This window comes from Nerophis lumbriciformis, linkage group LG08 (assembly GCF_033978685.3).
Source record: "Nerophis lumbriciformis linkage group LG08, RoL_Nlum_v2.1, whole genome shotgun sequence".
In the NCBI taxonomy this organism is placed as follows: Eukaryota; Metazoa; Chordata; class Actinopteri; order Syngnathiformes; family Syngnathidae; genus Nerophis; species Nerophis lumbriciformis.
In genome coordinates this window covers 33595404-33721351 of record NC_084555.2, presented here as the reverse complement: position 1 = coordinate 33721351, position 125948 = coordinate 33595404, and the positions used below count along the sequence as shown (strand labels likewise).

General features: G+C 41.4%; 1 protein-coding gene across 1 annotated transcript; it reads right to left on the bottom strand.

Moving 5' to 3' along the window:
- Nucleotides 1-10680: 10680 nt before the first annotated feature.
- crim1 (cysteine rich transmembrane BMP regulator 1 (chordin-like)) lies at nucleotides 10681-82807 on the bottom strand. The gene is made up of 15 exons (XM_061968719.2): nucleotides 82339-82807; nucleotides 69142-69300; nucleotides 67804-67968; nucleotides 50198-50440; nucleotides 43781-43960; nucleotides 38703-38906; nucleotides 37646-37774; nucleotides 36645-36798; nucleotides 32238-32359; nucleotides 24076-24294; nucleotides 20690-20905; nucleotides 18933-19154; nucleotides 18171-18293; nucleotides 13160-13338; nucleotides 10681-12093 (listed from the first exon to the last, which is right to left on the bottom strand). The coding sequence occupies exons 1-15, from the start codon at nucleotides 82646-82648 to the stop codon at nucleotides 11911-11913; spliced, it is 2808 nt and encodes a 935-aa protein (XP_061824703.2). The 5' UTR covers nucleotides 82649-82807; the 3' UTR covers nucleotides 10681-11910.
- Between the last annotated feature and the right edge of the window lie 43141 nt (nucleotides 82808-125948).

Genomic DNA, 125948 nt, shown 5'->3' with positions numbered 1-125948 from the left:
CAGAAACAGAGCCAAGGCAGCATTGGTTGAAAATTCCTCCTTGTCTTTCAGCTCACGCCAGCAAGTGAAAAACGGACCAATGTTGATCCTTGATTGTCTTTTTATCCTTATTTCTTGTATTATTGTCTCCTCTTACAAAAGTTTTAGTTTATTTTGTTGTTTTGCATCTTCTGTCCATCCAACCATCTATTTTCTACCGCTTATTCCCTTTTGGGGTCGCGGGGGGCGCTGGAGCCTATCTCAGCTACAATCGGGCGAAAGGCGGGGTACACCCTGGACAAGTCGCCACCTCATCGCAGGGCCAACACAGATAGACTTCCGTCTCATTAACGAATGAGAAAAGGGGGCGTGACGTATGCTGTAAAGCAGTCTGCACATTTGTAGTTTTTTGTGTGGCAGGGTTCCTGCCACCCTTCTCAATGTTGCTTGGTTGAAAGCGACACAGACACCTCAGGCCATGACAGAGGTGTCATTCAACTAATTGTAAGTCCATGTATCATCCCAAATGTTATGCAAATATTTTATGAAGGTTGAAAAGTTCCTTTGTGCTGCTTTAAGAGTGTTTTAAGATAAGATCTTTCTCTCTTTCTCAACTAACTGTTATACTTTAAAAGCCTACTGAAATGCGATTTTCTTATTTAAACAGGGATAGCAGGTCCATTCTATGTGTCATACTTGATCATTTCGCGATATTGCCATATTTTTGCTGAAAGGATTTAGTAGAGAACATAGACGATAAAGTTTGCAACTTTTGGTCGCTGATAAAAAAGCCTTGCCTGTACCAGAAGTAGCAGACGAGTAGCGTGACATCACAGGTTGTGGAGCTCCTCACATCTGCACATTGTTTACAATCATGGCCACCAGCAGCGAGAGCGATTCGGACCGAGAAAGCGACTATTTTCCCATTAATTTGAGCGAGAATGAAAGATTTGTGGATGAGGAAAGTGAGAGTGAAGGACTAGAGGGCAGTGGGAGCGATTCAGATAGGGAAGATGCTGTGAGAGGCGGGTGGGACCTGATATTCAGCTGGGAATGACTAAAACAGTAAATAAACACAAGACATATATATACTCTATTAGCCACAACACAACCAGGCTTATATTTAATATGCCACAAATTAATCCCGCATAACAAACACCTCCCCCCTCCCGTCCATATAACCCGCCAATACAACTCAAACATCTGCACAACACACTCAATCCCACAGCCCAAAGTAGCGTTCACCTCCCCAAAGTTCTTACAGCACATATATTTCCCTAAAGTCCCCAAAGTTACGTACGTGACATGCACATAGCGGCACGCACGTACGGGCAAGCGATCAAATGTTTGGAAGCCGCAGCTGCATGTGTACTCACGGTACCGCGTCTGTGCATCCAACTCAAAGTCCTCCTGGTAAGAGTCTCTGTTGTCCCAGTTCTCCACAGGCCAATGGTAAAGCTTAACTGTCATCTTTCGGGAATGTAAACAATGAAACACCGGCTGTGTTATCCGGCAAAACAGTCAGGGGATGCATTCTACGGCGGGGGTGCGTTATCCGGCACAACACCTGCCGCAATACACCGCTTCCCACCTACAGCTTTCTTCTTTGCTGTCTCCATTGTTCATTGAACAAATTGCAAAAGATTCACCAACACAGATGTCCAGAATACTGTGGAATTTTGCGATGAAAACAGACGACTTAATAGCTGGCCACCATGCTGTCCCAAAATGTCCTCTACAATCCGTGACGTCACGCGCAGGCGTCATCATACCGAGACGTTTTCAGCAGGATATTTCGCGCGAAATTTAAAATTGCACTTTAGTAAGCTAACCTGGCCGTATTGGCATGTGTTGCAATGTTAAGATTTCATCATTGATATATAAACTATCAGACTGCGTGGTCGGTAGTAGTGGGTTTCAGTAGGCCTTTAAGTTGCCAGCAAAAATGTTAGGTACAAGCATCTCCGCCCTTAGTTGTCGTAGCAAATGTCACAATGAACCCTGTAAGATCCGCCCAAAACATCCGGATTCTCATTTATAAAGGTTGCCGTGCACAAAAAGTCGCAGTCAGCTTAGGTTAAATGTGCATAAGTAACTTTCACCTCAAACGTTGGTACTTATAAAAACATTCAATACGGAAAAGGTTGCGTATTTCTACATGCACACTTTCGATGTGCGTAGAGCTCACGCACAGTTTTTCAGACACGGGAATCAATGGTGTGACCACCAAATAAAGCTCACACCCACATTAAAAACATAAGCACTATAAAATATATAGTAAAACATATTTATTGACGTATACGCGTTCCTCTAATTGGGGATATATTCCACATTTGTTAAGCCTCAATATCAAAATATAGAGCTGTATTAATATACCGTATTTTTCGGAGTATAAGTCGCACCTGCCGAAATTGCCTAATAAAGAAGGAAAAAAACACATCGCACTATGAAAAAAACTGCGACTTATAGTCCAAAAAATACGGTAGTTAAAATACTTTGTACTTATTTTTGATACATTTTAATCAAATGATAACAAATAGGGAAAATTATTTTTTAGAGACTAAAACCCAAAACATATTGATTTGACCACATTTCATTAAATGCAATCATGTTTTGAATTTAGAAAATACATTTAATTTTTTTTAATACATTTAGACTTTGGAGTGTATAACACGGTTGCAGTGCAAATGTTTGGATCTCACCCAGCATGCATGTAGAATATTATTATTACTACTGAAATATGTTTGTAAGATAAACAATTTGAAACACAAAAATAACGTTTATGTGCCAATAATACAGGTAAAAGCCAGTAAATTAGAATATTTTGAAAAACTTGATTTATTTCAGTAATTGCATTCAAAAGGTGTAACTTGTACATTATATTTATTCATTGCACACAGACTGATGCATTCAAATGTTTATTTCATTTAATTTTGATGATTTGAAGTGGCAACAAATGAAAATCCAAAATTCCGTGTGTCACAAAACTAGAATATTACTTAAGGCTAATACAAAAAAGGGATTTTTAGAAATGTTGGCCAACTGAAAAGTATGAAAATGAAAAATATGAGCATGTACAATACTCAATACTTGGTTGGAGCTCCTTTTGCCTCAATTACTGCGTTAATGCGGCGTGGCATGGAGTCGATGAGTTTCTGGCACTGCTCAGGTGTTATGAGAGCCCAGGTTGCTCTGATAGTGGCCTTCAACTCTTCTGCGTTTTTGGGTCTGGCATTCTGCATCTTCCTTTTCACAATACCCCACAGATTTTCTATGGGGCTAAGGTCAGGGGAGTTGGCGGGCCAATTTAGAACAGAAATACCATGTTCCGTAAACCAGGCACGGGTAGATTTTGCGCTGTGTGCAGGCGCCAAGTCCTGTTGGAACTTGAAATCTCCATCTCCATAGAGCAGGTCAGCAGCAGGAAGCATGAAGTGCTCTAAAACTTGCTGGTAGACGGCTGCGTTGACCCTGGATCTCAGGAAACAGAGTGGACCGACACCAGCAGATGACATGGCACCCCAAACCATCACTGATGGTGGAAACTTTACACTAGACTTCAGGCAACGTGGATCCTGTGCCTCTCCTGTCTTCCTCCAGACTCTGGGACCTCGATTTCCAAAGGAAATGCAAAATTTGCATGGTTGGGTGATGGTTTGGGGTGCCATGTTATCTGCTGGTGTCGGTCCACTCTGTTTCCTGAGATCCAGGGTCAACGCAGCCGTCTACCAGCAAGTTTTAGAGCACTTCATGCTTCCTGCTGCTGACCTGCTCTATGGAGATGGAGATTTCAAGTTCCAACAGGACTTGGCGCCTGCACACAGCGCAAAATCTACCCGTGCCTGGTTTACGGACCATGGTATTTCTGTTCTAAATTGGCCCGCCAACTCCCCTGACCTTAGCCCCATAGAAAATCTGTGGGGTATTGTGAAAAGGAAGATGCAGAATGCCAGACCCAAAAACGCAGAAGAGTTGAAGGCCACTATCAGAGCAACCTGGGCTCTCATAACACCTGAGCAGTGCCAGAAACTCATCGACTCCATGCCACGCCGCATTAACGCAGTAATTGAGGCAAAAGGAGCTCCAACCAAGTATTGAGTATTGTACATGCTCATATTTTTCATTTTCATACTTTTCAGTTGGCCAACATTTCTAAAAATCCCTTTTTTGTATTAGCCTTAAGTAATATTCTAATTTTGTGACACACGGAATTTTGGATTTTCATTTGTTGCCACTTCAAATCATCAAAATTAAATGAAATAAACATTTGAATGCATCAGTCTGTGTGCAATGAATAAATATAATGTACAAGTTACACCTTTTGAATGCAATTACTGAAATAAATCAAGTTTTTCAAAATATTCTAATTTACTGGCTTTTACCTGTATATGGAAATCACCTTGTATGCGCGCACATTGCCCACAAGAACTTCATGATGAAAACTTGTGTCATGGAACAGAATGTCTGTCTTGCATTACTTTACTAAATAAAACATTCATACATAATAAAAACATTATTTGGAAAACGACTTGGCAAACAGAAGGCAAAAACGTAAACATGCTTTTTTTCATCCAGTTCTCAGTTACGGCACAATGATTGGTCTTACTCACGAGCATTAGCCTATAGCCAGAGATGGACATGTCTTTGTTTTCAAACCATGAAAAGGAAGAAAATGAGTGTGAAGGTGACGATTTGACATACAAGTGTTTTGAGTTGAGAGTGTGTCATAGAAACAATTATGCTTGTAATATAGTCAATGTACAGCTTGTACGGCGGCATGTCCATTAAAAATACATTTAAAAAATGTGTGCTGTATGTTGACTTATATTTAAAGGACAGCACATTCATATTGCTGTACACGGACTACTCTGAAGTACACTATATTGCCAAAAGTATTTGGCCACCTATTCAAATGATGAGAATCAGGTGTCCTAATCACAGGTGTATAAAATCAAGCACTTAGGCATGGAGACTGTTTCTACTAACATTTGTGAAAGAATGGGCCGCTCTCAATGATTTCCAGCATGGAACTGTAAAAGGATGCCACCTGTGCAACAAAACCAGTCTTGAAATTTCCTCGCTCCTAGATATTCCAAAGTCGGCGTTATTATAAGAAAATGGAAGAGTTTGGGAACAACAGCTAATTTCTAGGTGCAGTCAAGGCGTTGAGGGTATCTGGTTTGGTGTCTGCAGGATTAGGTCTCTGCTTTTTGCAGATGATGTGGTCCTGATGGCTTCATCAGGCCAGGATCTTCAGCTCTCGCTGGATCGGTTCGCAGTCGAGTGTGAAGCGACTGGGATGAGAATCAGCACCTCCAAGTCCGAGTCCATGGTTCTCGCCTGGAAAAGGGTGGAGTGCCATCTCCGGGTTGGGGAGGAGACCCTGCCCCAAGTGGAGGAGTTCAAGTACCTCGGAGTCTTGTTCACGAGTGAGGGAAGAGTGGATCGTGAGATCGACAAGCGGATCGGTGCGGCGTCTTCAGTAATGCGGACGCTGTATCGATCCGTTGTGGTGAAGAAGGAGCTGAGCCGGAAGGCAAAGCTCTCAATTTACCGGTCGATCTACGTTCCCATCCTCACCTATGGTCATGAGCTTTGGGTTATGACCGAAAGGACAAGATCACGGGTACAAGCGGCCGAAATGAGTTTCCTCCGCCGGGTGGCGGGGCTCTCCCTTAGAGATAGGGTGAGAAGCTCTGTAATCCGCGGGGAGCTCAAAGTAAAGCCGCTGCTCCTCCACATGGAGAGGAGCCAGATGAGGTGGTTCGGGCATCTGGTCAGGATGCCACCCGATCGCCTCCCTCGGGAGGTGTTTAGGGCACGGCCGACCGGTAGGAGGCCACGGGGAAGACCCAGGACACGTTGGGAAGACTATGTCTCCCGGCTGGCCTGGGAACGCCTCGGGATCCCCCGGGAAGAGCTGGACGAAGTGGCTGGGGAGAGGGAAGTCTGGGCTTCCCTGCTTAGGCTGCTGCCCCCGCGACCCGACCTCGGATAAGCGGAAGAAGATGGATGGTTGGATGGATGGGAACAACAGCAACTCAGCCACCAAGTGGTAGGAGGAATTATGATGTGTTTTTTTTTTTTTTTTTCAGGAGTTGGGCTTGGCCCCTTAGTTCCAGTGTAAAGGAACATTTCACTCCAGGATACCAAAACATTTTGGACAATTCCATGCTCCCAACCTTGTGGGAACAGTTTGGAGCGGGCCCCTTCCTCTTCCAACATGACTGTGCACCCAAGGGCGCCGCTAGGGATTTTGGGCCCCATGAAAAGAATCTTTACAGGGCCCCCAACACAGTGTCATTATTTTTTCTGTATTATAATTTCATCATCATTAGGGGCCTCTCTGGGCCCCCCTCCATCATGGGCCCCTAGAATCCGTCTCCTTTACCCCCCCTTTTCGGCGCCCCTGTGTGCACCAGTGCACAAAGCAAGGTCCATAAAGACATGGATGACAGAGTCTGGTGTGGATGAACTTGACTGGCCTGCACAGAGTCCTGACCTGAACCCGATAGAACATCTTTGGGATGAATTAAAACGGAGACTGAGAGCCAGGCCTTTTCCACCAACATCAGTGTGTGACCTCACCAATGCAATTTTGGAAGAATGATGGAAAATTCCTATAAAGACACTCTGCAACCTTGTGGACAGCCTTCCCAGAAGAGTTGAAGCTGTAATATCTGCAAAAGGTGGACCAACATCATATTGAACCCTATGGTTTAGGAATGGGATGGCACTTCAAGTTCATATGAGGCGGTATAGCTCGGTTGGTAGAGCGGCCGTGCCAACAACTTGAGGGTTGCAGGTTCAATCCCCGCTTCCGCCATCCTAGTTACTGCCGTTGTGTCCTTGGGCAAGACACTTTACCCACCTGCTCCCAGTGCCACCCACACTGGTTTAAATGTGACTTAGATATTGGGTTTCACTATGTAACGCGCTTTGAGTCACTAGAGAAAAGCGCTATATAAATATAATTCACTTCAAGTTCATATGTGAGTCAAGGCAGGTGGCCAAATACTTTTGACAATATAGTCTATATCCAAGTTTTAAATCAACAGTGTTGTCCCTTGAGAATGTGATAATATTCACCGAAACTCTCTTGTGAGATAATGTCAAAAAACCAAAAGATACTGGATGTCTGCATGTTGTTTTACACATTTATTTTTCAAAATAGGTAAATGTTACAGTTTCACTTATTTACAGGGCTTGAAACAGCAAAATAAATAAGGCGGTAATGGTATAGCAAATGGATGTAAATGGTCTAAAATGTACAGCAGCTTTGGCTACCAAAGGTCATAACTCCAAGAAAAAAACAAGTCAAACTACAGTATTAATAAATAAAGCTATGTGAAAAAATAAATAGGGTACTCTTCTGCTCTAATTTAAACAATTTTTTTTACATTAAAAATAACAGAACTGGGGATCTTTCACACTTCATTTTAAAGCACATAATAATCATCATGGTCAAACAAACCTACTCAGTCACTAAGTAAAAAGTCAAGATATATTTCCTACTAAATTTGGCATGACAATCCCCTTTATCAACATTGGATTGTTTGAAAAAATGAAATTCTACTTTAATCAGATTGGTGCGAGGCCTCCAGCTTTGACAGTTCAGTATGTGGTTACTGTGTGCAAATATCTGATTATCATGTTAATCCCTCCAAGAATCCTGCAGTGGAGTTAGGAACAGAAAAAACAACTAAGCCGGAAAGTGCTACATGTAACAAGCTCCGATGTCGTAATGTGTTCTGCATTAGGTTTCGGCCACAATGAAAACTACTCCAGTAATGAGTATGAGTTCGTCATTTGATGAGTAACATCTGAATATTACTAACAAAAATAAGTCGGAATAAAGTTGTAATTGTATGAACTTTTTTTTTTTTTAATTTAACAAAGTCAAGTTTTGTCTTGTAAAAAGTTGTTTTTGCTTTATTTTTTTTTTGTTCGTAATAGTTATTTTCTTCATACTAGTGAATAAATCAAAGTATTGTATTCAAATGTTCTCTTCAGTGGGATTCTAATATTTTGTACTGAATTAGTAAATCATTTAATAATATTTTTATTCTGCTCCCCAAACACTTTTTAAATACACGCCACATTGCACTTTGAATATTGAGGCTTCACCACATCAATATTTTTGTATTTATATTTTGGGGGGCTTATTCTACATTTTTGTCGTCCTAAATCAGTGGTTCTTAACCTGGGTGCAATCGAACCCTAGGGGTTCGGTGGAGATCAAAACACACCCGAAACATTGTGTAAATAAAAACTTCTCCCTATCGGCGTATTACGGATACGGCAACAGCTGACTGATTTGCAGGTGTGTAGATTGTTGTGAGTTTATGCACTGTGTTGGTTTTGTTGTTTGAACAAGGTGATGTTCATGCACGGTTCATTTTGTGCACCAGTAAAAAAAACATGGTAACACTTTAGTATGGGGAACATATTCACCATCAATTAGTTGCTTATTAACATGCAAATTAGTAACATATTGGCTCTTAACTAGTCATTAAGTACTTATTAATGCCTTATTCGGCATGGCCTTATTATAACCCTAACCAAATAACTCTAAATTAAGTCTTTGTTACTTAGAATATGTTCCCCATACTAAAGTGTTACCAAAAACATATAACTTTGTCTTGAATTTGAAAAATAAAAAACATTGTATTTTTCACTAAAGAAGGGTTGGGTGAATGCGCATATGAAACTGGTGGGGTTCGGTACCTCCAACAAGGTTAAGAACCACTGGTCTAAATTGAACATTTTCAAGCATAAGAATATCAATACTTCAGTAATATTGGCCACTAGAGGAGACCAAACCAAACCGTTCAATATCGTTGCCACTGATTGGCTCAACCTCAGGCAGCGTTAATAAATTGGATTAAAAGAGTGTAAAGGTGACTAAAGAGTGTTATTTCTTGTTTAGAGGACTTTCATGTCGAACAACACATTTAGAAGGTCGTGACGTGTTTTATGTTGTATGGAAATATTCTGCTTATAATGAATGATTCCTACTTTGCAGAAATGTATTTATAGCGGACATGTCTGGAACCAATTAGTGGCAATAAACAAGTGACACTGTCAAAGTTATTTTTGTGCCACTGCGTTAACACAAAGTATGTGTTGACCTTTGACCTTTGAGCTGTCCAGGCTGGTCCATCAATACTTTCAGCGAGGCCTGGGTATCCAAAGTGAGACCCGAGGGTCTTTTTTTTTTTTTCAGCACCCAGCTTGTTTTATTGGCACATTGTAAACATCTAATAACATGTCAATGTTATATTACATTAGTAACTATACTACAATGCTACTTCAAATAACTTAGCATACATTGGATTGGTTTGAGCTCAGTGAAGAATATCAATCCTTCAATACTTCTACATGCATCTCTGGGTGGAAAAAGTACACTCCAGAATCCAGAACTACCATCACAAGAAATTCTAGACTTTTATTGTTAATATTATTCACCGGCACCACCTAAGCTCTTTTTGTTGTATTTTTAACAATTTGTTGCTTTAACGAACTTCAGTTTGTGATTTCCTGTGACTGACGGTTAAAAAAAGGGAACGGTAAGTGACAGAAAAATAGTAAATCTTGGACTGCTTTTGTCATTTCCTAATGGAGTAGTAGAGCGGTAACAGGCTTTAAAGCTGCAACATTTAACTTAAAGCAACTGGATTATTTTTGTTTGTGGAAAATGTTTCACCATTTATCCTAAAAGGTGCTTCAGTTCCAATTGCTGTTGGTGTGGACTGGGCCGTAACTAGGATTTGACAAAAACCGAGGTGTAAAATTGGTGGTCCAGACCGGGAGGAGCCTTGAGAGGCTGAAATAATGTGTATCACAACATATAAATAATATTACCTTGAGCAACACAATGCATTTCATTTAGGTAGAACTATCAGCTGTTATATTATAAAACATCTTTGACAATCAGCATCATTTTGTAACCGTCCACTTTTTTATTAATATGCTAAAGTTTAGCGTATTAAAGAATTTAACATTAAAACATCGGTTTAAAAAAACTTATTTAGTTTCACTACGACAGGGATTTGAACCCAAGACCTTCAGATTTGCAACACTAATGATGCACGCCACGAGAGCAAGCAGAAGTAGAAGGGCCAAATCTGTTTCCATATTCTCTCATCAGTGACAGATGACAGAATATGATGATCAAAATTTGAAGCGCCTTATTCAGTAATTGGACATGTGCTTCTTTACGTAAATGGTAGTTACGGCCATGAGTCTGATCACAATAGGGTTGTTACTGAAGGACCGCCCTGTATAAACGACCTGTAAGAGCCTATTTAGGGGGGACTTTTCCAGTGGAATGAGATAATCTTTGGGGGAGGGATGTCAGGACATTGTTGAGGCACAAACCTTCTGTTTCGAGAGCCTTTCTGCTTTAACACACTGTAGGTTAGGGCTATGCAATATAGACAATAGAAATGAAATACATTTGGTCGACAATAGGGATTGTAATATTGTTATCATGCATTTTGATGACATTTCAGCTGTATTCTGCATATTTGACAGTGACAAGTGAACAAAGGTGTACTCAGCGCATCATAGCGTCCTCGCTAGCTGCCAACTACCGTATTTTTCGGACTATAAGTCGCAGTTTTTTTTTCATAGTTTGGTCAGGCTCCAGTGCGACTTATATATGTTTTTTTCCTCTTTTATTATGCACTTTCGGCAGGTGCGACTTATACTCCGAAAAATATGGTAATCCTCACCTCCATGGCAGCAAATAAACTAAGTTGCCACTGGAGGATGTTAAATAACTAAACATGCTACACTGCACACCGTAAGAGGATATAAGGCAAGTTTATAGACGTTTGTGCTAAAGAAAATAGTTTTAAATGGCCATGCTAGAGCTTGTGAATGTAAACAAAAGGTGGGAAGATTGGTTCAAAATCAACAGTAATTATATATAGTATCAGTAAATGGTCGATACTACAGTGATTAGATAAAAAATTTTATTACGACAAAATGTTTATTGTTTAACTGGACGAGGCTAACGTCATCACCTATCGTTTACAAAAATGTCCTGGCATCTCTCCCCTAATGATTGTCTCGTTCCACAGAAAGAGTTCTGCCATCAGACAGGCAAACGGCAATCTATGAAACACACACTCCGGACTTAAATAGGTGAAACTATTTTACATCCAAAGGATAAAAAGGTGAAACGTCTACAACAGACCAAAGTTAATTTACCTCGATTAACCCTTTATGGATTATGTGGAGCTCTGAATTTCCTTAAACATTTCAATATCTTTTACATTCTTCCTGAATGGACACCATTTTGTGTCATTATTTACAACCCCTAATTTGTGTATGACCAAAGACCCCAGCGGGAATTCCTGTGGCTTCTTGTGAGGTTTGTGTGTGTGTGTGAAGGTGGGAATGTTTCAACCAAGCAAAAATTTGGCCCCCAAGAAGATACATCCAAGAAATACAGAGTTGGCCTAGAAGAACATGGATACAAATACTGCTGCTATATACACAAAGTACTAACATAGGGTGTGTCAAGCCGGATGGATCGTTCCAGTTTGGAGGATTCAGTTCCTTTGGCCGACCTGTGAGAGATCCAGACAACATCCATCCTGTAAACTTCTTTAAGCTGGAGCCCCCCCATCCTAAAGCTTTTCCTCTCCCTTTCTTGTCCAAAAGGAGGCAAAAACAAGCGATAAGGTCACAAAGTTTGAAGTCTGACTGAGGAGCCTCAGTGATCAGGGCAAAGCAGAGAGACAAGATGTCCTCAGCATCTCATTGTCCATGCTGGCTATGGTCCAAACACTTCAAGTGTGGCTTCACTCTGCTTCTTCCAGTCACAGAGAGAAGCGCAGGTCGGGAGCTGCTTCCGTGGAGTGTGTGCGTCCATGCACAAATCACCATGGATACAGCGGGAGATTGTGCTGACGGCGGGTGTTAGCGCGCCGTCCAGTTGTTGGCCAGCTTGGCTCTGGGGATGATCATCTTGTCTGTGCAGGGAGAACTCATCTCAGGGGAGAAATGGATCCCGCAGTCGTTCTTCACGTTCTGAAACTTGTTCTCCTTGGAGGGCTCCATGTAGACCACAGAGTTCTTGTTGACGTGCTTGAGAATAACAGTCTTAAAGGTAAAAGGAAAATGTGAAAATGAGTTACGCACACTCACTAGCATTTTTTAAAGAAGCCCTTTGATGACTTGTTGTTGTAATGTTGGATACTCAAATCTATGGATGTGAAAAAGAATGAGTTAAGTCATGTGGTTATAACAAACATCTTTTACCTTAAACATGGATGGTTACCTGAAATGCGGAGCAGGTTGTTGAAGAGTCAGTGATCAGGTCAATGCATACATGCAAAGATGGGTGAGGAGACAGACTTATGTGCTCGCTGGCAAATTTAATAAACCCAGATAACAATTTAGATAAAACTATTACCAAGTTTTGAGCAAATAAATGATGTCTATTATTGTTAAACATTTACAATTTTTAAAATATAATTTATTTATTGGGCTTGTGCAGTTTGCTTTTGATGTTGTTCAGTCCCAGTGATGTTATTCTCAAATGGCAAAGGACTGCCATTGAACATTCCAAAAAATATCAACTGCTCATAAGGTTGAACTTGGAATGGTCGCTGTTATCGATGAGAATTTTTTTTATTTTTATTTTTTTTTTAAATCGCTCATGGAAAAACTTGTCTAAACCAGACCTGAGCAAAATACGGCCGCTAAGCTTTTCAATCCAGCCCACAAACGTTTCCAAATTTATTTATTTTTTTAAACATTTAATATTGAAACTATTAATGTGCAGTGACATTTTCAAATTAGCGTACATCTTGAACTATAGAAAATATTCCAATGGTAGGAGTCTATGCTTTTGAGTGATATACAAGTTATTACGGTAATCAAAGGGACTACGTCACAACAGATTAGTTTCCAGAGCAGCCTGCCCAAAACATGAGTGTCAGGGACAGACGCGGAAGCAGATTTGAGTATTTTCATCTAACTGTGGCATGAGCATAAGAACACTGGTATGTGACATGCAATGACACAAGGTGTACCTAATGTTGTGACCGGTGAGTCTATGCACCGTTTATGAAGTTTATTTTCGACTGTGTCTGAAAAACAGACATTTTCTGATATTAAACGGTGTAACTTTTTCAAAAGATACAGTGCTGTGTGCTATCCCCACCTTCTTTGGTGCACTGTAGCAGGACATCTGCACCCACTTCTTTTTCTTGTTGATGAGCAAAGCCACAATGAGGAAGACGATGATGGCCAGGAGGAGACCTGCCAGGATCCATGCAGCTGATTGGTAGATGAGAGCCATCTCTGATTGGTTAGGGTAACTGTCACCCAACATCGTCTCATCTGTGGAAACATACAGCATGACAAATCTAATTACAACATGGAACAGTTGTGTAGGCTCCTATTACCATCAAGGCAAAAATTGATCTTGTATTGGCTATTAAGAAGGTTCCTGTGACAAATCCCTTTTTTAAAACTACTTTTCCTTTTATGTGCTCTTATTTTGTTACATCTCATCCGTTTCCTGTTTACTCCTGTCTGAGGAAGAAGCTGTGGTGTGCAGCTGTTTGTAATCACCAATCAGGGGGTTGTCCTGGTTCATTACTTCAACATACTAGTGTAACCTGCACAGTACGTTAGTTTCATCTCCTTGGGTCTTTATTCCCCATCCTCGTCTTTGTTTTTGTACTTTATGATTTGCCTGCGGATTCGATCTCAGAGTATGATTTAAGCCACTTTTTCCTGCACATCGCTTTTATCTTTGCAAAGTGGGGGCCCAGCCCGAATAGATCATGACAGCTTTGGTCCCATGGTGGCTTACTTGGTAGTTGTACACTGCAAATGATTTGCCACTTGCCAAGATTTAAAATTTCATTTGTAGAAATGTCCCTAGTTTTTAGAACTATTTACCCTTTTTTAGTCAATGACTTAAAAAAGGGTAAATAGTTCCTAAAACCCCCGTTGCTTGAAACTTAGGTACACATTTAAATAATGAATATTCAAATCTGCCCAATGAGTTATAAAAAGTGACAGGTAATGTTGTTACACTGCTGTTCTGCTCCGGTGCAGATCGTAGTAGAGGAGCACAGGGCAGACGTTCCCTCCAGGGTTGATGTTTTCGTCGATTTAACACCCTTCACTTTACACACCAATGGGTCTGCTAAGCTACGCTTTCAGGTCAGAATGACCTGGCCGCCGATTCATGAAAATCTGGTTGCTTCATTATTAGTTTTGCAGGACACAACTGGACCCGTTCATCCTTCTACTGCGCAGTGCACGCGCTACCTCTCTCTCTTTACTCGCCCACTCACTCACTGACGTCACTAACCCAACACATTGCCATTCTCGCAAACACACACGCTACTCTCATAATTAAACTAACTCCCCTGCTGTGCACATGTAGATACGAAGACGCGCACACAGCTGCTTGGATTGATGCCAAATATTAGCAGAGTCAAAACTGCCCATCCAACGTCAACTAATGCAAGTGAAATTACTGAATTTTGAAACAAATTCCAACAATGTGTGTTTTATTTTTAACAATGTGTGTTTTACCTGCTACATGGCTTATCTGTGTACATGTATCCATAGTTGTGTTTTAATACTTACTAATAATTTTATTTTTCTTAATGCACAGACCAGGAGTGGCAACCATAAATCATGAATAATTTAATATGTCAAAGCTTTTTATTCTATTCTAATCTAATCCTTGATTATGGCAGACTATATGTAATATTGCAAATTGTACATTGTTCTTTGAGTGCAACAAGAAAATCCTAATGTGGTTAATGCCCTTTAATCTATGTTTTAACCTTGTAAAATTGCTATTTGAGTGCAATTGGAAACATATGTTTATTGTATTGTAAGATTTTCTGTTAAAGCCATTTTTTGTAGTTCCCTTTATTTGGAAAAGTATCTTTATACATTTTGGTACCGGTACCAAATGATTGGTATCAGGACAACCCTAATTCTAACTTATATCACGTAAATAAGATCCCCCACAACAGTGCATCCAGAAAGCAGCTTGAAAACGGTCTGTAAAACACATTCTATGCAAGATTTTGACCAAAGGACCATCATGTTAAACAATTTTCTTGTAGAAATACCGTATTTCCTTGAATTGCCGCCGGGTATATAGTATGTGCATGCCTAGAATTACAGCCGGGTCAAACTCGTTTCGCAAAATTATTAGCGCATGCTTAGCATTACCGCCGGGTCAAACTCGTTTCGCAAATTATTTTTATTAGCGCATGTCTAGAATTTCTGCCGGGTCAAACTCGTCACGTCACGAGTGACACTTCACCTGTCATCATTTTCAAAATGGAGGAGGCTGATTTCAATAATTTAAAATCGCATTAAGGGAAGAAGATTAAGAGCTATTCAGTAGGATTTAAGGTCCAAGCTATTGAATACGCTAACAGTAAGCAGCTATGTTTTATTAATATACCGTAGCTGCGTGTGTCAAATATGAGTCATTAAATGACTCCCGCCTCCTGGTGGTAGAGGGCGCTAGTGATCCTTCTTGAGACTACTCGGCTGCAGAAGAAGTGACAACAAGCAGCAACAGTTAGCAGCGATCGTTTATTTTTTCCTCTCGCTTGCACTTTTAACATGGAGGATTACATATCTAAAATAAAACGTTTTTCTAAACTGGACTTTCAATCGAAGCAGGAGGTAATAATTAAAGGAATATCTCCATCGAGACAGAGAGACTTTTAAAACTGAAGAAAGATAAGGAAGACTTCTATAAACAAGTTATCGATGCTTTTGGTCAGAAGGAGCGGCGCATGGACTTCATTTATAAGTAAAGGTAAGCCCATAATAAAGTTTTTTTTATTAATGTGCTTTTCATGATGGTATCCTTACATCACACTCAAAGCGCAGGCCTAAATTTACCGCATGCCTTTGGTAAGCGCCGGAGTGAGAAGAGGTTTTAAATTAATTACCGTCCCGGCGGCAATTAAAGGAAATACGGTATCATTTGCGTATTTTTTCAATAAAATATCAATAAAATACAATTTATGCAAAATTTGTTGAACGCTCGCTTCAGTCGCAAGTACTCGCTGGCCCTGAGTTGCAGGATGGGGGAGATGATCAGAAGCACCAAAATAAGCTCGCTAGTTATCTAACCAGCTAGCTAGCTTACTTGTCGCATGTGTTCATTCTCCAAGCCAAAACGTTGACAGCTTTCTACTTTGCTGCTAATCATATTTGGATGATACCAATCCGAACACTGTAAGCTCCAAACCAGTTGTAGTTCGAGTATTTATTAGTAGCCAGCGAGAAGGTATATTTTTTGATGTGATGTATTGTAAACAAAGAGCACAACAACGGAAGTATATTACCTGAGGGGGCGCGGTTACAGGATAGAGTTGCCAAATACAATTTTTTTTCTGACTTCTTTCTTTGCATGCATGTTATCAAATTTCACAATACATTTGGGCTCTGGTTCACTCTTCCATCCCCCTCTATTACTTCTACTTGTACGAAAAATCCAATCGTAAAAATTTCATTCAGAATTTGGGTTCAGTTTAGGCGCTATTTTGGTTTACAGACTATTTCTAGTCTCGCACCCATCACTGCTAATCATGCTTTCCTTCTGTCACTGTCAATAGTGCCTTTTAAGATGGTCAAGTCTGGGGATCAACAACATTAAAGATTTATATGTTAACACTTTTGCCTCTTTCCAGCAACTTTGAGATCAATTTGAACTCTCTAATCAACACTATTTTAGACATGTACTGAACCGCAGTTTTGTTAGTAATATTTTCCCAGGTTTCCAAACTTACCGACTAACACAGTTTAAGGTGTGTTTCTGACATCGCTTCCAACTTTAAAAGGATCACTTACACATATTTGTGACCCAATTTTTATTTTAATACAAATGTTTTGGCTGTGCAGTTATTGGACAATTTCTTTTAACACTTTGTCTGTGGTCATTGGCGAAAGAATTGAACTGAATCCTCCGAGAAGACTCATTGTGTTAAATTGGAAGGCAACAGCGCCTCCTTGCCACACCCTATATAGAGGTATTCTCTATTACCTTAAATTGGAGAAAATTAGGCTGACATTGAACCGTTCTTCTGTGTTTGGGAAGCATGGGGTGGTTTCCTAAAATATGTAAAAGAAACTGAGCTCAAATTTTACCCTGATTGAAAGGTAGATAATTGATGAGCCTTTTGTCTGCTTTTGTGTCTTGCTATATTGTGTTGGGAACATTCAGGAGTGCAGATGTCTGGCTTCATGTCAATATTTGCCTGTACGTATTTGATATTTTATGCATTTTGTTTTTCAATTTTATATTATATATAATGTTTGTGGGTTATTTGTTTGGGTGAAAAATAACATTTGACGTGTTTAATTGTATAAGTCAAAAATTCAATAAACAAATGTTTAAAAAAGTAATTTTACATTACATTTTCAATGATAATGTTAGTAAATGATCTATAAAAAAAAAATGTTTAAATTCCGTGGTGCATTACATGGGATATGTCAAAAAAACAGCCAAAAGGTTGGTAGATGAGAATAAATCTAAAAGTGAAATTAAGTGTAGAAATGCAGGAAACGTAGTCTTGATTTTCAAAAATGTTCCTCTGTTTCTCTCAAAGGATGCTCACATCCCTGTTTGTACAACACAGGGAAGTGTTTTTGAATGTGGAAAAAAAATCATAATGACCCCTTTCAGAGTGTTTAGAGATACAAGCTGTCTCTCGGCTAATTGTTATGCTTTAAATTGCAAGCCACAATTTGAGTTACAAGCCTCCCCGTCGTAGTTGGCGTAGCAAATGTCACAGTGAACCCTGTAAGATCCACCCAAAACATCTGGTCTCACTCGCTAGCATTAGATTATAGCCAGAGATGTTACATGAACTATTAGAAGGAAGGAAGAAAGTGAGTATGATGGACAGTGCTAAGAAAAGTGGATGATATTCAATGAAGAGCAAAATACGGGAAAAAAAGAACAGAAAACGTGATTTCCTGGCAAAAACGGGAAAGTTGAAGACTCAATTCTGCAGAATGATACCCGAGCACATAGACTACTTTATTGCTCGTGATGTTTGACCATGATACGATACCTGTGACGGCATAAGAAACTTCTGGCGAAGATATTTAGTTCAGGGTAAGTGGTGTGTTTTAAGAGTTAAGTGGGATAGCTGGGTGTTGATTACCGGTACCTGTGTCAGCAACAACAGTCGGTTCTGTGACGGCATCGTTCCTATCAGCTCGCTGCACGCTTGTCGTGACCGTCGCTTTCGGGGTGACGGTCAACAGCAAGATTGTCGCAGATGTCGTCATTTCTGCCCAGACAGGAAATACAACTTTATATTCAACCCACCTTATGCAGACTTCCAGTACAAGTTGTATAAAAACTCTCCGGTGTTTCAGTGAATAACTGTTCTCATTGTGTGTGTGTTTTAAAGGCCTTGTGTGGAAGCCAAATAATAAAAACAAAGCTCAATCGGCTGCATATCAGAGCAAACAATGGGATCCTATGCTGAGGTTTTCCTCTGTAGGAAAAGCTGACGTGGAGCTTCCTGTGCCGCCACAGAGCGAACGTTGCGGTTCGATTCAGATGGGGACAGGAAACACGTGTGAATGTGCGGATGCTCAAGGAATGTTTTTGCTCTGAGTGGACTGTGTGTGTGTGTGTGTCACATGGAATGTTGCCGCCAATCATCGTGTTTGCCTATGCAGCGCCAGAGCGGCTGGCTTAAACCAACTGACACACTTTGAAACAACTCCCTCTTTTTGGCAGGTACCATATACTCAACAACAATCCATGCCCTGTTCCAGTAGTAGCTCCTTATTATGTGTGGAAGTCTTGTATAAACTACATTTTAGTATATCTTAACTCTGATTTTAATGCAACAAAAACACCCGGGCTCCAAAAGAAACAATTAAAAGTTGTCTTTTCGGAGGTGTGAAGCAACGCTCACCGAGACAGTGCGGGCAACACTGGCCCTTGCGTAAGACGGGCACCCTGCAGTTGGCAGGCGGGCAACGCTGGGAGAAACACTGAATGGTGCCGTTGTTGCAGGTGCAGCTGGTGCAAGCGTTGGTCTTCCAGGAGTCTCCCGCCAGCAGCACGTCTCCATCGCTGGTGATGCAGTACTCCTGTTGGCTGGTGTTCACTGGCAGCAGCGGACTCTGCGTCTCATCTGTGGGCGCATAGAAACACGGGTAATATAAAAAAGGTCCTCGTGCTACTAATTCTAATCAAAAACTTTGGCGATTATGACAAAAGGAAGTGAACATTTTAAAAAGTATGGTGTTGTTGCAGCTATAACAAACTCTGCTGCTTTGGGAAGATTTTGGAGAGAGGCAACCTTCTTACAATGGCCTATCTATCAAAGAGGTTTCATTGGTGGATTGTTGCAAAGATGGTTGTCCTTCTGGAAGGTTCTCCTCTCTCCACAGAGGAATGCTCTGACAGAGTAACCATCGGGTACTTGTTCACCTCCCTGACTAGACTAAGATGAATGCGAGAAACCAACGCTTCCAATCTAATCTGATGCAGCTTGAGAGGTACTGCAAAAAGTAATGGGTGAAACTGCCCAAAGACAGGTGTGCCAAGCTTGTGGCATCATATTCAAAAGATTCAAGGATTTTAAAATAATATCTAAACGGTAGACATTTATTTATTCAGATATGGAAAAAGGTGTGTTTGACGAAGAAACAACTGGAAGCCCACTCTCCAAGGTATATGCAGTATATTATTCCATTATTTTATAAAACTACTTTCGTTTGTAGTATATTCTACGATATTGTTTTTATCCAATATGTATCTGAAAGCTTGCTTTTCTTTTCTTAAAGGCATGTTTCTTGTTAAAATTGTGCTGTTTTGGAAAGACGGTTCAAGGACCAATTAAATTGTTTTCAATGGGAGTTGTTGATTTAAGATTCAATTGTTTTGAGTTGAGAGCTCAGTCACAGAAACAATTAGGCCTGAAAGTTGAGGTACTACGAGCAAATGGATAAGATTTAGGTTTCTAGGTTTCCACAAAGGTGTTCAAAAAGCAGGGCTCTTAAGTGCTTTCACAATAATAACATGCAACTATTCCTAATAAGGGTCTTTTCAAACACTTTCCACAAAATGGGAAGACAAGAGACACCAACAAAGATGCTTCCAAAACAGACTTCCACCAGGCAGATGTTATTTCCAGGCATGCCTTATCCATGAGCCAAGTCTTGGCTACTGTACACATCCATCACAGTGGCCATCCGTCAGTGGATGTGTATTATTCCCACATTCCTCGTGACCAGACCCATACATATATCAAAGGCAGGCCTCTGACAATCTGCTTTTGTGGCGGCAGATGCAGCGATAAGACACGAGCGGCATTCTCAAGGAGCAGCTCACAGACGCAGTCATGCGTTGCTGATTTGTGGGCTTGGTGTTTGGGAGTTATTGCCTTATATTGTCCCAACGTGAATGAGACTTGAGCTATAAAGAAAGACCTTGGTGTCAGTTTGGATGTGAGACACATACAGGAATGGTAGAGATGCAGCAAGATAAGTCTAGGGTGAAAGAAGGGCTGCTGCGAGCCTGAGGAATTGTTCAGTAAACCCAACCAGTCTTGACTGGATTCTTTACAAGGACGTGCGCCTGTCATAAAACTTGCAAATCCCTCCACAAACCACATTCACATCCAAAACGCATGGTTAACAACCTCTTTACTGTTTAGCAACATACCGGGACATGCATGACAACAGGTGTCCTTGTTCTTGGTGGGTGTCTGGCACAGAGCTGGGGGGCACACTTCAGTGTCGCACAGGACGCGTCCCTGTCTGCAGGTGCAGCGGGTACACTCATCCAGGTCCCAGGTCTCGCCCTCCACATAGAACTCCCCTCCAGGGGCTCTGCACACCACCATGTCCATCCCCTCGGGCAGACCGCTACCTGACTCGTCTACAGTTTTACAAGGGGAGAGAAATGGTGTCAAATCCAGATTCAGGCGTGTTCAAAAGCATGCATACACAAAGACAGCCATAAAACAGTAGCCCAAAGCAATTGGGAAGTTCCAGTGGGGGTGTTCAGGTTGTGCTTCACTTCTCAAATGGTCTTTTCTGCCCTGCTGAGAGTGGCTGACATCTACAAAGAGTTAGCAAGTTGGCTCTTCTCACTGCAAAACGGGTCACCTATATTTTTCAACCACCATAAATAACTTATCAATCCATCCCTCTTTGAGCTTCTCAAAATAGACGTTAAGATAATGGAGAAAGTGTTACTGATACTCCATTGCTCATAAACACATTATAATGGGACTGGCAGTGAATGTACGTTGTCATTACACCTCTGTACAGTGGGTGGTAGTATGCATGTTTCTTAGCGCACCTCGTCTTCAAGTAGAATAAGGCTACGTTTACACTGCAGGGTAGGATGTCCAAATCAGATTTTTCCGATCTTTTTATGTACCGTATTTTTCGGACTATAAGTCGCAGTTTTTTTCATAGTTTGGCCGGGCTCCAGTGCGATTTATTTTTGTTTTTTTCCTTCTTTATTATGCATTTTCAGCAGGTGCGACTTATACTCCGGTGCGACTTATACTCCGAAAAATACGATAGTCGTTCACATTACAAAAAAATACGATGTATTGTGAACGCAAACTGACCCGCATGCAGACATGACGTCACACCTGCTGCAGTGTTTACGGAAGTAAATATGGTTCCAATTCGAGTCAGTATAAATCCAGGCTATTGGGGCAATTTCACGCATTTTGGTAAACCAAAATCCACATTTTCTGAACGGAATTATTGCACATCCATCCATCCATCCATCTTCTTCTGCTTATTTGAAGTTCGGTCGCGGGGGCAGCAGCCTAAGCAGGGAAGCCCAGACTTCTCTCTCCCCAGCCACTTCGTCCAGCTCCTCCCGGGGGATCCCGAGGCGTTCCCAGGCCAGCCGGGAGACATAGTCTTCCCAACGTGTCCTGGGTCTTCCCCGTGGCCTCCTACCAGTCGGACGTGCCCGAAACACCTCCCTAGGGAGGCGTTCGGGTGGCATCCTGACCAGATGTCCAAACCACCTCATCTGGCTCCTCTTGATGTGAAGGAGCAGCGGCTTTAGTTTGAGCTCCTCCCGGATGACAGTGCTTCTCACCCTATCTCTAAAGAGCCACGCCACCCGGCGGAGGAAGCTCATTTTCGGCCGCTTGTACCCGTGATCTTGTCCTTTCGGTCATGACCCAAAGCTCATGACCATAGGTGAGGATGGGAACGTAGATCGACCGGTAAATTGAGAGCTTTGCCTTCCGGCTCAGCTCCTTCTTCACCACAACGGATCGATACAGCGTCCGCATTACTGAAGACGCCGCACCGATCCGCCTATCGATCTCACGATCCACTCTTCCCTCACTCGTGAACAAGACTCCTAGGTACTTGAACTCCTCCATTTGGGGCAAGATCTCCTCCCCAACCCGGAGATGGCACTCCACACATAGAAGATTAAAAAGGAAGAGGGCAAATATTTTGGTTCACAGCTTGTGGGGCATTTTGACGTCTGCTCTGAAGAGACAGCAGTGGTGGAACATTGACGTAAGTTCCTAGATAATATTTTTGTTTCTTTTCTGCTCATTTGTCAACTATTTATTTTGCAGTCCTCTATTTAGGCTAAGAATTATGACGTTTATCGCTTTTTGATGACGTATTGGACTCGAGCATTCAGACTGCAGTCGCTTCAGATACATATCTGATTTGTAAGAGGCCTGGGGTCGGCTTTGAAAAATTCAGAATTGCACGGTTTACAATGACATGAAAAAATCTGGTACAGGTCGCAAAACAATTGGAATTGCTCTGCAGTGTGAACAAACCCTAAGGAATTAGTGTTGCCAACTTAGCGACCTTTTTTAGAGAGTATTCAGGAACCTGTAGATACTCAAAAGAGGCGACTACTAACGAATCTAGTAAAGAGACTTCTGGAGACGCTGACATGAAAGCATGTGATGCTCTTCTCAACGAGCAGTGGGTACAGTTGTGAGCCCCCAAACCTCTTCTGCAGGCACTGACAAGCGTCTGTCTTGAAAAAAAGCTACCATAGAAATATTTTTGTTTTTGGCTTTTCATGTATTTTGTTCTCCATTTTTGTCCCCCATCATGTTATTTCTCTCTCCTACTGTGCCCAATTTTGTAAATTTATAGGCATCTTCATAATGTAACCCATGTGGTGCGTTTGTACACTGCATCAACCACCAATTATCGCAAAATAGTATGTTCTTGATAGAGCTCTTTGACCTGGGTAGAGATGAGCCAAGTGTACCTAATAATGTGGCCTATACACTTCAAAAGGCGAACAGATCTGACTTGTGCAAATGGTCTCCAAGATGTCTGGAATTGAAACCCATCACGTAATTGTTGTAGAAAAAGCTATTGCTGGGATGTGGGAACGTCACGTCACTTTGAAACCGTGCATTCCTCATGACACATAAAAATACGAAAATGCAGCGGAGGGTTAGAGTTGAACATGTGAGTCACTCTATAAATGGAAATGATTGATTACAAAAGGAAAAAGAGACTACTTTTAGACAATAATAGAGGACGGAAAATGTGTATGGTACTTTTTATACAAGCTGTATACAGAGTACTGTAACAACCAGTGTGACGTTCGTGAACGAGTCGGGTCTTTTGAACGGCTCAAAGGTAAGCGAGCTGATCTTATCTTAATAAATTAGAATATTGTGCAAAAGTTCTTTGAGATTAAGGGTTTATTTATAACTAAGAGACTAATTAAAGGCTGAGGAGGTTTTTGCAGTTAGTTTTCTGATTAAAGCGTGAACAGTGGTTTACATGAACTATTTTGAAGTTCTCAAACTTGAGATACTACAGTTTTTACTTGCCATAAACTGTGATCATAAAAATTAGGAACAAATTATGAAATACATTCTTGAAATATTCCACTTTATGTTTAGTGATGACCAATTTGATGATAAATAGTAGTAGATGGTGGGTCCTACAGCCAAACCAGTTGAGAACCACTGCCCTGAAATTTAACCAAGTTAATTTCTAAAAGAATTGCCTTAAGGAGAATAAAATGTGAAATGTATCTTTTAGTGAGTGGGTTGGATTTGGAGGAACGTGTCCCACCTTCACAAGTTGGACAACACTGGTCAGGCTTCACTACAGGATGAGAGCAGCTGGGCGCAGGACAAGATATCAGCACACACATCTCTCTTCCAGAATGACAGTAACAGTCGCGGCAGCCATCGTGCCAGCTTTCCCCTTCCTCGTATCGGTGGCCGTTAGAAGAAAAGCAAAAGCTGGGAAATGGAACGGAGGCGGTGGTGCTGGGGCTATGGGCACTCACTGTGAAATAAATATATATATTATATATACTGCATATGTATACAAAAACATGCATTAGCCTAGCAAAGTGTGTGTATCTTTGCTTAAACATGTAGGCCAAATTGAATCAAACTGGGAACCACTGATAAATCAAAGATGTATGGCCTGGTGTATAGATGACCGCCATGTATGCTACTGGACATCTTCCAGTTGTTTCAGATACTGTATATTGTAAGAGTTGGAATCTTTGGGTACCACACGATTCGACTACGATTCAATTATACATGGACTACGGATCCATATTTAACCTATTCATACATGTGCAATAAGACTCCTCCTTTGGCTGATGACGTACGTGGTAATGTATTGCGTAATTTCAGGTCTGTGGAAGCACAGCGTAGATAAAAGACTAGATATATGTATACTGTCGCAGAAATCCTTCTTGTTTTAATTGTTGTGCCTTTAAAAGCATGGACTGCCACTTTGCCCCAGGTCACCATAAGGAAGGAAGCCAGATGTGTGTCGTATATCTACCATTCATATCTATGGCTCACTGTGTTGTCGCACTGTGTGGATATTTTTCGCTCTCCTAAATTGTTACCATGTTTAACTATAAGGTGAACTAAAAATACTTTCATTTTCTCAAAAATGTACACTGTGCCTAATGTACAGATTAATTCTGGTTGTGCTTACTGACCTTGAAGCAATTTTTTTTATATGACAGTCACACATAAGAGATACGTGTGACTGCAGGTTGACGCCCCCTGTTCAATAAATGACACCATCAAGTACTCGTAAGCAAGAAAGCCCTAAACTTTGATGTTTCATTGAGAATATAGAATATTACACACAGGGCTCAAAAATCTGTCAAAATGTTTTAGTACGACTTTGGTAAGCCCACGAAGCCACAGTGCTTGACGGATTGTTGGAGCATTACGGCTACCATAGCCAGATGTACTGCGCTTCAACATAAGGGTATTATTATGGTGTGTGTGTGTGTATAAGGACCGCAAAATGTCACCTATTAAAAGACGGTATCAACTGTTTTGTTTCGCAATGTACAAAACCAACTTTTCTCATCTATTAGGTACCAGCTCAGGTGTATTTGGTATCTGCATAAGTCTCCGAAATTTGCATAATGAGTCGATAACGGCAGTTAAGAATGTTAAAATAATATCAAAACAGTGGACATTTATCCATGAAAATATAGAGAGGATATACCATAGAAGTCCACTCTCCAAGGTAAATTTGGTTCATTATTACATTACTTCATAAAATGTGTGTAGTTGTTAGTTGTACATTCTATTGTATTGTTTTTTTATACAATATTTCTTATATAAAACTGTGTTTTTCTTTTAAAAGCATTGTGCTACTTTAGGGAGCAATTGACTTGATTTTATAATTCAAATCAAGTCAATTGCTTCCTAAAGGAGCACAATGCTTTTAAAAGAAAAACACATTATTATTAGTATTATTAGTGTTTAATTAGTATATTGATTTGAGATACAAGTGTTTTGAGTTAAGAGCTCTGTCACAGAACCAAATAAACTCATAAGTTAGAGTACTACTGTATTATCATTTATTTACCAAAAAGTATACATTGCGAGAATCGGTTTGAATTGAGAATCCTATAAGGATTCATCCTATGAATCAAAATAGAATTGAATAATGAGTTCTTGTAAGATTCACATCCTTAGTAGATTGTAGAATGTAGCAAATCCAGTCCCAATTAAACAGATTTTTGAGAGGATTAAAATAAAATGTTGACCCATGTTCTGCGCACAATAATATACAAACCGTTTCCATATGAGTTGGGAAATTGTGTTAGATGTAAATATAAACAGAATACAATGATCTGCAAATCATTTTCAACCCATATTCAGTTGAATATGCTACAAAGACAACATATTTGATGTTCAAACTGATAAACATTTTTTTTTTTTGCAAATAATCATTAACTTTAGAATTTGATGGCAGCAACACGTAACAAAGACGTTGGGAAAGGTGGCAATAAATACTGATAAAGTTGAGGAATGCTCATCAAACACTTATTTGGAACATCCCACAGGTGAACAGGCAAATTGGGAACAGGTGGGTGCCATGATTGGGTATAAAAGTAGATTCCATGAAATGCTCAGTCATTCACAAACAAGGATGGGGCGAGGGTCACCACTTTGTCAACAAATGCGTAAACAAATTGTTGAACAGTTTAAGAAAAACTTTTCTCAAACAGCTATTGCAAGGAATTTAAGGATTTCACCATCTACGGTCCGTAATATCAAAGGGTTCAGAGAATCTGGAGAAATCACTGCACGTAAGCAGCTAAGCCCGTGACCTTCGATCCCTCAGGCTGTACTGCATCAACAAGCGACATCAGTGTGTAAAGGATATCACCACATGGGCTCAGGAACACTTCAGAAACCCACTGTCAGTAACTACAGTTGGTCGCTACATCTGTAAGTGTAAGTTAAAACTCTCCTATGCAAGGCGAAAACCGTTTATCAACAACACCCAGAAACGCCGTCGGCTTCGCTGGGCCTGAGCTCATCTAAGATGGACTGATACAAAGAGGAAAAGTGTTCTGTGGTCTGACGAGTCCACATTTCAAATTGTTTTTGGAAACTGTGGACGTCGTGTCCTCCGGACCGTAGAGGAAAAGAACCATCCGGATTGTTATAGGCGCAAAGTTGAAAAGCCAGCATCTGTGATGGTATAGGGGTGTATTAGTGCCCAAGACATGGGTAAATTACACATCTGTGAAGGCGCCATTAATGCTGAAAGGTACATACAGATTTTGGAGCAACATATGTTAAATGATAAATGATAAATGGGTTGTACTTGTATAGCGCTTTTCTACCTTCAAGGTACTCAAAGCGCTTTGACACTACTTCCACATTTACCCATTCACACACACATTCACACACTGATGGAGGGAGCTGCCATGCAAGGCGCTAACCAGCACCCATCAGGAGCAAGGGTGAAGTGTCTTGCTCAGGACACAACGGACATGACGAGGTTGGTACTAGGTGGGGATTGAACCAGGGACCCTCGGGTTGCGCACGGCCACTCTGCCACTGCGCCACGCCGTCCCCGCCATCCAAGCAACGTTACCATGGACGCCCCTGCTTATTTCAGCAAGACAATGCCAAGCCACGTGTTACATCAACGTGGCTTCATAGTAAAAGAGTGCGGGTACTAGACTGGCCTGCCTGTAGTCCAGACCTGTCTCCCATTGAAAATGTGTGGCGCATTATGAAGCCTAAAATACCACAACGGAGACCCCCAGACTGTTGAACAACTTAAGCTGTACATCAAGCAAGAATGGGAAATAATTCCACCTGAGAAGCTTAAAAAATGTGTCTCCTCAGTTCCCAAACGTTTACTGAGTGTTGTTCAACGGAAAGGCCGTGTAACACTGTGGTGAACATGCCCTTTCCCAACTACTTTGGCACGTGTTGCAGCCATGAAAAAGTTTATTATTTGCAAAAAAAAAATAAAGTTTATGAGTTTGAACATCAAATATCTTGTCTTTGTAGTGCATTCAATTGAATATGAGTTGAAAAGGATTTGCAAATCATTGTATTCCGTTTATATTTACATCTAACACAATTTCCCAACTCATATGGAAACGGGGTTTGTATAATAACTATGGATAGGATACACTAATGCGAATAGGTTTGCCCTCATTTTGATCATCAAAGAAAAAATATCCAATGCTGTATCTCCCTTAAGACACTAGTGGGTAGATTTAACCCAGCACAGCCATTTAGGATCCACTAGGATCAGAAAAAAGGTCAAACAAATTGAAATATGAAAAGTATTTCTCAGTTCAAGCACCACTCTTCTCTTTCGTAATAACTCTTTCTATAAATATTTTCCCAACAGTGGATATTTTGACAAACCCCAGACTTATCCGGCTCTTTTAAAGTTAGGTAAACATGGGCTTGTTTGCAGTAAAAGTCTGTGAGTCTTTCTGTTTGTACAGAGAGCAGCAAGTAACCCCAGAGTATTTTGAGGCCTGAATATTTATACCACAGCTATATTGGAAAAACAAACTCTTACTGTAAAATAGAATATAAATCAGTCAACTTGGAGGTTGGAGGAATCTAATTAGACTTGCATCCACGTCTACTGGATAAAGCCAAATAGCAACTAAAAAACTCAAAAAGGCAAACATTTAAGTCTGCTCATAAGAGCAGCCAAAGGTCACAGGAAATCAAAAGTGCAGCTTTGGAGCAAAAACTTGACCAATGATTTTCTCCAGACCTCTGACATACTGACGTATGGTAATATCCAATAGAGTGTGTTTTCACACATAGATCAGCTATAGAGGCAGTTTATACCACTAAATAAATATAAACTCACGTTAGTTACACCCACCACAGGAATTTACAATATTTCAGGTGATTGCTGTGTGTGAAATATGCGCCTTGGGCAACAATAGGCTAGACTTAATATCTACCATTATCAAACTCTCCCACTGAGCCATTTGCCAATTTACTCTTTTATGACAACTAGCAGAGACAGCACACCACTGCCAAGCCTTACAATACTGACATCATGTTTTAAATACAGTTCAGCAGGCATATTTATAATGACATGCAACAATGGCTATGAATTGCTAGTCTTGGCCATACCTCATGCCTTTTATTGCCACACGATGAGAAGTTGTCAATGTTGTAGGCCTACATACATACAGTACATGGAAAAAGTAGCACGCTACCTGGTTCTCACTTAAACTAAAGAAAAACTCAACAATCATATTAAAAAATATGACAACTAGCATAACAAACATATCGTTTAAATCACATGCTGTATGATAATGCATGTGGTGTTCATCTCTACCTTAAAATAATGTTCCTTGCCTTATAAAGGGCAACCTATTTCTTAGTTCCAGCAAACAGAGCCTAAAGCAAGGCTCATAGAGGCATGTTTGAATGACTTTGGTGTGGCCTGCAACAATTTTTGACTTTCAAGGGGACCTATAATGATTTTAATCTACATTTAAAACACTTCCTTGTGGTCTTGATAATATGTATTGGATATGCTTTGGAGTAAATTTTGCTCCACTGTCACATTTATAAACTATTTTCTGCGTATGTCTGCAAGATGTTCATTTGTGGAGGCGCCCCAAGATTGCAAATGAAACCATGCCTCACCCTCTCCAAAAGTATTATAATTTATCTTTTGAAAATGTTCACTGTTTTAATGTATATCTTCAAGACTTGGGGACGGCGTGGCGAAGTTGGTAGAGTGGCCGTGCCAGCAATCGGAGGGTTGCTGGTTACTGGGGTTCAACCCCCACCTTCTACCATCCTAGTCACGTCCGTTGTGTCCTTGGGCAAGACACTTCACCCCTTGCTCCTGATGGCTGCTGGTTAGTGCCTTGCATGGCAGCTCCCGCCATCAGTGTGTGAATGGGTGAATGTGGAAATACTGGCAAAGCGCTTTGAGTACCATGAAGGTAGAAAAGCGCTATACAAGTATAACCCATTTATCATTTATCATTTAACGTCAGTGCTATTTTTTTTCCAGACAAGCTAAAATAAAAAATAAAAATCATAAATATATAGATTCATCCGGTCACAAAATTAGGCATACCTGCACACACTCTGATCGATACAGACCACAATAAAATAAAATAAAAGTGATTTTAGCATAATTGATGTCACTGCATGTCCATGCTATTGTGCACATGCAAAGATCAAATGAAAATAATACATTAAAACAAAAATATCACATGTACGTACATCATCATACAAAGCTTTTGCTCAATACTTTGATGCACTTTTAGCAGCAGTTACAGCCTCAAGTCTTTTTGAACACGATGCCACCACCTTGGCACACCTATCTTTGGGCAGTTTCACCCATTCCTCTTTGCAGCACCTCTCAAACTCCATCAGGTTAGATGGAAGTGTTGGTTTTCATCTAGGCTGTCTCTGTACATTGCTGCATTCATCTTAGTCTAGTCAGGGAGGTGGAAAAAAACCCGATGGTCACTCTGTCAGAGCTACAGCATTCCTCTGGAGAGAGGAGAACCTTCCAGAAGGACAACCATCTCTGCAGCAATCCACCAATCAGGCCTGTTTGGTGTAGTGGTCAGACGGAAGCCATTTTTTTGTAAAAAGTTTTACAAAATGCACCTGAAAGACTCTGACCATGAGAAACTAAATTCTCTGGTCCGATGAAACAAAGATTGAACTCTTTGGCATGAATGCATGAATGCCAGGCATCATGTTTGGAGGAGACCAGGCACCGCTCTTCACCAGGCCAAAACCATCCCTACAGTGAAGCATGGTGGTGGCAGCATCATGCTGTGGGGATGGTTTTCAGTGACATTGACTGGGAGACTACTCAGGATAGAAGGAAAGATGAATGCAGCAATGTACAGAGACATCCTGGGTAAAAACTAATGTTTCCCATCCAACATGATGGAGCTTGAGAGGTGCTGCAAAGAGGAATGGGCAAAACGGCCCAAAGATAGGTGTGCCAAGCTTGTGGCATCAAATTCAAGAAGAATTGAGGCTGTACCGTATTTCTTGGACTATACGGCGCACCTAAAATCCTATAATTTTCTCAAAAATCGACACTGCACTTTATAACCCGGTGTGCCGAATGTGCGTATTAATTCTGGTTGTGCTTACCAACTTCAAAGCAATTTTATTTGGTGCATGGTGTAATGATAAGTGTGACCAGTTGATGGCAGTCACACATTAGAGATATGTGTAAACTGCAGGTTGACTGACAATCCAGCCCAAAACGTTGACGTTTCATTGCGAATATAGAACATTACACACGGCACTCAAAAATCTGTCAAAATGTTTTTGTATGACTTTGGTAAGCTACAAAGTCGCACCACTTGATGGATTGTTGGAGCATTACTGCTACCGTAGTCTGACGTACTGTGCTTCAACATGCAGGTATTAATATGGTGTGTCTATAAGGACCCCAAAATAGCACCTAATAGGAGCCATTTCATCTGGCGTTTTGTTTCACAATATTATGCAAAACCAACATGTCCCGAAAATGTACTGCGTGCGCGTCCGATAGTAGTAGTCGATAAGCTTCTTCTTTTTCTCTATCTTTTTGTTGTGGGGCATTCATCCTCCGCTGTTGTTGCAATTTTTAGTGTAAAGTAGCATACAGTCCTGACTTATTTCTTTCAGTAGATTTGCTATGGAAGCCCAAACAACTACCGGTACAACAAGAAGATGCTGTCAGTGTGGAGCCACGTAAATAAGACCGGCCATAAAACAGCACATCCTGAAGGGTCGGTCAGAAAGCGGCGTGAAGATGGTCTGTAAAACAATCTATGCAACATTTTGACCAAATAACCACAATTACATGTTATGTAGACCACAAGAAAGTGTTTTAAAAGTAGAAAAAAAAAATCATGAAATGACCCGTTTCATGCGCCTTATTATCTGATACGCCTTCTATATGAAAATAGACTTGAATAGATCCTCTCATCGGCAGTGCGCCTTATAATCCGGTGCACTCAAATGTTCGAAAAATACGGTGCTTGATACCAAAGGTGCATCAATGAAGTATTGACAAAGGCTCTAAATACTTATGTACATTTGCAAAGAAAAAAAGAAAAAAAGAAAAAAAACTTTTTAGATTGCCTCATTTTGGTATTGTCTGTAGAATTGTAAGGACAAAAAATAATTTATTTCATTTTGGAATAAGGCTGTAACAAAATGTGGAAAAAGTGAAATGTGAATTTTTTCCGGATGCACTGTAGATGCCTGGAGGTTTAGTAAAATGCATGAACCCTGAGAATGTTCTTGTGTTTGTTTGACATTAACTGCATATGTTTTAAGATGTAAACCGTCACTAGTGCATACTCTAGTGTGTGCGGACACAGGGCAACAATAACCAAACCACCTCAGCCTTGACAAGGACAGTTTGTGTGATTTTTGGCAAGAGTGCATGAAGTGCATTGAGTGCTGAGTGTGAGGTACCTTTACACATGCAGATCGAGCAGCCCTTCTTGTTCTGCCTGTAGCCGTCACTGCAGTGCTTGTCACAGGTGAAGGGGGGACACTTGACACAGCGACACATTTCACAGCCGTGCTTGTTGCGACTGTGGAGCGACATACACGCACACACACACACACACACACACGTGTGAATGCCATGAAACATCAACATGAATACAAACTGTGTGTTGTGGCATAAAGTGAACACCAGATGCTGAGGTTTGGTATAATCCACATCTGGACCTGGTTTTGCTCTTCTCTGCCTTTGAAGGAGGCCAAATAAAAAGGCTAACATGTCAAATCCCTGCGGTTGGCACACCATTTGAACCAAAGAAGCATTTTATATCCAATTCAGATGCTTTTTAATTCAACCTGTTGCATATCATTATTGCTCCCAAGGTCTGGTAGACCCAGAAGAGCAATGGAGTAAAAAAGGCTGACTGGTTGAATTGAAGTGGATTTTAAAAACCCAAAAAGTCTGAATCCAGTCCTCAGTGCACTTTAAAGGGATTAGATGTAATCGATGTAATGAGATCATCCAGATCCAGATGTAATCATGAGCAGCTAGTTGTTAAAGTAGAGATACAATGCATCCACTCCTCCTCCCACAGGTAACCACTCCTGTCTTATAGTTGGAAGCCTCCAGGTGTGTGATAATCACTGAGCAGTGACCTCGTTGTGTCTGAGAGACACGCTATACATCCTCATTGGTCTGAAAGGCATACATAAAATGCCCGTTGACATTTATAGCGTTAGAAGGAATGAATGAGAACCTTATAAACAAGCAGTGGATAAACACACCAGATCTTACTGGTCAGGTCATCATTTATGCGTCACATTAAAATTATCGATAAATTGATAAATGCTAACATGAAAAAAAGAGACTTTCCCCATTAAAAAACAACATACCCCAATCTAAACGTTTATTAACACATTGCTGTCTGGGCAACTAAGCTCTTCAATTGTGCACACTGAACCTACAACCTGTGCTCTCTTACAACAGAGTGATCGTTCTATTTTCAGAGGAACACAAGACAGAGGTGTTTTGGACGCGTTCAAGCACCACTGAACAGAGTAGGACGCCACAACACCCGCCACAAATAAGACCTAATAATATTAATACATGTTATTTGTTACATACTTTTCATTTAAATAAATCATAAAGTGCTACAGTAAAATCCAACATTCAAAACAATAAAAGATTAGCCATTTAAACAGATAACATACTAAGACGATAACACAATCAGTGAAGCAGAAGAAACGCAAAACAGTTGGTGTTATTTACTTTAGTTACGGTACTACAAAAAATTACTTGGTCAAAAGACTTTAGTGTGTGTATGAGTACTTTCTGAGCACCTTTAACAATACCGCCATAATAATGATTACCTTGATCATTTTGGTCACGATAACAAAGGTATGATATTTTCATATTGTTACATCCCTAATTGAGAGTCTCAGCAGAAATGTTATGTTTGCATAATGACAATAAAGACTCACATCTTACCAATATGTGATGCAGCATTAAGCATGGGACTCTCTTAGCAAGATGGACATGCCTACAGAGCATGTTTACATGGACAGTTTAGACTACTTCCATCTTAGTGCAATCAAATAATGTCTGTCATGTGATGAATGGTGTGTGTGTGTGTGTGTGTGTGTGTGTGTGTGTGTAAGTGTAATTAGGTGTGTATTAGTAAGGTTATTAAAACTACTGTATTTTAAAAAGTCAACAACGCATAAACAGTAATACAACATTTTCACATTTCCACTCTTGTACACTTTGTATTGAGATGTGTTGGATCAACTTCGGGAAAATCCAATTTGACACAATTTCACTTTGATCAGGTGTTGACATGCATCTTGAAAGCACAGTATTGGGGTAACACCATATTAATAACCTGATTGTAGGGCTGGGCGATATATCGATATACGCGATACATCGCGGGTTTGTCTCTGTGCGATATAGAAAATTACTATATCGTGATATTCGAGTATACGTTCTCACACAGTTGCTTTTAGCTGCTGGCATTACACGACAGGCTCTTCCCTCTCCTTCTTGTGTCTCCTTCTCACAGACAGCAAGCGCACCTTCTACATACGTCACATACGTATACGCCCTCGCGGAGCAGAGAGGTAGCGGCATGGGAAACGTTAGCTGTGGCGCGAGTGGTAATACGAGAGAAAGAAGGTGCGAATCTGGTAACAAATGAAGGAAGAATTCATTCCCAAGAAAAAGAGCAGGGGGTCCATCGTCTGGCGGGGGTTTGGCTTCAAGTGGGAATATGTCAAACAGACAACCGTAATTTGTCAATTGTGGGGTAAAAGCGTTTCTACAAAAGTAGCATTACTGCTAATATGTAGCATCATTTGAAAAGTCACCTGTTAGAGAATGAAGAGTGCTTACTCCGCATGTCAACATCTCCATTCGGTGCCACACGCCCACACCATCAAAATGCTGAGGCAAATATTTCCAGATCAACACCGTATGAAAAAAAGAGTCGACAACAAAAGGAGATAATGTCCGCAGGAACCTACCACATAGCGAAGGACGAACACTATTTGATTTCCTATTATGCAGCTCATTTTTATTTGACACTTATTGAAATATCTTGTGTGACATCATGTTTTTAAACTATTGTAGTGGCGTTCTGTACAAAAAGTGCACTTTAATTTAGTATTGTTTTAATAAGTCATCTTAGTGACATCATGCACAAAAGTGCACAAATAGCTTGTTTTAAAATGTCTCTGACAATCTTGCACTTTCTGTTTTGGAAATTACATGAATTTGTGCCACTGCTTAATAACAGTTTAATAAATACAGTTTTGGTAAATTGACTTAGTTGTGATTTCCTTCTCTGCCTGAAAGTTTAAAATGAGCATATATCAATACAGTATGAACAAGAATGTTTTAATGTAGACACATAGAATCATCATACTGGTGTGATTATACGTATCAAGTGTTAATTCAAGGCTAAGGTAAAATATCGAGATATATATTGTGTATCGCGATATGGCCTAAAAATATCGAAATATTAAAAAAAGGCCATATCGCCCAGCCCTACCTGATTGTATGTGATCGTACTGATACAACAGGTTGATATTCTTTCATTCATTTACTGCCACCGATTAGCTTTCTTTTACAAATGGCTTTGTGCGAGCGGTGGGTACACCATGGACTGGTCCCTCATTTTAAAGGAAATTTCCTTTATTTTATTTTTTATGTTTTTATTTTTTTTAAATGGCACGTACAGACAAATAAGCATTCGCACTAACATTCACACCCGACGAAAACCAATGCAAACATGCAAGCTCCACAAAGAGGTCTGAGCCACGTTCAAATCAATAGCTGTCAGGTTGACGTGCACACCTCGTTTCCACCATGCTGCCCATTATCATGAAAATGACACAAAAAGTACCATGAAAATGTACCTTTTTCATTTGCATCCCAGCATAACTGTATCCCAGTGTACAAAACAAGGTACAAATAGGCTTGATTGGAGACTCGCTCCAGTGGCGTACAACCTCACGGTCTATATGATTTCTCCAGAAGACTGTAAGATGTTATAGAAGCAACAACTTCAGCAGTGACAACTACATATTTCCATTTTCCTGTTTTGTTCACAAAGTGTAGTAAAAAGCATGGCGACTGAAGATTATGTACGAGTAAGGATAAACCAAAACAGCTGCATAAAGGCCAACATGGGAGCTACAGTAACTGCTGCTGTTATTTCAGCTCATCCCATCACCACTCCTCTCTGTTTCATCCCGTGCAGATATGCATCAGGCTCATCTTGAGCCACCGGGCCTCTGTCCGCAAGTCTGAGATACCAGCAGAATCCCAACGTGTATACATTTCATAAAAGACCGCTTTTATCCTGGTGTGTTTTTGATTGTTGTGTAGAAATAGGTAGTCAATTTAGAAAATGAGAATATCGTCATGGGGCTGAGACAGCTTCCAGATGTTTGATCGAGTTAGAGGCCAAGCTGACACACACACACACACACACACACACACACACACACACACACACACACACACACACACACACACACACACACAACTGATCCAAGGCCATATTTCCCGTACTATTGTATTGTGTTAGTTACTCAATATTAAGGTAATGATACATCAATATGTTTGTGTTTGACATGGAATACAGCTAGTTGGCAAGCAAATACTGTAGTAATTTAAGGCAAAACATAACCAGTGTGTATCAATATAAAATGTGGATTGTTGAGCTGGTTAGCATACTTAACATTATTGGTAACTGCAGGTAAGTCTAAAAATGTGATGTCAGATCATTGAAACGTTAGAATAAAAAAGATGCCACATGATTGGAGGTGTAGTTGGTGTTGGAAGGATAGAGGGTAGATTTCCATAATACTTACATATATCCATAGGGGCAGGTCTTGGTGCAGGTCAAAGGTCGGCACCTGGGCACGGGAATGCTGCACTCGCACACCTCACAGCCAAAGTCATCCCTCACGTATCCCATTGAGCATTGCAGGGAGCAGTATTTTTCCAGGTCAGGGCAGGAGTCATCTGAAAGATGAGGAGAGATCAGCTGATCGCGATGAGCCTGGACCATCCATCAGCGGCACAGGCAGGAATCGTTAAGGGACTGCTCGCAGGCAACATTCTTGGGACAGAGACCATCACCATGGACACAGAGGCGCTATGATGAATATAAACATGTATACACTGCTGTCGAATGCATCTTCAAGCCACGTTTTGGCTGATTGTGAAAACAAGCTTTTGGAAAGGCGCAGTTATAGATACGAATGAACCCCTCCACGCTACAGAGTTTCCCCTTAATGTAACTAATGGTGTCGCACCACCACAATAAAATCATAGCCCCCACACCATAAGGATGAGGGTTTTTTTTAACGTGAAAACAAATGAAAGTCATATCATGTATTGTAGCCCCCAGAAGAAGTCACACAAAGCCAGACGCTATTTTTAACTTTTATTGCCAATCTTATGCTAACAACCGGCCCAATTCCAACAGGTTTTAACTCCCGTGCAGACACTTTCGTCTCCGTGCTTCCCCGGACACACAGCTACACTTCCTCATTCTCTGCCAATCCGCTTTCAGGCACAGACAGTGCATTTGTGATCATAGAAAACATTTACATCAAATCAAAACCACAGCAGGTCATTAGAGTATGAATGGATATATAAACTCTATTATTAGCACACTATTGACTAGTGATGCACCAAAATTCAGCAATCAAAAAAATACTTTGATCATCATAACCAGATGTTGTGATGATGTACACAAGACACAGGCGATTGTCTTTCAACCTGGTTTAATCTCTGGGTAGCGTGAAGGGGGCGGCTCACACCAGCCACTCCATGACAACTTATGCCATAAAAAAAGCAAACTTACTGTTCAGACATTGGCAGAGAAGACATCCATTGGTGTCTTGATAGAATCCATAAGGACAATCCTTCTCAGAAAGACTGCAGTTTTCCAGAGGAGGACAGAGCATGGGGCTGACTGTTTCATAGGAAGGCTCTGGAGAAAAACATTGGGATGTCATTTTGGCTGGACGATGACTAAAAACACATTTGAAAGACAAACAATCATCATGTTGTGCTGCTGCTGCAAACCCTCTTTTATGCAATAATGTATGTTTTAAATGGCAGTTGTAATCACTACTTATTCACACTGCTCTTATTTTGGAGTAAATAGTAATTGCAGATAAAAATAGAGCTATTAAGAGAAGCACAATGTTCAAGGGTTATACAGTGTCCCAAAGTCCTGTCAAACATCTGTTCAAGAGGGAGGAATGACGCAATGAGCTTTAACTAATTGGGCTTTGTACCGAGGATGTCGTTGTGGCTTGTGCCACAACGACAGATTTATAGCCCTAAATCACAAGTGAGACACTTGTGATTTAGGGCTATATAAATAAACATTGATTGATTGATAATCATAATCACACACACACACACACACACACACACACACACACACACACACACACACACACACACACACACACACACACACACACACACACACACACACACACACACACACACACACACACACACACACACACACACACACACACACACACACACACACACACACACACACACACACACACACACACACACACACACACACACACACACACAAAAAGAGGATCCACTTCAATTATGCAGCCTCCTGTTTTTAAAGTGCTCAACTGTGTGCCTCACACACACAGGTGGGTTTCATTTTGGTGGGTAAGAGTAATAAAAGGTACAAAAAGAACCAAGCAGCTTGAAAAATGCTCCATGGCCTCCCCTTTAATGAGCCCATGTCGACATGGCCTCTGTAGCAAAGCTGCGGGGTCACAGGAGCCTCTGACACATGCTCAGCTCATAAAGATCTAAGCCATATTCATGCAGGACGTGATCATTACAAAAACATAGTTCCGCAGGATTCGTCGTACCTTCGCAGAAGGGGCAACACTCTCCGGGTATCTTGACAGGATTCTGGCAGCTTTGTTTGCAGGCCATGGCGGTGCAGTGTGGCTCACCATCCACACATTGGCAGAAGGTGCAGTCGTCCTCTTTCCACTGCTCCTCGTGGGCACGCAGCTTGTTGTTCACCCAACAGCTGGCCTTTGTGCTGTCCACTGACAGTAACTCCACATCTGGGAGGAAGCAGGGAAGTCGAGAATAAAAAACTCATTCAGATTTATGTGGTAGTTTGGTTTGGCGACCTTGGCGAGATTTAAAACCGATGTGTCAGCCCAATGTATGTTCTATGTCCCTCTTGTGTGTAGGTTAATGGGAACAGAGGATATGATACTCCAAGGGGGAGCTAATAAGACAAGGAAACTGGCCAGACTACCAAGAGATATGAAGAGGTTGTTGCTGTATTTGAATGACTTAGGTTCCTGACTTATGTAATGAGGGCTTGGAATGTGTCCGTTTCATCATGAGTTCCCCTTTCGACATGGTCATAAATGCTCCTCCGTGTTGAAGCCTTACACACTTATCCGTGTGGGTCTCTGCTGGGACCGTGCAGGTCAACGTTTGATGCCATAATTTGACTAAAAAGCACAGATAAGTTAATATGTGCTGTCAAAAGTATGTTGGAAACTATGGGACACTTTAAGAGTCTATCTTAAAAACCTCTCTGCTGTAAGTGGTTTGAAGAATATGTTGCTTTTGTTATGCTATTATTGGCACCACAAAGAAGTTAAAACCTTGGACATTTCAGAAAACTACGGTAGTGTAACAGTTTGAATATTTTTTGACTAGCCATGTCTCAGAGTGTTGGTGCAAGGTTGACATAGGAGGGCGCCGGTGATGTGATGGGAGTTACATAAACAGACTTAGCCTGCTCGCTCCAAAAGAGTACAAGTTCCTTCGTTTTTGTCTTTCAAAAGAGTTCTTTAAACATCCTACACTTCGGATGCTACACTAGCAATGGGTCATTCCTGAAATATTTGGCTCTTGAAACCAGTGTTCTCTGTCAAACCGTGCATCCCTAGTGCTACTGAGCATCCGCATAACCATAAAACCGGTTTTAAATGTTCGTTCCTTTTGAAGAAATCTTTCACGCGAGTATAATCTTTAGACTAAATAAGGCTAAATTAGTGTATTAGTGATTATTAGCTTATAAATTTAAGCAGTTTATTTCAACAAGTATATTTTGGTTTTGGGCTAGACGAGGAAAGGTTGGTGTGTCATTTCCTTTAATGTCAATAAACTTACAATGTTATGCAGAGGTATAGTTGTAATTTAGTAGACAAATTATACTAGTTATAGTCCCGGTGGAGAGTGGGCGCGAAATATTTTCTTCTTCCTTAACAGAAAATAATTGAGGAGCACTGGGCTATGCTACTATAAAGCTGCAATATATTCCAAACTAATGTAATTAAAGATAGCTCATCACAACAAGCAAAATTAATTTGCCGATATATGCTGCCTCGACTGAAAAACCGCCCTTTGAAATGAACGAGTGAACTTTTTTTTACCTTGTCTATTTTTCCAGTTAAAAAGTGGCATATTTTTTTCTACATGTAAAACACTTTCTTGTGGTCTACATAACATGTAATGATGATGTTTGGTCATAGATTTTGTTTTACAGACCATCTTCAAGCTGCTTTCTGACCATCTCTTCAGAATGCGCCTTTTTGTGGGCGGTCTAATTTACATGCCAAAGCCATCCTCCAGGCCATGTTGTAGTTTTTCGCGCTTCATATCAAGTCTACAGATATAAGTTAGAACTATACTCTACTTTTTAAGAAATGGCAATGGTGTTGGATTTTAGCATGCATGTGAATGTACAAGCCAGTCTGCCCCACAGTAAGAGGATAGAGCAAAATAAGGAACTTATGGACTATAACTGAATAAAAATGGCGGACTTGCGCAAAGCTCTTCAGGTAAACCGCTACCATATATGGAGATATCTGCTGACATAACTAAGGCAAAATACGTCATTAAAGTCTCCAATTCCAAACGGCTTGTTTAGAAAAAGGCAAAAGTATTGTCATTAACTCCGCCATTACTCCATGGTTTGATTCAAAATTTTGAGGGTTATGGGGATCCCAAACACACAACAACAGGTAGTAACAGGTAAGAAAAGTTGGTTTAGCATATTATGACCCTTTCAAGCTAAGTTAATGCTAAAAATGTGTGATGCTGTATGTTTGAACTCTGAGTAAAAAGGAAAGGGAGGGGTTACACACGGCACGGTCATGAGTGAAAGAACACTACAGAATCAGAGGCTACATGTGGATAGGTGAGCAAAATGAACAGCAGTAAACAAAAGTTGAGGTAATTTGTGTTCCTGAATGCCAATATTTGCCAAAGACAAGCGAAATCTGTTAACCTGGAAGGTTTTTTTCCCTTTTAGTTTTGTACGTTTTGATTTGTATTTTATAATGCAACGTTTTGTGGTTGTCAGAAATTTGCAAATACAATCAGATTTTATCTTTTTGTTCAATTGAGATGTCCCCCCCATGTTGACCATATTAATAAAGCAAATCATAATTATATTATAATATAATTATATTTTTACATTAGAAATTAATTTTAAAAGTATTTGGCTAATCAAACAGTTTAATCAACAACACTATCTGTATCATTGTATATGAAGACACGTTCAAAGAACAATCTCCCTTATAAGAGCCAAGATTCCAATCTTTACAAAACACTTGAATACTTCTATTTTTTTTACCCAACTTTTTTCTTCAATTCATATGAATGGTTTTGCAATTATAACTAATTATAACGGCTATCTACGCCTCTCTGTTTGGCAGCTCTGTCCCACATGTACAGCACCATGTCGGTGACCTACTACTGCTGCAGTAGCTAAATGAGGTGTGAAGAAATGTTAGGTCCATAAAACCAAAAACATTGAGCTGGATATTACATCATTTTGCTGCTGCTGCTACAAAAACTACGGTCCATGCACTCTTCCACTTAAGCCACGCTGGCAGAGGCCTTTGCTGGCCTCCACTGACAGTCTCCTGGCAGACAGTAATGTGGTTGCCATATGTGCAACAATTTCAAAGTGCACATTGGAGAATAGAGATTTGAGCCCACGTGGATTAGCAGACTGACCAAGTAGATATGAATCCTTGCCTGACCCTAGAATATCTCTCGTGTGGCAGGTGTGTCATATAAAGGGTTTTAAGAAGAAAAAAAAGGAGAAAGGAAAAAGAAGAATATACACCAGAAGCAGTTACATAAGCAGACTCAAATTCAAAGCAGTCAGAAACCAGGGTCACATATTCATCATTAGACTTAAAGGGGTCGTATTATGTTTTTTAATCTACTGTACATCTACTGTAAAACACTTCATTGTAATCTACATACCATGTAATGTCCAAATTTTGCATACATTTAGTTTTACAGACCATCTTCAAGCCACTTTCTGACTGTCTATTGAAAATGATCCATCTTCTTGGTACAGTATTGGTATTGTTGGAGAAAATGGCAAAAGCCGTCCTCAACGCATCACCCCCCTGCAACTGTGTCTCAGCCTCGGCAGACATTATTGTAGTTTTTAGCATCACACTTCAGTACCGAGTCTACCAAAATTTTTTAAATTACAACTATACGCTACTTTTTATTAGAAATGGCAAGCACAGATGATGTTATCAATTAATTGAACATGTACAAGCCAGTCTGGCCAACAGTGAGAGGATAGAGAATAAGAAAGAACTTCAGAACCAAGGAGATAAAGCCATCTCAAAGGTTTGCTTATTATTTCTTTCATCGCCCTTCTGTCCATAAAGCTTAAGTATCTGTATGTCTGTCTCCTTATTTGAAGTGACTTTGTACATCCAGGCAAGAATCTTGCATTCTACGTAGCCTGTTTAGCTCATGTAGTTTGGGTAAGCTATACTACTGTACATGCAATGCTACATGCTAATGTACCATTAGAAATGATCATATCCATACGGTACTGTTACTGGAGTTACATATTCATTGTATCTACCCTTGTCATAAATTGTATCTATTGTTTCTGTGATTAAATGTACTTCTGGATAAATCCTTCTGTATACTGCCCCTGGGACTTAGGCGGTTTTCTTAACCATGCTGTGTGCTTTCATGTCCAGCTGCAAATCTCACTGGGCCCGTGTAAAATGCTCTAAGTAAGTTAACCAGTGACTTCTTAGAAAAAGCTGGAAGTGTGTGTAGTGACCACTGTTTGTTATTGCAACCAATGACAGAACATTTTTTGTCATCCGGTCACACCTTGTACAGAAATACTGTATTTGTGTTTGGACTGCAACACCACTCGTGAAAATAGAAATGGTGTGCTCGCACACAGGTCTTCCAGTAAACCTCTACAATGTATGGCAATATCTGCTAACGTCAAATATTGTGAAACGTCACAAGTTGGGGCAAATTCCAAACGCCTCTTCCTGAACAAGGCAAAGTTGTTTTATTAATGTTAATCCATTATTTCAAGTTTTCAGTACTTACTGGGACACACAAAACAGGTGCAAACAGGTAAGAAAAGTATGTTTTGCATATAATGACACCTTTAAGATTACTAGACTGAATTGTTTTTCAATTTTAAGATCAACATTGACCAACTCATTTCTACACCTTTCTTGCCAGGAGTGTTAATGTTACTTTAATCCTGTGTTTAATCACTTATTTTTTGTTATGGGGTCCTGGAGAAGGTTTGTCTTTGCTCATTCATCCTTTTTTTACTGCATACCCAGTAATTAGCCAGTTGCCAGTCAATCATAGGGCATATAGAGGCAAACAGCAATTCACACGCCCGTGTCATTTAGTCTCCAATAATCTAACGTGTAATTATAATGCATGTTTTTGGACAGTAGGAAGAAACCGGACTACCTGGAGTAAACCCGCACTAGCACAGGGAGAATACATGAACTCCACAAAGATGGGTCTGAGCTGGAATTGAAAACAGAAAAATTTGGCAACATGCCACTGTATTGTTCTATGTTGTCAAAATAAAAAAAACATTATTTCGAGACTAAACATACTTCAGTATTATATGTTTTATCCAGTGTGTGTGCTGATAGGAACGTACCTATGCAGACAGGGCAGCACTCGCCCTCAGGAATGTAGAAGTTCTCACAGTCAAGCTCGGCACACTCAGCCTTGGAACAGAAGGAGATTCCTCCCCGGCACTGACACAACCAGCAGGGGTTCATGCGATACACGTCCCCATCAGAAAACTCCGTCCCGTTGTGAACACACTTTGGGGAGACTAACGGTGGAAAAAAAGCAAGGAAATTTAATTAATTTAAAATGACCTCAACTGGTGAGTTGTCATCACTAGTGCTGTATACAATCTTTCATTGTCCTCTGTTGGCACTGAAGGAACACGGCTGGCTGAGGTTAACCATGTGAGAAGAGTGAGATGGTGTGTATGGGACAATGAATCCGGAATGAGAAGGAATTTCACAGTGATCTATTAAGCCTTGAAAAAGTGTTTGTGGTACAGAGCAAAAGAAAAAAAAGTGATTGTGAGGTTTTGGCTGAAAGTGGCCTCGTGCGCTGGCGGCAGGTGGAGTCAATCATTCCGGTCTTAGAAGCTCTATGCGATATAAAATTGGCTTTGGGACACCACCTTTGGGAAACTGAGTAAGATTTGTTTTTACGTACGGATCTCACGGACCCCAAAAGCCATAGTTCAAGATTCCACAGTGATGAGTGTTGAGGAAAAACAAGACCCACTCCAGCATGAGACATCAAATGCATTTGGGTGACTCATCAGTGCATGAACTGAACGGACCACACAGCAACAGATACACTCAGACTGCAGGGATGTGCTGTAATGCAAGACCACTCTCAAGTCACAATTTTGCACTCCTTTTGTTGGTAAATGTAATGCACAGATGCAAACAGATGTGAAGCCGGTAATTTAAAGCAGCAAATAGACTCCAAAATGTCTCCACTTGTGAGCCTCTGTTCCCAATGTCACCAGGACTGCACTTTGGTACAAAGCTGGTTCTCTTGTAAACTGGAGCTCATTGGGGATTTTTTAACTGAGCCCTCTTTAATCACTTTCTCACTCACATTTGCTGCGGTCTCGCTTCACGTGCTGCAAAACCATGCAGAGAAAACGCTTTGACTTCCGGAAATCAAAATGGCAAAGCCACAGGAAATCACATGAGGGGATGCTCAAGTGTGATTTATGTCTTGTTTGTTAATGCTAATCCCTGAAACAACGCAAAAGGGTCTTCAGTCCACCTATGCTTTGTGTTTAATCACAAGCTGTGTTAAAGTAGAGCTTGGCTTGATACACAATATACATGCATTTTTGCCATCAAAGTCACGTTCCAACCAAGTGTTTAATGTTGTCAACTTACAGTTTTAGACTGGGAAATCCTGATTAGGCTGACATTTCCACCACGGGGTGAAACATGGGTAATCATCTAATAAATCAAAAATTAAGAAGGTAAACCACCAACTGTGTTGTGTGAACGGCAACCACTCGTCCAACAAAATGGTGCTGAACGTGGGAGCATAAAAGGTTGGATATTTACAATGAAAACACAGAAAAATATGCATTGTACTGAACTGAACCGAAACAATATCCGTCACACTGTGTACAGGGTGATCAGGGTTAATATGTATAGTCACGCTTCAAAGCTGTAAGCAATGTTTTTAAATCAGTGCCAATCAGTTGTAAAGTACATTTTGTGACTACCATTAACCATGTTCTGCATAGTTGTAGGAAACTCACATGCAGTTCCTTGAGAGCAATTATCTTGGTGAGCTCACCCTGCTTGCTCAACAAAGACATAAATCTCAAGAAAACATGCATTTTCCTGCTCTACACCCATAGCCAAAGATGTGCCAAACATCAGTAACTTTCAGTAGTCTGCTCTTTTCCAATCACTCAAAGTCCTCCTTCAAGCCAACAATGAACAACTCTCAAAACAGGTGTAACATAGTGTCATTGCAGCACTCCAACCGGGACAAACCCACAGCCAAGTGGGACAAACTCCCAGCCAAGTGGGCAATGGAAACATGTGACTCCCTCCAAAGTGGATGTAATGTGACAATGACAGCATGTTGTGTTTGATTCTTAGAATCTGCAAAGCCTCGGTCTTCAGAGATTTCTCGTCAACACTGGAGGTCTCATTTCTGCATAAACATATCAACAATAGCTACGGTAGCTAAGGTTAAAAGGTCAGAGAGTTACAAACATTTCTTCATTGCTTGCAAATCTTAAATTATACTGACTGTAATCATTGGTGTGCTGAAAATTGGCAACGAGTTTGCCAGGCAGAAGAAAATCCTAAAAGCATCAAAAGACAATCTTTTTTCATTGTTTAATGTAATTAAAGAAATTTTTTTGGTCTCTGTGACACCAAGTTTCGCTGTGTGTCTATGGAACTTTGTGTCATTACACTCAGGCATGCATGCACTAACAGACAGTAAAGGCTGCACAAAAGGCATCAAGCCTAACGCCCAAAGAGCAGCCGACACTTGTTATCAAAACACTGATCCCTTGGCCCCCATGGCAACCATTCAGCCACCGCCAGCCTGCCGGACTCGATTACGCTCCGGGCTGGCAGAATGGAGCACATAAAAAGCATTCCCATCAATGAACTGTTGAACCTTTTCCCTCTGGACGTGTGACCAGACAGGAACCCTTTGACACTGCACTTCTGTTGAGCAAATTCATAGTATAAGCACTTTTTCTGGTCACTGGACTTGTTAAGTCCATTAATTCCAGGACACGGCACTCATTTATACATGTGGAAGGGCCAGAATGGGAATTTGTTCTGTTGGTAAAACAGTGAATATTTTTTGGGAGCACAGAGCAAACAGAACACTAGCACATGTCATTGACTCTCCTGGGGCTGGTAACATAAAGCAGGACTTCACTTCCATGACTGGATTTTCAATATTGTGATTCTGTGTTGCAAAAAAGCTTCACAAAGAGCAGAAAAATCTCTCAGGGAGATATCTGAGCCACTCATTTACTGGATGAACATTATAGAGAAAATGTCATAGTCTAAACAGGGAATTGCTTGAACCATTAATCTTTGTCAAATCTATTCAAGACTGATTACAGCACTTTCTTAAAAAACCTGACATAAGATTTGTGTTGTGCTTGAACTGTTTTGTTTTTTTTATTCACTCTCCAGATGCTCCTTGATCACATGCTCCCTCCTACTGAAGATTTCACAGCTTTCATCAAAAGGTTAACTCACACAAAGTATAAGCTTGCATACCATTGAAAGACACCCAAGAATCCTAAACAGTAATGGGAATGCAGACAAAGTTCTTGGCTCTCATTCCAGGCTTTTGCTAAGGCAGCTGATTCCATCCATCCATCTATCCATCCATCCATTTTCTACCGTATGTCCCTTATGCAGGGCCAAAACAGATAGACAACATTCGCACTCACATTCATTCACTAGGGCCAATTTAGTGCATGTCTTTGGAGATGGGAGGAAGCTGGAGTACCCGGAGGGAACCCACGCAGTCACGGGGAGAACATGCAAACTCCACACAGAAAGATCCCGAGCCCAGGATCCAACCCAGGACCTTCGTATTGTGAGGCACATGTACTAACCCCTGTTCCACTGTGCTGCTCGCAGGTGATTCCATCTTAACTTATTTTTCAGGAAGTACACTGCTCCAAGTGTGATTGTGTTTTATGTGAGCAACTTGAAACATACACATAACAGAATTGGAAAAAAATGGTAACATTTTATAATATGATAACTACCTCTGTGACCAAGATTAAACATAGTTAAAATTAAGTAAACCAGATGAACAGACGAGATCTGACCAATCTAAGTCTATGAGCACGAACTGAAGAAGCCTACTCGGATGAGAGGCGAAACGTCTTCTAAGACAAAAACAAAAAGTCCAGTTGCGATCGATTGAATACCCGGAGGTGACAATGACCTGGATGAATGAGAACATTCATAGACAGACGGATAAAATATCCTAGATTTTTGGACCCATCTTATAAGGTAGCATCCTGTTTTTTTAACAGCAGGTAAGATTAATCTGGAGAGAACATCAAGGACTTAAAAGCAGTCATTAAACCAACAAGAGACAAATTGGAAGTCTGGGCAAGGATGGGTACCTTTCACGCTTGAATCGATAAAATACCAATTCCCGGTACATGGGAATTGGTGCTGTACTGTAATAGTACCAATTTTCACTACTTCTGTGTGTGTTCAAATGTCTTAGAAAATGTTATTTGTTTAAAACAAATTTCACTTTTTTAAAACATTTTAAAAAACACAGATCTATGCTGTCCAGTTATCTTGTTTTCTTTCTAAATGGTCTGTAATCACATATTTACATGACATTCACACACACATTCACACACTGATGGTGGAAGCTGCCATGCAAGGCGCTAACCACGACCCATCAGGAGCAAGGGTGTAGTGTCGTGCCCCAGAACACAACAGTCTTGAATAGGGAGGAGACAGCTGGAATCGAACTTGGAACCCTCGAGTTGCTGGCACAGCCACTCTACCATTTTCACCACACTGTTTTCTTACAATTATGTGTGTCATTAACTAGTACTGTACAGTATCATATTGAGACTTTGCATGCGGCTGCAATTCCAAGACTTTAGATGGCAGTATCTTATGTATAGATTACGATGTGCTGCCTTAGTAGTCTTTGCAATTGAGTTGAATGTGCCGGTCTTCAATCAAAGTTCACTTATATAGCCCTTAATCACAAATGTCTGAAAGGGCTGAACAAGCCGTAATAACATCCGCGGCTTAGTTCCCACATCAGGTCAAGAAAAAAACTAAACCCAATGGGAACAACGTGAAACCCTGGAAGGCCCTTCCGGGTGATCGGTGCAAAGGACGTCGAGTGGATACGGTCTTGTCTTCTATTTGGGCCCTACAAAGTGTTTGTACTGTAAGGCCATGTCCATGCCAACACGGATAGTTTCATCTGCAATGACTAAGTACAATTAAGTATATGAATGTATATTGTCTTTAACATTAATACACACTAACAAATAGCCCAGGATACATTATGTCTTTATTAAGTCGCTTGGGCGCATGTAAGTTAACCTCATGATCTGTTGTTAAATAAGGATTAAAACATGATATATTGTACATTTCTTATAACACAAAGCAAAAAGTCTTGCTTGTCAAAGTTGTCCAATCAGCTGGAGCTCCGACAGCGGTCATTTTTAAAACAGCTGACTGTCATTAGCGCTCGTGGGATTCTCGTAAAGCCCATTTTGAAGAGTCTTTTTTTATCAACGTAGAGTGAAAAAGTGAAAGCAGCAGCATGTTTACCTTCAAACCTACAGTAAATGATCTGCTAGTGTGTTTAAAGCCAGTGATGCAGTGTTGTTGAGCTTTGGAAATGACAGCGCACAACCGTGACGTCATCAGACCAGTCTTCGTTTGAGCCGTGTACACGCACACACTGAACGGAGAGTTTTGGGACTCTTCACCTTGCCAGCGTTTGCAAAAGTCTGTGTTTGTGTTTGGACAAGAGGCCTGAACGAAGAGATAAGTCTGCATTTATTAGGTTGATATCCGTGTTTGTGTGGACATGGCCTAAGTATTTTATTTATTTGACACTGCATCGGAGTTGTAGTTTCCATTAAACACATTTGGAGTTGTTGAAATCACCATGTAAACTCACTAATGGTAATTGGTATCATGTCTATGGCAAATCCAATGTAAATTAGCATCAAGTTAGTGCATTTTGGAAAAGTATAGCTTTATTTCTACATTTGAACGTTTTCTATCAAGCGTGCTTGCTTTGTTGACACCGAAAATGTTAACATTACCTAGATGCAGTTTGGCTGAGTCCGCTTTGAGCACTGCTTGAGTGATTGTTTCCCCACCAAGTGTTTGAGCCTGTGCACTTTCAGCAAAGGTATCAAAATATGGCACTGTTTGATTTTACATGGATCAATGGTCGGTACCTATTAAAGTACCGAATTCGGTTTCCATCACTAGGTCTGTGTCTGGTTAAAATCCTTTCAGAACAGTGTTCATATACCATTGAGCAAGCCACAGAACCCCAGACTGTATGAGGGGCCAACACAGTTTCTCAGTCTTAATCTCACAAGTGATGGCAAGCAAAAGAGGAAAATAATGATGTCTATAAAACTCAAAAAAACTGTAACATCTCTGTCGACAATTATAATAAAAGGAGAAAGCACCACTGGAAGTAAGTCGCGTGAAGTCTTTATGTGAGGACAACTCGCCTTTCAAGCAGTAATCCTCCATCTACACTTCCTTACATGTGTCCAGCATGCATCATCAGTTAAGGTTGAATACACAATTTATGGTTTTACTGTTAAGAGTGGTCAACTATTTTCACTTCAAAGCTTCAACTGTAGACATAAAACACTTTCCAGTCGGCGACTGTGTCTATTGGGAAAGCATGAGGGAATAATTTCCTTACCGCTAAGACCATAACCACAACCCGCAGTGGGAAAGCGGCTGGATGCTTTGTGTAGTGTGCAGTTGGGTAGAATCACCTTTCTGGCATTCGATGACATCACAGCAGTCGCCAGGCTGACCGCTGGCCTTGCTGAGCGGCAAAGCACGCTGACCGCTTGGGCACTGGGGATAATGGCAGGCCCGGAGGTCACAGGTGCACTGCGGTAGGATAGAAGGGCAGCAACCAGCAGGGGGGGTATAGCTCTTGGTCAAAACAGAGCCTTTGGGGCAGGAAGGAACCTGGACAGCAGTGCAGGTCACTCGGGCACATTTTAGCTCTTCTGAAAAAGACACACAGATACAGGTGGATGTAAGCATGCATGATTAACACGATGAGAAGTCCTCTGCATGGAAACATTTAACATTGTTCACCTCCAACATCAATAATTAAACTCTTGTAATCTAGGATTGTAATAGATCCAGATCCAGAATTGTGACGTGGAAAACAACTAATTCAACTTGCTGTCAAAAACAATCCGGATTAAATTCGAATTAAGTGTCAAAACATGCTAAAATATTTCCCTGTTAAATGTACATTGCAACATACATGCACCTGTACACATTAAAACATTGCTAGCATGGGGTAACAACTTTAAGTTTTGCCTCCTTTTAAACACCTAATATAAAATTGAATTCAAACATTTTTGATGTGTACACAATTGTTGGCTGTGTTACACCTCATAGTCAGCAGCACTGCAACGGTGCTACTCGTGTTTCGACCTAAAAGCCAAGTTCACACAGTCATCCAACACAAACCCTGCGCACAGTCATTAGATCCCCACTTCAGTCTGCGACAGCTTTACAGCGTCCTGTCAAAGTGCTACTTTAGACGTGACAAGGCCTTCGCATATCCCGTCTGAAGGGCTCGGATCCCACCCAGCATGGCTGGACTGGATCGCAATCCAAACAGCTCCTTAATAGAGCTTTTCTTCTTCTCCCTTCTCCCCTTCATTTGGCATGTGTTGTTCTATACATTCAGCAGAGCCAACATAATAGCTCTGATACTCCTTGTTAGAGGGGAAATGGGTGCTGGGCTACTGGAAATCTGGGAAAAAGGGGCTCAAGGGATGTATTTTGGAGCCTGGTCTGGAAAAGAAAAGTGGAAGGCCCCTCTGTACCAACATTGTTGCAGAATTGAATCTACCTTACAAAGATTGGATTACCTTAACCAAAGGGACATCGCATCTATTCTGGTCCTCAGTGCCACTCTAATGTATACAACATAGGCAGAAGAGCGGCAGGGTTGGTGTACACAGTCTCATGCCTTGTCCTATAATAGTCTATCACTTCATGAAACAATTTCCAATCTGTTCCTGAAAGTCTATTGCATAAATATTTGAGGAAACCTGGAATGGCATCTTAACAGAAGCAGAAATAATGGATGAGCAAAATCCAAATAATGGGTTATTTAAATATTTGATAACTTTTTAACGCATGGAATGTGTCAACACTGATGCCCTTAATACAAGTGACATTATTACAATATACAATAATTTTTGCTCAAATTTATATTGTTTGTGAGAGTTGATTCATAAGAATTTTGGGGGTTTTGGTTGCATTTCTAGTAAATGAGCTTCCCAGATTGCAAAATGCTCAGTCTGTTGGCTTCATGCTGAAACATGACTCCATCTGAGGATGCGCCTTGTCCTTGCATTTAAAGAATGGGGCCTCCTTGGCTCTGCCAACAAAATGAAAGAGAATATTCAAGCCTGATGATCTGGAACCTTAAAAATGTTTAAGATTAGCAACAAAAATGGGAGAGAATATTCAAGCCTTATGACCTGAAACTATGAAATTTTAAGATTAGGTGGCTGTTGAGATAAAACTATCTATGCATTCTAACTCTGGGGCGGTTAAGCCTAAACTTTGCATATTTGAGTGTACATGCTAGTCATTGGTCATTTGCAAACGATCAAAGTCTTTGAAGTGAATGAGCCATACTTGTTATGCTGAGCGGAAGGGTCAGTTAGCGGGTACACATAGGAATGGAGCTGATCCAATCCAGTATTGGTGAGACAGGGTTGCATCTTTTCACCCTTGCTCTTCCTTATCGTCCTTAATTTTGCGATGATGAAGACCCTAGCCGTAATGAACCTCGGTAAAAAGTGGGGACAGGATAAAGTGGTTGACCTAGACTTCGCAGACAACCTGGCTCTGATCAGTCATATACACAAAATACTTCAGGAAATGAATAGTAAACTCCAGAGCATGGCCAAAAGGTTGTTTTATGGCTAAGCTACCTTAAGACCAAGGCCATGATCGTCAGTCAGGAACAACAATACTTACCACTCACTGTAGGCGAGCATAACATTTAGTATGTCGAGAACTTAATTTATATCACCAGTCATATCTTGAGTCCGTGAAAACATGTGCAAATGTATATCACCAAAGCTCCGGGAGCCTTCCAGCGGCTCCGCAACTTGGTCAATGGTTCTTACAATAGCTACCTACCCCTGTGAAAGGTGGACACGGATTACCAGAAAGGACTGCCAGCATTACGAGCATGCTGGAGCTTTTCCACTGACAATGCCTCAGGACTCTCTTCAAGAATCTCATGGCAGAATCACATCACCAACAACGAGATGACGAAAGGGAAAAGGGTGGCACCTCTGTCTGACATGGTCTCTACCAAGAGAAAAAGAATGAGTGTACACATACTCCAACATCCAAAGTATAGACCAGCAAGTGTGGCAGAGAACTGGGTAGCAGAGGGTGGGAGGCAAAAAGCGGGAGGCCAAAGATGATACGTTTCACTGTCACAAAGTCTTTAGAGAGATGGACATTAACTGGCATTGTGCAAAAAGGGTCGCCGAGTGCCAGAATAAATTAAGGGGAATCGTCGCCCAAAATTCCTATACAGTCGTGATCAAAAGTTGTAAGTTGTACACTTGTAAAGAACATAATGTCATGGCTGTCTTGAGTTTCCAATAATTTCTACAACTCTTATTTTTTTGTGATAGAGTGATTGGAGCACATACTTGTTGGTCTCAAAAAACATTCATGAAGTTTGTTTATTTTATGAATTTATTATGAGTCTACTGAAAATGTGACCAAATCTGCTGGGTCAAAAGTATACATACAGCAATGTTAATATTTGGTTACATGTCATTTGGAAAGTTTCACTGCAATAAGGCGCTTTTGGTAGCCATCCACAAGCTTCTGGTTGAATTTTTGACCACTCCTCTTTACAAAATTGGTGCAGTTCAGCTAAATGTGTTGGTTTTCTGACATGGACTTGTTTCTTCAGCATTGTCCACACGTTTAAGTCAGGACTTTGGGAAGGCCATTCTAAAACCTTAATTCTAGCCTGATTTAGCCATTCCTTTACCACTTTTGACATGACAACATGACAGGATAACATTGTCCTGTTGGAACACCCAACTGCGTCCAAGACCCAACCTTCGGGCTGATGATTTTAGGTTGTCCTGAAGAATTTGGAGGTAATCCTCTTTTTTCATTGTCCCATTTAAAGCACCAGTTTCATTGGCAGAAAAACAGGCCCAGAGCATAATAATACCACCACCATGCTTGACGGTGGGCATGGTGTTCCTGGGATTATAGGCCTCATCTTTTCTCCTCCAAACATATTGCTGGGTATTGTGGCCAAAGACCTTTTAGGGGAAAGTTCTGTGGTCAGATGAAACAAAAATTGAGCTGTTTGGCCACAATACCCAGCAATGTGTTTGGTGGAGAAAAGGTGAGGCCTACAATCCCAGGAACACCATCCCCACCGTCAAGCATGGTGGTGGTAGTATTATGCTCTGGGCCTGTTTTTCTGCCAATGGAACTGGTGCTTTAAATGGGACAATGAAAAAGGAGGTTTACCTCCAAATTCTCTAGGACAACCTAAAATTATCAGCCCAGAGGTTGGGTCTTGGGCGCAGTTGGGTGTTCCAACAGGACAATGCCCCCAAACACACGTCAAAAGTGGTAAAGTAATGGCTAAATCAGGCTAGCACTTAGGTTTTAAGAATGGCCTTCCCAAAGTCCTGACTTAAATGTGTGGACAATGCTGAAGAAACATGTTAATGTCAGAAAACCAACACATTTAGCTGAACTGCACCAACTTTGTCAAGAGGACTGGTCAAAAATCAACCAGAAGCTTGCCAGACTTTAAAGGTGCACTTAAAATCCTTTAATTTTCTCAACAATTGACAGTGTGCCTCGTAGCCCAGTGCGCCTAGTGAATGGATGTATTCTGGTTGTGCTTTCTGACCTCGAAGCAATTTTATTTGGTACATGGTGTAAATATTAGTGTGACCATCAGATGGCAGTCACACACAAGAGATATGTGTGGACTGCAGGTTGACGCCCCTTGTTCACTAAATGACTAGCAAGTACAGGTTAGCAAGTGACATAAAAACTTTGATGTTTCATTGAGAATATAGAACATTACACACAGCGCTCAAAAATCTGTCAGAATGTTTTGGTATAACTTTGGTAAGCTTGATAGAAGTGCACAGGAAGCCAGTGCTCTTTAAGGTTTTACTACTTACGTATAAAATACTACTTGGTCTAGCTCCAGCCTATCTTGCTGATTGTATTGTACCATATGTCCCGGCAAGAAATCTGCGTTCAAAGAACTCCGGCTTAATAGTGATTCGCAGAGCCCAAAAAAAGTCTGCGGGCTATAGAGCGTTTTCTATTCGGGCTCCAGTACTATGGAATGCCCTCCCGGTAACAGTAAGAGATGCTACCTCAGTAGAAGCATTTAAGTCCCATCTTAAAACTCATTTGTACACTCTAGCCTATAAATAGACCCCCTTTTTTTGACCAGTTGATCTGCCGTTTCTTTTCCTTTCTCCTCTGCTCCCCCCTCTTACTTGTGGAGGGGGAGAGACACAGGTCCGGTGGCCATGGATGAAGTGCTGGCTGTCCAGGGTCGGGACCCGGGGTGGACCGCTCGCCTGTGCATCGGTTGGGAACATCTCTGCGCTGCTGACTCGGCTCTGCTCGAGATGGTTTCCTGCTGGCCCCACTATGGACTGGACTCTTACTATTATGTTGGATCCACTATGGACTGGACTCTCACAATATTATGTCAGAATCACTCGACATCCATTGCATTCGGTCCCCCCCAGAGGGGGGGGGGGGGGGGGGGGTTACCCACTTATGCGGTCCTCTCCAAGGTTTCTCATAGTCATTCACATCGACGTCCCACTGGGGTGAGTTTTTCCTTGCCCTTATGTGGGCTCTGTACCGAGGATGTCGTTGTGGCTTGTGCAGCCCTTTGAGACACTTGTGATTTAGGGCTATATAAATAAACATTGAATGATTGATTGATAGATTGTCGGAACAATACAGCTACCATAGTCAGACGTACTGTACATCATACGGGTATTATTATGGTGTGCGTTTAAGGACCCAAAAATTGGCCCCTATTATCTGGTGTTTTGTTTCAACCTAGTATGCAAAACCAACTTTTCTTACTTATTGGTTCTTGCTGTTGTGAATTTGGGATCGGCATAAGTCCAGAAAACGTGCACGCGTCCACTATTGTACACCGCTCTGCAGTCAATAAGATCCTTTCTTTCTAATTCTTGTTGTGGGGCATTCATCCACCCCTGTTGCCATTTTAATACAAAGTAGCGTACAGTTCTGACTTATATCTGTCAGTAAACGTGCTAAAAACAACCGGTACAACAAAGATGAGGGGGAAAAGACGATGTCGAAGTGGCGCCACGTAAATAAGACCGCCCACAAAACAGCGTATCCTGAAGAGACAGTCAGAAAGCGACTTAAAGGGGAACATTATCACCAGACCTATGTAAGCGTCAATATATACCTTGATGTTGCAGAAAAAAGACCATATATTTTTTTAACCGATTTCCGAACTCTAAATGGGTGAATTTTGGCGAATTAAACGCCTTTCTAATATTCGCTCTCGGAGCGATGACGTCACAACGTGGCGTCACATCGGGAAGCAATCCGCCATTTTCTCAAACACCGAGTCAAATCAGCTTTGTTATTTTCCGATTTTTCGACTGTTTTCCGTACCTTGGAGACATCATGCCTCGTCGGTGTGTTGTCGGAGGGTGTAACAACACCAACAGGGACGGATTCAAGTTGCACCAGTGGCCCAAAGATGCGAAAGTGGCAAGAAATTGGACGTTTGTTCCGCACACTTTACCGACGAAAGCTATGCTACGACAGAGATTGCAAGAATGTGTGGATATCCTGCGACACTCAAAGCAGATGCATTTCCAACGATAAAGTCAAAGAAATCTTCCGCCAGACCCCCATTGAATCTGCCGGAGTGTGTGAGCAATTCAGGGACAAAGGACCTCGGTAGCACGGCAAGCAATGGCGGCAGTTTGTTCCCGCAGACGAGCGAGCTAAACCCCCTATCGACCCTAGCTTCCCTGGCCTGCTGACATCAACTCCAAAACTGGACACATCAGCTTTCAGGAAAAGAGCGCAGATGAGGGTATGTCTACAGTATATTAATTGATGAAAATTGGGCTGTCTGCACTCTCAAAGTGCATGTTGTTGCCAAATGTATTTCATATGCTGTAAACCAAGTTCATAGTTGTTAGTTTCCTTTAATGCCAAACAAACACTTACCAATCATTGGTTAGAAGGCGATCGCCGAATTCGTCCTCGCTTTCTGCCGTGTGGCTGGCTGTCGTGTCGTTTTCGTCGGTTTCGCTTGCATACGGTTCAAACCGATATGGCTCAATAGCTTCAGTTTCTTCTTCAATTTCGTTTTCGCTACCTGCCTCCACACTACAACCATCCATTTCAATACATTCGTAATCTGTTGAATCGCTTAAACCGCTGAAATCTGAGTCTGAATCCGAGCTAATGTCGCTATAGCTTGCTGTTCTTTCCGCCATGTTTGTTTGTGTTGGCTTCACTATGTGACGTCACAGGAAAATGGACGGGTGTTTATAACGATGGTTAAAATCAGGCACTTTGAAGCTTTTTTTAGGGATATTGCGTGATGGGTAAAATTTTGAAAAAAACTTCGAAAAATATAATAAGCCAATGGGAACTGATTTTTAATGGTTTTAACAATTCTGAAATTGTGATAATGTTCCCCTTTAAAGATGGTCTGTAAAACAATCTATTTTGAGCAAAAGAACCACCATTACATATTAAAATGATAATATGATCCCTATAATGCGCCTTATAATCCGGTGGAACTTTTGTATGAAAAACAAACGCAAATGGGGAGCATGTTTCGTTCGAACACGAGCTCTTTTTAGAGAGCCTGTGCCTACTCAGTGGCCTAGTGGTTAGAGTGTCCGCCCTGAGATCGGTAGGTTGTGAGTTCAAACCCCGGCCGAGTCATACCAAAGACTATAAAAATGGGACCCATTACCTCCCTGCTTGGCACTCAGCATCAAGGGTTGGAATTGGGGGTTAAATCACCAGAAATAATTCCCGGGCGCGGCACCGCTGCTGCCCACTGCTCCCCTCACCTCCCAGGGGGTGGAACAAGGGGATGGGTCAAATGCAGAGGACAAATTTCACCACACCTAGTGTGTGTGTGTGACAATCATTGGTACTTTAACTTTAAAAGAACCAGCTCCCATAAAATAGCTGAAAATTCAATCACTATTTTATATTGAATGGTACCAGAGCTAAACAAGTTGTATTTCAACTCACAAAAAAGTTGCGGTGTTTCTAATGTTTTTTTAAATGAAAACAGTCATTTGCCCTTTTGACAGTGACTGCTGCGTATGTAGTTCGGTGGGTAAGGTACTGAAAGATGAAACTGAAGCTTGGAAAAACGTTCCGTTTTTTTTGCCCTTGCCCAAATAGAGCAGGCGTGTGAGGTATCTTTACTGTACTGCTTCACCTGGGAACAGGGAGGTTTGCCACAAAGCTCTCATTGATAAACTTTGAAAGGAGTTATAGAAAACGAGGGAAATTAATTTTGGCCTAATTTCAACGCAGGACCTAAATAAACGTCTAGGACATTCTAAATGGATTACCTACAATGCAGGTAATTGTCTGCTAAACGTCAGTTGAAGATTGGTTTTGCATATGAAAACCTCATGCGGCTCTAAGTCATAGAAAATGCCCTTGAATGATCTCGTTCTGCACTGAAAAACACTTTCCGTGTATTGTATATCTCCCCGAGAATGTTGATTGCTCTTTCACGCTGATAATAGCTGGGGTTAGAGTGCAGTGGGAAAGCAGCTGTCTGACCCACCATTGTCATTCAAATGAACAGAATAAATCAAATCCGTTTGCAAAACCGTTCCTCCCCTGCAGGTCCAATTAATATAATTTTCTGTCTGGCACATTTTCAAGCACAATAGAGGATGGGAAAAGTCAACAGCGAATGTATTTTTTTCTGTACTGTTTGTGTTCTCTCACTGAGCAGAGATGGCTGTAATTAGAATCCCTTTTGCCTATTATAATAGCGGCCATACCCATGTTTGCACATACACAAAAGGCCTGATTTGTTATGCTTGATAAAGTGTCTTTGCAGGAATCACGTTTCAAGCTTTTGTACAGTATTATGCTGGCCAACAGAATTCCATCAATTGAAAAATAAACCTGCCAACCAGTCATGGGCATGCAAAAATTAATTCTAAAGCTACCCAGAGATGAGAGTCATCCACGAGGTGGGATAAGGAAATTGCACCATTACCACAGAATGAACTATTTTTTAAATAATGCAAAGAAAAACACATCCTTTCTAAATGGGTGTTTTCTTCACTTCCAACCAGGCCACAAGGCAAGCAGTATTTCCCCAATCCAGAGCGCTTGAGCCAGGCAGAGGAGGCTTGTGTTGACAGCCTTCGTTTACTCATGGAAAAAAGCACACAATGTGAGTTCTGTTCACCAACTGACTTTGGAAGCAAGTCAGCAGGGAAACAAAGCTGTCTTAGTCCAGCTGGCCTGCGCAGGGTTCTGGTCTGTCCTCAGGTTTTATAAAGTTGCTCCACAAAGGGTACACATCAGGGCTGTCGCTTGTGTACAAGTGTAGGGGCGTGGCTCTGGGGCCACCAAGCAGTTACAACAGGGAGAGTTGGCATTGTTTGCTGTGTGCAGCAGCAAGTACGAGTGGAGGGGAAATTGAGATCATGGCCAAAAGCTTATGAACGTGATAGAACGACATTACAAAGGAGATGAGGCCAATGGCAACCAAAGAGCAGGACTGCTATTAAAGCGAAGGCCAACTGTGACACACTTGATCCCAACATCTATATCTCGAGAGCAATTAAAAATATAGGGCATCACAGTTGAACCACTCGTATATACACAGTACAAAACCCCCAGAAGGCAGTAAAGAGGTATGGATTTGGGAATGATCTCTTCCATTACAGAGAAATATGTATAAGATTATAGGTAAAATAATTGAGTTTATTCAGGCAAGTTACGGGCTGATTTCCCAACTTGATGTGGTTCATTTGTTCAGGTATAAACACAGTTATCAAACTCGACTATAGTCCACACAACTCAAGATGGAAAGCAAAGAAAACAAATAAGGATTAACAATATGAAAATCTCAAATCAAGGATATTGTGACCAAAATGATCACGGTTATCATTATCGCGGTACTATACTGAACAAAAATATAAATGCAACACTTTTGTTTTTGCTCCCATTTTTCATTGAACCCAAAGATCTAAAACGTGGACTATATACACTAAAGACCCATTTCTCTCAAATATTGTTCACAAATCTGTCTAAATCTGTGTTAGTGAGCACTTCTTTGCCAAGACAATCCATCCCACCTCACAGGTGTGATATATCAAGATGCTGATTAAACTGCACGATTATTGCACAGGTGTGCCTTAAGCTGCCCACAATAAAAGGCCACTCTGAAATTTGAAGTTTTGCTTTATCAGGGTATGGGGTGGTCAGAAAAGCAGTCAGTATCTGGTGTGACCATTATTTGCCTCACGCAGTGCAACACATCACGTTGCTGGATATTGTCAGGAACTTGAACACCCTGTCGTATACACCAATCCACAGCATCCCAAACATGCTCAATGGGTGACATGTCCAGTTGAGTAGGCTGACCATGCAAGAACTGGGATGTTTTCAACTTCCAAGAATTGTGCACAGATCCTTGCAACATGGGGGTGTGCATTGTCATGCTGCAACATGAAGTGATGGTCTTGGGTAAATGGCACAACAATGGGCCTCTGGATCTCGTTTACAGTATCTCTGTGCATTCAAAATGCCATCAATACAAATGCACTTGCGTTCGTTGTCCAAAACATACACCTGTCCATACCATAACCCCACCATGGGCCTCTCAATTCACAACACCACACACACACAATTTGACATCTGCCCTGAACCCTGAAAACCGGGATTTATCCGTGAAGAGAACACCTCTCCAATGTGCCAGGCACCATCCAATGTGAGTATTTGCCCACTCAAGTTGGTTACGATAAGGATGACAACCATGGCTCCGATCACGGCTGCCTCGGTGCTCTTGTGCGCTCTGTTTTGTTTGTTTTTGTGCGTAAATTGTGTGTCCGCGTGCTCTTACACCCTCGAAGAGCTACTGTACATCAGATCCATCATCCCTACGGACTTATTACCGGTCATCTTAGCGTCAGCTGCGGATTTGGTCCATTCTTTGATCAAAGGAGGGAAACCGCACCGAAGAGGAAAGCGAGTGGGAGCCCTTGTCCGTCTCCGCAGACGGGGATTACGCACGCCTCTACCTGGCATCTTTCTCTCCAACAAGATGGACGAGCTAGCATTGCTGATGAGAAGAAACAAGGACTTTTCCTCATCTTGGGTTTTGTGCTTCACAGAGCGCAAGTGTCCCGGGCAGCGCGGTTCAACTGGATGGCTTTCATCTTCTCCGCGCGGACCGAGACACGGGGCTCTCCGGCAAAAAAGAGGCGGAGGAGTCTGCTTCTTCATCAACAGCAACTGGTGTACAGACGTAACAGTGATATCTCAGCACTGCTCTCCTTCTCTGGAATATATTTTCATTCACTGTAAGCCCTTTTACTCACCGCGTGAGATTGTTTCATTCTTACTGGTGGCTGTCTACATACCACCCACCACCCGACGCGGACGTGCGTCACGTGACGCTCAGCACACGCTTGGAGGCCAGATCTTACATGTGGAACCGTCTTTTCCGGACTCTCTTGTTATCATGCTTGGTGACTTTAACAAGGGAAATTTGAGCCAGGAATTACCTAAGTATAGGCAGTTTATTAAATGCCCGACCAGAGAGGAGAACACTTTGGATCACTGATACACTACAATAAGCAAGGCATATCGTGCAGTCCCGCGCGCTGCTCTCGGACTATCAGATCACGTGATGGTGCACTTAATCCCTTCATACAGACAGAGACTGAAACTGGCTAAACCTGTTATGAGGACCATTAAGTGTTTCACCGCCGAGGCTGTGGAGGAGCTGCATGCATGTTTGGAGAAGACAGACTGGGAGGCAATTGGAGCGGCCACGGACAATCTGGACGAGTATACGGACACTGTGACCTCACACATTCAGTTCAATGAGGCGGGCATCATTCCAACGCGCACCAGGGCTTGTTATAACAACGACAAGCCCTGGTTCACACCCAAGCTCCAACAGCTGCGCAAGAAGAAGGAGGCTGCGTGGAGAAGTGGGGACCGGAGTACATACAGAGAAGCGAAGTACCACTTCAACAGGGAAGTGGAGAAAGCTAAATCTGTGTACTCTAACCGTCTACAGGAACAGTTCCGCTCCAATGATTCTGCGGCCGTTTGGAGAGGGCTAAGGGCCCTTACGAACTATAAGCCCAAAGCCCCCCAGGCCCTGAATGACCGGACTTTCGCTCAGGGCCTCAACACACATTACTGTCGTCATGAACGGCCTTCAGCTCATCAAGGCTCTGCTCCCCCCACCATCACCAGCACTTCATTAAAGGACTCAAAGGATTCAAAGGACTCCAAGGACTCCAAGAACTTTAAAGGCCCTCTCCATCCGAGAGGAGGATATACGCCGGCAGTTCTTGAAGTTGAATATGCGGAAGGCCCCCGAGCCGGATGGTGTCTCCCCCTCCACTCTCAGACACTGCGCGGATCAGCTGGCTCCTGTCTTCACTGACATTTTTAACACCTCTCTGGAGCTATGCCGCGTGCCGTCCTGCTTTAAGACCTCCACCATTGTTTCTGTCCCCAAGAAAGCACGGATCACAGGACTTAAAGACTACAGGCCGGTTGCGCTGACGTCTGTGGTCATGAAGTCCCTTGAGCGCTTGGTCCTGCCCCACCTCAAGGACATCACCGTCCCCCTCCTGGATCCACTGCAGTTTGCCTACAGAGCCAACAGGTCTGTGGATGATGCAGTGAACCTGGCCCTCCACTTCATCCTGGAGCATCTGGATTCCCCAGGAACGTACGCTAGGATCCTGTTTGTGGACTTCAGGAAAGTCACAGCCCCACCATCCCCCCTCACCCTGATTGACTCTCCCACCCCCGTCTACATTGTGGACTCCTTCCGTTTCTTGGGCACCACCATCACCCAGGACCTCAAGTGGGAGCAGACTATCAGCTCCCTCATCAAGAAGGCCCAGCAGAGGATGTACTTCTTGCGGCAGCTGAGGAAACTTAAGGTGCCGACAGAGATGCTGGTGCAGTTTTCCTCAGCCATCATCGAGTCCATCCTCACCTCCTCCATCACTGTGTGGTTCCCTGGCACCACAGTCCAGGATAAGCATCGACTGCAGCGCTTCGTACGTGCTGCTGAGAAGGTGATTGGCTGCAATCTCCCATCCCTCCAGGACCTGTTCTCCTCCAGGACCAGGAGGCGTGTGGGTCGGATCCCAGCTGACTCTTCTCACCCTGGACACAAACTATTCTCCCCTCTCCCCTCAGGCAGGAGACTACGGTCCATGCAGACCCACACCTCCCGCCACCTGAACAGTTTTTTCCCCTCGGCCATCAGGCACATGAACAATAACGCCTCACAGTAGCTCCTTTGAATTCCTTCTAAGTCTATAACAAGATCTGATAGCTCAGTTAGAGCTCTTGTTATTACCAAATCTGTGTTATATGTGTTTTATGTTGCACGATTGCACCAAGAAAAAATTCCTAGTTTGTGAACCCGTTCTCAAACAATGGCAATAAAAAATATTCTGATTCTGATTCTGATGAACTTCCCTGAGACGTTTTTTTTGTGCAGAAATTATTTGGTTATGCAAACCAATTGTTGCAGCATCAGTCCGGGTGGCTGGTCTCAGACGATCATGGACCTGCTGGTTGGATCGTGCACCTGCTGGTTGTGAAGGTCCTGGGCTGGTGTGGTTACCATTGGTCTGCGGCTGTGAGGCGGTTTAGATGTACTACCAAATTCTCTTAAACGCCTTTGGAGATGGCTTACTGAAGGGAAAATAAACATTAAATTCACGAGCAACAGCTCTGGTGGACATTCCTGTAGTCAGCATGCCAACTGCACGCTCCCTCAAAACTTGCGGCATTTGTGGCATTGTGCTGTGTGATAAAACTGCACATTTCAGAGGGGCCTTTTATCCTGGGCAGTCTAAGGACACATGCGCAATAATCATGCTGTTTAATCAGCATTTTGATATGCCACACCTGTGAGGTGGGATGGATTATCTTGGCAAAGAAGAAGTGCTCACTAACACAGATATAAACAGATTTGTGAACAATATTTGAGAGGAATAGGTCTTTTGTGTATATAGTAAAAGTTTTAGATCTTTGAGTTCAACTCATGAAAAATGGGAGCAAAAACAAAACTGTTGCGTTTATATTTTTGTTCAGTGTACACGTATTTATACACACTGAAACCTTTTAACCAAGTTTTATGGGTGTCGCAATACAACTTTTTAACTTCAGATAACGATTTTGGAGCTTTTAGTATTGGCTGGGACCGACACCGATCAGCACGATCGAAATGGAGTGGTAATTATTTTTGGCAACACCTAATGGCCATAATAATTAATCAAGGTAAACTCATGATGCAGTAAATTAAACGATGAATGGTAATGGTAAATAGGTCATACTTGTATAGCGCTTTTCTACCTTCAAGGTACTCAAAGCGCTTTGACACTATCTCCACATTCCCCCATTCACAAACGGATGGCGGGAGCTGCCATGCAAGGCCCTAACCATGACCCATCAGGAGCAAGGGGAAATGTCTTGCACAACAGACGTGACTAAAATGGCAGAAGCCAGGGATCGAACCAGGAACCTTCACGTTGCTTATCAAAGTGTGGTTATCAATATTTGTTTTCTGTTCATTTTTATTTAAAACGCTAACACTAAGTTTTACATCAGTTTATCACTAGTACCGATTATTGTTTCATCTCTATAAACAAATAAGTTTTCTTGACATAGCAGGTATTGCTAAATCAACCAATTAGTTAGCATTTAAGTTAGCATCTCATCTGATAGCAGAACGTCTCCTTTTCACAGAGTAAAAACATAATTTACTCACCTTTTAAGTGCACTCCTGATTTCATAAAAAATACCTATTTTAGTTTAATGTTTTGGTCATTGGCATCGTTTTGCGCACTAATTTATACAATTAAGGTTATTCCTGTTTTACCTTCTTTTTACCAATAAGAAAACAGAGCAAGATCCTGTGGTTTGTTGAGATGCATTTATATCGCAAGTACATTAAAGAATAAGACAGAATTGGGATAAAGATTCTTACTATATCAATACGGTAAATAGTTTATTAACCAACAAAATTAAAGGGAAGTTACACCATCCGTTTAAATGACTCACCTTGTTGCTAGTCAGCAGCGGTCAATCCGACTTGTAATGTCTGAGGCACAAAGAGATTGAAAATATAATTCTGTTTAGGGCCCCAAATTAGCTGGAAAGTCGGAGTGTGAGGCTTACACAAGGTACTACCGCACATCCACTCTTGTTGGCATCTTTCTGGATTGTAACTAATGCTGATGTCATGAAGTGTATATTTGTTCATATTGTTATCTGTGAGAGGATGATAAGGCTTTCTTGTTATGTGCTGCCAATTGTATGACTCATCTAAACATTGTTTGTGCTTATTGATATCTGCAGGCAAAAGGAGGGGAATTCCTTTCAAATAGCAGTCTGAATTGCCTTATCAGGAATTACACATATAAACTCTCTTTGAGTGTAAAATGAGCAAACACCACCCTTCCAAGCAAAGACCCCAGACAGAAATACCTCATCAAAATGTTTGGCTTCACTTGTGATTTCCTATCTTCCTGTGTCTGCCTCCACCCCCTCCTCTCCTTACACTTATCACATCCTCTCTAGTCCCGGACATGTGGGAGTGTCTCTTCGCCATATTGCCAGCGACCAAATGTTTGCACCCACATTACGTCAGCGATTTGTGAACCAGAAGAGAACAAGATTGCGCGAGAAAACAAGGACATTGGACATCGGCAGGGACAAATTTTGGAAATGTCCAAAACATGCTTGTGGTGTCAAACACAGTCTGCTTTTATACTATACTTACTACATGATCTACAGTTTTATCAATTAGTTTGTGTAGTCTTTAGTATCGGAACACAAACATAGTGGTACCTCTTATTTAATCAGTCATCCATTCCAAAGGGTCCAACAAAAACCAAAGCAATTATGCCAAAATAAATAATATTAATCCAATTACTTCGTTCAAGACACAATATTAACAAGAATACTGTAGCATATACATATATATATATATATATATATGTATATAAATATATATATATACATACACACACTCATATACATATACACACACATATATACACATTTATATACCAAATGTCAACTATGAGTGAAAAAATGTAGTATTTTTTTAATATGTACTTTTCCAGCCAACGTGCAATTATTTGTTAGACCTAAAGTAAGTCACATGCTTTGGACTTCACTTTAAATGCTCCAGTTTTCTACAGGTTTTAGTTTTTACATTTTGTGGCTTCACGACAAGGTTAATCCCCTTAGGTCAGAAACGTCCCTCCTATCACTCAGTAGGCAGTCACTTAGATCATGATCTAAGTGAAGAAACTAAACACAGACAATAATAGTTATTATTTTGGAGAAGTTCCACGAGTCAAGGTACTATAACAAAGTTAAAGTTGAAAAGAGGAATAACTGTTTAATTGTTTGTCAGGAGCATTATAAGAAAATACACACTATTAACTAGGTGTACTGATCCAATATTGATATCGGTCTGATATATCTAAAATCTCTAATACAAGCGCCGATACATGCAGTCCTGCAGCACATTTACTTGTGCAAAGCTGGATAGCCCATTAACATCTAAATGTCCTCCAATAAGGACACAAGGTTGGTCTTTTTTCATTTGAGTAATTCACAAAAGGTAAATATGGTAGGCTATAGTCCACTATGAGCTAGCAGGTACTGTACACAACAGATAAGCACACAATAGCAAGCTAGACGCACATAATATGTGTCCTTAATAGAACAATATTGCAGTCTAAAACTCCACATTTGTAAATATAAACAAGTATCAAGTAATTATAGTTGCATATGACATACTGTACGAATACAAAGTCTCCAAATTATCCAGTAACAAATGTGTCCGCATCATTCTACTTACTGCCCTTTGCTCTTAATTTAATTAATTATTGTAACCTACTAGGTGTCGCCAAAACACATTAATACTCCCCTTCAAAAGCAAAAATCGAAAAGAAAAGTTAGTGTATTTCATACCTATCATTGTTTTTTGACTAATTTCGCTGGGTCAAACCTTTGCCAACATTTCACACTACAAAATTATAAAAGTATGCACTATGATTTGTGCAGATATCGTATCGGATTAATATTGGTATCGGCAAACACTCAAGGCTCCAATCGGTGTTGTATCGGAAGTGAAAAAGTTGTATTGGGATACCTGTAATATTTACATGTTTGCAGAGGAGGAGAACATATCCTATTAAAAACTTTTTTTTTTCTTTTCATCGTCACGCACAGAATACAATTGGTAGCATCCAGTGGTCTGCTATATACAGTAATATACCAGGCAGACAAGCCAAAATAAATACACAATTGTTTCATTGTTACACTTTTAGAAAATCAGAAATAGTAAAGTATTGTCCATCCATCCATCCATTTTCTACCGCTTGTCCCTCTCGGGGTCGTGGAATGGCTGGAGCCTGTCCTAGCTGCATTCGGCCGGAAGGCGGTGTACACCTTGGACTAGTCGCCACCTCATCGCAGGGACAACACAGATAGACAACATTCACACTCACATTTACACATTTTAGTGTTGCCAATCAGCCTATCCCCAAGTGCATGTCTTTGGAGGTGGGAGGAAGCCGGAATAGCTGGAGAGAACCCACTGTTTGTGATCTATGACTGACTTTAGTTTGTTGTTTAAAATGACTAATGTTGGGTTTTAATGATATTTAAAGTTAGTTAACAGGCTCTCAGCAAGGTAGAGATCTGCTTCTTTTATGTTGTGTTGCTTCACAATGCTAATCCTTGCCATCGACTGCCTCGTTCTTGTTAGAGCACACCCTGCTAAGTGCAGAAACGTTAATTCACACCTTGCTTCTCTTTATACACAAAATGTTCTTTGTTTTTCTTCTCTGACTCTCTCTGGTTGAATTATCTGCACTCTGGTGTGCTTTACACTATTAAATGAAATCCAAATAGTCCTACAAGTCTTAATACTAAATTAGGTCAACATATTGTGTATTTAATTTGACACCGTCATTGTACAGCTATTTTAGGTTCAGGCCGTGGGTTGTGAAAAGGTTACCTGCGGCTTCCTGGCACTGGCTGCGGTTGATGTAGGTGAAGTGGTGGCTGCAGCTCTGAGACTCGCACACACAGCCATCCGTGGTCAAGTTACATCCAGAAAACATACAGGCCGGACGTGACGGTCCCACATACTTCTGCTTGTGTCGTTCGTGGTTCCGACCCTCTGGATTAAAACAGGAACAGTTGTCAATGAGTTACAAAAGGAAAGTGGGAAAGCATAAATTGTGTGTCCTGACTACGATATCTAAGTAGTGTTAGTCACCTCTGAAAAACATCTGCTGTGGATTACAAGTAGGATCTCTCATATTTTTATGATGAAATTACTTAACAGTTTTAGATAATAAATACCCAAGAGGGACAAGCAGTAGAAAATGGATGGATGGATGGCAGATAACTTTTTACAGCTTAACCAGGACAAAACCGAAGTTTTAATGTTGGTCCTGAGGCCCTGGGAGAGAAACACAGATCAACACTACAAGCTTTGTTCTTGACCCCATTACTCTGAGGGAAACATCTGGGTGTCAATTTCGACTCTGAGGTTAGTTTTGTACCACATATCAAAAATATAACAAAAATTGTATTTTATCATCTTAAGAATATAGCCAGAGTTGTGTTGCCCTCTCTTTGAGGGAAACACAGACAGTAATGCTTGCTTTTTTTACAAGTCGTATAGATTATTGTAACACCTTGCTTGCTGGTCTTCCTATAAAAAGGTTATTGCACCTTTACAATTACTCCAAAATTCAGCTGCGGACTTGGCTTTTACCGAATATTTATTTATTTTAATGAAGTAATTTGTACTTTCCTTTTCATTTCTAATTTGTTATGATAGATTTTATTTAGTTCTATTTATTTATTTGTATATTTACTGCAAATACGTATGTATTTTGTATCCTCATAATACGTTTTACTCGTATTTTATCTGTTATTCTTACAATTTTACATTTTATTATTTTTACTTCCTAGCGTTCCTCAGAGGGAGCCCTCTGCATCAGAATCAGAATCAGAATCAGAATCAGCTTTATTGTCATTACGCAAGGTAACGAGATTGAGGGTTATATTGGCCATTGCTGTGGGGCCGCTTTGTGTCAGCACCCTGGTGGCCGTGGTCTTATGATCTCCTGGTGCAGGCGGATCCTGTGATAGTGTTTCTTCACCTGGCTCCTCTGTACTCAGCCATGCATTTAACTGCGTATGGGTGTGTGTTCATTTGATTGAAGGTGAGGGATGTGGGTCATTGTTTTAAGTCTGTAAAGCACTTTGTGCTGCACTTTTTATGTATGAAAAGTCCTTTATAAATAAAGTTTGATTGATTAAATGGGAAAGAGTGGCTAACCTGAATGGGCCTTCATGCAAGCCTCCTGGTCTGGGTAGGTGAAAAAGCCCAAGCAGGTGTGTCTGGCATCACAAACACACTGATCGTCTGCTCTTTCACAGCCTGTCATTAGGGGGCATCGCTCATCCTCAAGACCGGCCTCTGGATTATCTGGAAGATCTGCAGATGAAAGTGAAACAATAAGATTGTACCAACTTGCCCTCGCTCATAAACACGTTATAATGGGACTCACTGTCTGAGTGTTGCTTGACATTACAACTCCACCAGGTGGCCTAATTGTATTGCAACTAGGGATGATGCTCGAACCCGGTTTTCCCGGTTGTTCGATAAGAAAAGAACCGAGTCCTCGGACTCTAATCCCTTTTTGAGAACCGGTACCCGTTATCGAGACCACTATAGTAAAGAAAAAGAGTCGGTTCTTTATTCGAATCCATAGGAACGAATCCCGTCCCGACAAGAAATGCCCCGTGAGACATCACAAGAAATGACGTCACGTAGCTCAGTCATTTGTCACGGTGGGGTGCTGCGGTTCGTTCCCGGGACGCAAAACTGACGGCTCCGGACGAAAGCGTGCAGGTAGGAGATTATTTATTTCTCATAAATCATACACATTACAACAGACAGGAACGAAACAAGAGAAGCTAAAGCAAAAACTTACTTAGCACAGGATTACTAGAAGCTAAGGAAACTTTAGCACTGGAATCATGAGCTCGGAAACCAGAATGCCAACGTAACTGTTGCAAATGCAAACAATGAAGCCACGACGAGTGACCGGAAAAGGCAGGCTTAAATAGAGTCTCTGATGAGCAACAGGTGCGCGTACAAGGCAGGTGAAAATCATAAGTAACCATGGTGACTAAAACAAACCCCCGAAGTGCACAAAACAACTAAGGAAGTCCAAAACTAACAGAACATAACTAAACTAAACATGATCCGACCACATCATAATACATCACAGTTTCATATCATTTCACTTTACAGGAGTAGGAAGAAGTAAAGCTTATTTAATCCTACCCCTTTCCCACTGCAGAGCATTTACAAATATATACAGGTATATGAACAAAAAATCTTAGCTTTGTGTTATAGGTTACAAAGCAAATTAGTGTAATACAGTCGTGGTCAAAAGTTTACATACACTTATGAAAGACAATGTCATGGCTGTCTTGAGTGTCCAATAATTTCTAGAACTTTTTTGTGATAGAGTGATTGGAGCACATACTTGTTATTTTAGCAATCGAGTAATTTTACTGTTATGTTATTTAATTACCTTATTTATTGGACTATAAAAGGCACATTTTAAATACTTTCATTTTCTCAAAAATCGACAGCGCGCCTTATAACCCAATACGCCTAGTTTACGGATTAATTGTGGTTGCGCTGATGGACCTCGAAGCTATTTTATTTGGTACATGCTGTAATGATAAGTGTCACCAGTAGGTGGCAGTCACACATAAGAAATACGTGTGGACTGCAGGTTGATGCTCCCGTTCAATAAATGACACTTGCAAGTACAGGTTAGCAAGCAACACCAAAACGTTGAGGATTCATTGAGAATATATAAATTATATTTATAAATTACACACGGTGCTCAAAAATCTGTCAAAATGTTTTAGTACGACTTTGGTAAGCTACAAAGCCTCACCGCTTAATGGATTGTCGGAGCATTATGACTACTGTAGTAAGACATACTGTGCTTATTATGGTGTGTGTGTGTGTGTGTGTGTGTGTGTGTGTGTGTGTGTGTGTATGTATAAGGACCCCAAAATGGCCCCTATTAAGAGACATTTGTCTGGCGTTTTGTTTAGACCTATTTTGCAAAGCCAACTTTTCTTACCTATTGGTACCTGCTGATGTGTATTTGAGATCAGCATAAGTCCCGAAAATGTGCGCGCCTCTGCAAAAAGCACTATTACATGTTATGTAGACCACAAGGAATTGTTGTAAATGTAGAAAAAAAAAAATCATAACATGACCCCTTTAATGCGTCGCAAAATCCAAATAGACAAGGATTTTGCCTTCATTCTTTTTTCTAATAAATGCACATTATCAACATTGAAATTAATAAATGCATGGTATTTTTCGGAGTATAAGTCGCACCGGAGTATAAGGCGCACCTGCCGAAAATGCATGATAAAGAAGGAAAAAAACATATATAAGTCGCACTGGAGCCCGGCCAAACTATGAAAAAAACTGCAACTTATAGTCCGAAAAAATACGGTAATCAAAATGAGGTGGCGACTTGTCCAGGACGTACCCGGTCTTAAGCCCGAGTGCAGCTGGGATAGGTTACAGCACCTCCGTGGCCCCGAGAGGAACAAGGGGTAGAAAATGGGTCAATGGATGGAATTTAACGATAAATGGTTGCAGCCCTAGCTGATTCTATTTTTACTTTTTTTGTGTGTAATGTTCTAATCCGGGATATGGTCATCTTGTCTTTACAATGTGTTGCACGCCAAAAAAGAGCAACATATTACCCAGCATCCATTACAATTACATGCAAATGCATCATGGCCAATTGTACACATTAAATCAGACCTGGGCAGATTAAGGCCCGGGGGCCACATGTGGCCCGTTAAACTTTTCAGTCTGGCCCGCCGGACTGAAAGTGTATCCGCCATTATGATGTACAGTGATGTTTTCTAATGACCGCAAGTCTTGAACTATACAAAGTATTTCAATGGTTGGAATCTGCGATATACCAGTTACTATGGTAATCTAATTACCGTATTTTCCGCACTATAAAGAGCACCTAAAAACCTCCAATTTCCTCAAAAGCTGACAGTGCGCCTTATAATCCGGTGCGCCTTATATATGGACCAATATGGAGCCACAACAGGTCTCGCAACTACGGTAACTACGCCGACTTAATTTCCCCCCTTCTACGGCTGCTTACCGTAGAAGAAGAAGCGCTTCTTCTTCTACGGGGGAAAATTAAGTCGGCGGCTTCTTACCGTAGAATAACTTCTTCTTCTATGGGGGAAAATGAAGTCGGCGGCTGATTACCGTAGTTGCGAGACCTAAACTTTATGTAAAGACCCAAAAATGGCTCCTATTAGGAGACACGCTTACGAACAGAGAGCAGCAAGTAGAAGTGTCAGTACAATCACTATTTGTTTTGTTGACATTCCCTTTAGCGCAGCTCCATCTAATGGATGCATAACGTAACCCCAGCCTCTACTGTAGCGTCTTTTCTATGTGCCTTATAATGCGGTGCGCTTTATATATGAACAAAGTTTTAAAATAGGCCATTCATTGAAGGTGCGCCTTATAATCCGGTGTGCCTTATAGTGCGGAAAATACGGTAGTTACTATGGTCATCTAATTAGTTACTATGGTAATCTACGTCACAGCAGCTCAGACGAGGCACCAAGCAGTGGGGGCGGGAAACGTTTCCACAGACGCGGAAGGAGCTTTTCACAACAAAGTTCTAAAACTTAGTGATATATCAGAATGTAGGTGGGTTTATTTTGTACCCTTTGCGTTCATATTTAACTGTTTGTTGCGTTTCACTTGATTGTAAAATATGTCGATCGAAAAGGGGTGTGACATTCATATTTTGTCAATATTCAGTGTTTTATCATTCATAGAAAAATGTAAAATTCCATTCTGTTTTTTAAGGCAGTCTGTCATAATGTTTTTAGCATTCAATCAGACATTATTGTGAAGTTTTGTATTAGTGTCCCTAAAAATAGATATACCGTATTTTCCGCACTATAAGGCGCACCTAAAAACCACGAATGTTCTCAAAAGCTGACAGTGCGCCTTATAACCCGGTGCGCTTTATATATGGATAAATATTAAGATTCATTTTCATAAAGTTTAGGTCTCGCAACTACGGTAAACAGCCGCCATCTTTTTTCCCCGCAGAAGAAGCGCGCGGTGCATGCTGGGATATGTGACGTTTCATTTCCATTTGTGTGTTTATGTAAAGACCCCAAAATGGCTCCTATTAAGTGTGTTGTCTGTCTAATTATAAATAATGCAGACGAGGCGTGTTAACTGAGTTCTCAACGTTTTCTCACAGCGTGCTCATAACCACATTCGAACTCCCAGCATACAACAACGCTTCTCAGGGCTACCGCGCATGCTCGTAACTATCGTTGCATGCTGGGTAGTGTAGTTGTTATATTTGCTAGCTCATAACAGCACATTGAGAGACACGCTTACGCGCTTAATTCAATACTCGCCGTCATTCCGGGTGGATTGACAAAAGACCTCCAGCCGCTAGATATTGGTGTCAACAGGGCATTCGAAGCTAGACTGCTAACTGCGTGGGAACTTCTCAGGGCTACCGCGCATGCTCGTAACTATCGTTGCATGCTGGGTAGTGTAGTTGTTATATTTGCTAGCTCATAACAGCACATTGAGAGACACGCTTACGCGCTTAATTCAATACTCGCCGTCATTCCGGGTGGATTGACAAAAGACCTCCAGCCGCTAGATATTGGTGTCAACAGGGCATTCGAAGCTAGACTGCTAACTGCGTGGGAACTTCTCAGGGCTACCGCGCATGCTCGTAACTATCGTTGCATGCTGGGTAGTGTAGTTGTTATATTTGCTAGCTCATAACAGCACATTGAGAGACACGCTTACGCGCTTAATTCAATACTCGCCGTCATTCCGGGTGGATTGACAAAAGACCTCCAGCCGCTAGATATTGGTGTCAACAGGGCATTCGAAGCTAGACTGCTAACTGCGTGGGAACAATGGAGGACAGAAGGCGAACACACCTTCACTAAGACGAGGAGGCAGCGCCAGACGACGCCAACATCTGCCAGTGGATCGTAAATTTGCCCAACTTTTCACTTCGGACACCGAAGACGAAGGATTTACGAATGAAGAATAACTTCAGAAAGTAAGCGCTATGTTTATTTTGTGTGTTGTGACATTAACGTTCGAGCAACATTATGTTGCTATTGCTCTGCACTATTTTGAATTTTACTATGTTTGTGATTGCACATTTGCGTACATTTTGGGAGTGAACAGAGTTGTTAGAACGCTGGTTTTTAATATATTATTAAAGTTTGACTGACCTATCTGACTGTTTTTTTGACATTCCCTTTAGCGCAGCGTAGGCGCGGCTTATAGTCCGGGCGGCTTATTGGTGGACAAAGTTATGAAATATGCCATTCATTGAAGGTGCGGCTAATAATCCGGTGCGCCTTATAGTGCGGAAAATACGGTACCAACCCCCAGACACATTTTTTTCTGTAAATGTGGCCCCGAGTCAAAATAATTGCCCAGACGTGCATTAGATGATACAAATGACATTCCACAGCCAGCACTGCAGTCCTGTGAGAAACACTAACTGTAAGACGACATGGAACATGTTTTTTTTACTAAAACAAGGATGTCATGGATCTTTTTGAGAGGTTATTCGACAGAAGTTTCTTGCTGCCCGTAAAGAGCACATCAGTGACTGAGGTGGCGGGAGCAATTCTGGGGTACCCTTCCTCTTCTGTTGTTGTGCCATGCCACTGCAGCCTTTGAGCCCATTTTTGTTTTGTTCCACAGCATGGGGCACTCCCAGGGTTTGAATCCCTGCTGCGTTCTGGAATGCCTCCTCTGTACCAAAGCCACTCGCAACCAAACCCCTTACACCCTGTGCTGTTCTTTTGCCAAGCAAAGATGCCACATTGGGGCTAAGCCACACATGGACCACATTTCACAATAGCACGGAGGATGCACAGTGGCCAGGGGGCTCCGTTGCTGAATGGCCACCATCATATACACATTAGCCATAGTGTTCCTTTCACATGCATGCATGACTAAACACCAGCGCATATAGCAAATTACTCTTCTTCATAGTTGTCAAAGATCAGCAAGAGTGGCAACGACATAAACAGGATGAGACAAACTGTGACACTTTCCCAAGCATTTGGCCACCATGCCTCATTAGAACCATGGTGAAGAACGATTAGAGCTTATTATACGTCTCGAGCATTCGTCTCTAAAACATACCGGGAAAGTAGCAACAAATATTAAGAATCCTGTTGGAGAAAAACTACATTGAGTTTACTTAAACGGCACATTTGATAATTTTCGCCTTTTGGGCTTTTTCTGACTTATTTTCTGTTGTTGCAATGTTAGATAGTCATGTTTACTAATGCCAAAGCATCATATCATGAGGTTAATGCAATTTGTAGTGAGCTTGTACAAAGTTTTGCATGCCTCTGTTTGGTTTTCTGTCTGGCTATGTTGTGTACTTATTTGGACATGTACGTAAAGCTTTCGCCCTCTGATTCAGACTGTGAAGAAAAGACATAAAAAAAAAAGGTAGAATATAGTATTATTTTCATCTATTCTTGGTATGCGCACAACATCATCAAAGTGTGACATGCGATGACAAATGCTAAAAGCAGCTGTTTTTACACTGAATCTATCAAAGAGTGTGCGGGTGTACCTAATTTTGTGACCAGGTGAATAGGGATGATGTTTGATAAGAAATGATCAAGTTCGAGCCTATTATCAAATCCTCTTATCGAACCGATTACTTATCGATTCTCTTATCGAGTCCAGATAGGTTGTTGTATATAGAAAAAAACACACAATATTTGGTTTAACAAAAGCTCACTTTTATTATATAAGAAGTAAATAAAATCTAATAAGTAAGTAAATATTGACTGTTACCCCCCTAAAAAAATAAAATAAAATAAATAAATATTGACTGTTTTTACCCAAAGTATATTAAGTGGGATTTTTCAGAAAAACAAATATATACAGTAACACAAAAACAACGTGTCTCTGTGATCACTATAGGTGTATAAATAATAGTGTTAAATAAAATCAGTCCCTTGGGCACAAAACTGAAAATAATACAGCTCTCCAAAAAGTGCACTTCTGCTGCTATTTGACATAACTGTTTGTTATGATGCTTTGACATTTTTGCACTTTAATTCTTTATTGAAAGAAAATTCTATGAAGAGAAAAGTTGTTTGCAAATGTGGTTGCAATGCTAAATTTAAAGTTAAAGCTAAAAAGTTGAGTTAACATTATTTATTTATAGGGAGAAAGATGTGATGTTATGAGCTAGGGAATATAACAACGACACTACCCAGCATGCAACGGGAGTGACGAGCATGCGCGGTAGCCCCGAAAAGTGTTGTTGCATGTCGCCACGCCGGCAGCTAAGAATGAGGTTATGAGCACGCTGTGAAAGTAAACGTCAAGAACTCAGCCAACACGCCTCGTCTGCATTATTTATAATTAGACAGACAACACATATACAGTGTGATTTTGTTTTGTTTACAAGGAAAGAAAAACAAAAGTTAAAAAAGGGAGATATATGTTGTGTATATATGTATGTGCTGCGGTTGCTTTAAGAACGTTGCGACAGCTGCCGTAAAGGAGGTGCGTTGCTAGCCTGGTTGCTATGTTTCCGGTTGGTCGTAAAAGTGTTCGTCATGTGTTTGTACCCTGCTCAAATCTCTCAGTAAAGTTATTCATTGGATTATACCTTAACTTTATTACACCTTGGAGCGCTTTTTCCGGTCCATTTTTTTCCTGCTTTCCCTATCTGCGCCTAATGACTGAGCTACGTGACGTAATTTCTTGTGATGTCTCACGGGGCATTTCTGGTCGGGACGGGATTCATTCCCAGGGATTCGAATAAAGAACCAACTCTTTTTCTTTACTCTAGTGGTCTCGATAACGGGTACCGGTTCTCAAAAAGGGATTCGAGTCCGAGGACTCGGTTCTTTTCTTATCGAACAACCGGGAAAATCGGTTTCGAGTATGATCCCTACAGGTGAATTGATATGTTTATGAAGTTCATTCTTGACTGTGTCTGGAAAAAAATAAGCAGTGAACAATTCAAGATAAAGTTCATCCATTTTGTTATGTTGCAGCCTTATTCCAAAATGCAATAAATCGTTTTTTAAATTAATTTCCTAATTCTACAGACAATACCCCATAATGACAGTCATTTATTTTTTTTTGCAACTTTTATTAAAAATTAATGGAAAATCCCATGCACTAAAAGTAAGTAACTATTTACAGTAAGTAAGGTATTCACAGCCTTTGCTCAATGCTTTGTTGATGCACCTTTAGCAGCAATTACAGCCTCAAGTCTTTTTCAATACGATGCCACAAGCTGGGCACACCTATCTTTGGGCAGTGTCACCCATTCCTCTTTGCAGCACCTCTCAAACGCCATCAGATTGGATAAGAAGCTTTGGTTTTCATCCAGGATGTCTATGTACATTGTCACATACATCTTAGGCTATGTCTACACTAAGCCGGATAACCCCTTAAACGAATAATTATTTAGCCTAAGCCCCGTTTCAGCCACGCTAAACTATCGTTTAAGGTCCCCCTCCTTGGACAATTTTTTACACGGTAAGTGCGCCGTGTATTCCTTGAATCTCCGGCTCTTAGCTTTGTATGGACTCATTGATCGTTTACAAAGTGTGTTCGGAGAGGAAGTGACGCCAAAAAGACCACGTCCCACACATGAAGTGACGTCATGAAGAACGCGCCACAGCCAGCTTCATAATAAAGCAGTTTCGTAACTCGGAACTAACCACTGGATATATGGAGGCGAGTCATCCAGACATGCCCGTGTTTCTCCTTCAGTCTGTACAGACGCTTGTGGAAATCATACATGAATACCTTAAGAGAAAGCGATTGCAGCTATTTCGGATACAACACGTCTCAGATGGCAAGAGAACTTTCGAATGTCCAGGTCAGCTGTGATTCTACTTACCGAAAAAACTCTGTCCATTTGTCGAAGGAGAGACAACGAGAATGTGGGCTCCTGTGGATGTGATGAAAAAAGGTAGCGTGTGCTTTGTATTACCTGGCCATCGAGGGAAGACTACGGAAAACGGAGAATGCTTTTGGACTGGCAAAGCAGACTGTAGCAGTTATTGTCCGCCATGTATGTCGCGGACTCAACATCTCGGCCCAGAGTATATAAAGTCACCAAAAACGAATGGACAATGAAGGTGAAGGCAAAAGAGTGAGGAGTGTCCTGACCAGATATCTAGATCTAGATTGATTGATGTAAAATGTTCTTTATCACATTGTGTACTTTCACGTGTCCAATAAAGATTTGATTAATTCATCATGGCTCAGGTGTGATTCACTACAATAGGGCCCCACAGCACAGTGGATTCCAGTTAATTGAAATACCACAACACTGGATATTGTTCAGATAAGTTAAATTTAAGAACTTGCACACAAAGCAACACTGGAGGTGACTATGACATGCGCATTTTCTGCGCATGCGTACTAGGTCGCGTTGACAAAGAACCCAATGGTCATTCTGTCAGAGCTACAACATTCCTCTGTGGAGAGAGGGGAATCTTCCAACCATCTCTGCAGAAATCCACCAATCAGGCCTGTTTGGTGTAGTGGTCAGACGGAAGCCATTTCTTAGTAACAATGTTGCCAACATGCACCTGAAATACTCCCGATTATGAGAAACAAAATTCTCTGGTCTGATAAGACAAAGTTTGAACTCCTTGGTGTGAATGCCATGCATAATGTTTAGAGAAAACAGCACCGCTAATCACCAGACCAATACCATCCCTACAGTGAAACATGGTGGTGGCAGACTGGGAGACGACTCAGGATAAAGGGAAACATTAATGCAGAAATGTACAGAGACATCCTGGATGAAAATCAACGCTTCCTATCCAACCTGATGGAGCTGAGAGGTGCTGCAAAGCAGAATGGGTGAAACTGCCCAAAGATAGGTGTGCCAAGCTTGTGGCATCAAATTCAAAAAGACTTGAGGCTGTAATTGCTGCCAAAGGTGCTTCAACAAAGTATTGAGCAAAGGCTGTGAATACTTATGTACATGTGTACATACGTATAAGGTTCCCTTTAAATTAACAAGAAACACATCAAACACTTATATGTATCCAATATAGTTGAAAAAGTGAAGGAAAAATGGCTTGACTAATTGTAATTGGGATCATAAACAAAGTCTCCTCAAGTACTGGATGGTAATGTTGATTCCTGAGTGATGAACTGCAAATGGAGACAAGGTTACCTTTATTTAACATGGGTTTGTCTGTGTTGCTAATAGCTCTCTCAGACAGCCAGTAAAAGGGACATTTTCAATAAACCAAACCAAAACAGTTCACTATGATTTTTTTTTACCTCAAAGTTATCCTCATCTCAACAGTTTTTTTTAATCATCCTGAGGTTTTCCGGTCGGTTGGGAGTGTTTTTCTTATGAAATGGTAGGTACAAAGGTGCTTGTCTGTAAGGGGGGGGGGTCTTTATGGCACGTAGAGAAGGGCAGAGGGAAGGAGTCAATGAAAGACTGAATATTGTTTATGTTAAGCTGATATCTGCCTTGCCTGACCACAGTCTAGTTTGACCTGGTTATCTAGGATCTTGCCTGGCATGGCTCGGGCCGAGGCCCGTGGCTCATCCCTGGGGGATCCCTCTCTCAGCCACTCAGACTGCTTGTCTTGGCATCCACAATCGGGATGGGAAAGCTGTCCTCTAGAGGCCCTCTGACTGATAGGGAGCTAAAAAGGAAGTCTTTGAAACATTTGATAATACCAGAGGAAGGGAGAAGGTATGTGAAGGAGGCCGCTGGACATAGTGTCCGTGTAAGACAGGCATTTTGGTACAAGCTATGCTAAGTTGATATAGAAGGACATGAGAACATCCAAACAAATCATCAAGCAGCATGTACTGAATGATTTTCACCTGCCTGATAAGTAAAGCGGCACTGATGGCTTTCCTTTGAAGCATGTAACTCTATACCCAAGACACAGCATGCAAACGGAAGAGGCAACATTTCATTCACATATTTTACATACTTGGTCTGCAGTCTGTGTAGACAATTTATCTTAAAGTACTCTTTTCTTTTTACGAGCAACATTTTTCTTAGGCTAATACAATTGTTTATGTTTATTAAGACCTTCAGCAAAGCATGTAATTAAGTTTTAGCCAGTCAAAACCAGTCATTTTTTGCATATTTCAATGGCAGCATCCTCTTAACGGCATGATTTTTGTTTTGTAACATGTCAAACTGATGTAAGACAGCAGATTAAAAGGCAGTCCTTCTCAAGCGTCACATGCACTGTAACATTCTTGTTTTGACCACCCAGTAAAACCAAATGAGGGCCCAGAAAAGAAGGGGATCAGAAAGTGGAAACATTTACCCCCTCGCCCTGATTGCAGGTCTAATCACTTTAAGGCCTTTGGAGCTTGAGGAGGGAAATCTGGGATCAGTCTCCAGCAGCCTGCCTACTGTGGCCCCTGAAAACCCACAGTGAGGTGTTGATTTACCCTCTGGCTGCATGTATGTGTGTGTGTCACTTAAGGGTCAGCAGTATGCTGCGAGGCCCCTGGAGCCAGAGGACCAGAGCTACGACGACTCAATCAGGAGAGCCATTAAGGTCTTTCCAAACCTATTCATTTGTTTACTAGACGTCCTCCAGACACCAACTCAAAATGTTCGTAAGGTATCGTCAGGAGCAGGGTCTCCTGGGATGGCCTGGGGATTGAGACCCCTGATATGTCCGGCGGAATCCTGACTTTGACCACCCTAATGACGAGGGGGTGAGGTCAAGGGTAGCAGACACCCACTGAGAGCTGTCAGTCCTCTTCAATTCAAGCAGGCCGGACACAATGCAGGTGGAGAGTCTGTTCGTTTGCCTCTGCTACTTCATTCACTGTGCGGGGAACCAGACACCCCAACACATTTCTTTGAAGCTCACAAAGTTGTAGAAAGGCAACACAGAATGAGCACATCAGTACTACACAACAGTAAGGCAGCACAACATATACTCCAATTTTCAACTGAATGGACTGATCATCTTTGTCCCAACTCAATTGAATCTTATAATTGAAACCTTTCAAGGTTCAAGTGCCTGTTATCCAATTTGCTAATGAATTAACATTCTCTGCAGCGGAGAGTAACTCAAACCTCAAGAAAAAAAAGCAATGGAACATGACTTGCATGTTGGCCTTCGTAGTCCAGAGCTGTGGACCTGCTCCATATTGACAGGCAGCAGGTAAATACTCACTCAGCTACTACAGCTCGCATAGGACTGGCATTGCAAATCAGGCTATACCTTACAAACAAGCTTCCTATAAAAGATCATTTCGGCACCATAAGCATAATTACTGGACTCTACATGTAAAAATTGTTTAAACTATTTTCCCTAAAATATCCATTGAAGCTAAAATGTTTGTTTTATCAGATTACTTGATTGATTGATTGAACAAGATAAGCGATAGATGTTATTATATCATTACAAACAGCTGGTATAGTGCCAGGATGTAATTGTTTGCTTAAAGCCACAATTAAAGAGAATAAATGCTCAATACACAGTAAGTAAAATCTTGAAGAATAAAAGTGACAATAAAATAAGATATTGTTAAAAATAATGAAAAAAAGTTAATAGAATAGATATGGTGGCAAAAAATGCATCATAATTAATTTTATTGATAATGACTTCAAATGCCTTAAATATGATTACACTACCCTTGGTGTAGCGTACATGAAATTCTAGTAATAATAGGTACTGTCTATGCGCTAAACCAGGGTGCTCAAACTTTTTCCACCAGGGGCCACATACTGAAGTCATGGCATGCAGCGGGCCATTTTGATATTGTATTTTACAAAACAAATGCAGACAGACATTATAGACTGTATCTTTGAAAAACAAAAATGTATGTGTTACAGGTGACAGAGCGTATTATTTTTAGCTTTTTGTATCGACTTTTTTGCTTTTTCCTGGGGTTTTTTTTTCTGACATTTTTACTTGTTTTTATTTTTATTTTTTTATTTTTTCAATATGCTGCAGGCCAACAACACTTTGAACACCAGGGTACAGTTGCAATGCATGTTACACATTTTTACTTCATGTCAACTTTCATCCTTTTTGGTAGTGTAAATGCATATTTCTGGCCACTTCAAGATCAGTATTGTACTTTAGAGTTATAATTCTTACAAAAATGTACTATAGTTACATAAATGTTATTGTCTCGCAGAGTGAAATTACAGTGAATTCTTAAATTAGGTAGTATTCCATAATTGTTGATAAATTGACTCCAAATGTAACTGCAAGACCAAAATAGTCAAGTCTATACTATAGTAACACAGCTTTACAGTTACCACCCCCAGCGACAAGCCAGTGTACCCCTCCTCACTAAAACATACGACCAACCCTTCCACCATTGCATCTATAATATGACATTAAATCATTTGGTAGAACCCGCACTCACCTTTACAAACACCAATTTGAGGGATGATGGCAGCTTCTGTGGAGTTAAAAGAGGCGCAGGTCAGCCCCAGGGAACAGTAGCCGAGGCTCCAGTCCTGTCCGCCGCACGGCTCCCACTCTAGCCGGGCACAGTGCTCACAGCATCCGCATGGATCCTTGGCCAGGGTCCGGCTATCGTCGCAGCCTCGGGTCGTCTTGACGGGACAAGTCCGGAGATGACACGGCGTGCACTCGTCAGCCTCCAGCACGCCAACCAAACACAACACAATCAACAGGACGACCGGCCAATTCCCCAACATGATTTTCTTCATTAAAATCCCCCAAAATAAGAAAGACTCCAAAAAAAAGTTTAAAAAGTCCTCTGGGAAGTTCAATGGCGACCACAAATACTTCAGCGATCCAAAAGCAGGGGTAGATAAGTGCGGGAATCCTACAGCTCGGTGGTGAGACCTGCTGCTGCTGACAGTTTCACTCCGTAACGCAAACTGAGGAGCAAATTGACACACAGCAGGCATTTAGAAATTAGCGGTGTTCCCGCCCCCTGACTGACACCACTACCGACCAATCACAGGAAAGGGAGGACTGGCGAACAGAAACCTCGTGGTTGTTGCGCAATGACGTCGCTTGACTGCAAGTGATTTTCATTCAGGTTGCAAAGAACATCGAGAAAGCACACATGTGCAACTTGTGCCAAAGCATTATGTTTGGGTATTGAAAATAAGTCATTTTAGAAGAAGTTGTATTGACTCTGAAACACGTTTTGGCATTGTACCATGTGTAATTAAAAATCCATACAAACATTGAAAAAACTATATTTTGCTGGATATTTTTTGTATAATGACAGGGTTTTCAATGTTTTTCAAGGTTTTTGTGAGTGACACAGGTTTTCATTTTCAACTTTCCATTTTTAATTTTACTGGCAGCGATTTTAATTGGAGCACCCTTAAAGTTAAAGGCCTACTGAAATGCGATTTTCTTGTTTAAACGGGGATAGCAGGTCCATTCCATGTGTCATACTTGATCATTTCGCGATATTGCCATATTTTTGCTGAAAGGATTTAGTAGCGAACATCGACGATAAAGTTCGCAACTTTTGGTCGCTGATAAAAAAGCCTTGCCTGTACCGGAAGTAGCAGACGAGTAGCGTGACGTCACAGGTTGTGGAGCTCCTCACATCTGCACATTGTTTACAATCATGGCCACCAGCAGCGAGAGCGATTCGGATCGAGAAAGCGATGATTTCCCCATTAATTTGAGCGAGGATGAACGATTTGTGGATGAGGAAAGTGAGAGTGAAGGACTAGAGGACAGTGGGAGCGATTCAGATAGGGAAGATGCTGTGAGAGGCGGGTGGGACCTGATATTCAGCTGGGAATGACTAAAACAGTAAATAAACACAAGACATATATATACTCTATTAGCCACAACACAACCAGGCTTATATTTAATATGCCACAAATTAATTCCGCATAACAAACACCTCTACCCTCCCGTCCATATAACCCGCAAATACAACTCAAACACCTGCACAACACACTCAATCCCACAGCCCAAAGTACCATTCACCTCCCCAAAGTTCATACAGCACATATATTTCCCCAAAGTCCCTAAAGTTATGTACGTGACATGCACATAGCGGCCCGCACGTACGGGCAAGCGATCAAATGTTTGGAAGCCGCAGCTGCATGCGTACTCACGGTACCGCGTCTGCGCATCCTGAAACGACTGGGTCGCATAGTGATGCGGGTGTGGTTCTCCCAAGGATGCAGACGGCTTCGGACACAGCTTGCAGGTAGGAAAATAATTTATTGAAAATATAAATCGTACGGGGAACGAACAAAAGACGTGCAAATAGCAAAAGGCAAAAACAAAAGGACTAGCGTGGGAGCTAGCAGGCAAAATGGCATAGCGTGAAAAGCTAGCGGGAATCAAAGTTGTCGTTATCTGTTGAATGGGAACAAACTAGGAAGCCAGACCGAGTGAAGCCAGGGCAAAGACTAAATAGCCCTCTGATTAGTGCCCGGGCAACAGGTGCGCGTCCCGAACACTAACCAGAGGCAGGTGCATGTAATCGGTTGACATGGCAACTGAAAACAAACAAAATCAAGGTGCTGAAAACACGTGACTCAAACATAAACAAACTATGATCCGGGCAGCGGATCGTAACAGTACCCCCCCCTTAAAGGACAGATTCCAGATGTCCCTTGACACTAAATAAAACTAGAACCCAAAAAACAAGAAATAGTTCGAGAGTCAAGGGAGGGTGGAGGGAGGATTTGGTGGTGGGTCGCCAGGCCACGTGGAGCCGGCGCTGGTGTGGGAACCAGCCTTGGAGCCGGCGCTGGTGTGGGAACCAGCCTTGGAGCCGGCGCTGGTGTGGGAACCAGCCTTGGAGCCGGCCCTGGTGTGGGAACCAGCCTTGGAGCCGGCGCTGGTGTGGGAACCAGCCTTAGAGCCGGCGCTGGTGTGGGAACCAGCCTTGGAGCCGGCGCTGGTGTGGGAACCAGCCGAGGAACTTGGCATGGTGGAGCTTGGCGTGGTGGAGGTACAGGAGACGAAGCTTGGTGTGTCAGCCGAGGTGCAGGAACAGGTGCTAGCCGAGGTGCAGCTGGAGGTGGCCTAGCTGGCGGTTGTGGCTTAGCAGGACGAAGGACTGGTGGCGGTGGCCGTGCAGGAGGTTGCGGTTTAGCACGCCGGAAGACTGGTGGCGGTGGCCTTGCAGGAGGTTGCGGTTTAGCACGCCGGAAGACTGGTGGCGGTGGCCTTGCAGGAGGTTGCGGTTTAGCACGCCGAAAGACTGGTGGCGGTGGCCGTGCAGGGGGTTGCGGCTTAGCACGCCGAAAAACTGGTGGCGGTGGCCGTGCAGGAGGTTGCGGCTTAGCACGCCGAAGTTGTGCCACCGCACTAGCACAGTTCCCAGTACTAGCCCCCCCTCAAGACGCGGATACCAGACGCGCTCTTTGCGGTTTGGAACTGTCTTCAAGGGTGGGTGGGGGGAGGTATGGAGGGGGGTATACTCTTCTTCAAATTGTCCAAATTGACTATTATCATCCCCCACTTGAGATTGGGTGGGAGCACAGGGGGAAAAAATATGTGCAGTGGGCGGAGCAATAGTCACTGGGGGCGGAACCAAAGTCACTGGAGGTGGAGTCTGAAAATCAGAATGTGACTGACTAGACTTACACTTAATAAAAATGTCCTGATAATGTCTTATCTTACAATGAAAGTCATTTGGTATTGGCTGACAGAAAGAATTAGAATATGGAAAAAAAAAATCTTGTTCAATGATGTCATCAGAAGTGGGCGGAGTTACCTCTTCGGGAGGCGCCAATGACATGACATTACTGTTGCAACTGTCCATGTGACTTACAGCCCAATCGGAGAATTTTTTGGCGAAGTGGTCGATGGGGTTGCTAAACATCTGAGGAGGGGAAGTTTGGGCTGAATGTAGCTTGCTTCGGTCCGGGGGAGGAGTTTGCAGGAGCGGCGCGTCTTGGCGGCGAGGGAAAGACCTCCTGGCCGGCTTCCGTCTTTGACGGCGCGCACGGTACTGCGGTGTAGCGGCGATGTCTTCCGACCAGAGGGAATCGATGGGGATAAGAGAGCCTCCAGGTCCCCACATGAGATTCGACCTCTCCTCCGTCGAATAGCGAAGCGTCTCGGCTTCCATCGCTCGCAACACCATGAGCGTACCTTCGTCCAACTCCTCGTTAGCCAGTGCGGGAGAATTGTTTTCTGCTGGCTTCCTACTGAAACGACTGGGTCGCATAGTGATGCGGGTGTGGTTCTCCCAAGGATGCAGACGGCTTCGGACACAGCTTGCAGGTAGGAAAATAATTTATTGAAAATATAAATCGTACGGGGAACGAACAAAAGACGTGCAAATAGCAAAAGGCAAAAACAAAAGGACTAGCGTGGGAGCTAGCAGGCAAAATGGCATAGCGTGAAAAGCTAGCGGGAATCAAAGTTGTCGTTATCTGTTGAATGGGAACAAACTAGGAAGCCAGACCGAGTGAAGCCAGGGCAAAGACTAAATAGCCCTCTGATTAGTGCCCGGGCAACAGGTGCACGTCCCGAACACTAACCAGAGGCAGGTGCATGTAATCGGTTGACATGGCAACTGAAAACAAACAAAATCAAGGTGCTGAAAACACGTGACTCAAACATAAACAAACTATGATCCGGGCAGCGGATCGTAACACATCCAGCTCAAAGTCCTCCTGGTAAGAGTCTCTGTTGTCCCAGTTCTCCACAGGCCAATGGTAAAGATTGAATGGGAATGTAAACAATGAAACACCGGCTGTGTTTGTGTTGCTGCAGTCAGCCGCAATACACCGCTTCCCACCTACAGCTTTATTCTTTGCTGTCTCCATTGTTCATTGAACAAATTGCAAAAGATTCACCAACACAGATGTCCAGAATACTGTGGAATTTTGCGATGAAAACAGACGACTTAATAGCTGGCCACCATGCTGTCCCAAAATGTCCTCTACAATCCGTGACGTCACGCGCTGACGTCATCATACCGAGACGTTTTCAGCAGGATATTTCGCGCAAAATTTTAAATTACACTTTAGTAAGCTAACCCTACCGTATTGGCATGTGTTGCAATGTTAAGATTTCATCATTGATATATAAACTATCAGACTGCGTGGTCGGTAGTAGTGGGTTTCAGTAGGCCTTTAAAGTACCACTGATAGTCTCACACACACACTAGGTGTGGTGAAATTACTCTCTACGTTTGACCCATCCCCTTGTTCCACCCCCTGGGAGGTGAGGGGAGCAGTGAGCAGCAGTGGTGGCCACGCTCGGGAATCATTTTAACCCATTTAACCCCCAATTCCAACCCTTGATGCCGAGTGCCAAGCAGGGAGGTAATGGGTCCCATTTGTATAGTCTTTGGTATGACTCACGACCTTCCGATCTCAGGGCGGACACGCTAACCACAAGGACACTGAGCAGGTTTATAGTAGTTAAGTAGTTTTGCGTAGACTTGGACTTGCAGATAAATTAAAAAAAACGTAGAAGAAGACCTCCTGTCTTGATGCAGTCTAAATAAAGTTGAAGTTATGGGACATCTTTATTTCAACCTAGTATGGTTCACATTGCTGCACTCGAGCAATGTCATTTTTTTTAACTTTTTTTACTATAATTTAATTGATCGTAGCCTAGACTAAAATGTTATTAGTATACTGTTTGGGTAATTCTATTTAATTTTTCCTCTTTTTGTAGGTCCAAACGTTGCGCGTAAAAAAATAAGTCGTTTCTCGCCACATCAAGCATTGCGGCTTCACCTCTTTGCAGATTTTTTTTAAAGGGGACCTTTTATGCAAAATTAACTTTTAGTACCTCTTTTGGTGTATTTGGGATCTGCATACGTCCAGAAAAAGTGAAATTTAACCATAGAGGCATGGCAGATCTATTAATAAAACAATTTTGCCTTTTTTTTGTACTTCCTCCTAACGAGCCGTTTGGAATTTTCCCCATTTGTGGCGTTTTATCAATTGGTGCTGTCAGCGTGTATCTCCACATATGGTAGAGATTTATTAGAAAAGCTTTGCGTGAATACACCATTGTAGTCCATCCATCCATCCATTTTCTACTGCTTGTCCCTTTTGGGGTTGCGGAGGCTGCTGGAGCCTATCTCAGCTGCATTTGGGCGGTAGGCGGGGTACACCCTGGACAAGTCGCCACCTCATCACAGGGTCAACACAGATAGACAGACAACATTCACACTCACATTCACACACTAGGGCCAATTTAGTGTTGCCAATCAACCTATCCCCAGGTGCATGTCCTTGGAGGTGGGAGGAAGCTGGAGTACCTGGAGGGAACCCACACAGTCACGGGGAGAACATGCAAACTCCACACAGAAAGACCCCGATCCCGGGGATCGAACCCTGGACCTTCGTATTGTGAGGCACATGCACTAACCCCTGTACTACCGTGCTGCCCGTTGTAGTCAATAAGTTCCTTATTTTTCCTCTATACTATTGTTTTGGGGCAAAGTATCTCATACGTGCACATGCATCCTGTGCTGTTGCCATTCCTAATAAAAATGAGTGTATAATTCTAACTTATACCTGGAAGTGCCTAAACTATAACAAAAGATGACTGGGAGAATATGCTATTGTAGTGGAGGCACATAAATAAGACAAAATGGCACATCCTCAGAAAGCAGCTTGAAGATGGTCTATAAAACATAATCTATGCAAAATTTCGACAAAAAAAACACATGTTATGTAGACCACAGGGAAGTGTTTTAAAAATCATAAAATGACACCCCTAAATCATATTTTACGATTTTTTGTAGTATTGGCCACTAGAGGACAACAAACCAGTCAGAGAGCGTTGTTCAGTTTCGTGGCCGCTGACTGGCTTAGCCTCAGGCAGCATCACTATATTGGATTATAAGAGTGTAGAGGTGACTATGCTATGAAAATGTTAGATTTATAATGAATCATTCTTACTTGAATTTCCTACTGGAAGTTTATCCCGGTCATGTCCGGAAACAATTAACAGTGATAAACGAGTGATTACTGTAGTCTGATTGTCCGCATATCATTCTGCTTCAACAAGTGCCTAAACAAAGAACATATTGGTCATTTAGTTGTTGGGCTTATATTTATTGCGTAGAGCTGCAGAACAAGTGTCAAGACTTTGATAAAGAACGTGAGAAACTGGGACGGCATGGCGCAGTGGGAGAGTGGCCGTGCGCAACCCGAGGGTCCCTGGTTCAATCCCCACCTAGTACCAACCTCGTCATGTCCGTTGTGTCCTGAGCAAGACACTTCACCCTTGCTCCTGATGGGTGCTGGTTAGCGCCTTGCATGGCAGCTCCCTCCATGAGTGTGTGAATGTGTGTGTGAATGGGTAAATGTGGAAGTAGTGTCAAAGCGCTTTGAGTACCTTGAAGGTAGAAAAGCGCTATACAAGTACAACCCATTTATCATTTATTTATAACATGTGATCATTAAAACCAATATACAGTATGTCCTTCTCCTGACCCAACTGTGCTGGGATTTGTGTATCTGTGATAATTTTACCTGTCTATACTATAGTTTATCTTGCATGCACATAGTGTTTGAACATGATTTTTATGGCGATATGTGTTTTACCGCTCTTTCAATTAAATGGTTTGGTTCACTGTATACTGTTTTTTAATGCCTTTACGTAGACCATTTTTAGATCTGTCCAAAGACAACAGATGCAATACAAACGGGCTAATTCTAGTGCAGTGGTTCTTAACCTTGTTGGAGGTATTGAACCCCACCAGTTTCATATGCGCATTCACCGAACCCTTCTTTAGTGAAAAATAAAATGTTTTTTCAATTCAAGAAAATTTTTTTTTTTACTGGTGCACAAAATGAACCGTGCATGAACATCACCTTGTTCAAAGAACAAAACCAACACAGTGAATGAACTCACAACAAATTACACACCTTACACACATTATCATGAATTGATTTACGTGGACCCCGACTTAAACAAGTTGAAAAACTTATTCGGGTGTTACCATTTAGTGGTCAATTGTACGGAATATGTACTGTACTGTGTAAATTGTACTGTTTCATATAATGTATTCTCTTCCTTTGCAATCTGCTAGTAAAAGTTTCAATCGATCAATCAAACAACCTGCAAATCAGATGGAAAATTAGAGGGAACATTGTTTGGGGTATCCATAATACGCTGATAGGGAGAAGTTTTTATTTACACGATAAGTCGGATGTGTCTTTACCTCCGTGGCGGGGGCTCCGCTGAACCCCTGAGGCCGACTCACCGAACCCCTAGGGTTTGATCGAACCCAGGTTAAGAACCACTGTTCTAGTGCATTTGCAGAAATGTTGATTATTGTACACGTTATCTCTGTCAAATAGTAAAAAAAAGAAACACTGTTGATTTTCCTAAAGAACAAGTAGCAAAATAGGACAATGGTGTTTGCTTAGCAACCCCTCCCTCCTCTCTCCTTGCTCACCAACAAGAATCTTCATTAATCAGTTCCTCCAGGGTTTGCCAGGCTTTTTTTGTGATTGATGAAGCTTTAAGTACGTGTATTTGTGGCAGCTTTTTTGGAAAGTTTTTAGAAAGTTGCAGCAAAAGCTGCAATGTTGTGTGGCTTATTTTCTCAATAACATTGAATTGTTGTAATTCTATGAATTTGTTACCACTGTTTCAGCTGTTCCATGTAACCTTAACCTAAGAAAAGCAAATGATTTCACGGAAAATTTGAAAACAAATACTGTTTTGATGTTTTATTTGTTTTATACCACACAGACTTAAAAGTAGACACTATAAAAGCGTATACTCAGAATGTTGCGTTCGGGTCGCATGTCTGTCGTGTTCCCCAGGACACGGAGGGTAGGGCAGGAGGCAGTGTGCAGGTAAGATGCTGATTTTATCCAATAAGGCAGAACACCAAACATCGTGCTGCTGGGGAAAGCATGCAAAGCAAAAAGGCAAACTCATACAGTAGCTCTTAACATAGCATTAAAAAAACTAGTACAATAGCACACACGTAGCATAAACAACATAACAGTCGACCATGGCAAACATTGATCCCACGAGGACTACAGGGGTGAGACCGGTACAAGAAGCTCTCTGATTAGTAATAGGCAGCAGGTGAGAACAATAATCACTAAACATAGGCAGGTGGTGAAAAACCGCGCTAAGAAAACCGGGGTGAGGTCTCTGGACAACAACTCACACCAAACAGAAAACGGGAACACAAAATAAGAGCGCTAACCCAGAAATAAGAACTAAACATAGGAAAACTATAACAAAACAAGAACAAGACATGACCTGTAAGGTCATGACACAGAGCTCAATGTCAAACAACTGTATTGTTTTAAATAATTACAACTAATACCAGTAATAATAATTATAATTAATAGAAAACAACACCACCAAAGGCTTTCTTCTTGTCTACTGTCTGCTCTGTCGCCTACAAGATGCAGACATTCCCAGTGTATGTTTTACACTCGAAAAGTGTTTTTAAACATCAATCTTAAACATGAATTTATGCTCCAACACATTTACCCGGCACGTTAAGAGCATTTGTGAACTGTTCTGAGCAATCTTTAGAGCTGATTGTTGTTAGTAAATGAGGTGAGGGGTTATCATCACACATCAAAATCCCAGGAAGGATGAGGTTACCTACCCAGGTTCCATTCTAGAGGCTAATCTTTCCTGTGATAAAATGGCAACCAAGGTAATCAAAAAGGTCAACCAACGAACAAGATTTCTCTATAGAATCTCCTCTCTGGTCAACAAAAGCATCATGAAGATTCTGGCGGGAACTCTCGTTCAACCCTTTTTCGGTTACGCATGCACCTCCTGGTACCCTAGCACCTCCAAAACCCTCAAATCTAGACTCCAAACATCCCAGAACAAGCTAGTCAGATTACTTCTAGACCTCCACCCCAGATCCCACCTCACTCCTACCCACTTCTCCAAAGTGGGCTGGCTCAGGGTGGAGGACAGAGTAAAACAACTTGCACTGAGCCTAGTCTATAAAATCCGCTACACCTCCCTGATACCGAAGTACATGTCAAACTACTTCCTTAACGTAAATGACCGCCATAACGACAATACCAGGGGGAGTTCTACTAACCACGTTAAACCCAGATTCCGATCTAACAAAGGTCTTAACTCATTCTCTTTCTATGCCACATCAATGTGGAATGCGCTCCCAACAGGTATAACAGAAAGGGCATCTCTATCCTCCTTCAAAACCGCAATAAAAGTACACCTCCAGGCAACTTCAACCCTAAACTAACACTCTCCCCGGATTGTTGTTAATAATCAAATGTAAACAATCAAATGCAGATATTTTTCTTATGCCTTCTGATCTCTCTCTCTCTCTCTCTCTCTCTCTCTCTCTCTCTCTCTCTCTCTCTCTCTCTCTCTCTCTCTCTTTCTCTCTCTCTCTCTCTCTATGTCCAAATATTGTAAATAATTCAATGTATACACCCTGATGATGATCTTGTGTGATGACTGTATTATGATGATAGTATATATGATAGTATATATCTGTATCATGAATCAATTTAAGTGGACCCCGACTTTAACAAGTTGAAAAACTTATTCGGGTGTTACCATTTAGTGGTCAATTGTACGGAATATGTACTTCACTGTGCAACTTACTAATAAAAGTCTCAATCAATCAATCGTGTCTATGCTGCCTCTTTGCTAGGTCAGCATTGCAAATGAAACTGTGTTCTTAACTGCTTTACTCTGGATATAGGTTGAATACATATTCAAATATATGTAAACTAGGTAGTGAGGACACGGGTGTATTGCAAAATGTTGATATTCTATATTACCCAGAAGGCTTAATTGGCACAGGAACAGGTAGGTAACCTTGTTAAACCCAGATTCCGATCTAACAAAGGTTTTAACTCATTCTCCTCCTTCTATGCCACATCAAAATGGAATACACTCCCAACAGGTGTAAAAGAAAGTGCATCTATATCTCCTTCAAAACTGCACTAAAAGAACACCTCCAGGCAACTACAACCCTACCCTCACCCCCTCCCCCCACCACATCCTACCTCCCCGGATTGTAAATAATCAAAATGTAAATAATCAAATGTTTATACTTGTTCTTATGCTTTCTGAGCTCACTGTGTTCACCGCTCGCTGTACATATCCTACGAAGTGAGACCTAAACTGTTACAATGTCCATTTCTCAGATGATATAATTGTTGATGACTGAAGTATGCTGCTAGCAACCCAACCTAACCCCCCGGATTGTAAATAATGTAAATAATTCAATGTATATACTCTGATGATTAACTTGTGTGATGACTGTATTATGCTGATAGTATATATTTGTACCATGAATTGATTAACGTGGACCCCGACTTAAACAAGTTGAAAAACTTATTTGAGTGTTACCATTTAGTGGTCAATTGTACGGAATATGTACTGTACTGTGCAATCTACTAATACACGTTTCAATCAATCAATCAATCAAAGGTCTAATTGTATGAGGGAGAACAACAACTGGGCAGTTCAAGCAATAAAGAGTTAATATATTGTTACACCTTGATGTTCCTTCTTCATCTACGAAAGCGTATGTTTTGATTTGATGGTTGACGTTCATTTTAGAGCACCGCTCAGAGACAAATCTGAGTGCCAAAGACTGATGCTGATTGGCCAAAACGTGCCGAGAAGTTGCAGACATTAGACAAAAGCTGTGCATTGTTCGCGGAGATCAATTGAATTGGCGTGAATTGGCGTGATCATGACATTGTGAATTCTTGGAAGGACCGATAAGGATAAAAAGGATGTTGAATGGTAATTTATTAATATTATTTTTGTTATTTATAAGGAAGTTCTAAAGAATCGAAATAAATCACACATAAGGGGCTCAGTGGATTGATACAAAAATCGATTGTATCGATGCCAAGGGTAAGGCCAATATAAGTATCGAATCAATACTATAGCGTGAGGAGATAATATTTTTTAGTTAGGGTTATTTTGCACTATTGACTTTATTTTACTTAAACAGTTGTATTTAACAAAAGGGAATGAGAAAATAGCTGTAGTATTTTGTTGATATTTTTACATATTGTCCTGTATTGTTCTTACGGTATTTATGTAGTGTTGAAGTGTTTGCAAGTTTGGTGATAAAAATATATATATATTTATTGTTTGCCTCAAATTCTGTTTTATTTTTAATTGTAATTGTGATCAACAAATTCAAAGTAAAATCACAAAATGATTCAGCAATCATGAACCTGTTTCGGTAAAAAATATAAGTATCAGTATTGGTGCTTTTTATTCTTTAGGGGGTGTTGCAAGAATGAGGGGGAAAAGATTCATATTTATTTGTGTTAAGTGTTCATTTGCACATCAGGTCAGAATATGTGTGTTGGATGGGCGCCCTCTACAGGCGGGTTAAACCCCTCCCCTTACCCCCATTCTCACACAAGTGGATGTAATGAGGGGTCCACCGCTTGGCCTCAGCCCTCGGGTTAATAAGAAGGTAAACAAGTACACAATATGCATGGCCTAAAAGTGAAACAAATTTCATTCTTAATATTGTTTGAAATCTAATATATCGCAGGCTTCCGGAATCAGGTTGAAGGGGATTTTGCACAGGGCGTCATTAAAGGCCTACTGAAATGCGATTTTCTTATTTAAACGGGGATAGCAGGCCCATTCTATGTGTCATACTTGATCATTTCGCGATATTGCCATATTGTTGCTGAAAGGATTTAGTAGTGAACATCGACGATAAAATTCGCAACTTTTGGTCGCTGATAAAAAAAGCCTTGCTTGCAGACGATATGTGCGTGACGTCACAGGTTGTGGAGCTCCTCACATCTGCACATTGTTTATAATTATGGCCAACAGCAGCAAGAGCTATTCGGACCGAGAAAGCGACGATTTCCCCATTAATTTGAGCGAGGATGAAAGATTCGTGGATGAGGAAAGTGAGAGTGAAGAACTAGAGGGCAGTGGGAGCGATTCAGATAGGTAAGATGCTGTGAGAGGCGGATGGGACCTGATATTCAGCTGAGAATGACTAAAACAGTAAATAAACACAAGACATATATATATTCTATTAACCACAACACAACCAGGCTTATATTTAATATGCCACAAATTAATCCCGCATAACAAACACCTCCCCTCTCCCGTCCATATAACCCGCCAATACAACTCAAACACCTGCACAACACACTCAATCCCACAGCCCAAAGTACTGTTCACCTCCCCAAAGTTCATACAGCACATATATTTCCCCAAAGTCCCCAAAGTTACGTACGTGACATGCACATAGCGGCACGCACGTACGGGCAAGCGATCAAATGTTTGGAAGCCGCAGCTGCATGCGTACTCACGGTACCGTGTCTGCGTATCCAACTCAAAGTCCTCCTGGTAAGAGTCTCTGTTGTCCCAGTTCTCCACAGGCCAATGGTAAAGCTTGAATGTCATCTTCCGGGAATGTAAACAATGAAACACCGGCTGTGTTATCCGGCACAAAAGTCAGGGGGTGCATTCTACGGCGGGGGTGCGTTATCCGGCACAACACCTGCCGCAATACACCGCTTCCCACCTACAGCTTTCTTCTTTGCTGTCTCCATTGTTCATTGAACAAATTGCAAAAGATTCACCAACACAGATGTCCAGAATACTGTGGAATTTTGCGATAAAAACAGACGACTTAATAGCTGGCCACCATGCTGTCCCAAAATGTCCTCTACAATCCGTGACGTCACGCGCAGGCGTCATCATACCGAGACGTTTTCAGCAGGATATTTCGCGCAAAATTTAAAATTGCACTTTAGTAAGCTAACCCGGCTGTATTGGCATGTGTTGCAATGTTAAGATTTCATCATTGATATATAAACTATCAGACTGCGTGGTCGGTAGTAATGGGTTTCAGTAGGCCTTTAAAGCAAGAGCGGCCACTGTAGATCGATTTTAAATATGGCTGCAACAATCACAAAATATGCCACCAAAAAACCTGGAAAGATTGAACAGTTTGCTTTTGGTCCCCAAGCCCTTACAGAGTGATACATACAAGTTCGCCAGGTGTAACAGTGTCACAGCTGAGTGTAGTATGACATCCAAGTGCAAGCCCCGTGACAGTTCAGTCTACCGCAATGAAGGTTGAGTTGTATAACACCTACATTGGGAAGCATTTGGGCAATTGTGTGACGATCTGTCACTTCATTTATGTTTGTTTCCTTGTTTTTGTATTTACTTCCTGTCAGTGCTCTTATTTTGTTATATTTCCTGTTTGTTCCGCTGAGCACTGTATTTTCCTCACCTGCCGTTGATTGGCAGCCGGTCCACACCTGCTGCCAATCAACATGTATCCTATTTATATTTCCTCTCGAGCACTCCTCAGTGCTCGATGATAGACTCTTTATGTTTGAAACTGTTGTATGCAAGACTGCTACATTTCTCTGTTGATGATCATTAAAATCATCTTACCTGCTCATCCTCCTCCTGGTTCTTGCATCTTGGGGTCACACAAACGGCAGCCATGCGAGTTCCTCACAAATTGGCTGTTTCCTGTCCGCCATCTTTTTCCATTAACCGCCAAATTGCTCTTTATCTGTGTTCCACAACAAAGCCATAAATCTGTCAAACCCTTGCAGTCAAACATGGCGGATGCTATCAGGACTTTATCATTTCATCGCCTTTTGTGCTTAACAGGGAGCTTATTTGTGTTTGTTGGTGTCCAACTGTGTATGCAGGTGGCTTTGGCACGGTGAAATGTCATCGGCTGTTTGTTGAAGCTGTGTTTGTGTGCTTACATTGGCAGATAGATAGTCTCTGTGTGTGTGTGCCTGTGTGTGTGTGTGCGCGTGTGGGCGCATCTGCGGTGTGGATTGTGTCGGTGCCAGCAAAACTGCAGACCAAAAGTTGCAGCAAGCGAACAACAAAACTCATATACAAATGCTCTTTTTGTATATGATGCACATGGGAAGGAGTTAAAGGGCCCTTCAAATGTTTGGTACTTACTTCATGGTTCTGGGTCTAAAACAGTGGTTCTTAACCTGGGTTCGATCGAACCCTAGGGGTTCGGTGAGTCGGGCTCAGGGGTTCGGCGGAGGTCGAGACACACCCGATATAAAAACTTCTCCCTATCGGCGTATTATGGATACGGCAACAGCAGAAGTCAGACTGATTTGCAGGTGTGTAATTTGTTGTGAGTTTATGCACTGTGTTGGTTTTGTTGTTTGAACAAGGTGATGTTCATGCACGGTTTATTTTGTGCACCAGTAAAAAAAACATGGTAACACTTTAGTATGGGGAACATATTCACCATCAATTAGTTGCTTGTTAACATGCAAATTAGTAACATATTGGCTCTTAACTAGTCATTATTAAGTACTTATTAATGCCTTATTCGGCATGGCTTTATTATAACCCAAACCCTCTAACCCTGGCCCTAACCCTCTAACCCTAACCCTAACCAAAAAACTCTAAATTAAGTCTTTGTTACTTAGAATATGTTCCCCATACTAAAGTGTTACCAAAAACATATAACTTTGTCTTGAATTTGAAAAAAAAAACATTTTATTTTTCACTAACACCATAACTCCCGGATAAGCGGAAAAAGATGGATGGGATGGATGGATAGAACTCCCAGGATTTTTTGCTCTACCTATAAAACCCAGGGGGCATCCAAACGGCTGGAAGGCCCCCTGTGAACCTTCCTTTTGTTATCTAAACGGGGCAATCACACAGGAGGAGGGGACATGCTGAGCCACTTCACACCTTGACATAAAATGGGGGAGGGGGAGAATCAGGTTGGAGCTGCTAACTGACTGTCTGTCTTTCACAATAGCTCACTGAGGAGCTGTGCTTCCGTGTTTTTAGCATTTGGCTAATGTTAGCAGTTGCTGCTAGCCAGTTTGTAACAAAGCATTACACAGTGTTTTACCCAAACAAACGTCATAACATCATAGCGACAGATAGAGGTTGGACACTTGTTTCTACAACTGATTTAATGTGACACTAATCCAACAGAACAGCTAATTAACAGCATTTAGGCTCGCATGTAATTTTAATGGCCGCAGCCATCTTGGAAATTCCAGCTCAGGGTCCTCTGGAGAAGACCGAGTTGACGAGTTGTTTTTTTACTTGAGAGGGCGTTCCTGGGCGTGTCCTATGCAAATTTCAACCGAGAACAGCTCGGAAAATGACTTGGAAAGAATTGAATTGAATTGAAATATTTATTTCAAACCTGCACAGTACAACTAAACACAGGGTTTTTTTTTTACAATCCCCGTTTCCATATGTGTTGGGAAATTGTGTTGGATGTAAATATAAACGGAATACAATGATTTGCAAATAATTTTCAACCCATATTCAGTTGAATATGCTACAAAGACTAAATTGGCCCTAGTGTGTGAATGTTGTCTGTCTATCAGTGTTGGCCCTGTGATGAGGTGGCGACTTGTCCAGGGTGTACCCCGCCTTCCGCCCGATTGTAGCTGAGATAGGCTCCAGCGCGATTAAGCGGTAGAAAATGGATGGATGGATGGACAACATATTTGATGTTCAAACTGATAAGCATTTTTTTTTTTGCAAATAATCATTAACTTTAGAATTTGATGCCAGCAACACGTGACAAAGAAGTTGGGAAAGGTGGCAATAAAAACTGATAAAGTTGAGGAATGCTCATCAAACACTTATTTGGAACATCCCACAGGTGTGCAGGCTGATTGGGAACAGGTGGGTGCCATGATTGGGTATAAAAGCAGTTTCCATGAAATGCTAAGTCATTCACAAACAAGGATGGGGTGAGGGTCACCACTTTGTAAGCAAATTGTCGAACAGTTTTAGAACAACATTTCTCAACGAGCTATTGCAAGGAATTTAGGGATTTTACCATCTACGGTCCGTAAAATCATCAAAAGGTTCAGAGAATCTGGAGAAATCACTGCACGTATGCGATGATATTACGGACCTTTGAGCCCTCAGGCGGTATTGCATCAAAAACCGACATCAGTGTGTAAAGGATATCACCACATGGGCTCAGGAACACTTCATAAAACCACTGTCAGTAACTACAGTTGGTCGCTACATCTGTAAGTGCAAGTTAAAACTCTACTATGCAAAGCCAAACCCATTTATCAACAACACCCTGAAATGCCGCCGGCTTCGCTGGGCCCGAGCTCATCTGAGATGGACTGATGCAAAGTGGAAAAGTGTTCTGTGGTCTGACAAGTCCACATTTCAAATTATATTTGGAAACAGAGGACGTGGTGTCCTCCAGAACAAAGAGGAAAATAACCATTCGGATTGTTATAGGCGCAAAGTTCAAAAGCCAGCATCTGTGATGGTATGGGGGTGTATTAGTGCCCAAGGCATGGGTAACTTACACATCTGTGAAGGCACCATTAATGCTGAAAGGTCCATACAGGTTTTGGAGCAACATATGTTGTCATCCAAGCAACATTATCATGGAAGCCCCCGCTTATTTCAGCAAGACAATGCCAAGCTACGTGTTACAACAGCGTGGCTTCGTAGTAAAAGAGTGCGGGTACTAGACTGGCCCGCCTGCAGTCCAGACCTGTCTCCCATGGAAAATGTGTGGCGCATTATGAAGCGTAAAATACGACAGCGGAGACCCCCGGACTGTTAAACGACTGAAGCTCTACATAAAACAAGAATGGGAAAGAATTCCACTTTCAAAGCTTCAACAATTAGTTTCCTCAGTTCCCAAACGTTTATTGAGTGTTGTTAAAAGAAAAGGTGATGTAACACAATGGTGAACATGCCCTTTCGTTTATATTTACATCTAACACAATTTCCCAACTCATATGGAAACTGGGTTTGTACATTTTGGCAGAGATATTAATGCAAGGCTTGAAAAGGGGTTGGATGAAGCAGATGCTTATAATAGCCCAACCCCTCTCACTCATTCCACATTTAACATAATCAATATAATACAAGAACAATACTCTATAAATAAAAACAGACGGATTGATTGAGACTTGTATTAGTAGATTGCACAGTACAGTACATATTCCGTACAATTGACCACTAAATGGTAACACCCAAATACGTTTTTCAACTTGTTTAAGCCGGGGTCCATGTTAATTAATTCATGGTAGACTACATATTGTCCTGTATTGTTCTATACTACCAATTTTGGTATCAAACCAATACCAAGGAGTTACAGGGGCAGTATCGGTCATTCCAATGCTGATACTTCAAATGTTCAAAATCATTGGATGATTACATTTTTGATAACAATTATAATCAGACAAAAACACAGGATGGCAGTAAAACAATATCAATATTTGAAGGCTCTGATTTAAATATTTTGGTTTTTGTCTGTACAACCTTGTCTTTATAGCCACGGACCCATTTGCTAAGTTTGTAAACAATAACAAAAAACGTCAAAATAGTTTGGATGGATAAAAAATATTGATCTAACGACAGTGGTATCAACCTGATACTATGCTACTTGGTATTGTAACTCTTGATATTTGTATCAATTTGCCCACCTTGTTTATATTCAAAAGCTATAGCTTGCGGTTAATATATACTCCTATGGTCTGTCATGTAACATGTTTAGCTATTCCTTGTCCTCCAGGGATGATACTTGTAAGAAACGTTGTTTAGTTGCCACCATGGCGGCTACGATTACTACCTTCAAAGTGGTTTTTCAATTGCACTGTGTAGCAGTGACGTGCGGTGAGGTTCATGACTGGTGAGCAGTGTTGGGTTAGTTACTGAAAAGCAGTAACTAGTTACAGTTACTAGTTACTTCATTTAAAAAGTAACTCAGTTACTAACTCAGTTACTTACACCAAAAAGTAATGCGTTACAATCTGTTGATCAACTTGACATGCATTTGCATCACTGAACTCTGCTAAGCAATGTGCTCTACATACAACACACAAAGACAAAGATATGTTACAAAGACCAATTTGTTTCTGGCCAGAACAAATTGACAAACTATTTTAAATAGCTGCAACATAACGTACATAAGTAACAAACAGCATAATAACAGCATAGCTGTAAAGAAAGAAAGGCACACACTACATACACAAAGCCTAACCAGGCATTTTCTTCCTCAAGTAATTCTGACACAAAATCATGTCTGAAGCCCAGAAGACTCTCCACATTTCCCCAGTTTTAGTTTAGAGATAAGGAAAAATTGGCCTGGCCCACTAGGATCCCTCTTTATGTTTGTGAACTGTATAGTCTATACATTTAGAGTGATGTGATAATCAAACACTCTAGAAGTCTAGAATGAAAGAGTATATAAGAGAATTGACAGCAACGTTCCCTCTCAGGAGCGCGCCTGTGCAATTGTGCACTGCTCAAGCGTCCTCTGCGCACGGCAAATCTATGCCACGCACAAAATCAAATAAAAAAATAAGCGCATAACAATTTTCGACACGACACGGACACGACAGAGAAAACCGTTTTCATCATCATTGTTCAAATATTGTAACGTCTGTCGAGACGCTTTGAGGACATGAATTCCATCCATCACTTTACTGAGCAAAACTCTTTATTGTCGGCCATAAACACATCACCAAAACATTAGTAAAAAAAATGATATCTAGCAAAAGTGGTCATTTTCTGCAGTACAAACCAGACCAAAAGTAACTTTGTTTTATCAACAGCTGCCGCTCGCTCTTTCACACGTGCGCCAACACTTACACATATGGCACTGAGCCAGTGATGCGTTTACAGCCACACAAAAAGTCGGACTACTCCAACACCACACATAAAGTGTAATTCCAGGTCGTTACACTATGATTTACCAATCAAATGTGTGCTTATTCTAGTGTCATTTATTAGGAATCTTAATTTATAAATATTAATCATTAAATGCTGTAAGTATATTAAATAAATACTAATAAAAATATATTTTTTACAAACAGGAAGTTGCAGGAATGTACACATTATCCCCTGCTTGCATCTCATTGTGCAACATGTGAATGTTTTAATGGGAACTAAATGCAATGTCTGAAAGGGGTACCAATTATTTCCAAAGCAGGACCTCCACCCAGACAAACAATACAAGTACACAGTTCATGAAAAACAATATTTGTTGTTATTGTCATTGTAAGTGGGCCTAAACACTTATATTAGAAATGGAAATGACTGCTGTCATTTGATTATAATAATAAGAGAATGTTGTCTGTCTATCTGTGTTGGCCTTGTGATGAGGTGGGGACTTGTCCAGGGTGTACCCTGCCTTCCGCCTGAATGCAGCTGAGATAGGCTCCAGCGACCCCGAAAGGGACAAGCGGTAGAAAATGGATGGATGGATGGAGATTGAACTTGTTATTTAGTCATGTTTGGGACAGGTGTGCTGCTGGTGTAGCCACAGTGTGCACGTCTAAAGTTGCTCACATGGGCTCCACTCAATGCTCAGGGACTTTTTGCGTTTGCTCACACACATGAACAATTAGAGGGAACATTGATTGACAGAGTGTGTGTACCTTCAGCGGTGAATGATGAGAAGAGGCAGAGTTAATCCTTAAATGGTGGAGGTGAAGTGTCATTGGATCCTCTATCTCTCTTTACTAGCTTCGTCGAAGCATGTTGCTTATGTAGCTTGTTTCAGCAGATTTGAATTGCTGTTTTGGGCAGTAGATGGGATCTTTGATCCAAAGCACAATTTACATTTAACTAAAATGTTCTTTTCTTTGTGCTCGACAAAAGAAAAGTAGTGAAAATATCTCCATGTTAGCAAACTCGACTTCTGGCTCCGCCATGATCAGACACGCCCCCCCCCTCTCCACACTCACACGCACACACACCCACACAGAGCGCATGTCTCTCTCTCTTCTCCGGCTTGTGACACAAGAAGAATCAGAACGATGACACAGCAGCGCTCCGATAAAACACACTTTATACTACATAAAAAGTAACGTAAAATAACGCAGTAACGCATCATGTAGTAACGGTAACTGAGTTACTGAAAATAAAAAATAACGCGTTAGATTACTAGTTACCGCCGAAACTAACGGCGTTACAGTAACGCGTTACTTTGTAACGCGTTAGTCCCAACACTGCTGGTGAGGCACTGACTTCATCACAGTCAGATTTACAAACATATGAACCCTAAAGAGTATCTTATTCACCATTTGATTGGCAGCAGTTAACGGGTTATGTTTAAAAGCTCATACCAGCATTCTTCCCTGCTTGGCACTCAGCATCAAGGGTTGGAATTGGGGGTTAAATCACCAACAATTATTCCCGGGCGCGGCGCCGCTGCTGCCCACTGCTCCCCTCACCTACCAGGGGGTGATCAAGGGGATGGGTCAAATGCAGAGGACAAATTTCACCACACCTAGTGTGTGTGACAATCATTGGTACTTCTATCTCATTGGTGTTGTTAGGCCTATTTTAGGGTGGCTCAAGCCCCCCTCAAATATTCTTAAGCCCCCCTAAATAATTTGGTGTTTTTTTGTTGTTTTTTTAACAAATAAATGCCGACATATTCATTATAAAGTAGCCCAAATATGAGTTTAAATAAATAATCATATAACCTGTTATTATTCACTCAGTTTCCCCTCACTTCGTAGCGTAAGGTAGAGAGCCCCTTTCGTGCGTCGGTATCCAATCCATTCCACTTGTTCATATAGAAAATGCCCACATCACTCAAATTCCAGCCCACATTTTCTCTGCGACCTTGCTTGCGGTCCTGCAGGTGTACGAAGCACATTATCTTCCTTTACAATTAGTGAAGCTGCACAAAACCTTGTGTGTGCAATTGTAAATCATTTATTTTTTAAGTTTTGTGTTTCTTGTAGAATCTATATAAAGTAATATACATTAGCCTATTGTTAAAATAATGAAAAAAACATCATTAAATATATTTGTTTTATTGTATTGTTACATTAATAGCTGTTTTATTATTATAGGATGGCTTGTTAAACATTTAATAGGATTTTCAGAGGGAGGAAAAACCAAGACATTTAATATAAAATGTAAAATGAATAAATACATAAAAAGAAAAAGAAAATATATGGTTAAAAGCCATCGTCCCGGGGAGCATTTCATTTCGTGCCGTGCATTTAAAAAAATAAATAATAATAACAATGAATAATTTCCAAGTCTTTGTTAGCCATTTGTGAAGTTTTGTGCTTGTGCGTAACATTCGCTCGCATCCTGTGCATCTCCTGGGGGCAAAGCCCCCCCTGTCCTTAAAAGCTAGTGACGCCCCTGCTTTAACTTAACTTTTGTTAGGAATTGGTAGGGTGGATCCCAAGGATGCAGAGACTTATTGTGTACAATAGCTCTTCCGTTTATTTGGGAGGAAGCACAAAGTAGCAAAATAAAGGCGATGGTGGTAAACACAACAAAACACACCATGTAAAAAAAAAACTACTACGAGAGATAACACCCAAACTAAAAGCGCTAGACAAGGCTAGGAAAAAATACTTCATGAAAGAAGTTAATATAAAACAAAGTACAAACTAAAAACGCTAGACAAGGCTAGGAAAACATACTTCATGAAAGAAGTAAATAGCTAAACAAAGTACAAAATGAAAACGCTAGACAAGGCTAGGAAATATACAGGCAAACCTGATACGAAGAGCACACGACGAACTAGTGAGTTCTCTGGCAAGATAAACAGGTAGCAAGCAGTAACAAAGTTCCGGCGCTCACAGGCCGTCAGCAGCCAGGTTAAATAGGCTGCTCCTAATTAATGTCAGGTGTGTGCTGCTGCCTCGCACCAGCTGCACTCTATACTGAGGATGAGAGAGAGAGTGAACATTGTGTGCAAACAACAACAGAAATGAACAAGGAGATTTCAGATTACCACAGTACCCCCCCTCAACGGACGCCTCCTGGCGGCCTACCTGGTTTGTCTGGAAATCGAACGTAAAATTCCTTGATCAAGTCCTTGTCAATTATAAGCGATCTAGAAATCCATGACCGCTCCTCCGGGCCGTACCCCTCCCAGTCTACCAGGTATTGGAAACCCCTGCCCCTTCTTCTCACATCTAAGATGGTGTTTACTGTAAATGCTGGGTGACCTTCAACCAGCCTGGGTGGAGGAGGCGGTACCTCAGGAGGACTGAGCGGGCTGGATGCGACAGGCTTGATGCGGGACACGTGAAAAACAGGATGGCACTTGAGAGATTTTGGGAGATGGAGCCTGACTGCAACACGATTGATGATCTTGACAATGGGGTATGGTCCAATGAACCTGGGAGCCAGTTTCTTAGAGTCGGTGGCCAATGGTAGGTCCCGGGACGATAACCAGACCTTCTGTCCCAACTGGTAGTGTGGGGCTGGTGTGCGATGGCGGTTGGCTAAGAGTTGGTTCCTGGCCGATGTTCTCCTTAACGCCGCCCTGGTGTTACGCCAAGCTTGATGAGCCCGGCGCAGGTGTGCCGTTACGGATGGAACGTCAGCATTGGGTTGGGTAGAAGAAAAAACTGGGGGTTGGAAACCATAGGCGACGTGAAATGGAGACAGGCCGGTGGCGGAGCTAATGAGGGAATTGTGAGCGTATTCGATCCATGGGAGATTCTCAGACCAGGTTGAGGGTTGCTGATGACATGTGCACCTGATGGCCGCCTCCAGGTCTTGGTTGGTCCGCTCGGTCTGTCCATTGCTCTGAGGGTGGTAGCCGGAGGATAGGCTAGGGGAGGCCCCCAGAGACTTGCAGAATGCCCTCCAGACAGCCGAGGAAAACTGTGGCCCTCTGTCAGATACCACATCAGTGGGTATGCCGTGCAGCCGGAAAGCATGGAGCACTACTAGTTGGGCTGTTTCCAGAGCTGAAGGCAGCTTGGGGAGGGCCACGAAGTGGGCCATCTTCGAGAACCGGTCCACAATGGTCAAGACCGTGTCATTTCCCTCGGAAGGGGGCAGTCCTGTGACAAAGTCCACAGCTATGTGTGACCACGGGCGGGAGGGGATGGGTAATGGGTGTAACAGTCCTGCTGGAGCCTGGTGGGATGCCTTGTTCCGGGCGCAGATCCGACATGCTGCCACAAACGCCTTTGTATCTGCAAGAATGGATGGCCACCAAAAACGCTGGGAGAGGACAAAACTGGTGCGACGAATACCTGGATGGCAAGCGATCTTCGACCCATGTGCCCAATCCAGAACGTTGGAACGAAGCCGAGGAACCACAAATAGCCGACCTGGTGGGCAGCCCCGAGGAGATGTGTCCGACTTCAGAGCCTCCAAGACTTGCCGCTCGATGTCCCACTGGAGTCCCCCAATGATGTGGGTATGGGGAACAATTGGTTCCTGTGAAGAATTCTCAAAGGACGAAGAGTAGAGACGGGACAGGGCATCGGGCTTCCCATTCTGAGAACCAGGTCGGAAAGTGATGATAAAATTGAAACGGGTCAGAAATAGTGCCCACCTGGCTTGGCGGGGGTTCAGTCTCTGTGCAGTCCTTAAGTAGGACAGGTTCTTGTGGTCCGTGTAGATGATGAATGGTAGCTCCGCCCCTTCCAGCCAATGTCTCCACTCCTGAAGGGCCCAGATGACCGCCAGGAGCTCCCTGTTGCCAATGTCATAATTTCTCTCAGCAGGGGATAGGCGACGAGAGAAGAAAGCACAGGGGTGCAACTTCTGGTCGGAGATAGATTGCTGGGAGAGTACGGCCCCTACACCTGAATCAGAAGCGTCCACCTCAACAAAAAATTGGAGAGAACGGTCAGGGTAACAAAGAACAGGAGCCGAAGTAAACAATCTTTTCAGCCTCAAGAACGCGGAATTGGCTTCGGGTGTCCATTCAAACAGAACCTTAGTAGAGGTTAGCCTCGTAAGTGGCTCAGCGACACGACTAAAATTACGAATAAATCGCCGATAAAAATTAGAGAAGCCCAAGAATCTCTGAAGGTGCTTCTTGGAAACTGGAGTGGGCCAATCTACTACTGCTTTTACCTTAGCAGGGTCCGGTCTGAGTCTACCCTCCTCAATGATAAATCCTAAGAAGGGAATGGAGGAAGAGTGAAACTCGCATTTTTCCGCTTTGACGAACAGTTTATTCTCGAGCAATCGTTGAAGGACTAATCGAACCTGCTGCACATGTTCGTCAAATGTTGATGAATAAATTAATATATCGTCCAGGTAAACAAAGAGAAACCGACCTGTTATGTCCCGAAAAATGTCATTAATAAAACCCTGAAAAACACCAGGTGCATTTGTAAGTCCAAAAGGCATGACTAAATACTCAAAATGTCCGAGAGGGGTGTTGAATGCGGTCTTCCATTCATCCCCCTCTCGGATGCGAACTAGATGGTACGCGTTACGTAGATCGAGTTTAGTAAAAAACTTTGCAGACTGTAAGGGAGTAAAAGCAGAATCAAGGAGTGGAAGAGGATACTTATTCTTGACAGTAATCTGATTAAGAGCACGGTAGTCTATACAAGGCCGTAGGGACTTGTCCTTCTTTTCGACAAAAAAAAATCCAGCAGCTACCGGTGCAGTAGAAGGACGAATGAGGCCCGCAGCTCGTGATGTGTTTATGTATTCTTCTAGTGCTTTGAGTTCGGTATTAGACACCTTGTACAAACGGGTCGATGGTAAAGCCGCGCCGGCTAGCAAATCGATACCACAATCGTAGGGTCGGTGGGGGGGAAGTGAGAGTGCTCTATCCTTGCTAAATACCGCTTTTAAATCATGGTAGTTTGTGGGCACGTTTGTTAAGTCTATGTTTTCTATAACGGAGGTAGGTGGCGGTGTGTGGGATCCTGCTGCGGAACGAAGACAATGTATGTGGCAGGTAACACTCCAATTAATAATGGCCGAGCGAGGCCAGTCTATGTGCGGGTTATGCTTATGTAGCCAGGTTATCCCCAAAATGACAGGCGCGGACCGTGATGGCACGATAAAAAAAATTATTTTCTCACAATGATTACCAGACAAGCGCAGGTTGAGCGGGAGGGTCTGGTGGGTTATACTGGCTAATAGGCGCCCATCTAGAGAATACACCCTCTTGGGCACATACAGTTTTACAACTGGAATCTTATGGAGTCTCATGAACTCAAAGTCCAAAAAGTTATCATCTGCTCCTGAGTCAATGAGAGCGCAAATGTCTATTTGTTGGTTAGACCAAGAAAGAGTACTGTTGGAATAATTGTTTGTAAGTTATCACAAAAGAAATGTTGTATTATGAATGCTGTATTTCAAATGTTGTATTATGAATGCTGTATTTCGAGGCCTAACAAAAGGATGAAGTCTCGGGAAACGCCACTGTGAGTTCAGCACGGACAGATGGCAGGATGTGCTCAACTCCTGGAGGAACTCTCTTTGAAGTGTTAAACGAACTCTCTTTGAAGTAATTCACAAACTCTCTTTCATACTATTTGGTCAACGCTATTTACGACACGCTGCCCTCTTGAAGTCACTGTGGACAGGAGACGGGAGGGGTTGTCCATTGTCCTCCAACACCTGCCCCAGCTGGATCCAGGAAGAGCCAAGCCCGAGAAGTCCTCTTCTTGGACTTCAAAGCGACTGAAAACAATGACTGTTTTACATACCTCCCTATTCCTATTGTGACATATGTTGGTGCGTGAACATGGAATATCTGAATTAAAAGAGGAGACGAGAACCTTCTTCGTCAGAGCGTGCTAAGACACTGTAAGAGGTTACAGGTTGAAGCCGTCTCTCCTCAATTGAGTCCAAATTGAATTCTGTCTCTGTTTGATTCCTTGCCTTTTGTCTTGTGTAACAGATGTCCTGTATTTGAACCTGACATCTAATTGGTCCTTCGAGCCGGATTCCAACACGTCTGACGATTCCAGCATGAGTGAGTGAAACCAGAGGACCATGGCAACCAAATCCTGATTGAGGAACTGCTTTTTCTTCATTTCGGGCTGGAATTGAAAGACTGACGGAAAATCCGAGGACAAAAGGAAGGAAGGCAGAGAGCAGTGAGTACGTTTTAAATTGACGAAGAAAGAAACGACTGAGAGAAAGCGTGTGACTGAGGGTTACGACGCATAGACAAACCCTGTAAATTCTAGGCTCTAACAGGTAAAACAAACCCTGTAAATCCTAGGTTCTAACAGGTAAAAAGGCCAAATTAGAGGGACGTCGGAGTCCAACGTCCGTGAGTATTAAAATTTTAAATAAAAACTGAATTAAGATAAAAACTGAAGAGGCAAAAAGACTGCAGGTAAACGGAACCGCGAAAACTGGAATCCGTAATATCCATAAACAAACATACTAGGGGGTGTCGGAGCCCACAATAATTTGAAATATCCGTGAACCATTATCCTGGGGACGTCGGAGTCCAACAGACCTAAAATGGTCTATTCAGAATAAAAAACTGAATTTTGTCCGTGAAAAAACAATAAGCTGGAGGGCGATGGGATCCTCATGTAATAAACATTGAAATTTCCGTAGATCAATATACTGAAAGGTGTGAATGTGAGAGTGTGTGGGAGTAATCGCCATTAGGCTATCACTCCATATTAAAGTTGTGAGAAGTAAATAGTGGGTTATTGTGGATGCTCTAGGCAAGACACCTCCACTGGGGAACCATCTCCAGTAGAAGCGACGTGTACCACAATAATAAATTAAACCACTATCTTACAACAAAAACAAAAGTAATCCTTATACGTTTCGGCTCTGTAGGGGGCGACGGATTACTCCAAATTTACAAAATGGGGAAAGGGACAAGTAAACCAAAGGTTAGTCCAAAAGACGAGTTAAAATGTAAAGACTGGAAAGCGGTAGAAATAACAAACCCAGATTTACTGAAATTTCTCGATGACTGGATATCAAAACATAAATTTACCGGATGCCTCAAAGTAGGTGATATTCTAAAGTTGCGAGAATCAATAATAGAAAAATGCGGAAGTAACAGAAAAAAGCTAGCCAGAATGGGGTGGGACCACACGGGGTGCTGGATGAGAATGGCTCAAAATAGAAAAGACGGAGAAAGACAGAAAAAAAAAGGAAGAGCAGGAAGAAAGGAAAATAAAAGGAAGAGAAGAGGCAAAAGAAAGGGCTAAGAGAGAAAAAAAGCTAATGTTTCATAGAACAGAAGATTATGAAACAGGGCCAGTTAGGAAAAAGCAAATAGGAGAATAATCTCAAAGTGCTAACGTGAGAGAAAAGTAAAAAGAAATGAAGAAATGGGGAAAAATCAATAAGAATGAATGCAAAATGAAATAAACTAATGCGAAAGAGAGATAATGGGGGTATTGAAATAAGAGATGAAGAAAAGGTAGACTGAAGATATACATGTATGTTTGGATATATAAAGAGCGCTTTTATATATACAAATATATATATATGTATAATTAAATAATGGAACAAATAAAAACCTAGATTAATAACTATAATAAGAGTTGAGATGTATAGTATGATAAAATGATAAAGTGGGTTACATGGTTATTAGCTGAGGAAAGAAGAGAGAGAAAAAAAAAAAAAAAAAAGAGAAATCTCTTCAAGTGTTGCTGACCTTTGCCCTAAGAAGTGCACTCACGCCCTCACACACCACCTTGTGTGTGTGTGTGTGTGTGTGTGTGTGCGTGGCGCAGTGGGGGAGGTGTGGAAATGAATTTATTACATGTAAATTTAAAGTAGGTTTAACTTTGAAGTGTAGTATAACATTCTTAAGTTAGATTATGTTTTAGACATTTGCAACACCATACATCTGAGTGTTGAGCTAAGATAAGATAAGGACGTATAGACAGTTAAGTGAGTTTAAAACATTACTTAAAAAATGCATAAAGTAATATGTATAACATTTGAATTAGGAGGAAAAATAACATTAGCGTTATTAAATAATCTACATAATGAAAGACACAAAATAAGCAAAATAAAAGTACAATTATGCAAAAGAGAAGTAAAGAATCTAGAACATTCTCTAAACAAAAATGGACGCACTATTGTGGAAAATAGAAAAACTAAGTACGACAAGTAGAAAAACCACAAATAAAGAAGCAAATGATATAATTTCTAGGATTAACGAATTATTGTAGAAGTTGAATACCAAATTATGCTGAAATAGTAGCTCCTTTAAGTAAATTAATGAAAAATTAAATCATCTGTAGAGTGGAATTCAGAAGCTAAAGCAGCATTCTGTGAAATAAAAATAGAACAGAATGTGCGGTTGTTACAGTAACGAAAATTTTGAAAGCTATCAAATGACCATCAAATTGCTTAATGCAAGCGGCAGAACTAGAAGCACTAATAGAAGCATGTAAATTAATGAAAGATCAAAAAGTCACAATATATATAAAGATAGCCAAAATATAGGAATGATAAAGTCAACAGGAAAATCTGTAACACATTGGAGAACTGATAAAAAAATTAAAAAAATAAAAAAGAGAGAGAAAAGAATTAATAGAAGCAGTACAGCTACCAGCTAAAATAGCAATATGCAAATGTGCGACACACACCAAAGGAACAGACACAGTATCAATAGGAAATGTGTTTGCTGACAAAACAGCAAAACAAGCAACAGAAAAGGAAATACATATTTCAAACTACAAACTAGCGCATGATATACTAAAAGATATGCAACAACAAAGTACTCCAAAAGAGAAAGATAAATGGATACACATTTGATTTTGATAATGAAGTGCATCCAAAGACTCATACATTTAAGCATATCAAGGATTCTTCCAATATTATACTGAGGAACAACTTGATGACGTAGGCATAGAAAATACATTTTCTTTGATTCATTTTAATTGTAGAAGTCTAACAAAACACTTTTCTAAAATCAAAAATGTTTTGGAGTCGCTTAAAGGTAGATTTAAGGTAATTGCTTTATCTGAAACATGGATAAAGAAAGGCAAGGAGGTTGATCTGAAATTAAAGGACTATGATCTGTATGTCACTAGCAGAGACAATAGGACTGGAGGAGGGGTGGCCCTCTATGTATATAAGTGAACTAAATGCAGACCAGTTAAATGTATGATAATGGCCATACATGTGTTAATGGGGGTGTAGCTGTTGAGATAGAATTAGAACAAAACAGAAACATTGTTGTTACATGTGTATATAGAAAACCAGGATCAAAAGTGGAAATCTTTATGGATAAATTAGAGGAAATGATTAATGGTCTAAATAAAAATAGGACTATCGTAATTTGTGGAGATTATAATATTGATCTTCTAAAGGTAGATTCACATAAACAAACATCAGATTTTGTAGAGATATTATATGAAAAAGGGCTGTACCCATTAATTACAAAGCCTAGTAGAATAAGCACAACTAGTGCAACCTTAATAGACAAAATATTTACAAATGTTTTAGGGATTCACATCACTACTGGGTTAGTGATAAATGACATAAGTGATCATCTGCCTATATTTGCAATATTTGACTATCAATTCCCTAAAAGAGCATATCATCAAATACTTAAGAGGAAAAGAAGTGTCAATCATATTAACAACTTCAGGTATGACCTATTAAAACAAGAGTGGGAAGAGGTGTATACAGACGATATAAACACGGTCTATGATTCTTTTCGTAAACATTATATTACTCTGTATAACAAGCATTGTCCTGAGGTTCCATGCAGATCTAAACAAAGGCAAAATAATGCACCTTGGATGATAAACAGTTTGAAAAATGCATGTAAAAAGAAAAATAGACTTTGTAAGGCGTTTATCAAATCAAGAACAGAGAATGCTGAAAAACGCTGTAAGAACTACAAAAACAAGTTGACCAATATATTGAGACAAGCAATGAAAGGAACAAAAAGAAATTATGAGGATGATGTTGAACAAAAAAGACATCTATGTATGTCCAGACAATAAACCAATCTTACAAAGAAAAATCGGTATAAGTGAGCAACAGTTTTGAGCCATGGTTGAACTGATGGCTCAACAGGAGGGATATGAATGCCCTTATACAGAAGTACTATACTTCCTATAGTTTAATTCTTATAAAAAAAATTGTATAAAACATCTAGGCAATTAACTAAATAAGAGTGAAGGAAAACATTATTGTCTGGTCATAGTAGATGCATTTTCAAAGTAGGTAGAAATATTTCCTAAAGGAAAAGCAGATGTGCTGACAGTAGCAAAAGCATTATGCAAATATTTAGTAAAAATGTACATTAACATTACAAGTACAACAGGACTAACACCATTTGAAAGATAGTGGAAAGACCAAGCTGAGTACACTTAGCACATAGTAAAAAGGTCATATAATGGGAAAAGTATTTGGGATTGTATTTAAAAAGGTCATATAATGAAAAAAAACCAAGTATTTGGAATTGTATTTGTGTTATGAAAGGGACATGTTAACTAGCACACTACAAATTCCACTGTGACAAAGTTGTAAGCATACCATTTGATGGTGTGTCAAAGTTTGATAATAATTGGTTCCTGTTTTGGTAATTAATTTGTTCCTTATGGCGGAGCAAGTGGGAAAGGCTACAACAACTGATTGTGTTGTATGTATAAGCCCAGACAATTACTCAATATGAGTCGAAAAAAGTTGAATTGAAGTAATGAGCAAAACAAAATTGACCCTGTAGCTAAAGAGACAAAACAGAAACCAATATTTGATAAATATGTGAAAAAAGCTAATTATACCTGCATTAACATGCAAGACTCTGTACAACAGTTAGGAAACGTATCATCAGATAACTGCATACACATAGTAAAAGTATCAATATTCGTACAAGAATTGTTAACACGCCTGAACAGTTTGATATCTGAACATTGGAAAATAATTAGACATGATGTAAACTGACAAAGTGTTATAGATCCAACTTATATTGATGGGTGTCCAAGAGGTGTATCTGATGACTATAAATTGGTAAATCAAGTTGCAGCTGAATTTGAATCATCCGTCTACTGGTGGTGTACGATTAACAAGAATGTTGACAGAATAAACTATGTCCACTACAACGTACAGAGATTGGGAAATTGGACACAGGCCGGACTTGAAGCAGTCGCTGATCAACTCGCCGCCACCTCCCTTATGGCCTTTCAAAACCGTATGGCGCTGGACATGTTGTTAGCGGAAAGAGGGGGTGTGTGCGCAATATTTGGTGAACAGTGTTGCACGTTCATACCAAACAACACCGATGCAGAAGGTAGCCTGACCAAAGCACTGGAAGGCCTTCGCACCCTCAACGGTAAAATGAAAGAGCACTCAGGCATAGATACATCTATGTGGGATGGGTGGATGAACGGTTTCGGCAAATACAAGTCTTTGGTATCATCAATTCTAGTATCTATGGCCGTGTTTGTAGCAATACTGACGTTGTGTGGATGTTGTTGTATTCCCTGTCTGCGTTCTCTGCTTAACCGTCTGATTACCACAGCGATTAGCCCAGCAGATGATAAAGCTGTTCAGATGCACCTCCTGGCGGACGATAAGGAAGATGAATCTGATGATGGGGATACCTACCTGGATGGTGTTCCTGATCTGTTTCCAGACCCAGTAACGATGAGAAAAATTGATGTTGAACTCTGAGTGTAAACATAACTTGGCCCTAGGAAAATGAACCATTAACTGAAAATCGCAAGAAGAAGTTATTGGGGATGAAGAGAATCTGGGGAGGTTTTTGCGATAAACAGGGGGGAAATGTTGGAATAATTGTTTGTAAGTTATCACAAAAGAAATGTTGTATTATGAATGCTGTATTTCAAATGTTGTATTATGAATGCTGTATTTCGAGGCCTAACAAAAGGATGAAGTCTCGGGAAACGCCACTGTGAGTTCAGCACGGACAGATGGCAGGATGTGCTCAACTCCTGGAGGAACTCTCTTTGAAGTGTTAAACGAACTCTCTTTGAAGTAATTCACAAACTCTCTTTCATACTATTTGGTCAACGCTATTTACGACACGCTGCCCTCTTGAAGTCACTGTGGACAGGAGACGGGAGGGGTTGTCCATTGTCCTCCAACACCTGCCCCAGCTGGATCCAGGAAGAGCCAAGCCCGAGAAGTCCTCTTCTTGGACTTCAAAGCGACTGAAAACAATGACTGTTTTACATACCTCCCTATTCCTATTGTGACATATGTTGGTGCGTGAACATGGAATATCTGAATTAAAAGAGGAGACGAGAACCTTCTTCGTCAGAGCGTGCTAAGACACTGTAAGAGGTTACAGGTTGAAGCCGTCTCTCCTCAATTGAGTCCAAATTGAATTCTGTCTCTGTTTGATTCCTTGCCTTTTGTCTTGTGTAACAGATGTCCTGTATTTGAACCTGACAAGTACCTTTTAGCTGCATTCTGCCTGCGGCCAACGAAGGAGAACGGCGACCTCTGGTGGACGTGTCCTCTGGTGAGTGAGGGCGCACTCTTGGCCGTGCGGCGGGGCGCGGCAGTTCCTTGCAGCGGGAGATGAGGTGATCAGCGGCCCCACAGTATAGGCAGAGTTGGAGGCGAAAACGGCGTTCCCTCTCGGCAGTGGTGAGTCGACGACCTCCCAGTTGCATCGGCTCATCTATCTGCCCAGAAGGAGAGGTGTTTTCGGGAACGAATTGCTCAGTTTTGCAGATGGCAGGTCTAGCAGGTGCTGATTGGCTGCTAGGTGGGGCTTGTCTCCCTCGTCGATCCCGCCTCTCCTCCAATAGGCGGAAGTCGATTTGCACCGCCAGTTCGATGAGATCATCCAGGTTCGTCGGGAGTGACAGCGGGATCATCATGTGACGAATCTCGTCCGCGAGACCCAGGAAAAAAGCGTCCAACAGCGCCGAGGGACCCCAGTCACAGTCGGCGGCCATGGTGCGGAACTCGATCGCGTAATCTGCGACCCGTCGTGAACCCTGTTGCAGCCGAAAAAGGGATCTCGCTGCCTCTCTACCTGGGAGTCGTCGTTGGAAGATTTGCTTCATGGCTTTGGAAAAGTTCGCATATGTGGAGCTGGAGGTGGTCTGACGGTTCCATTCAGCAGTCGCCCAGGTGCCCGCACGGCCAGACAGGTGGGAGATAACAAACGCTACCTTAGCCCGCTCAGAGGTGAAAGCGGAAGCGTTTAGCTCGAAATGTAGTTCACACTGAGTCAGGAATTGTCTTACGTCTTCCCTTTCTCCGGAAAAACGTTCGGGTCGGGATAGCCGTATGTTGCTGGTACTTGCGGGTTGTGTAGGCTGGGCGGATGTCTGGTCAGGCACGGTGGTCGAGGTGGGTACAACAGTGGCTAGCAACATGTTGACTCGCTCCAACATGGTGTCTTGATGCTCCGACAGTCCCTGTAGACCTCGACTCAGGTGGTCTAGCTGGTCCCCCTGCTGGTTGATCCGTTGAGCCTGGCCTTGTAATGCTCTTTTCCAGGCATCTGTCTCTGCGGGTTCCATAGTTTGGCCGGAACTTTTCTGTTAGGAATTGGTAGGGTGGATCCCAAGGATGCAGAGACTTATTGTGTACAATAGCTCTTCCGTTTATTTGGGAGGAAGCACAAAGTAGCAAAATAAAGGCGATGGTGGTAAACACAACAAAACACACCATGTAAAAAAAAAAACTACTACGAGAGATAACACCCAAACTAAAAGCGCTAGACAAGGCTAGGAAAAAATACTTCATGAAAGAAGTTAATATAAAACAAAGTACAAACTAAAAACGCTAGACAAGGCTAGGAAAACATACTTCATGAAAGAAGTAAATAGCTAAACAAAGTACAAAATGAAAACGCTAGACAAGGCTAGGAAATATACAGGCAAACCTGATATGAAGAGCACACGACGAACTAGTGAGTTCTCTGGCAAGATAAACAGGTAGCAAGCAGTAACAAAGTTCCGGCGCTCACAGGCCGTCAGCAGCCAGGTTAAATAGGCTGCTCCTAATTAATGTCAGGTGTGTGCTGCTGCCTCGCACCAGCTGCACTCCATACTGAGGATGAGAGAGAGAGTGAACATTGTGTGCAAACAACAACAGAAATGAACAAGGAGATTTCAGATTACCACAACTTTAACTTTACACATACAAACTGTAGCACACAAAAAAGCACATTTAATAAAAAAAAACGTTATTATGGTCTTACCTTTACTTATAAGTGCGGGACCAGTGGTGTTTGTGTTGGAGGAGTTGTGAATGAATGAAATATGAAATCCGTGCTGCAGTCTGCTGGTGTACCTAATGTTGTGTCCTTGCAGTCGTTCACGGCTCCTCCGGCGCGAGCAATGTTGTTTTTGCACTTTTTGGCTTCTTGTTAAGTGACTTTTTTTGGGTGGATTCGGTCTTGCACGTGGAGGGTTTGGGTGTGGGCTTTGGTTGGTGTGGCGCTCTCGTCGGAGGGTGCAGTTTGCGGCGAAGGTGCCTTAAGCACCAGGAGGCGGAGTTACGTGAGCCTCAGCCAGTGCGTCTTCGCAGCAGTTTTATGATCGCTCAGCACAAGAAATACTTTACACACATACAGTTGTTGACAAAATACACTGTACATTATATACCTCAGCTAACTAAACTATGGAAATGTATAATATAATTCATATAGCAATACGTCTCACTGCACAGCAGACCAGCAGTTAGCCGAGTCCGTCCATGTTGAGGCACTGAGTGACGTGCCTCGACTGGCTGCTGTTCACCGCACCGTCTCTTCTCAGTATTTGAACGGCAAATGTGAAAATTCAGCGATTTTGAATAAAAATAATCTAAAACTGGTGAAGTTAAATGGAAAATAACTTTATAGTATAATCACTGGATACATATAACAATTTAATTTGTTTTTTTTCTTTTTACATTTTTTTTTCTTTCCATGATGTGACCGCACGTCACTGCTGTGTAGAGACATTAACCGCCAGCGAGAATGCTACTTAGCATTGAGGATGCGGTCAATCACTTGTGGCTATCATATTTGCGGGACACAGCGAGAATGGGTCATCAGCAGAATTATAACAATATTAAAATACTATAAATTCTATCGTCGGCCAAATTTATATGATTCATATTGTCTATCATCTATATCGTGCACATCTAATGTCTATGGAAGAGGAACTGGAAGAGTAGGATAGGTGATTATTTTATATTTATTTGTTTCTAATAATGTTATTAACCATATCAGTTTTAAAGTATTCGTGGACCCGGGGGACAAAAACATGCAATTAAGTGATCAAAATAATACTTTTGCATGCCTGTATCCACAATGTCTATGCGGGGATGGGCTCCATTTCTGTAGATGACGTCACACCAAGAGGGGGCGACATGTCGAGTGTGGCGATGGAAAGGGGGAGTTCCACCAAGTACAGTTAATTATCTACCCATTGCTTGAAAACTAAATTATATCATGGAAAATAATTGCCAGATTTCTTTTCAGGAGCAAAAAATACATAAGGAGAATATATTACTAAAATGTTGGCCATCTGGACACCATGGGTTCTTTAACCAGGAAGGAATGGGACCTATCTTGGTAACAAAATTTTTTTTTTAAGCACAAGAGGTTTCACTTTGGGTAAAATATTGTTCCTAAATACTTCTTATTCATGTTAAATCTTTATATTTTTTTTTTATAAATCTGAAAACTCATTTGTCTTAACGCTGCATCATATTGGACTGAGTCAAAATGCTGTCCTTTTGTTTAATGCTTATCTTCACAATAGATATTAATATGTTTCTGTCAATAGTTGTCAATTCAATCAAATGTTAGTAGATAGAGGTGACATTCAAAGTTCTGTTTTAGGCCCACTTATTTTCTCTATTAATAATTTACCTCAAATGTGCTCATTCTGTCATGTTCATCTCAATGCCGACGACTGTTTTTTAGCATTCTAATTCTGTTATATCACAAGTATAATTTGAAACAATATTTCAATACTGTACAACCCTTGTTTGATAATAACAGGCGTGTTCCTAATACGAACAAATCATGTTCTATGGTGTTTGGAACAAAATATTGTTTATCTTTAGTTGCATATTAAATTTAGTGATGGAACTCCACTCGAGTGAGTTTATGTATTTAAATACCTTGGTCTTTGGATCGACCCCGAGGTTACGTCTAAACCACATATTGATTATATTTGTAAGAAAATGTATTGCTGTTTGGGTTAATCTGTTGTTTTTCAATTCTGTTCAGAGAAATAATCATTTCACAATTGTTATTTCCCATACAAGATTATGCTGATGTTTTTTTTTTTTTACCAAAACAACACTGACTTTATCCTCAAACCTCCCAACATTTTATATAATTCTTTGTCCGGAGGTCTACATTCAGAACTCCCCATGTGTCATGTACAAGGCTGTTATTTGGCTTAGTTCTAAATCGAGGTGTCATTTTCACTAGGTTTTGTTTCTTTGTCAATCTATTTACCAGTATGCCACCGTACTTAAAACAGCTTTTCACTCAGTTTACAGATCCCTATTCTTTCAGACATAAGACTTATCCACTGTTTACGGTGCCTAAAATTCATAAAGAAATAGGCGGTAGGTCATTCATGTTTAGAGCCCCATCAGATTGGAATAATTGTCCTGCTTCTTTAAAGTCCACTTCTTACTTTTTAATCTTTAAAACAAATGTATTTTCCCACTTGCAAACAAGTTGTTCATGTTTCTAATTTTGATGTTGTTTTCTGTTGCTTCTGATTTTGCTCTGTATTGTATTGTAATCTATTCATCCATCCATCCATTTTTTTACCGCTTGTCCTTTTCGGGGTCGTGGGGGTGCTGGAGCCTAATCCAGCTGCATTTAGGCGGAAGGACAAGTTGCCACTTCATCGCAGGGTCAACACAGATAAACAGACAACATTCACACTCACGTTCACACTCGGGACAATTTAGTGTTGCCAATCAACCTATCCCCAGGTGCATGTCTTTGGAGGTGGTAGGAAGCCGGAGTGATTATGATTGTAATCTATTGCAAGGATTTATGTAAATGTGTGTGTTATGGATTTTTAGTGTGGTTTGCTAGCTGCACTAAAGCGAACCAACAGGCCCTCCAGCGAGTGGTTAAAGCGGCGGGGAAAATTACAAGGACGATACTCCCAGAGATGAGTGCCATGTACACAACTCGCTGCCTAAAGCGAGTACACAACTTCCTGAAGGACAGATACCACCCAGCACATGTCCTCTTCAACCTGCTACCCTCTGGAAGGAGGTATAGATCGATTCGCGCCAGGACCACCAGAATGTCTCACAGTCTGTATCCCCAGGCTGTGAGACTGCTAAATGAACAGCCTGCCCCTTTGCTGCCCCGGACCATCTTATTACCTCACTCTTCACCACCTCAATAATTGTGCTCTGGACATTGCATTGCTGCAACATCAACGTAACACCCATCAGACATCTGACTGCTCCCACCCCCACGTCCCTCTTATCGCGATCTTCCTGACAATGCTGAAATGCTAAAATGTAAACTATTGTCAACTTGCACATCAATGCAGTTTCTATGCCGCTGGACAAAGCTCAAACAAAATCTCGTTGTTCATGTATGACTTAAGTGTTATTATGACAATGACAATAAAGGAATTGATTGATTGATTGATTGAGCAGGTGTGGGGTGCCATGGAAGTGGTTGAGCAGCGTGTTTTTTTGTTTGTTGTGTTTTTTGTATGATACGTTTTCTGTATTTGTGTAGGGACCTCCTTGAAAACGAGATGCTGCATCTCAAAGGGTCATTCCAAATACATTGACATTTCTCACAAGCTACACACAGACTACTCAAAATCATCCACAAGTTTAACTTGTCGTTGGTTCCCTTCAGAAGACATAATAATATGGTCGCTCCTCCCAATCCCTCCAACTGATGTCATTGTAGACCTAAGTGTCAACACATGACAGCACCTTTATTTGAACATCTGCCTGGAGTCATCCGCTCCAACACAAACATAACGTCCAGGAAAGCGAGAGTTTGATCAGCTTCTTGCCACACAACCCCGCTCTTGTCCTGTGGTGCTCCCGCAGGTCTCTCTCTTCTCCCACATCCCCCCTTAAAGCTTTTGTCACATCGGTCGCTTCTCTGACCGGCGGCCAGGCCCCCGCTGATGGTTGACGACACATCAGACGTGGAACTTGGAGAGCCTCTGTTTCCTGTGACATGCAGAGATTGCAGCCCCGACAATGTTGACCTATATGCTGACGCGAAGGGAGCCAGCTGGCTAATCTAAGAGGCCCTTCATCCCGTTATCGTGCAGGGCCGCGGGTTTATGTTTAGCCAACAGAAAGGTCAAGGCACCTCTTGTCCCTTTTTGTTTCTCTTCTAGTTTGTTCCTCAGAGGGACAGTAGCTAACAATACAATGTCTTGATGGCGCCCTCGTTGGCCTCTCTTTGAAAGGGAGGTGGTAGTCTTCTTCTAAACGGACTGAAGCGAAGTATTACAAGACGGGAAAGGTGGGGTCAAGCAGGGCGTTAGCATGTTCTGAATAACTGTAGTGTGTATGTGCTAATGATGTTGTGAGTCACACAACTATGGGAAAAGTAAAGCAGTGCGAGGGCGCCAGGTTCACTCTCTCCAACGATCAGCTCCCCTGTGTGCTGAATGGGATCCAGGCTTGTGAAAACATTTTCAGGTGGTCCTGAATCATGGCTCCATCTGATGAAGATTAAGTGACCCGACTCCCTCTCTCGGTCGTGTTGCGGGCGAGTGCTGTTTTTTTACACACCGATGGTGTGGAAGCGTTAGGATGGTGCTGAGGAGGTGTCTCTGGGTGTGGATGACGGGGTGGTGTCGGACTAACTGGCAGCAGCAGGGTGACACTTGTTGGGTGTGAGTGCACCATGACGTGTTGAGGGCATGTTTAGTAGGCAGCGTGCGGCACACCTGATTACGATGGGTTAGGGTCCGATCACCAAGCATGAGGGTGCCTTTGCGTTGATAACGCCAAGGGTTTGGCTAAGTGTGATGATTGATGGGCGGTGAGGGCAGAGGTGTAGCACCAAATTCTGGGGCCCCATACACAAGACTCCAAAAGGGCCCCCAATGTTTCCGACCTATACACTTGATATGTATATGAATGACTTGAAACCAGTTTTTCAAAGAACATTAACTTTTTTTAAGAAGGTATTAACATATCTACAATATATCTATTTGAATATCCTTAAGTAATTTTGTTTTGTTTAAAAAAAAAGTTTTGTTATGTTTTTTTTTACAAAAGATGCCATCAAATTCAATATAAAGTGGATAGAATATGAATTTAATTCATCATAAAACCTGTCAATATTCACTTAAATATGTCAAGTTTCCCTTTAGTTCAGAGTGTAAAGTAGATACTAACTAAAACACATAGGCCTATCATCTGTGGGTAACACAAATCAAATTAATACATCATCATTATTATGATTATATTATTATTGGTGCATAACAGGTTACGTCCCTCCCTGTTTTTAATACCAAGTGATGTCTCTGTTTTTCATTTTAATTGCGGATCCTTGAACGCACCACAGTTATGTGCAATTAGATGCAAAAGTGAAACTTATATATAACTTCCTCCCATGCTGCCACAGATAAATTAAGGTCCTGATTAGAGATAAATGCGTTAAAATGTAATATCGGAAATTATCAGTATCGTTTTTTTTATTATCAGTATGTTTTAAATTTTTTTTTTTTTTTTTAAATCAACATAAAAACACAAGATACACTTACAATTAGTGCACCAATTAGTGCACCAACCCAAAAAACCTCTCTCCCCCATTTACACTCATTCACACTCATTCACACAAAAGGGTTGTTTCTTTCTGTTATTAATATTCTGGTTCCTACATTATATATCTATATATATCAATACAGTCTGCAAGGGATACAGTCCGTAAGCACACATGATTGTGCGTGCTGCTGGTCCACTAATAGTACAAATCTTTAACAGTTATTTTGACTAATTTTCATTAATTACTAGTTTCTATGTAACTGTTTTTATATTGTTTTACTTTCTTTTTTATGCAAGAAAATGTTTTTAATTTATTTATCTTATTTTATTTTATTTTTATTATTTTAAAGTACCTTATCTTCACCATACCTGGTTGTCCAAATTAGGCATAACAATGCGTTAATTCCACGATTGTATATATCGGTTGATATCGGTATCGGTAATTAAAGAGTTGGACAATATCGGAATATCGGATATCGGCAAAAAGCCATTATCGGACATCCCTAGTCCTGATCGACTCTTAGGTTTGCATGTACTAAAACACACGCAAACTTGATAGAAAATGCAAATCTGACCTACTAAACTTGTAAGCAGTGGATTGCTTTTCTTAAGTGAGCAAATAAAGCAGAGCAATCTATTTAGCGTATCCTTCTTCATGAATATGCCAAATATACCCTGAGTGAAATCTGTAGTGTGATCTATCAAAACTGAATCTATTCTGTGACCGCTGTTTTGCGTCTGTATTTAGTACTTCTAGAAAGGAACGTGCCATAAATTGTTGTGAGAAAGGAGGTGATCACGCTCCAGCTCCCTCCTACATATGCTTGTCATCTTATATGGATAATTGAAAGTACAAATATTAGACACATCGTATATTCAGCAATATAATTTTTATCATTTTAACTGATAGATGACATAAGGGACTGGTTGAAACAAACTCAATTGATGCGTTTTGGTGTCTACTGGCATTTGTTTAATGACGTTCGTTATTTCATATAGAAGATATATTATTAACATATCTCCTATAAGAAAAAAACTCATTACGATATGCAGAACATTTCCGTGCACACTTGAAGTTAGTGCCAGCATCTTCCATGAGCGTACAAAAGTGTGTTGCTTTGTAGATGCACTGTAGGACTGCTTCTAAAATGCCTATAAAAATGTGGTACATGCATATTTGAAAACATAGCAAAATGGCACAGTTAAGGAGCATTATAACATGAAAGTTATAAGCAAGCAACCCTACACTGCAAAAAGTCAGTGTTCAAAAACAAGAAAAAAAAAATACAAACGTTAGGGGCATTTTACTTGAACTAAGCAAAATTATCTGCCAATAGAACAAGAAAATGTGGCTTGCCTAGACTTTCCAAAACAAGTAAAATTAGCTAACCTCAATGAACCCCAAAATACCTTAGAATAAGTATTTTCTCAATAATAACAAGTGCACTTTTCTTGATAGAAAAAACAAATATGAGACTTTTTTTCTCAATATGTTGAAAAATATTCTCAAATTAAGTAAATGCTACATTTCTTACATTTTCCCATCGATAACATGACATCATCGCGCCAAGTGCGTGCTCTTTCAGTCAATTAGTGCGCAAGGAATACCCAGAACACTTTGCAGTACTAACTCTTCCGGGACGCTACAAGGTGTGTGCATCTGTGTGTGTGTGTGTGTGGGGGGGGTTTGGTGGTAGCGGGGGTTGTGTTTTGTAGCGTCCCGGAAGAGTTAGTGCTGCAAAGGGTTCTGGGTATTTGTTCTGTTGTGTTTATGTTGTGTTACGGTGTGGATGTTCTCCCGAAATGTGTCTGTCATTCTTGTTTGGTGTGGATTCACAGTGTGGCGCATATTTGTAACAGTGTTAAAGTTGTTTATACGGCCTCCCTCAGTGTAACCTGTATCGCTGTTGATCAAGTATGCATTGCATTCACGTGTATGTGCGTCCAGAAGCCGCACATATCTTGTGACTAGGCCGGCACGTTGTTAAAATGGACGAAAAGCGGACGTGACGACAGCTCGTAGAGGACGTTAAAGGCAGTGCCTATAAGGCACGCCCCCAAGACTGTGGTCCGGGTGGACTACGAGATATAATGACTGATAAAGGTAGGTATCTGGCTTGGGCAGATTAGATCAGTGTGTTGCAAACGGAGCAGTTTAAAGTCTTGAATGGTTGGTTTATTCATTGTTATTTTATTTTTAAATTTATTAGCCTGTGGAAAAAGTTAATGTTGATATTTACCTCAGAAGGCTGCAAATAGAAAAGAGGCATTACATTTTTATTTCAAATGTATTTGATATGCCATTGATATTTTTTAATTATTATTATTATTATTTGAAACTCGATTTTGCATGTCACTTTAAGTTATATAAGCCTTGCTTGTTCAATATTCAATGCAAAACTTGTTTGGGTCACTACTAAAAGGTTCATTTGTTCAACCTTGGCCCACGGCTTTGTTCAGTTTTAAAATTTTGGCCCACTCTGTATTTGAGTTTGACACCCCTGCTATAAACGCTACCATCTCTGCATTTTTGTGATGCACAACACCTGCCATATAAGAAAAGTGACACATTTTAAACCAAGGACTACAGTATTTATCACGTCATTGGCACTGAGCATTTCAATCTAAAATATGAAAAACATGTCATGCTTCTATTCTGTATTCTACATGCCACACCAGAGCTGCTCCTAACATGTCTTCTGCTGCAGAGCTCATAAGTGGTGTTTCCTGGGGTGGAGCCGCTTTCCCACACCTGATTGCAGTCTGCAATCAGGCCTTCGTAAGCCCCGCTGTTGCTACTCTGTAGTCACCGCATTGTTCCTCTGCATTGCCTGTTTAAGTTACTGTTTTCCACACCTGCTCTGCTTCCTTAGCCTGTGTAGATATGTTTGCCTGACTTATCAAGTGAGTTTTATCTTTGACCTTTTACCAGTTTTTCTTCAGTGGCTTCGTCCCTCTTTGTATCTTCTTATTTCATATATATATATATATATATATATATATATATATATATATATATATATAAGAAATACTTGACTTTCAGTGAATTCACTGAAAGCCAAGTATTTCATATATATATACTGCGATGAGGTGGCGACTTGTCCAGGGTGTACTCCGCCTTCCGCCCGATTGTAGCTGAGATAGGCTCCAGTGCCCCCTGCGACCCCAAAGGGAATAAGCGGTAGAAAATGGATGGATGGATGGATATATATATATATATATATATATATATATATATATATATATATATATATATATATATGGGCTTCATGGTGGCAGAGGGGTTAGTGCATCTGCCTCACAATACGAAGGTCCTGAGCAGTGTTGGGACTAACGCGTTACTTTGTAACGCCGTTAGATTCGGCGGTAACTAGTAATCTAACGCGTTATTTTTTTATATTCAGTAATTCAGTTACCGTTACTACATGATGCGTTACTGCGTTATTTTACGTTACTTTTTTTGTAGTATAAAGTGTGTTTTATCGGAGCGCTGCTGTGTCATCGTTCTGATTCTTCTTGTGTCACAAGCCGGAAAAGAGAGAGAGACACGCGCTCTGTGTGTGAGTGTGAGTGTGTGGAGGGAGGAGAGGGGGGAGGGGGGCGTGTATGATCATGGCGGAGCCAGAAGTCGAGTTTGCTAACATGGAGATATTTTCACTACTTTTCTTTTGTCGAGCACAAAGAAAATAACAATTTAGT

Bases quoted from the DNA above. Each gene is read 5' to 3' on its own strand.
- crim1 (XM_061968719.2), bottom strand. From the start codon at position 82,648: ATGAAGAAAATCATGTTGGGGAATTGGCCGGTCGTCCTGTTGATTGTG. The intron at 69,301-82,338 runs GTGAGTGCGGGT...TTTCATCTGCAG, and splicing joins TCAAATTGGTGTTTGTAAAG to ATCTTCCAGATAATCCAGAG. The intron at 38,907-43,780 runs GTACGTTCCTAT...GCTTCCTCCCAG, and splicing joins GTGCTGCCCTGTCTGCATAG to ATGTGGAGTTACTGTCAGTG.